This window comes from Gymnogyps californianus, chromosome 10 (assembly GCF_018139145.2).
Source record: "Gymnogyps californianus isolate 813 chromosome 10, ASM1813914v2, whole genome shotgun sequence".
In the NCBI taxonomy this organism is placed as follows: domain Eukaryota; kingdom Metazoa; phylum Chordata; class Aves; order Accipitriformes; family Cathartidae; genus Gymnogyps; species Gymnogyps californianus.
In genome coordinates this window covers 26,891,889-27,031,627 of record NC_059480.1, presented here as the reverse complement: position 1 = coordinate 27,031,627, position 139,739 = coordinate 26,891,889, and the positions used below count along the sequence as shown (strand labels likewise).

The 139,739-nt window shown below is 41.4% G+C and overlaps 3 protein-coding genes across 4 annotated transcripts in view; 1 reads left to right on the top strand and 2 right to left on the bottom strand.

The window, feature by feature from the left end:
• Positions 1-406, bottom strand: part of ARL14 (ADP ribosylation factor like GTPase 14) — a 628-nt gene extending 222 nt beyond the window's left edge. The window contains exon 1 of the mRNA XM_050902826.1: positions 1-406. This exon is cut by the window's left edge and continues 222 nt beyond it. Within this exon, the coding sequence (XP_050758783.1) occupies positions 1-363 (363 nt within the window). The 5' untranslated portion in view covers positions 364-406.
• Positions 407-3,355: 2,949 nt separating this feature from the next.
• B3GALNT1 (beta-1,3-N-acetylgalactosaminyltransferase 1 (globoside blood group)) lies at positions 3,356-8,619 on the top strand. Of its 2 annotated transcripts, none has more exons than XM_050902552.1 (2): positions 3,356-3,402; positions 7,568-8,619. In XM_050902552.1, the coding sequence occupies exon 2, from the start codon at positions 7,615-7,617 to the stop codon at positions 8,617-8,619; it is 1,005 nt and encodes a 334-aa protein (XP_050758509.1). In that variant the 5' UTR covers positions 3,356-3,402; positions 7,568-7,614. The 2 variants fall into 2 exon arrangements, with proteins under 2 accessions (XP_050758509.1, XP_050758510.1); XM_050902553.1 differs by lacking the exon at positions 3,356-3,402 and adding an exon at positions 3,582-3,627.
• A 9,744-nt stretch (positions 8,620-18,363) lies between these two features.
• On the bottom strand, positions 18,364-117,432 carry PPM1L (protein phosphatase, Mg2+/Mn2+ dependent 1L). The gene is made up of 4 exons (XM_050902516.1): positions 116,921-117,432; positions 42,112-42,286; positions 24,105-24,266; positions 18,364-19,424 (listed from the first exon to the last, which is right to left on the bottom strand). The coding sequence occupies exons 1-4, from the start codon at positions 117,317-117,319 to the stop codon at positions 19,078-19,080; spliced, it is 1,083 nt and encodes a 360-aa protein (XP_050758473.1). The 5' UTR covers positions 117,320-117,432; the 3' UTR covers positions 18,364-19,077.
• Positions 117,433-139,739: the final 22,307 nt, after the last annotated feature.

Sequence of the window (139,739 nt, the reverse complement as noted above, 5' to 3'; positions counted from 1 at the left end):
TAGCAGGACGACTGGTACGCTTTTTATAGATTCATTCTTCAAAATGAGTTCAAATTCTTTCTTTGATTCTTCCAGACGTCGCTTATCAGAGCTGTCCACAACATACAGCAGTCCGTCCGTGTTTTCCAGGAAATTGCACCAAACCTGTCTCATTTTCTGTTGTCCTCCAACATCCCAAAATGTCAATGTAAAATCTTTCCCAGTTTCAATCATATCAACATTAAAGCCAATTGTTGGAATTGTTAGAAAAACATCGTTATACTTGAACTTGTACAACAGGGTAGATTTTCCCGCAGAATCAAGTCCTAACATCAGTATATTAGCTTGCTTGACTTTGGAGTGTTTGGTGTTCTGGAGGCCCATTGTGCCACGGTGTTCTCAAGGAAGCCTTTAAAGCTGGAATTCACTGACTTCCGTGACGCCAGTTTTTGTCAGTACGATGTCTTTCTTCCTCCGTGAGGTGAAGCGCAAAGAGTAAGGAAGAAGGGGAAGAAGCAGCTTTGCGCTATGAAAAGTAAGTAAAAGCTCTGTACAAATACATGCTGGCTTTTATCAACTTGATAATGCGCAAACAGTACTTATGAGGGTGTACTGTTCAGTGCCAAGCCTGTGGGTGGAACAACTATGACTAAGATACCAATTGGTCACAAGCACAAAGGTTACAGTCTTCGAACATGTTTGAACAGTGAACCACACTTTCGTGACCATGTAAGAACTCTTTACGTTGTCAAATTGTGTTTACCGAACCAGCACCAGCCTGGTTATACTCCCTAATCCCATGGTCCAGGGAACCGCTAGCTGTCTGCCCTCTTCCAGTGTGTGCCCAGAGATAAATCCCTTTATTACTGCATCTGCATCTATTTTGGAAAAGAAATGAAATATAAACACAGCCAGTGAGGAGGGGAAATCTTAAGGTTTGTCCATACTTACCGATCCACAAAATGACAAGGTACCTGATTTATCGGTGCATCTCATCTCCCAGCGACAAATTAATCTCAAGTGGTTTCTAATGTGAGGCTGCACAGGCACATAGACTCAATCAAACCATAAGAGAATTCCACTTAAAAACGTGCTCTGCTCTAACTGGCTGCCTCGGACTCAGTCAGCTACTCCTCCTGCCCGCTTGTGCATGAAGTTGCCTGCGTTGAGTACAGTGTCGGAGTTGTAAACTGGGTGAGTTATGTTTGTATGAACAAGTTTTAACTGCACTCGGCATGGTGGAGACTAAATATAGATCTTATGATCTGCTCATTACTGAGATTCAGCTACCTGAAATTAAAAAATTCTATTAGCTTCATTGTGTTCTATTCTGTCGTTGCCCACCGATCTACGATGGAGATTTCCTCCAGGAAAGGAACAAGAAGCGGGGAAGTAACTGAGTCTTGGTCAATAGATCATTTTTTTGCCAGCACTCTCAATAGCAGAATAAAAAAAGAGGAGATAGAAAACTTAGTCTAATATTATTTAATTCATATTGAGTCTCCATTTTTTTGACAGTTAGTAGACCTACGTTGGGCTGGTCCAATGCACACCGAGTATTGCAATACTTACTTGCCCTTATACCCAGATGCACTAGGATTAGTTATTACCATTTGTCTTTGCTTCAGAAAGTACATAATCAGCAAAAAGATGTAAAGGTCTTCTGGCCAAACGAGCTGCTGAGTGATAGGGTAATCATTTTGATAATTACGACATTGGTCGCTCAGATATTACACGTGTTGCGTAAAATAAACCTCAGGCTTGACAGACAAGTTATAATCTGGTTTCTCTGGAAGCTAAAAGGGTTGTACCAGAACTAATTGGGGGCAACAAAAGATGACAGTGACATACTCACTGTTGTACATTTTTCATATTTAATAACATGTATAGATTACGTGTAGGATTTTTTTCAGGATGGATTTTTTAATACATCAGGTCATGATGTATTAAACCAGGGAAGAAAGTATTTGCATTTCTTTATAAATAATGTATGTGAATGAATCGAAAGATGGGGAGACAAGAAACTATGCAAAACACATTGTTAACACGGTCCAATGAATCATAATTCCCTGCAAAATAGCATGCCATTTCCTTGAAATATGGTTATCTTGATCAAGGGCAAACCCTCCCTTCTGTGCGAGCTCTGACAGAGTGGATGGATGGTCTGCGTCCCTGGGTGGTGCTGTGATTTAAAGATTTTTCACAGTTCTCTGCTCTATATGTTTGCTCCAACTGTATTCGATATTTATGGTCTCAACTGTTATTTTATTACATCAGACTATCACTTTAAAGGAGTCATTAAGCAATGTCTGACTTTTTACAAGCTAATTAAATTGATTTCCAGGACAGAACAGCTAGCTTCTGAAGACTCCGTGGTTTTACAGTTTTTAACTGTACCTGAGTCAAACGTGAGTTTGGTTCAGAGCAAGCTCTTGTGATGCAGAGCCGCTTCCAGTGATGATTTCCCGCCTTACTTTGGAGTTTATATACCAGCATGAGATCAAAACAGAGCCGTAGTCAGCTGCGCAAGATACAGCGCAATGCAGCCTTCTGCTTGCAGGTTCCAAACCTACATTTGCACCGAAAGGCGAGCATTTGAAAGAATTGAGAATTCTACCTTTGATTTGTCCAAAGGTGTATTTGCTTTGCCAGGGTGAGGCTATCCTGCTTGTCTAGGGTTTGCCTATATGTTCGGTTTAAAAAAACCAGAGTAATAAACCAAAACTGGGACAGCTGATTTACCATCCATTAATCTGAACTCAAACTTTGCACAATAAACCTTTCGTAAACTGTGTAGGTTTATGTAAACTATGTAGGTTCCCAAGTTGTCCAAGCAGGATATTCCACCATGGCTGCATGCTTTTGTAACGTTACAAAATGTAATTAATGTCATCACTTAGGGAGGCTTGGGGGTGAATCCTCAGCGCGATCAATTCCAGTAGCTGAAGCAGGAGAGCAAGTTCAATTTGAAAACGCCTGTCTCTTCTCCCATAAACTCTCATCTGACACCTAACTATGCTGCGATTTTTAAAAGAAGGAACCAGCGGGAGCCCGAAGAGGACTGCCAGGAACAAACCCGGCGCCAGACCGTGCTCCGGGGGAAGGCCGAGAGCCCAGCAGCGCCGCTTCCTACGCCCCGCTGGCGCTGCCAGGCCTGCCGCAGGCCCCGCGGCGACCTTCCGCCCCTACCTCCCCGGCTCTGCCCGCCCTGACGCCCGCCGCGGCCCCTGCGAGGAGGCGGAGGAGGAGGCGGGCATTTCCCGGTGCCCGCCGCGGCCCGCCGCACTCCGCTTCCCCACAGCGCGGGCAGCCCTTCCGAGTGAGACCCGCGGTCCTCGCTGTGAGGAGACGCGGCCGTTACGCGCGAGAGGCGCCACGCCCTTGCCCCGCCTGGCTGGCGGGCGGGGGGCGGCGGCGGCAACGGTAACGGCGGGCGGGGGGAGGGGGACATCGCGGCTCCTCGCGGCGGGGCGCGACGAGCCTGAGGGGACGCGCGGGCTGCGCGGCGGCACGGCCGCCATTTAACGCCGTGACGGCGGGTCGGGAGGCGACGGCCGCCCGCGGGCTCCCCGCCGGGATGGGCTGGGGCGGCGGTGCCGGGAGCAGCGGGGGAAGGGGTCCACCCGCCCCGGGCGAAGCGCTTTACAGGTGTGCTGGGGGGAAGGAGCGAGCTCTGGAAACTGCGGGCGGGGAAGGGCCCCTGTACGAATGCAAAGTACTTTTCTGTCACCGTGTTTTCCTTTTTTTGATAGAAAACGGTTAAATGGCTTTAAATTTGTATAGGGTTTCAGCAGGGGGCAGTAGATTTCCTCTTAATGAATTCTGCCGTTTGGGCTGTTGCCTTTAAATTAATCCCGGCGCTGTGAGAAGTTGCCTAGAACGGAGAATTAAGATTGCTTGGGCAATTTGAAGTGAGAGCAAGTCATTGTTAAAGGTTATTTAAAATAATTTTAAATGTATTGTTATATTAGATCATCATAGCCCAGGATCTTGCAAAAATACATCTAGTTCCTCTTGGTAGCGAGCCATATGAAGAAAACGAGAAGCCAGGAACAGTGATATGTTTCCAAATTATTTCTGCTGGTAGCTTTACAAAAAAAAAAAAGATTTATCTTTCTATACATCTAACATTATAAATATGGTATTTTTTAAATCTTTAAATTGGACTATCCATTGGTTATTGTAATTATTAGACTTTAATGAATAAGAGAATTTGCCACCTTTTTTTCTTGTCAAGAATGTCTGCACTCAGTAATTACCTAGCTATAGCAGAGTGTGAGAAATGTATCTAAAATTACTGTAGAGCTTGCTCAGTACTTGTTTTCTTACATTTGTTTTAAACTTGATCAGTTTTATCTGTCAGCATAATCTCGGACTCTATTGTGTCGTGCCAGCAAGCTGTGAGCTTGGAAGCAAATGAAAGTATTTCCCTGAAAGGAGCAGTTCTTGACCTGGTATTGCTCCTGCTGCATATCCTGTGCTGCCGCGGTACAGCTGGAAGGCAAAAACTGCTGGCAAATAAAGTCTGGAAATGGGGGAGAACCTGTCCTGGGCGTAGCGGGAAGGTCTGCAACTACACCACCTCCGAGGAAAAGTGCCAGCTCAACTTTCAGACCTCACTTCTTCAGCCTCGTTACTTTGGTTTAAGCATTTGAAATAGGAAGAGAAGGCGATTTTCCTGTCGAGGGGTGTGGTTAGGGTTTCCCCTTTGATTTGCCCTTTTTTTTCTTTTCTGTGCGTGTTTGAAGTCCGAGTTCTGCGCTTAATGATGCTGGAGGATGACTGCCTGTATTTTGAATTCTTAGTGCTGCAGAAATAGCTGTCTCATGCTTTGGGGAGTGTAGTTTCTGCCCCATGACCATTATAAAAGCTGTGTTCTGGTGAACCTGTGCTGGCTTGCAGACAGTTTAGCCTATCACTGCAGGAACGTGACCCTAGGGAAGAGAACAGCAGGGCTTGTGGGGACTGGACTTCCTAGCTCCTCAGGAATCACACAGCAGAACAGCATTTTATAGCACTTGTCCTGGATGCCCTGTGGTGCAGGCTTTTCATAAGGATACAGTAGCTTTAAGATTGTGTTTTGCATAGTGTGGGCAAAGGACCTGAATCGATGATTTATTTTCCCAGATTTTTCATTATGTAGCAGATCAGGTCTTGGTCTCCGATTCTGTTGTTCAAAATGTCATGTAATCAGGCTCTTCTGTCCATAAAGATTCAAAATCCTTATAATCAGATTTTTTTTCCATTAAGTAGTCAATGGAAACGGATCAAACTTTGATGTGCTTTTACTTCAAATTGATCATCAAACCCTGAGAAATGTTATTTATATAAAATCAAATACATAAACACCGATATATAACTTAGGTTATTTTCTTCCAGTATGTATTTTTTATATTGTTCACTGAAAGTCAGGTTGGTATATATAAAGAGAGAAGATTTGAGCATTTTTATTATTTTTTGTCTTTCGATAAAGCTAGGAAGTAAATCCCAGATGATTGGTAAATCTGAGTTTTTTTGTGGTTATAATCAAGTTCCCTACATGCAGTTTGAACCGTGCCGATGACAGTTTCCTCTGCGCTTCCTAAAGTTCTATTCTGTTTTACTTGCATATGGTTAATCCTTGTGGAGAAAAAGAAGTGAATCAACATAAAACTTCTGAGGTTCCATGTTTTTATAAGCTAGGCCATTGGTCACGTTAGGAAGTTCTTAGTAAAACTCACTCGTTCATCTGCAGTTATGTGAGGTACCTTTAATGGAGGATTGACTCCTCTTAGCCACTTAGTATTTTTGGAGTGATGCAGCTTTGAGAGGGATCAGTCTGAAATTCTTCTATTTAAATAGCTATTTGTGTAAAATTCCTTTAATACATTTTAAGTGATGCGCTATGCATCGTTGGTGAAATGTGCTCCAAATGCTTCCTTTAAAGGATCCTTAGTTTAAAGTCAGATCATACACAGAAATACAAGGCAGGTGGGCTCTGGCAAATCAAATTCACCTAAATTCTAGCCTGCTATGCTGGGGTTTGGATTTTTTTTTTTTTTTTAATATAAAACATTTACAAGCCCTGCGGTGATCTTTTTGAAGATAAGTTAAATAGTAATTAATTGTGCTGTGAAATTGAACCATCATCTTTACTGTGTCTTTGTGGATACTCTGCAGTGCAGGGTAAATATTATTACTGCAAACATTAGAAATAATTTGGAACTCCCACAGTAAGACATTGTAATTATATTGGTTTAAAGATATCTCGTATACGTTCAGAGCGTATGTAGTTTTAAAGAAATATAGTAAAGGTAAGCACTGCTAAATGGAGAGTACAGGACTGAGATTCTATTTTTAAACTTAGTTTTGGAAAGATGTATTGTTTTGAATATCTAGTCCTGACAGTGTAGGTAATACCTTCAGCACGGACTCCACAGGGGTTTGTAAGTACCTGCCTGTGTCGATTGGACTCCGGACCAAGATCTGTGTGTCTCATCGAAAAATGGCTTTGGTTCGTCTCCATCTCTTGTGCTGATATCGCTGTTTTCAGTTGGTGTGGCATGTGTGATGGAGCTGAGCGAATCTGTCGTGTTTTCATGCACTGGCAGATGGGGGTAGGGTTTTTCATGAAAATAATGCAGACGGGATCCCTTCTTTAAAACTTAAATAGATGGAAGTAGCAGGAGGATTTTGTAGTGTCTTGTTTGTTTAAATGGAAAATATTAGAAGAATTTACAAAACTTGTTTAAGATTTGAAGCTCGTCTGCTGCAGTGGATTCCCTGCTGCTCCCATTATGTCAACTGTAAAGCTGCTGTGACAAAGTTGGTTCCAGTGCCCCTTTATTGAATTGCTTGATTTAATAAGCACATATTAGAAAATAAATGATTGCTGTACTATGTTGCATGTTGTGGGAGTAGCCATTTCTTTGGGCAGTGTAAGAGCTCAGTCTGTCAGTGAGTTTGTGTTTGCATGTCTGCAGCTCTGACATCGGTCGTAAGGAAGTTGATTTTCTCCTTCTCCCCCATCACCTATTCAGTCAGTTCAGAACAGGTAGCTGCTCAGCTCTTAAATGAGGGATGAAATATTTGCTTGTACTTCTCTTTTTACCTGCTTTCTTGGCTGGTTTGCTCCAGCTTATAAAAACGAGTAGGACTTCCTTTCTTTAAAATAAATTACAAATTTTTGAAGCCTCTGAACATCAATTTGCTGAGCACTTTGTAGCCGTTAGATTTTGTGCACGGTATTCCTTCCTCGAGATTTAATTGAGTCGAAGACATTGTGCTGAGATCTCTGGGATCACAATGCTTGATGTGTGATCTTTTGCGGAGATCAGGTTTACGTAGGGGAAATTTCCAAGGTGAAAGCGATGAGGTTTCAGTCCATACCGTCCTCAGTCGCAGCTCAGTGTTCTGCTCGTACTCGTTTCTGGGATACAGCGGTGATTCACGGTGTGCAGGATGCTGTATCTAACAGCTGGACCAATGAGTCTTGGATTTGTCTTCGTTATATTACAGCACGCTTTCAACTGACACTTTAGACAAGATAAGAAAAAGATAATATTTGAATAATAGCGTTCTGAATACTACTTTTTCATTTCTTTTTCAGCAAGAAACATGCTTCAGGACTTGTGGTACGGATTTTGAAGGTCATTGATGCACTCCTGCGAATTAGTTGCTGCCCAGTTCCAGTTAGTCATGTATATGAGACCATTAAAATGGATTTTTTTGTTTCTCTTTGTGTTTTCAGTCATAACAATGTGGTACGTAACTTTTTTCCCCAACACTGCGATTGAGCATACAAACCTCATGTATTTCTATGAATATGAACCGATTTACAAGCAACACTACCTCTTCACACTGCGGGAGCGCTTGAAATGCAAAGACATAAATCCGTTTCTAGTCATCTTGGTGTCTTCAAGACCCAAGGACGTGAAGGCAAGGCAGGCCATCAGGGTAACGTGGGGATCTCAAAACTCCTGGTGGGAACATCGAATTCTAACCCTGTTCTTACTAGGTCAGGACACTCAAATGGAAGACAACGCTGCAGCACTGTCGGTAGAAGATGAAAGCATCCTCTATGGTGACATAATTCGCCAAGATTTTATGGACACTTATGACAATCTCACCTTGAAAACGATCATGGCGTTTAGGTGGGTCACTGAGTTCTGTTCGAATGCTAGATTCCTCATGAAGACTGACACTGATGTCTTCATCAACACCGCTAACTTGGTAAAATTTCTTCTGAAGCTAAATTCCTCAGAAAATATTTTTACTGGTTATCCCCTTATAGATAACTTTGCCTACAGAGGCTTTTACAAAAAAACGTACATCTCTTACGATGAATATCCATTCAAGTTGTATCCTCCGTATTGCAGTGGGATGGGCTATATATTGGATGGAAAACTGGCTCTGAGGATTTATGAACTGATGAGTCATATCAAGCCTATTAAATTTGAGGATGTTTATGTTGGAATTTGCTTAAATATACTTAAGGTGAACATCAGTATTCCAGAAGATAAACAACAATTCTTTCTTTATAAAATTAATTTTGATATCTGTAAGTATAGACATTTGATTGCAGTACATGGCATTACATCAAGTGAAATGATCAGGTTTTGGCAGGATTTGTCATCAAACACTTCAGTTACTTGCCTTTGATTCTGTATTAATATAGAAACTTAAAGGTATTTGGTGTAAAAACGTTTAAAGTCCAGGGCAACACAAAACAAAAACACAGCTGTAGAGATGACTTCGACCGAAGGAGGGCTGTGCTGCTGGGGCAAAACTGCAATGGCAGCATTTCTCTGGGACATTCTAATATTCTTAAATAAAAATATTAGGAATTCACAGTGCACTTTTCCATGTCTGTATCCTACGCACGCAGGATACTTTGGAATACACTGTCCTGTCTTGCTCCGACACTCCTCCACGTGGTCTGCTGTAACCACGGGATTTCTACCTGAATCTTCCGGAATGTATGAAATGTCACCGAGGAATGATGTTTGTGCAACTGCATCACCCTTTGCCACCCTCGAGTATTAGTCCTCTGCCCAGCATGAAACCTGCGACGACCTTCTTCTTTCAATACAGCATCTCTGTAATCCTTCTGAGAGTGTTACACCACCTCATTGAAAAGTACCGCCTCCCTAATCCTTCTGAGAGCGTTCCAAGCCTGTGGATCTTGTGGGGTCTGCAGAAGCTGATGGGAAATTCTGAAAATGTAAGGTACTCTGTGTGTGTATATCTAGGTATATCTGTATACGTATAAAATAGAATTGCTTTGGTGTCTTTGATAATGTTCACAGACTACTACAGGGCTAGATGCGGTAGAGTTTACGTGCAGTTCAGTTACTCGACATCGCCAGTACATCGGGATAACGAAAACCCATGTACATACGCACATACACGCGTGTACTGATGCGTCCCGAGAGTTTTGGAACCACGCAGGGAAGATTAAAACAGATGCATTTATATTGTGACTTGATATCTGTTTCTAAAACAGTTTTCTTTCTTCAAATTTTAAAATGAAGAAAATTTTACGATTCGTATTTCTTAAAGAAGACAAACTCTACGATATCTGTAAAGACGGGTATTTTAATCACTTTATTCATATCAGCAAGGCGAAGTTTTCAGTAGTTTACACTTCTAATAGACAACAATACAGAATTTGCCATTGCATTAACAGAATTATTCTTGACACATCCACTACACAGTGAAGATACTATAGTTACATCCTGTACATCTAGAATGACAGAGCACTGCCACCTTATTTGTACTACAGCTGAGATGTTACGATGTATTTACATTTGGCTGTCTTTCAGATAGTCTCTTAGAGACAAATTAGAAGAGGTGCAGAAACCTCTAGTACCGAGTCTGAGGTTTCACCAGGTTTTTTGTTACATTGTGATTACGGTCAGTATTGAATTTTGCTATCTTTTCAACACCTGCACATGGTTTTTTTGATGGAATTAGAGGACGTGTTATTTTTTTCGATAGAAAAATGAGGTCTTGGGGAGAATACTCTCTAGACAAGTATTTCAGATGTCAGTGTTCTAAGAATGTATGTTAAGAAGGTCAAAGTTTTTCAAAAATAGATTTTTTTTGTTAAACTAAATAGCTACAGTATTGCATAACTGAGGAAAGAATGCTATTGTATTTCTAGAAGCAGAGGTGAAACTACAGCTGTTCCTGTGGTCTTAGGATCTGTTATTTGATTGTTGTACTGTGGTCAGATCCTGAGAGCTCTGTGAGAAATGTTTAACTTGTCCTTTGATTGTTTATACATCTTAAAAAAAACCAAACACCCTCCATTTTTTTTAATAAGCCTGCCATGTTAAATGTTTAGAAATAAATTATTTGTCACAAGAACACTGACACTACGGCACAGTTTGTATTGCTTTTTCCGAAAAAATGTAATTATGAAAGACTATGCAATCTTCAGAGACTGGATAGATAAAGCAGACAGTGCTCCTGTTGAGAGAATAAGAAACGAGTATCACAGAGAAATGGCTGTGCAGGACTGCAATAAAAATGCAACTGTCACCAAGCAAGGTATTTTTTATATTTGTGCCCCAGAATGATAACACTGATCGTAGATTACAAGGCTTTTGCTTTCACAAATGTAGGTTTATACACAGTGATCTGTTTATGCCATCTGAAAGTGTAATCTAAAGTGACATCAATTCTGCAAGAAATTTACATTGTAAAATATTCCTGCTCCTGTTTTTTTAAAAAAACTCATTTCCAAATCTGCTTTGTATTTGAGTCTGACCTTATTATTGCTTAAAAAGACCATAAAAATTCATAACTGAGCTAATGGTTCTGCTTAAAGCAAATACCAGGAAAGTTTCTAGCGTGAGCAGCCATGCAAGAGGTAAAAAAAGGTTAAGACTGTGAACTAATACAAGCATTTAAGTCAGTGGTGGGCCCAAATTCTATTGCATCTGCCTACAATATTGTACTAAAACCAAAACCTAAACCACAGGCTAAGATTTTTCCAAATCCTCAGATTCTTTTTCTCGTGCAGGCAAGTGGTTCAGAAAGCTGTATTAAATCAGAATTCCAAGCACTTGTGATTTTGATATGAAAATTGTGGGGCTTTCTGACTTGAAAAGCCTCATCGTAATCCACTGGTCAGAGATGTTTGGAAACTACTGCTGGGTGGGTTTGCCAAAGGGGTTTACCATGTAAAATTGCAAGCCTGTGTTGCCTGTGTGTTATTTCAGAAGAGTCAGAAAGTCAAAAGGCTTCGATGTTTTGTGTGCACTCTAGAAAAAACAAGTTCAAAATAAATCACAAAATACTCTCTGCTGCAAACTTAGGGGCATTATTCTCTCTGATCAGTTCAGTATTAACAGGACATAGAAAATTTGGAATATTTTCCTAAGTTTTGTCTTACGTTTTCTAGTTCTACTAAAGCATTTCAATGCAAGTTCATTGCAAGTAACTCGCGAATGCCTGGATGCGCAATAAATAATGTAATTTTATCGTATTTCTTTCAAATTTAACCTAAAAACCGATTGAAGGTTAACCAAACAGTGTGACGCCGCATTCCTGATACGTGTCTGTGGGTTATGTTAGGTATGTTGAAGGAGTTTGGGAGGCAGAGTTTTGCTCCCCGTTTTTCAAATTTTCATTCATCTCCATTTTTGTCCGAGAAGCGTGTACCATTTTGGTCATTTATGAAGTACTTTACAGTTTGCCTAAGATAGAGGTGGTAGGGAAAGAGATGTAAAGCTTTCTGCAGTCTCTGTTAAATTAAGCTTGTCAGGTTTTAATGCTGTTACTGTGTATTGCGTATTAAGCTGTAAACCATATCCAAATGCAAGTACTCCATGTGGGAAGGAAAGAAAACAAAGTGAAAATGAAGCCAAGCAGACGGTTGGGTTTGGTGGTGGTTCTTTCCCATGTGTAGTTGAGTCCACATTTTAAAGTAACCTAAAATCGTAAAAGAAACCTAAAATGGTAAAACCTAAAATTGTAAAACAAACCAACCCCCCCCCCCCCCCATATATTGGGTTTCTAAAAATCCTGAAGCCACTTCCTTTCACAGGACTAAAGAAAGTATGGTCTCTGAAATGCTGCTGTTACCCCATTCTTCGCTAAAGGCAGTACCGACCTGCAACTCGTATGAGGAAATACTACCTGTGAGGCAGTATAGTTTGTCTCACCTGCCGTTACGGCACTTTGGGAGTTAGTTTTCCTCCTATAAAATAAGGACTTAAAAAGACGGAGTTTACCCCAAGTGACCTCTCTTGAGATGGTTTTTGTATCTGAGCTCTGTTTCCCTCTAGCCTCTGACAGTTGCTAGGCAGCACACAAATTTTCCAGGCCACGTTAATCCGAATGAGTTCTTTTTACGATGACGACTGTGTAGGCGTGACATCCATCCCGACTGGGATGGGGCTCAGCCCGGTGTCCTAGCTGCTCCTCTCAGTAATGCTTTGCCTGCAGTGGTCCTCCACCTAGGAGTAAAGTGCAGTCTCCCCTGAGCTTGCAATAAAGATAAAAATCTTAAAAACACTTCTGGCTCCGAGTGAAAAAACGTTACAAACAAGCCTGAAGAGGCTCTTATATACGACAATACAGCCGTGCTGTACTAAATGGAAGCTGTTGTTAACCAGGATGGATTGCTTAAACGTTGCGCTTTTGTTATCTTGTGTGTTGTGTAGGATTTTTGTTAATAAAGCCCTGACCTGCCCTTGCAGAGTTCTAAATGCGCGGTTCATTTTCATAACGAGTCTGTCACAACTGTTTCTTAGCGAGCATTTCCAAATACACTGGGTAGAAGTGGTTTTACAGCCGCTGAGTGTAAGGTTCACACAGTACAGCTGTTGAAGTTGTTTCTCCAGACCCTGCTCCTGTTAAATTTGTAGTTAAGTTACACAATTGTTACAGTTTGCCATGTTAAAGGTAGATGGGTTTATAAAAATTGACTTCATTTGGAAATCCAGCATTGCTAACCACTGCTTATGTTTTGTACCTAGCCTGTGCGTAGGAACGACGTACCAAAGAGCAGTGCGGAGCTCCAGTACAGAATGGAACTAGCTCCAAAGAACTTTTTCCAAAGGAATTGTGTTTTTCACATAACGAAGTTTTTCTTACCAGAAGGAGAAAATTTAAAAGTCACACGTGGACTTTGGCAGTTCTGGCGTGAGAGTCTCCCGTCATCAACAATAGCTGAAGCCAACGGAGTGCGTCTGCTGAGGCACAGGAGCAGCCTCGCTCTCCGCGGAGCCAGCTGCTTGCTGTCCCGGGCATTTACACAGGGGATGCCGAGCAGGTACATGACTGTCAGCCCACACAGCTTGACTTCAGGACTCTTGTTACTACCAAGATTAAAGCAAGTGCGGATAAAGTACAGTTTCATCTATATTGCTCTCACCCCCCTGAATACGGTGTAGGAATTCCCAGAGAGCGATGTTTGACAGTCCTGCATTTAGATTTCTAAAATATTATAACCAATTATTCATTTAATTAATTGGGTGCAATACAGGCTGAAGTAGATCTCTGAGCATCCGCGTCCCTAGAAGTACCGATGTGTCTCCACAGGCTTAAAGGAATACAGGGTTGGCCACTGAAATGCAGAAAAAATTGCTTTATTTCCCTATTGCTCAACTAATTGGGAGTCCTTCCCTAAGACTGAGCAGAGCAGACATGGGCGCTGACCTGCTCATAAAAGTGGGTTTCAAAACTTTGCTCAAGAATTGCTCTTGCTGTCAGCCTCTCTTTATGGTTTTAGATAGGCTTCAGCTGCTTTGTCCGCACACGTGTTGCTGAACAGAGCATCTAAACTATCATACGTGACTAGAGACAACTGGTACCTACAACTTTCAGTTACCTAAGGGAAAACTATATGTAAAACAGCTGCTTACCTAAGCCTTACATAGTCAGCACTATATAAATAAAAGTGATTTAAACTCCAACTCAGTGTTAACTTCATTGTATGTATCTTTTCAGGTACGAGTCCTCAGGTTTAGAAAGAGAATTTATAAATATGGTGACAACCCCGAGGGGCAGCAGCTCTGGTCTATACAGTTGCCAAACTTCAGCAGAACGTTCTCAGTTTTAACCTTGCGATTTTGTACAGCCAGATTTCAGGATGGAGGCCTAAAAACCTACTTTAGGAAATGAAAGGCTGGTGAGGTTTTTTTTTTTCTTTCGTATAATCACTTACTAAATGTTTCTCTGTGTAAAATCAGATACATTAGCAATATATTAATATTGTTTAAAGCAAGGATGTCATATATTCTGAGGCAGCTAACAACAAAACTCCCTTATTTCCAAGATGCAGCGTTAGTGTTTACGTAGCAAACACTGTTACTTCAAGCTGATGCACTGCTTTAGTCCTAACTTCTGTATTCTAAAAACCTCACAACTTTTTTTTTTTAATTCTACTTTACATAAATGGTATAATACTGTAATAACATTAGCCGTAGTTTTGGTACTGACCTTGTGTTCACAAGTCAGTAGACAATACTTCATGCTGTTAGATGGCATTTATTTATATTTATCCAAACATTCTATTCAGTAAAACAGGCTCATTCATTTCAAATTTCGTATTTTTAGAAATTTTAGGACTACAGCACTGACCCAGTCCTCACAATGTCATCTGTCTCCCCTGTGAGACAGGATCGCTATGCCCAGACCACTAGTGCTGGATGTCGTGACAAAAGAAGCGGCGCAGATTTTATACGAAGTAAACCAGCGTCTCCTGCCACCCCTGAGACTAGCGATGAATTCTGGACTCTCCTAAGCTGGATCGCCGCGGTCTGCATAAGCCACGGAACATTTGGATCTCACAGACAAGCGTTTAAAATGCATTCGCCAATGTTACGAAGACACCTGTGCTGGGGGTGAGCTGGCAGGGGATGCAGGGCAGGGCTGTGGCGTGCCAAACTCGCACGCGTGTTTTTAGCAGCTGAGTAGCTGCGTTCCTTAGCTGCGCCTGGGGATGCCGGCGTTCGGCCCGCACTGCTTCGATGCTGCCGTAAAGTTCAGCCTGAGAGAACGGGTCTGCACTCACCTCACAGCGAGCTTCTGCACAAGGGACAACGGGGACTTGAAATGGCATTTTTAACTCATTTTTCACACAGGCTAAGCGAGCAACTATTAACTTGAGTCAATACCGCTTGGTTACCGTGCTTAGGCCAGGCCAGCCACTAGACGGAGCTATGATCCCGCCTAACCAGGCTGGTACCCAGACCGGGGAGCCCCATCATTGTACCAGGAGCCACAAACGGTGAAGGCTACGGCCCTCTCGTTACACGAATGAACGGCCTTTCTAAAACCCCACTAGTATATCATCAGAATGGTAAACTAAACGGTAGTCTATAATCAGAATGAAAAGCTAAATGGTAGTATCTTTAAAATGTACTACGTGAGTTAAACTGTTAGCTTGTAATGCCACTGGGAAGAGCCTAAATTCTTTTAAGTAACTACTGGGTAAGATGACTAATTACAAGGTACATTTTTTATATTGGACCATAGGAAAGATGCTCTTTGGCAGCACCTTAACCTATCAGTTTTCTGCCATTAGAAACTATCATTACTTGATGAACAGATGTCACCGATGGAGCTACTCAGGCTTAAACGACAAAAAAACTTCCACAAACACATACAGCAAGAACTCGGGAGCTCTCAGATGTGTGCAAGCCACTTCAACCGAAATGCATCTCCCTTTTTTTGGAGAGGTGCCCAGGCAGGAAAGCAGGACTGAGGATGGTGGGCTGGAAGTACTGCCTCTCCGATGCTGTAGCAGCACATGCTGCTTGAGCGTACGTGGGGATATTTCTGGGCACAGTGTCGGGCAACCCTTTCCAGATGTAGGATATATTATTAAGGCAGTGGAGGATCAGACTCTAGATCGTTTAGGTTGCATAAGCAATATGTACGTTACTTAATCTTGTCATGCAACAGCTGTATGTATCACGACAGAATTTGGCACAAATCAGTATGACTGGGAAGTTATAGATGTCTAGAACTGGATTATAAACTTAGAAGACTTCTAACAGGGGGCATAGGTAGGCACTGCGCATGTATGTGGAAGACTGCACAAAGCCTGTCATCTCCATTAGTCCTTCATCTTTCAACCTAAAGTAGCTGTAACCAGTGTTTTAAAGTAATAAAAACACAAGGCCTTACCAGAGATCATTGGCATGAATGTCTTTGGCCAGGAAAGGGAGCTACTACAAAGGTGGGAGTGTTGCAGAGCAAATGGAAGGTGCTAAAGCAACTATTGTTGCAACTGCAGACACTGGAAGGTTGAAATAGGGCGGATTCGGTAACTGAGTGTGGATGGGCCTGTGAGTGACGGAGCAAATGAATCCTGGAATTAATATCCAGACAAGTCTGCAAAACAGTTCTGTATTGCATTGCACTATGTGTTTTCCTAAATCCTGTAAGCATGGCTTACTTCCAGAGTGAGCCACCCTCCCACTGCTTCCTCACGGCTGCTTCGGGAGTCTGGGAATGCGAATGATTCCTGCCACCTCATTTTCCTGTCTATCTCGAGTGCTGGAGCAACCAGCGAGCGAGCTGTGCTCAGGAGAAGGTCGGGCATCCCTCAGCAACGCTCGCTAACCTCGAGAACGTGAGCTGCAGGAGGCTTAGTGGCAGCCGTGAGCTTTTCACTCGAGTGGCCTTAGTCTATCATGGTTTTTTTGGAGCTGACCATTGTTCCAGTTCCAGTTTCTCCAATGCCTGTGAAGGATTAGTAGTGATGTCTCTGCTATACAAGCGTCCCTCTGCTTTAGAGTTCTGTAGGCTGCTGGGTCCAATTCTTCTTTTCCCTGGGCAGCTGTTTTGACAAACACCCCGGCTGTGTCCTACAAAGAAAAGCCAGTACAACGGAAACATCATCTGTGAAGGAGAAAGGAAAGGCAAACGCTACATGCGCCACGAGCTCTGCCTGGAGCAGTTTCGATACTGCTGCTGTAGCACTACCGAGTACATGATTAAGCACTCCCAGGAAAATATCACACAAGGTTTTCATTTCACAGCGTTCTGACCTCAAATACCTTTTCAAAATAAAATAACCGAAGCGCTCTGCAATTATTAACACTTCCTGTTAGCTGCTCAATTTAACTGCAAAGTTGCATTTAAAATTCACTGAATGTGCTGTTCAAGAGATTTTCAAAGTCCGAAACCTTCCATCCTCCCGGGAAGGACCAGCGCAGGCTGGGTGCCTGCTGGTCTCAGAGGATGCTGGACACTTTCATGCGTCTGCTTTTCACTTGTCTATTCCTCAGAGTCAAGGGGCTCGACCCGGAGTCAGGGATGAGAAGAGGCTGCTGAAGGCTGTGTACACAATTTGAATAGCACTGGTAATAGCAACAGATCCAATTAAGAGTTGTGATTATCTCCAAACAAACTGAAGGAGGTTGGTTTGCTGGGGCAGAGAGAACCTAGGAACAAAAATGAAAGGACTAAGATGGGAATTCCTTCTCGAGCAGAAAGAAGAATTGTTGCTCTTTCATTTTTGTCTTCAGAGACGCACACACGCCCAGCACAGCCACAACACATCCCAGTACTTTAGGGACCAGCAAGCCACTTGCCCAGAAAGCGCTATAGGTGGGTGATGAGAAACAGGTAGCTTTTGAACTCAGTAATATTGTATCTTTACCCAAGAAACAGACAAAGTTAGTTAACGCATTATATCCCTGATTCACCTCAGGACCCAAATACTGACAACCTCCTTCACCTTGAAGACGAGAGACTTCAGCGGATCGTCCAGGACCGCGTTTTGCGGGGAGGGAACCCCAAGGATCGTTACAAGACACGATACGGGTGAGCAAACCATCCAAAACAGTAACCTCCGACTCAGGCCCTGGCTCTGTTCCTCTGACACGCATTGCCCTGTCGCTCTGCCACTGCTGCCTCTCGCCCATGAAGCAGCCAGCTAAGTTAACAGATGTAGGGCAAACTCAGACTGTCATTGTTTAAACTTATAGTAGTCACAGGTTCCAAAATACAATTAAATACTGAAAGTTAGATCTAAACATATTTTTATCTAGATTTAACACAAGCTTTCATCTCTACAGTGCAATGACACTGCCTGGCATTTATACATTATACCAAAAAACGCTTCCAAAGTGGTCTTCCCCTGGATTAACACCACAAATTAATCTGCAGTGGTACAAGGAAGTCTTTAATAGGCTTGACTTCCACCTAGGTAGCTCTAAGGAATGCCCTGCTTTGATTAGTTTTCCAAACAGTCACTAACGAAATTAATTTTACCTTGCATTACTTTCTTTACATGCCTACGAAAAGTCCATGCCAAAAAAATGACGTACGGGTGAGTCTCGGTGAATGACAGACATTCTTCTATCACAACAGAGCTATTTTTTGATATAGAAGGTGTCAGACCTCAAAGTATTTTGCTGAAGTTGAACATTAGTTGGTTTGAATACAATATGGCATAGAAGAAATGTTATTAGAGTAATGCACAGACTGAATAAACATGTGGCTTCAGGTAATTCAGTACCTATACCTAATCACATGCTTGGCGGGGATTTATTTAAGGGGCGAGGGGGAGGTTAAAGCGAGAGAGCCAGTTCTGTGGTAGCAGGCTAATAAATAGTTGGCTCCTCTTCCTCCTTCCTATCAATAACAGGCCAACAATCGCAAACCTTTTCCTATACAACCTTATCACTGCAGATTAAAAAAGAAAAGAGATGAGAAACACGAGAGCATCGTTCTGAAGAGTCACACCTACGAGTGAAAAGCAGCATCATTCCTATCACTTGCCATTAAGCGGCAGCACTGCCCTGACCCTGCTGTGCGTCTGAACGAACCTTTGACTGTTAGAAATGAGAGGTAAGGAATCAAATGAGAAGTCTACAGAGGATTTGCAAAGACAATTCTGAAATGGAAGATTACAGTTAGTTTCTAAGGAGCAGCAAGGTCACAGGAGACAGGTCTATGTGAACAAACTTAATTCTTATAATCACGCAGAATGTAGTTGTTGTATTGCTCCTTTTGTTAAGCAAAGAACAAAGACCGGAGGGATCTGTTCCTTTTGTGTAGAATCTTAACGGTATTTACTAGAGCTTTCTACTACGTTTAAAATGTAAGAGTTTGTTCTCAGTTCAGAGTGAGGCAGAGAACCACTGGTAATTACTGTTCTTCTGTTTTGCCGCTATTCCTGAACTTCACCACCATCACTGTTATATTATCGGGACATCCTCTGTAAAAGGACTGTAGAACTATACTCTTTGCACCGAAGTGTGGTTCATCCAAGCGTTCCTTGATGAATCGGACAGCTTCCTCGTTGCTGAAAGCATCCCACAGACCATCCGACGCCAAGATCATGAACTCTGGCTGCAGTTTGTCCAGGTCAAAGGTAAGAATATCGGGGTCGGGAATGACAACATTCAGGTTCTTCAGAGGGTAATCTCCTAACGAGCGGGACATGGCCAGGATCCCCTGAACGCGCCAGGAGCCGTTAAAGCTGATAAAACCACCTGGAGAGAAACACCAACACTTAAAGCAGTTCTTTTTAAAGTTAAAGCCTGTCTCTGGATTCCTGCCAGACCCACCCAAAACTTCACCCTGCTGTACCCTGAGGCGTACAGAGGTTACGTATCTCAAAAAAGCAGGAGATGCCTTAAGTCAATCTCGGAGCGCTGCAGGGATGAGCTGGATTGTGGCCGCTCGTGCTGTTGAAACAGCTGAAGCAGAGGAGTCAGGAATGGGTCTGCTTTCAAAGGAAGCAGCTTCGTGCTCTCTACTCCCCCAGAGAGACCGACAAGTTATCGAACACAGGGATTCCTGTGCTACACAACTTACTGTTCAGAAAGCCTTAGGGCAACGTTAAGACAAAAATGCTGAAAGCAAATCTTTATATTCTTCTGTTAGTAAACACCTCCTTTTTCTATGTAGTTCACGTTTTCCCCATTTCAGAAGATCTATGAAGGAAAGAACACTGAAAACACCCTGCAGCAGGACTCACATCTCACTTTTAAGGCCTAAAGCAAAGAAGCAAGTGCAAAAACATTTATAGGTTCTTCTGTCAAATGGCCTTGAATGAGCTGTGTCAAAAAGGACCAAAAAACTGTTGGGAACAAACCGATCACGAAATTTTACTTCAAGTCAGAAAAATGCAGTGGGGGATCTCACCGACTGATTTTACCGTCACCAGGATTAAGGCTACTTCTAGTTGAAAATATATGATTTTATTTAGGGGTTGCTTATAGTGAGGTAACGTTTCGCACTGAAATCGATGACTCTGACACAGCCAGCACCCGGCTGCTGCACAGTCTGACTGTGCCAGGGAGGGAACTACACAGCGTGGGAGGTCAAAGCGTAAAACTGAGGCACCTTCAATTCCTGTGCATGCATCTGCGTGCCACTGTCTGCACTGTTTCATAGCAATATTCCTGTCATCTTAACATGAATGAAAAGTCACTTGAGGACAAATAATTTGCAAACACGGAACATTAAAATGTATGACAAAATTAGGTGAACCGTTGTCTTTTATATCTGCAGGCTGTCTGCTTTGGTGTTCTTACAAATGTCTTTGTTCTCGGTACTTATCAGAATGTTTTCAGCTCTGCACTTCAGCCTATGCGTTATTTGTCAGTCACCTCGTCACCTAAATCTTAACGATAGCGTTTCCATTCCTGGTTGGCTGATCTAATCTGTAAATTCCTTCTGCTTTCAGGTGAAACTACATTTCATTTAACGATTCATTGTTGTTTAAAGCTTGAAAATTTATTTGTGTTAAAACCACCAGAAACAAAACTTTTTAGCTGGGTGTTTTCATGAATACTTCTACGTTCACTTCTACTTCATACATTCACTTCTACTTCTCCGTTATGAAGATGTTTCCTTCCATAGCCAAAAAAAGGAAGGGCTCGTGAGCCTACTGCAACTCCTCTTGAGATATGCAGTCAAACCAACCTCGTCCGGCTGCTGCTGTGGGTTTTGAGGCCGCCTCGGTTGAATGTTACACAGCCACTTACTCATCAGCCCGGGGTTTTTTCATAAGCGATTAGGACTATAGTAACTGGAGTGTAATCACATGTACGTATTGGAATGACAGGGGAAGCAAAATGCAATTAAGAAGAGGCAGTTTTAAGTAGACATTTTACACACAATTAGAGGACAGCAATGCCTGCACCCGTTACTGTACTTACAGAGGAGCCAGCTGATGCTGCTGACTCGCTGCAGCACGCTTACTCCAGTCTTTGCAGGTCGTGCTTACGCGTACAAAGTGACTTTTCGGTGCCGTTCTCACGTGGCACCTGGAACTGCCTACAGCACAAGCTGAATTCCTGTGGTTTGCTGAAGTGTCTGTTGGCGCTTCTAATATTTGCTTTTTATAAAGCCATCCATACAGAATATGTAAAAATGCTCATGGAAAAGCAAACACTCTGCAGCGCTGGCTGCCACTGGAGAAGAAAAGGCATTAAAGAAATAGAAGCTTTTGGCAACCGCACAAATGTTGTGCATGTTAGTGAGAGCTGAGCTCAGAGGGTTGTGTTCAAGGTGAATGACTTAAATTTCTATCAGTGACAGTCACCTTGTGGCTCTACAACCAAGCGTTTCTTCACGAGCCAAACCCACGGTTGTTTCAAGGCCACTGTCTTACGCCGGTACTATATACAATGCTCAAGCTCCTCATCAGAAGGAGATGCCTTGTATTTTCTGGGGAAACCAGAATCCTTGTATCGCAAGATGTGCATTCCCCTGTCCCACAGGATCGGGACAGAGCGGTGGGACCCCCATCTCGTTCAGCTGCAAGACGAGCGGCACCGCGGCATTCGTGAGCGTACATCAGCCAGCCTCTTGTGAAAATAACAGTCTTGACCCAGACCCTGTGACCAGTGCCGTTAACTGCGGAGCCACGCCGCGCAGCAGGTAATTGCACAGGATGCGGCACCTCAGCTCGAAATGGAGGGCCCTGCCCTGCTCTCTTAGCTGCTGTCTTTCCTTTTGGCGTTCGGCTGCAGGCTTGGGTACCAGTGACCTCTCGCTGCACTGCAGGAACTCCCACGAGAAACCTGAGCGTCGGCTTCTGGGGCTTCAGCGCGAGAGCTGCTCCAGTCACGTCGGACTGATAAATGGAAAATTTTTTTCAGGTTGTGGGTTGACTAAGACTTTGTACAGAGTTGCTGGGAGCGGGGAAAAGAGAGGGACTGAATTAATTCCCCATCCACCGACTGCTGACAGCATCAAGCAGCGAGCCTCCTTAACATCCGCCGTGGCAGCAAAAAATGACGGATTAGTTTAGACTTGTCATCCCAATGTTAACGCCCCGCTGAAACGCAGAGGGCAAGCCACGCTTCTCTTTGAGCTGCTGTTTCAGGCTGCCTCAAATTGATTTATATCAGAATGAGGTTTGAAGGATATTTTCTCAACCGTGGCTATATGGATTTCACTTTTAAATGAAATCTCATCCTACTAACACGAATGTGCAGTCTTTTTATAACTACCTATAGGGCACTGGACAATGCAGCTTAATGGTGCAATGTAAAGTTGGACAACCGAAATGGAACATAATGATTGTCGCTTTCTTCAGTTCTACAAGACAAGAAAGCATCTAGATGGTGGAAAAAAGTCAGGTACTTTTGTCACAGTAGCGGTGTAGGCTTGATAATTCAGTTTGGGCACTTGGGTTCTATTTTACACTTACTGTATGTAAAGAAGGGATGTTCCAAAATGTAAAAATATAAATCCAGTATAAACTGGAACGTATGTTTTTAAAAGCACTATGAGGCCGTATCAATCGTGATAATACAATGGGGCAATAGGTAACGGAGAAGTGAATTCATTAAGTCACTAGGCTAGACAGAATATTTCTTGTTTAGCTGCAGATAGTTATAACATTTACCTGTCCATTGAAATAATTTCTTCCAAAGTTGGAAATTCCTGCAAAAATGCAGGTTCATTTTACATGGTGTTGTGTTATAAAGCCTCACTTCTAGACAAATGAAATAAATTATTTTTTTTTTCCTAAGTGAAGGCCTTCTCGAAGTGACCAATTGCATAGAGGCCCTGGACTTGGCTAAGAGGGAAGCAATTTTACAGACAAATCTCCAGATTTTATTAATACATCCCTCAAGTACAGAGTTGAAGCAAAGTGAGACCAAGATTTTCCTATTCCTTCTTCTTAGGATCTGTATAATTTTTCTTCCCCTGTGGGGAACATACGTGACTTCGGCTCTCTGTCTACCAGCAGGAAGGATCCCCGCTGCCCTTACGCCTCCTCGGCGATAAAAGCAAACTGAGAGGAAAGCGCACGTTGCACGTGTACGGGCGTTTATGCTGGTGTGAGCGTATTGATAAAGCGTAGGCTTTTAAAATGTTTTATACTCGGGGAAAAACTTGTTATTTCCACTTTACAGACGAAGACGTGGAGGCAGACAGGCAGCGCATCTCTGGAGGCAATGCTCATCGGTAGGTTTAACACAAACGAGAGGAACTTTTTTTCTTCATCAAATAATTTGCTGCTGCAGGCTGCTGTGGGAGCCAAACCAGAAACGGGTTCAAAAGAGACTTTGACAAATTCGTGGAGAATTGGCTATTAAACTTGATGATCCAAATGTAACTTCTAGCCCAGGAGGTCGCTAAACTGAGAAGTGATGAAAGGTAGGAAAGATTTATTGCAGAAAGGTTGCTGTTTCTTATATTCTTTCCCTATACTCCTGCTAGAATTTACATGTTTGTGCTCATTAGCAGTCACTATATGGGAACAAAAAAATAGCTTTGATGAATTAGATTCACGCTCTGCTCATTTTAGGAACTAAACCTCACTCAGCTTCGGACCCAGCCTCTCACATAAAGGCTGCTGATCGGTTTGGTGTGAAGAAGCCTGTAAGGCTGCTGCTCCTGTTTATTAATTTGCTCCCTGCAGAGATGACAAGGGAAGTGGCCGGGATGGTCAACTGGCTGTTGAAGATGAAGGCTGCTCTTCTTACTGCGACACCGGCTCATTAAGGGATAGGTCAATCTGCTTCCATTTCTCTGTCCGCACCACGACATCCCACTGAAAAGTGCTGTATTAATAATGGAAGATTTTATCTGCTGATGCCTCAGTCTAGTACTTTTCAGTCTCTCTCAGGGGGAAAGTCTATATTATTGACAGGGTAGAGAAGAAAAAAGATGAACCTTCAATCCAAAGCAAAAACGTTACGACTCACCAGCTCTTTTAATCCTCTTCCTCTCTTTCAGTTGGTAGGGCTTGTGATCGTGTGACAAGGGGATAGCATTCCCGTCCTTGTCACACAAGACTCCTCGCGAATCACCAACGTTGGCCACTGTGAGTTCTTTATCTGACAACAGCGCGATCAAACAAGTTGTACCTGGAAAAAATAGAAGGGAATGGGAAGCAAAACAAATATATGGGGGATATATATAGATATATAGATATATATCAATGAGTAGCAGGAAAATGTTCCTTCTACTAATAACGGCGGAGAGGGGCTGAAGTGCGAGGAGTGTATTCCAGTCTCCGTCTGAGAGCCAGCTTTTCCTAATGGCCATGGAAAGTAATAAGAGAAAAGTACAAATTAGGCCCAGAATTAAAAACTATGTTTTGCTGTTCCCATGTCAGTAGTTGAGTATCCCCTGACTGATATAAATAAAATAGCCAGTAATAAACAATTTGTGTTTAGATGCACTATGTTCTGAAGATTTATTTTTAACTTAATGGTCTGTCTTGCACAGCTCTAAACTTGAGCTACTTTTTTCACAAGACAGGCATATATATATATAATTTTTTGTAATTGACTGACACATGGCAGACCTAAATGGATATAGTTTCCCATTTGTTGCTAAAAACTCCTGCTAAACTGCACAACTTAATGGCTCACCTAACAACAGGACATGCAGAGGACCCCATGTACCAGGATCACCCGAGGAACCCAGCAAAATGAGCTGCCTGCTCAAGAAATACCTTCTCTGAAGGCTAAACCAGATTGCACCGAAGGGTGTGAAGAAGGCTGGGCTGAAAGGGGCACGTGCCGGCCGGGTGCCCACCCTGTTCGGCTGCAGGTGTCCGGCCTTAGCACCCTGGTGAACAGACCCGCTCTAACGCCAGAAGACTTGGTAGTTAAAATGCCGGTATCCAAAACACAAAGACAACAAAATAATAACGAGGGTACAAACTACTGCAGTGGGGTGCAGCTGGTCATTTAAGCAGAACAAAATGGGATTTAGCATTTGAGGTCAGCTCATTCTCTACCTGAACAAAAAGCTAGTAACTCTGCAAATGCATAAAGCTCTGCTACAATAAGAAAATTATAGCAATAAACGGCACCCTCCCTTGCTTTTATTTATGAAACTTTCCTTAACAAACGTTCAAGCAGCATCGTGCTGACAATCTGCAAGAGACTAGAGGGCTGGCGCCTGCTGAAGCTGGTCTGACATTTCGTCTAAACTTCAGAGAGAAAAAAGAACAGCCACCTTTGCAGTCTGGGTTGAAAACAAAACCTGTGAGATGTAAAACGGGGGCAAAAGTGACAGCCCTGTTGGATGGGAACGCAGAGCCAAAAACAACTCCAGAAGGATCCTGGAGTGCTGCAGGACAGAGCCCCACGTGCCGCACATGAGGCCGCGAGGCTCCGTGATCCGCTCCCCAGCTGATGCTTCTTTCCGAAGATCAGAGCCCCGGCTTTACCTGTAGCTGCCGTCTTGGCCTGACATTTGCATTTGTAAATTCATCGACTCTCCTGTGTGCAAGACCACCGCACTGCTCCGCAGATTGCCTTTCCCCCTTCCTGTGACACCAGCACAGCCTGTATTTTTCCTACAGGCAGTAGTAAAAATCATACATTTCCTAGTAAGGAAAATACTGCAAATAACATCCTAGAGCCCAAGCGTTTAGAAAGTAAAATGCTTCATAAATACAGTCATTATTACCACAATTTATATAAAAATGATAACATTGAACAGAGTCTTTTTGGTTATATGATCTGTGCGGATGAAAGAGAACGAGCGTCTGAAACAGAAGATAATTTCCAAAGTGATTTAGGAAGGATCAGTTGTTTCACGGTCCCTGACTGATGGCTGAGCTATCGTTAAGTCCCTGACCTCACGCTACTGCCTGCCATTACATGAGAAAGCAAACTTATTTTACTTTGTTTTCTTTTCCATCTATTTTTATTTCAGTCATTTAACCTTGTGCAGAGTTAGAAAACATCGTGCTCTTGTCAGCCGCCTCAGATTTAATGCAATTGCACAACGGAAAATTCCCAACATAAAGGGTCCAAAATTGAGAACACATGTTATATTAGTCCCTCGATGCAGCTGCCTGAATAATACCCTGCTGAGCAGTTTACAAAGAAAAGCACCAGAAAATTTAAAACCTGTACTATACTGGCTGCAGAGACAGAGGTTTTTTGTTTGGGGTTTGGTTTTTTTTTTAAAGTCAGGTGAGATTATTGGTGTTGTATTTTAGTATCAGACAAGGCACCTTGTAAAAGTCAAGGCTGCACCAGCTCTACCAGTTTATTGAAAGGAGGAAAAGTCACCAGAGTGCAAACAAGGCCTGATCAATACATTAAAAGGCATTAGAGAGCCCAGGCGTGATCCAGCTCACCCTGCAGCCGCTGGAGATCTCGTGCTTTGCGTGTGGCGTCAAAAAATCCTGCTGTTGCCTGGCTCCAGATCCCCGCTGGCGGGGCAGCTCGGGATGAGGACCAGAGCTCTTGGGCTCCGGATGGCCCAAGTTGGTTGAAATTCCCCCAGTGCCCTCGTTTCATCCTAATCCATTAGCAAAAGTGCAGTTAATCTCACCCGGTGCTTACCACGTCACTTCTTTTCTCCCTCTTTGCCGAGTTTTCCTTCTGTTTTCCAAGTCTCTCATGCCCCACAGCTTTCAGGCCGTCAGCACGTGTAACCTCTTCCCTTCCTCTTCCCCCTCATTGCTCTCTTCAACCCTGAATTTTTCCCCGTCCCTTGGTAAGAAATCACACCTCCACCCTGCCCTCACCTCAGACTCTCAAACGGCAGAAGTCCCTGGCCAAGGCTCTTCCTCCTAAACAACCGTCCTGCCCACACGTGCCTTCTCACTGCTTTTCCCAGTCCTCCCTCACCTTTTCCGTGGCTCTTCGCACAGAGTCGCTTTCTCAGACAAAACTGAGAAACAGGACTTCCCCTTCCTACATTTTAACCATTGCTTCCCCGTTTGTACAACACGTGCCGAGGTTGCTCACGTGCTGCCTCCCATTGACCCGTCTTCCTACTCTAATGACTTGATTTTAACATTTTTTATTTGTTATCGCCTCGTCCCTATGCTTCTCTGGCTCTTTTCTTTTGCAGCACATCTTCACAATGCCCCTCTAAAAAACCATCATTAGCCTTGATGATTTTTACAGCTACCACTGCTGTCCTATCTCACCTGTAAGCTCACTGAAGATGCTGTTTGCAGTCACTGCCTGAGGTTTTCCTTCCCTCCAGCTCCATGCTACACCTCCTCCAACGCAGCCTCTGCCCCAGGCTTGCCATCGAAACGGCTTCTGCCGAGACCGTAACAGCGTTTTGCAGCCGCAGCGCACACAGCGAGCTTCTCTCATCCCTCTTACTGCCTCCAGCACAGCCAGCTCAACGCTTCTTCTAGAGACACTTCTCTCCCAGTTTTCCCCTTCGCTTCTCGGATCGCAAGCATCTCTGAAGAGCCCTTCATCCCTCTCCTCTCTCGAGTCCAGCCTCTGACCGGCCCCCCCCGTCCCTCCATAGGCTGCCTTCTGCATAGCCCCGTCTGCCAAGGCACGCATCGCCAACGCTTCCGTACAGACCTCCGGACCTGCTTCTCCATCCCAGAGGGGTCTCTTCTCTCAACGAAACGGTCAGCCTGTTTTCTTTGCAGGTATTTATCCCAACACTTTTCACTGACCATCTCCTGCAGCCCGTTTTGGATGGGATGACATCAGAAACAGAGACCATCATCATCATCTTCAGAGAGACCAACACTGTCCTCTTAGTGTTTGGCCTAAAAGCATTAAACCCCAGAAGGCTAAAAGCTACATTAATTCCTGCACAGGTAGGGCTTGTGACAGCTCATCTGTATTAAACAGAAGTCTATGCAACAGGATATTAGTCTAATCTCATCTCTGGAAACAAAGCAAAGTGACAAGAGAAAGAAAAAACCCAAATGTAATCAATATTAATTTTTAAAGAGGGACTGAGAGACATGCAAAGAGACCAGAAAATGACAAGGTAGTGGCTGGAAGTGCACAAAGCTTCACAGGCGAAGGATGCGCAGCCTTTGAGACGGTCTGCAGAAGGAGGAGGTGGGCTGCACCGGCTGGGACCACTGTGAAGCTGCAAGGAAAAAGATCCCCAGTAACCTTAATTCGAAAGGGAATATCCCGGGTGCTCAGATGGACACGGCTTTCGCACTCTGCGTTTCATAGGCTCAAACACAGAGCTGGGGAAAATCTTCTGTTTACACAGCAGGAGCCCTGCACTACCCGGTCGGGCTTGCCGGGTACCAGCCCACACAGGAAAGCCAGACGCAGCTCACTGTCCCGGCGGCGGGCCAGGAGGATGCACGTGGCGTTGTCTGCACGGATAACTCCTACTTCATTGCCACCGCAAAAACGTCAGTGCTGGGTTATTGAACTGACGATGGAATAAACAGCTCAGACCAGTCCTGCCTGATCGGTGACTCCAAGTCAGATGGGAGGTATGTTAAATCAACCCACACAACCGCTTTTCGGGAACTCTGGATCCCCTTTCACAAACTGATGGTGTACATTAGCACTCCTGGATGCGTGACCACTGGAGAGTAGAGGTCTACCATACCCTTTGAGCAGAAATGCATTCAGAGCGACTGCAGGTCAAGAAATTCGGTACTTACTTGGCTGGACTGATTAAAAAACAAACAAAAAACAACTGAAAAAAACCCCTTCCCATCTTTTTTCAACAGTGCTCAAGCTTGAATTCACACAATAATTAAGCAAGAACTAGTATTTTCGAGCTTCAATAATCTCCAGAAGGAAAGATAATTACTCAGAACAGTGCAAAAAGCGGGATAAACAAAAAGAGAGATTTATATTTACTCTCCACTAGCAACTCACACTGCATGCAGCTTTCTCATTTATAAACCGTGCATTTCCACTTGCTTTACAAGGACTTTAAATCCTAAACAATAAGACTCCAGTAGTTTTCAGGGCAGATATGTGACGTTTTTATCATTAATATAGCTGTCCTCTGTGCCCATCTACCTCAGCTCCTCCCGTCGAGACCAGCCATGTGTCTCCTGAATTTCTATTTTACATGCTCTGCACATACACCTCAGGCAATGCAAATAAAACTTTGATTATAGCCTGTGGAATAGGCAAGGCTGAGAAAAACACCGTAAGTATATGAGGGAGGGTAAGGGAGTCTTTTGCTTCCCAGTCGCCAGGAATATGGATAAGAAGTGGTGTGAGACCATTAAGATCATGAAACGCCGCCTGCGCGTGCCCTCCAAGTGACCCACCAATTCTAATCCAAAGCCATAAAAATAAATCTAATTATCCACTGCTTATCTATAAGATAAGCAATGATAAAACCAAGCAGCGGACATTCACGTTTCATTCGTGCTACGGCAGTGAGAGGAACTGCAGGAATTGCAGGGGCTGAAGCCCCTTCCTTGCTCTGGCGCTCCCCAAGCCACCGTGTCTGCACAGACAAGGAGGGACAAATCAGGTACTGAAAACGAGAGTTCTTCAAACTGAAAAAAAAAGATCCCAACAACCTGTAGTGGGGGTGGGATCACTGTAAAACCTTTTGCTGGGACAGACCTTTTGCTGGATCGCAACGATCTGCGTGCCTCCTCCTTGGCTGGTTTCTAATGTGAGGCGCCATTTCTCACGTGTATTTTCGGCTTCTCTAATGACACTGAGCCTTCGTCAAAGGTTTTGTGAAAGGCCAAGCTAATCGTGCTCATTAGCACTTCTTCGTCCCTTACTCCTTTAAAGGTTATTGAAATGTTTAAATAGCTACACAATGTCTTCTAGCGGAAGCTATGCAAGTTAGAGAAAATGCTATTATAATCTCCAAAATATTACACAATTTCGGCAAATTACTGGGCTAACCACCTGCGAATGACATGAGCTGCTGCTCGCTCATGACACCTTTCAAAAATACATGTGCGTTTTTAAAGTACCCACCTCCTTTCCCTCAAACGTCTTGCAAGGTATATGGGACTGAACTGCCTACACATCGTACAGGCATTCATCCCTGAATCCCCTCGGTGCTGGTGCTGCCTACGAATGAGCTGCACTTGCCCCTTCTTTCAGTTAACAGAATTCTTCTGCAAAAGTCAATTCTGTAAAGCACGAACCTAAAAAAAAACCCATTCTGAAAATTCAAGGTCTCATAATTCCTCAATCATCTCAACATAATTTTTTTTCCCGACATTTAAAAGGACTCCCTCTTTTAAAATAGATTAAAAGAAACATCAGGTTCTTAGAAATATATAGAAATCACTTCAAATCTTTCTAAGATCGTAGCTTAATTTCCATCACGAAACTATTCCTACCTGGCTGTATGCAGTACTATTTCAAGATTTTATATTTGAAACAGAGAACCATATTGTATTTCTATTTAAATCGATCCTATTTCCCTGTCTAATCAATGACTATGTATATATAACTCAATCCTGTTCATCATTCATCATATTATATTCATCATATACAGTAATTTGGGATACACTTACAGACTAACAGATTGATGTAGATGAAGCGATGTAAAAAATACCTAAAAGTGTCTTCCAGGCAGGAAAACAAGAGCTGGAAGGAAGTTTTGTCCATCAGGTAACAAAAGTTAATTACTGAAAAACGGAAACCCTTTTGGGCAGCCTCTCCATCTTCCAGACTGCTCTGACATTGCCTCATCAATACCGCCACGGAAATGGGGAGCGCTCCCACCTCTGCGCTATCCTGGCACCGCGTGATTCATTTCTTGTCCGTATGAAAAATAATCTTAATACAAAGGGAATCTCCATTTCAGTTCCAAAGTCGATTTCTTGGCATCGCTCCCATATTTAGTTTCACCTGAACGTCCCACTCAACCCTTTAATAAGCTAGAAGTAGAAAGATGTTGAAAATGGTTTTTTTTTTTTCTGGTTAGAAGTTTCTGTATGTCACCAGGTTAACTAAAGTGCAGAAAACCACACGTGCAATCTCCTTTGTGGACGGGCTCGGGCGTTCTGCAGCAGTTAAACCTCCCGTGCAGCCTTGCAGTGATATGACAAGAAAAAATGCCTACGCTAAGGTCTGTACATGAGAGGAAAAGAAATCTCTTGCTGACACTTCCCTGTGAGCCTTCGATATCCTCGGGGTGAACCACGGTCTGTGTGGTCAGTGCAACACTTAGCGTTTGCACACAAGCTGCAAAGTCTGAATAATTCTGATTGTAAGAGCTCCTGAAGCACTGGAAACTAAAATGACTGTAGACGATCATGCAATGTAGTGTATATACAGCTAGAGATCCTCCTACCGCTATTTCAGACCATATTCCTACAATGGCTCTAATCAGCTGCTACATAAGCCAAGCAACAAGAGCGAAGGGTCTAGCTTAGCGTGAGGTTTAGAGATGTCAGGCAGAGCAGACAAAGTGCAGCCCGCAGCTCACTGACTGCGCTGAAACGACGGCGAGCATGCAGCATTCCCTTGCTGAAAAGCACAGGTTGTATAAACTGAGAGACAAAAGTTACTGCTTTCAAATAGCAATTACACCTAATTTTATTTTTTTTTCCGCCTGATCTGTTGTTGAACATGTTTTCTTCAATTTCTAGACCTCTACGGCAGAACTAAAATTTAGGGGCAATTTCGTGTAATTCATCTCCTTTGAACCGGAGGTATCCAATCTCAGAACAAAGCGGTGGGATTTCTGTCGGGTCAAATGGCCGGCAGAAGAGGAGCCGGAGGATATCACAACTCTTCCAAGCCCTGCAAGATACCCGCCTCTGTTAACAAAAGCTGCTCATGTGAACCTAGGGTGTTCAGGAAGAAGCTGTAAGTTTTCCATTGAGAAAGATAAGGGTATTCCCTCAAAATAACAATACCTTAACTTGCCCAAAACTGGATAAAAGTTTAAAACCAAATAAAAGCTGCTGTGCTGGTGGCGGCACAGGGACAGCCGATGCTCAGTGATTTTAAGTGTCACCAATAAGGTCAGCAATGCCGCTGTTCCACATGCTGCCCCACGACGATGCATAAGAGCACGACTGACCTTATGGAGTTAGAAAATGTTACACTAGATGCTCAACAGGCTTTTATTAGTGACATTCAACTGTAACAAGGCCTGTAATCACATGGAAAAAGTAGGAGGAAAACGCAAATCCCACTTGGGAAAAAAAAACCCACCAAAATAATTAAAAGCATCCAATTTGTGCCGAGTCCTGTGACATCTCTGGCTTTACCCCAGTCCTGCCTAAAGGATCAAGGCTGCAAAATTTCATTTGAACCCCAGGAATTGACCTGCACTTTCCTGAAGTGCCTGAGCCATAAATACCAGACTTAAAGCAGCAGCTATAAATAAGGTGTCAGCGGGTAAGCACTAAACTGAACTCAAGACATATAATCAGCAAATCCTTCACAAACAATGTAACTAACGGCTAGCTTATGGATGCCGCGCACATCTCCGCATCACTCAGCCTTAACGAGGCTGTTCAAAAATCCCCGTTGCGGCTGGCAATCGTATCCGACAAATGGTTTTTACTACAACTGCGTTATCCCTCGGCTCCTGGGGTCAGGTTTTACGAAGGACTAACACCCATCGGCGGCAGGACCGTCTATCAGGTTGCAGGTAATTTCATGGAGGACCACTGTAAATATCTGCCGCGCTCTCCAGCTGGCCCTGAGGCACTTGCATGACGGATCACTCGCCTTAACTCCTGAACAAATAAGGAATTTATTAGTATATAGGTAGAGCTGTACAGCAAGGCGGTATTTAAGAGTTATTTATTCAGCGCCCAAGGTGCATCGCCAAATTACAAACACAAACGTACCCCGTCCAAAGGGACTGCAATCTTACTTTGTATTTCCTGTGCTGGCAGAAGAGTGGGAGCGAGACGAGGAGGGAAAAAGGGGTGGGGAGTGATAATGTACCAGAATTATACACAATTAAGGAGGTTTGTGATTTAATTCAAGATCCTCACTCTGTCCCCATCCCCTCCACTATCCAACACACAAAATTCGCTGCTGCAGATTTTACTGAGCTGTAAATTGAGGCTGGCTGGCCTGAGCAAGGCTAGCAGCTTAAATCAAGCTGGTGACTCTTCCCCTTTTCAGGTTAATCAAACTCAGGGGCTAATCATCTTCCAACACCCGGCCAAAAGTCACCTCGGACCGTACTTTTTTCCTTCTAGATTTTCCATTTGTATCTTCCAGTTCTCTGTATCAAACCCTGCTTGGCCCAATTGCAAATGCAAAACCTCCCCATCTGCTGAATGTCCATTTTTTGGGGGGCAGAGCTGTCACCTTGGAAATCATCCTCCCGGCACGCCGCTGAGGGAAAACAGCACAGTCTGGGGGGAACTTTTGTATGAGATCAGCAAATCCAACTGGCAGCTGGAGCCCAGGCGAACACCTTTCCAACGATACGCTCAAGCTGTCGGCAGACAGCGGCTGCAGCCCGTAATCCCAGAACTGCCTGGAAAAGATGCACACGGAGGGAGCAAAAAGCACCGACATTGCCAAAACTTGGCCACTGCCACTGTTAGAAAGGTATGAAGGCACGAGGAAGAGCCAGTTTTTCCTTGTTTATGACCAACTTCTTTACCTTAATGGGTTGTTACAGATTATGGATAGGGTTTTAAATAAAGCTTCGCTTGAGAACAGAAAGCCTCCTTTTGTTCCTGCTCCTTTTTCCTCCTACATCTCCCCATGTATAATTCAAACACTGGGAAATAATGGAAAAGGCTAACAGTGATTGATTGTGGTGTGCAATGCAGTTGTGCATGCAAAGCAGGGCTTAGCATGAGCTGAACGCTGCTGCAAATGGGGAGGGCGCAAGGACAGATGACGCAAAGATGTGTGCAAGAGCGCAAGCCGTCTCCAGAAACACAGCAGCGCCCTTAGATCATAAATCCCTGTGCATGTGCATGTTCCGGACGTTATTACAACATATTTTCTTCTCAATGATTTTCCTATTAAAATGTTTTCAAAAGAACGCAAATGTTAGCTTTTTGTATGCGATACGGCAAAACGAGGAGCAGTGAGACTGAAGATATTCATTTCGATACTAAAATCTAGCAATTGTGGGTGTAATGAAGGGTTTTGCAAAGGTGTAGCCGGTGATGATTTTGTGCCGCTCCACCTTGCTACAGCAATGCTGTTTATGCTTGTCCGGGTAATGAAGCAGGAAAATTTAATAAGGATCTCCGAATGGTCTGTCAGGTTTGTAGGCAGAACAAACTTTGCTGCCTTCACTGCTACTCACAAGACCCTTCAGGCATTTATCTCTGCATCCATGAGCAGGTGACAAACCTCCGCCGAGATGGATGGCTTTCTTCCAGAGGCCTGGAACAGATATTCTCTCTGCCTACACTGAATTTGCAGCAAGCTGTGTCTCCAAATGCTATCTCTGTCTGATATCTTTTTAATCAGTAATAAATAAATGAGATAAATCCATGCTCACGTCTGTCTACTCATGCAACAACACGTGCGTCTGAAACTGAGGAAGAACACTACGGTACTGACAGCGACCATCTCAAGTGGTGGTGCACGTCAACTGAATCTATAGGTTTTCAAATGAAATCTAACAAAACTTTATGCAAAATGAACCTCAAATAGTGATTTTAATTCTCCAGAGCTTACATACTTATCAAGTCTTTCATTAGGCCAAAGATACAAACAGGGCAGACGGTAATCAGGCGGTGATAATGCAGCATCCCTGAAAAAACCCTTTAAAAGGTTGGAGGAGCAACCTTTCCCGAAGGCCGGAGACATCAAACCACTGGGCACAACCCAGAACCGACTCTACCACAAGTTATGACTGAATTAAGTAACCACCTAAAAATAAGTTTATGCATTTAAGATGCTTTCCAGACTTAATAGATAAGTACACAGAAAGGAAATGGTCCGTTAGTAATAATTAGTATTAAAACCATTAAATGGTTTAAAAACCATTTTCTATTACACTTTTGAATCTCAGCACTCTGCAGGGCTGTCTTGGTTTCTTCTCTTTCTGCAGGACTTTGGTAATAGCAGGATTTTTAATTACTTTTTTTAATTGCTACAAATGTATAAATACCAAGTGAAGAGTACATGGCATTTATACAGTAAGACTGAAAATAGTTACTTATGCTTGAGTGAGAACAGAACGCTTCACGTGATTAATAAAAAAAATCCCTAGCTTACTGACACAGCCCTGTAGAGTCACCATTGCACCTACACTGCAGAGAGGTTTCACCAAATATATAAAAATATATTTTTTTGGTTTTACCAAATATATAAATATATTTACCAAATACTCCGAACCAAGTATTGTTAGCGTTTATGTCGGTTCTGAAAAATCAACTGCTAGCTGACAAATTTAAATAGCTAAATACCTACTTCAAAAATTGATGAGGAAGTGAAAAATATTTCACAGGCAAGCAGGCACCTGTCAAAGTGCTATTTCTGCTCTGAGCTTCTGCTGAAAGGTTATAATTATATGAATAATAAAAATTTATTTTAATGAAGCAAAAGAATACAACACGCTTGGGCTGGCTTAAATACATGCCTGTTGTTTACAAACATTGCCAATATTCTAGGGAGCTGGAAGACCACAACGTAAGAAATAAAGAGTCGCGCAGTTTGCATTGAAGCTCCACCCTGAAATGTAATTTAAATGGTTTTATGTGTACACCTACAGAGACACTTAGGCTGGCGTTCAGCTCCGAACTAGAGCTGCCTACCTGTATTTTACCTGTGGGCAAAAGGTAATTCACAGCCAACGGAAACAAGCGGGCACGTTTAGGATATGACTCTTCACATACTAAAGCAGATGCTTAAAATAAAGCCATGAATCACACTAGAAATGTCGTTTTCTTTCCAATGACTATTGAAGAGCTCTGGAGAAGTTGCTCTGAATTTGATGTCTATATCGCAGGTAGCAAAAGGTAAAAGAGACCAACTCTACTCTCAGTGACTGCCCTATGATTTCTGCTGTAGGTACTGGTCCTCTGCAGAAAAACAGAGCACTGGTTCACGGCGACCAAGTTTAAGCTGTATCTTTAACGTGTAAAAGAAATTAAATAAGCCAAAGAAAGCGTGGAGCGTAAAGCAGAGATTAAATAAATTCAGCAGTAATCATCTGGCTATAAAGAGTAAAACTGCTACTGTATTATTTGGAAAAAGCACAACATCGAGTTCTCACTGCAGCGACTGAAGACCCAGAGAAGGGAGTTGCTTTAGATCATGTTCTTGAGATCAAATACTTAAAAATCATTTAAAAACCGAACCTGAGCTGGGGAGAAAGCAGCCACCCGCGGTGGCCCGCAGGCCACTCTGGTTTTCTCCTTGTCAGAAGGAAGCCTCTGGCACAGCAATAAACGTTGCCCAACACATTCCAGCGCTGTTAGTTACACATCTCCTCTGTCGATGTGTTTGCAACACATCAGAAAATAAATGTACTGGATTGCTACACCTCTGTCCAGGGGGGCTCACCACAGCACACAGAAATCCTACCCACTAACATCTCTTGAGATGACAGAAACACATCATCTACTATAACCATCCTTTGCCTGTCCATGCTTTTTCTTCAGAAAAAGACTTGGTTTCTGGCTCTTCTCTTCCTCGCAGCTTCTTTATGGCTCTCCTGTTTTTGTTCTTGCATATTCTGTGCAACCCATTGCCTTTGCAACTGTTGTTTTTATCATGTTTAGTGTATGACTTTCCTTCCTGCTCTTTAAATCCCTCCTAAAAACTTACATAAAGCTTTTCAACCATTTTTTAGGCTCAGGTCATTTCATTTTTGGAAGTATTACATGTTCTTGCAGGACCGTTATCACTGTGTAATTGTGAGATTACAGATGTCTGCTCTTCCCAGTGCTGTCAGCAGAGCAAGCCCATACTCTGCCTTACTGGTAATGGCTGTAGCCGAGACTGGAAGAGAAATATCCCCGAGACTCCTTGTCAGGACAAGGATTTAAACACCTGACGAGTCACCACTACTGAAAGTATGTTCCCATATTTCCCCAAAGACCAAGCCCTCTGTGAAAAGGACCACTCAACCACATACCAAAAGCACAGTCCAAGCATGAATGTGCATTATAAGACAATTTTTTTTTTTTTTAATCTTAAAGAATGACTTAACAAACCCAACAGATTTCTTTCTGCATTTTTAATAGGTTACTGCTGAGCAGAGCCACCTCGGGATAAACATCACAGCAAAGATAACTTACTTTATCTTTACTGCGATGTAGCATAATGATGACTTTACCTGGTAAAGCTCTTTGCAGTGGGAAAAAAATCCTTTCCCCAGCAGAGTATTTATTATCCCAAATTATAGGATATATTTCTGGTGCAATTTTACTGCTTTAATTTTCTCATTTTCTCCTTGTAGTCACTTTCTCTGGGGGAAAACACCTGCCTGCGCTGCCAGAAAGGGAGCACCGTAATTGAAAAAGGGGCATCATCGGCCCCTCGATGATTAAAGTTAACCTTTTCCCAGTGTGACCGCACTAGCATGGACTTTTGTGTGAAGCAGATGGATTTGCCAGCCTCTTGGGCTGAAGTTTAATCTTGGATATTTTTGCTTTTCTGTATTTTTGCCAGCAACGGCAAATGCTCACGGGACTGGATCTATGCCGGGTTGCAGTCCTGAAGTCGGAATGAAGGTCTGAGCCTTGGATTTATGCTCGGAGCCGGGTTTCACAGCTGCAGCTACTAGAGAAACCAGACCCAGTCTTCTGCGAGGCACAGAAATACAGGCTGAATACGAGGAGTTGATTTAATTCCTTATCTATTCATTATATACTAAATCGTGCCGGGAGTGAGGAGTGGAGGACGATGCATCATCCGCTTTGAAGGACCGTGTGATTCCCAGGGAGAGCACAGCACCTGGGCACGGCTGGGGAAGGCGGAGTACAAACCCTCATCTCATCCAGAGACAAAGTGCAATGTGTTGGAGTGCTAATGGCCACATTTTATCTCAGCAGAAAATAAATTTTGTTGCTAAAATTGGAGTATTCAGGCACTTTGGGACATGGACTGCTAGCATAAAAACTCGCTTTAAGAAACACTACGGTCCTGACAGCGACCATCTCAAGCAATGGTGCACATCAACTGAATCTAAAGGTTTTCAAATGCGATCTAACGCAAACTGCATCCGCAGGGAGAGGTGCGCAGGGTCCGGCCAGGCACGAGCTTTTGGTCCTCCCCGGGAGGACGGGTGGAGGAGCAGCCACCCAGTTTCCTTGCAGGGGGCTCCAGGAAACATGGGGCACCCTGGCAAATATTAGCTAAGCAAACATGTTTTGGGCTGACATCTGGCTCTGGATATAGTGCCTAAATATCAGTATCTTTCACGACTGCTTCACGGCAGGGAAAAAAGAAATTAATCTTTTTTGTCGCACAATAATGAAACTCAATTTCTACAGGACTCTGGGGGAGAGGAGCCATCCATTAACGAAAAACCTATTGACCACAGTACAAAACCACCACCAGAATCTCCTAGCAGGCTGTAGCTATCTGGCACACCAGAGTTAAATGCCAAAGTGCCTTTAAATATCCTAAACTTGTATTTGTACAGAGTAGTCACTGACCACCCCAGATGTTTAGAGATGCTATAAATCGAAGGAATAGGATTAACATCCAACAAAGCTTCAGCGGGAAAAAAGTATTCTTGCACAAAATTGACCCAGCCTTAGCTAGTCAAGAATGCCACTTTTTAAACTAAGGGATTTAAAGATTATGAGAGGATTTGTACCCATCTGCCACTTTTGGCCTGCTTTCATTTTATAAAGCTTCCTTAGTCAAACTTCACTAAAAATCTTGTCAACATTTGACTATTTTTAGATGAACTCATTTTATTTGGTAGCTCTGATATACTGATTTCCTAAAGGGAAAGATTTACAAAAAGAGGCATTAGGATGTCGAGTCCATTGAAGCTGCATGTTATTAATATTGCATGCTGCTACAAAGGCCACATTAACATGCAAAATTGTACCAGAAGCCCAAGCCATTTCAGTGCAGTTCTGTTTTATTCTGGCAAATGGATGCAGCTGAATTCTACCCGCTCGGGGAGACATCCCTGGGGCGAAGGGAGTTAGCTGGGGGTGAGCACTCTGCGAACCCTCGGAAAATGGCCCTTCCAGGAGGGACGGGCAAGGTTTCCTGGATGGAAAAGGTCTGCTCCCTTGCTGTGGAAGTGCTCCCCTACATGCAGCACCCTGCTACAGTCAGCTACTGACCCCTCGTATCACGTACCTTAAACATTTAACTTTCTAGTTTCCCTGGCTGACACGTAGCAGAACTCCAACTGCTCGTGATTACAGAAATTAAACCCTTGACAGTGCTCTCCGGGATGGGCTTTGTTGATGTCTCACGCAGTCCTCTGCCAGACAAAGTTGTATTTTCCCCTTACATCACAATCACTTTTATTTTCACAATTTTGATTTTTAAAGATTGCTTTCTTCATTTTGTATGTACCACCAGCAGCTTGATCTTCTCACTGAATTGACTTTGATATGGAAAAACACTAATAAAAGAAAAATGTCACCAACACAACTGCTCGAGCGCTGAATAGCTGGAGCACTCGGGATCACGAACAGCTGCTGCAATTATATTTAACTGCCCATTTTCTGTTCTTTGCTCACAATCAGATCTTACTTCAAGAGCAGGTAGCAGCATTTCTGCTTTTGTAGTAAACAAGCGACTTGATTAGAATGACGAGCGGGCTCCGTCTCCGTGATCTCTAGAGGTGTCTCTACCTGATTGGGAAGCTGAAATTCTGGCTTTTTATTTACAGCGAGCTGCGCTGTCTCTCTGTTCTGAATGTGTGTATATGCTGGGACTTTGATAAACCAGTTATTTATGTAGCTTCTCATTTCCACAAGATTGTTTTATTACATGATATAAATCCCCAAATGCGTGTTTCAAGCAGTTTTAATCTTTATTTTCTCTGTACAAACACGCAGTTTTCAATAAAGGAAAATGCTTGCTTTTTCTTCTGACAGGAGTCACTAATTTCCTCCACTGCATTTTTTCCTTCCTAACAAACTTCTATCAATCAAAATGACTGGAGAGATAAGTGACCAAACCAGGGAAAAAGATTTACATGATTCATTGGACTGGTAAATTCTGCGTTAAAAAAGATAAACAGAAGCAACAGAAAGCAACAACTTTCGAAGCTTATTTTTTATGCATCATTAAAAACAGGCCGTATGTGATTAAACAAATATCCTGCGCCCTCATTTTAACTCTGCTGTCCTTCAAGAACTCATATGACTCCAAGCTCCTTAAGTACATGATGTGTAGTCCGCAAATGGCACCGTACGAGGCTCGAGAGCATTCGAGATCGAAGCAGCTTAAGAGAATCAGGCTTATTTATTGGGTGAGCATGTGAATACAATTGATAAAGTAATAGAGCATTGTAATTACTTGAAGTTACTAAAGGTCACAGCCCTGTAAGTACCCAGAATGCACAGGCTGCAAATGGTATTTTAAGTTGCTCGAGCGCCTTCGAGATCAAAGTAGCTTAAGAGAATCGTATTGCTAGTGAGTGGGAGTCTGAGTAGGAGTCTGAACAAAGTTGATAAGTAGTTTGAGCATTTTAAGTACTTCAGGGCACTGCAGTGTGAGTACAAAGTAACAGGACAAAATAACACCAGCTTGTTAGTGCTTGGTTTTCCAGAGCTGGACTAATGACGAGAAACTCAGATGATGGTAATTTTAGCAGGGCGGCACCAACCAAACAGAAGAGTGATCCGCTCGGGCTGGTGTCTAGCAAACACGATCTAAACAGGATGAAAACCCCACTTATGAGTTCAAGGCTTCTGCCTAAAACAGCTGGAAGGAAAACTCAGAGCTGAGCTCAGCGCGATTCCCCAAGGGCACCACAGTGCCAGGTACGGTCAGGGGAACAACAGAACAAGAAAGTGACACCAGAGATTAAGAAAAACTCAAAATGGGGACGTACTAAGTATAAACTCTCTTTTTGTACTACAAGGCTGCCCGAGGCTGGTTGGTAGGGCTGCAGATGAAAGGAGATGGTGTGTTGCAGCTCTCAGCCACAAGCGGTTAAAGTGGAGAAACAGAGAGCAGCGTCTTTCAGCTAGAGCTAAGAACTGAAGGATGCCGAGAGATGCGCTGCTGGGGGGAGCGCAGTGAGGCAGGCATGCACACACCTGGAGTGGAAACACACGGCTCGTCCATACAGACCTCCGTACGCACTGCCAGTCCGCTCGCTGCCATGAATACTAATTCAGCAGTGAAATAATGAACTGTTCTTTTTGTTTGATTCTTTCTTTACAAGGTTGCATAGTTAATTTCAACTTATCTAAACGCTGAGAAACTTGGTAAGATTGAGGAGAGCAGACATGTAGCAGATATTGGTGGCTATTTTGGAAGATCAGTGAAAAACATCAACAGCTTCTCTTTTTTTCTCTGTAACTGTAAAGAAGACCATGCATCAGGACAACTCTGTGAAGGATCCAAAAGCTGGAAGACATTTCTAACTATTTTAAAACAAAATGCTAGTAAAAAGTGTTAGCTATAACTAAGAAAACCTCCAAATTATTAAGACGTATATATCAAAACTGAAAACCCCTGTAACTGCACCGTTAAAATGCCCCCAACACTCTACAAATTATCTGGTTTTGGCTATCCACATGCATCATGTCACATTTAAAAATCAGATTCTGTGACTACCCAGTACACGCTTAGCTAAGTAAGCCCAAAGTGAGGGAGAAACCAGCAGAAACCAGGTCGCACCACTTGCAGAGACAATAAAGAGGCACGGCAAGATCAATCAACATCAGTGCACTACAAAGCACAAAGCGCTGTTAGAAAAATAACTGTCCTTTCAGCTAGTTAGTATTCCATCACTGAAGTGGAAAATTTTCTATCTCAACTTGATTTTAGGAGAAAGAAATGTTTCACCGAGTCACCTCATACCTTTGAGGACAAAGTTCAATTTGCCAGCACGAGCACAAGTGTTCAGGAGAAAGACTGAAAATGAGCAATTTTTTTTCAGTAAAATGTAACTTTGAAAGAAACACAAATATACCTGCTTCATCGTAGGATACAGTCAATTTTTCCAGCATTTCTCGATCAATTGATAAAATCTGCTGTTCCAGGATGGTTTGGTAAGACAGCACACTGTTCTCCTTGTCCTTCTCATAGTCTTGAAGATGTTGTTTTAGGACTTCAGGCAGGCGAGACTTCACATATTCTGCTGCTGACTATGTAGAAAAGAGGCAAAGGTTTAATTAATACATTTTCTTTTGAAAAGCTTTATGCGTATCCATAGCAATTTTTCTTTTAATTTAAAGCATTCTCAAATGTAACTCCTCACAATAAAACACTCTTAATGCTACTAACTCCAGGGTGCAAAATCCACAGGTCATTTCTCTGCCAAAATGACCCCTGCCCACCCAAAACTTCCAGGGAGTCGGGGATATAATGGACCAAATTCCCCTGAGCTGAGGCATAACGCACTCTTCAGCAGGGAGTTTATGGCAGTCCAGAAAGACTTACCCATGCTGGACTAGACACCTACATACCACAATAGCTCAACTTCTCCATCGTTAACATATTTTGAAAATGAAATGAAATATGTCGTCTTTATTCTAAATTTTAAAGTACAAAGTGACAGAGTGGAATCACTTCACCTGCTATTGATACACAACCAGGCTTGGACAGCGAGATAGAAGTGAACATTTAACGGCATTAAAAAAAGACATATACATACTCACGCATCCACACACAGAAGATTCTTATAAATTTTTTTCTCTGACTGCTGAAGGCCATAAGGAAACAAATTAACACAAGGTGGCATGGTTGTACCGATGTTATGGAGCCTTGTGCAAAAACATAAATGGTAGTAACTAATAAGAGCATCTGCCTTTGGAGAGGTGTCGGTCCCCCCAGGATCCCTGCCACCACTGGAACAGCTCTCTCCCTCGGGGCTTGGGCTCAGACACTTTGGTGAGATCCAAACACAAACTAGCTTTCTGGTTTTTAAGCACTAGCATCCCTCTCCTGCAAGTATTATACTCCCACTATAAGAGGGAATAGAAAGTCCCTCTTTCTGGCATGGGTTTGGGTTTTTTTTTTTTTCTTTCCATCTCTGATACAAGCGCAACTGGAAAAGGAAGACGTAGCAAAGGCTGCTGCAGCTTTCCTACCTACCTCAAGAAAAAAAGAGAAAAATAAATGATAACGTGGTTGTATTATTTCAGGCCTGGAACTGACCAGAAGTTACCTCTACTCAGCAACAGGCTCTTCCTGGGTTTATATTTAGTTTTCCAAAGTCAATTGCCGATTCAATTGCAACCTTAAAATATCACTGAAGTTGTGTTCCATTTTTCTGCAAGCTAAGCCATGTGAGATGAATGAAATTATTCTAGGAAAACTGAATGAACTCTCCACATGAGTACAGCATATTTAATGTTACATTTTAATATGGTTTTCTTCCAAGGGAAGGCCAAAAGATACACTGTATACTAATTATTTTAGTCCAAGTTCAGGCATTTGTGTTTAATGTTTCCTTCGAGAAGAGGTTTTACTCTGCGGGGGAGTATTTTTGTGCTCTCCCTAAGGCAGCAATTCTAAAGTGCAGAAAACAAAAGAAGAATTTATACATATTCATTTTCTGAAATACATCTTGTGCCAGCCGAGTGAATATTTGTATACTACTGGCTGTGAACAAGGAAGGAAAAATATTCATCCTGTCCCAAAGATCTTGCAGCCCAAGTAAAAATCAAGAGACAGATGGGTACAAGCAGATGGGAAAACCATCGGGACCATCGGCCGTGGTCGGCGTGATGGACAGCCGTCACGAGCCACGTGCAGCCCCATCGTCAAGTTTTTCCACAGGCATCGCGGCCGAGGATTACACCGATTTCAAGTGTGATCTCACAGGTGGGGATTTCTCCCCCCCAGTGAGAAGCAAAACCCAACACTCTTGCTTAGCCCGCTGCCTTTCACATTACATCTAGATGTTATTAAAGATTTAAACTGTAAAGCAATGATGAAACCGATACAAACTCCTCTCCTTTTCTAGCAAGAAAGGTGATCAGCCACGTCTGAATAATTACATCCCTAGCTGCACTGCAGCGATGAGACAGATAGTACTATATTCTATTCAGTACAGAAGTAATTTTATCTCGGTTTTAAAAAGTCACTTCCAGTACCTGGAATACTAAAAAAGAAGAAGTGTGAGAGTGTGAGTGCATGTGTTTATCCACATGCTTGGTATTAAAGAAACCAACAGGCTAACTGTACTGGGTGACTAAAAACTAAACGATATTTTAAAAAGAAAGACTTCCACCATTTCCACGCTCTTTCATCATACCTCAATTCTCATTGCACAGCCTGCAGTATTCAGCTTCTGAGTAGATCAGAAACTGCCCCCCCGTGTGCATCCCTTAGAGCTTCTGGTGCAGACTGCAGCCCAGAGACCCGTTTGCGGGGATGCCACCCATGGGCAGCCTGCCGGCAGAGCACCCCACCACTCCGGCCAGCCCACCCGCAGCTCAGCCGCTCCTCCTCCGGCCGGCGCTGGGGTCCCCCCGCTCTCATGAAATCTATTATTTCCATTAATATATGTATTTGTGCCACAGGCAGAAGTCAGGGGAAAAAAACCATTTCACTACTTGGAGGCTTCAAAATAGCTGTATCCTCTTTTCCTTTGTATCATCCCTCTTACTCCTGCAGGAAGGAATTACAAACCTAGCTGCTCCTGGAAAACGCCTGACCTCAGCCATTAGTTACCCTTACAATTAATTGTACAACACTTGCTGGTCAGTCTTCCTCATCACCACTCCTACGAGAAAGCAACTTGGAGCCGTAGGCACTGCAGCAGTGAGAAATGCAAAGAAACGGTGGTCCTGCTCATGCAGGCACCTTCCCACAGGTCACCGCTTCGAAACAACAACGTAACAGAAATGCACATTGCTGAACTGTTACCTCTCTCGGTGACAATAACCTCCTATTTCCCGGCAGGAATTTATCCATTTCTTTTATAAAATTGAAACTGCAGCATCCCCCATGAATTTGTTTTCAGTCTGAAGCACCCTTCTCCAAATTAAATAAAGGATTGACTTCAATACCTTAATTGATTTTAGGGTATTTCATTCTACCATGGAAAACTAATATTTCATATATAGAGAATAAATTTTAAAATATCTACATACAATGAAATACACTTGCAGAGCTTATTCACAAAAAAATCACATTTTTCTCTATTCACTAAAAAAACCACCTACATAAAAATCACATCAGGAAATGCTGAAATCCCTCACTGTGTAGTAACCTGAACCTCAAATGCAGCCAGCATGCTTCTGTAACTACCAAATTTGCCCACATTTTTTAATTGATGAGAAATACATATCCAAAGTAAATTTTCTTTTTATAAATTATGCTAACTGCCTGCTAAAATTTGCCCTGCTTTTCTGAAGTGTATCCTTCTGGAAGCTCATTTGTATGTGGGGAAGTAAAGGTCTAAAATGGTTAATTAAAGGCTTCTTTATGAAGCTACTTCAAAAGTCAAGTGGCAGCTTGACAAAGCACTCTCCTTACACAGTTATATCGGGTAATTTCAGAAAGGCTTTCAACGAGTATTTGGCGTATGGAAGACCATCACACCCATAAGGGACAGTTGCATCCTTGCTCATCCTCATCACGTTCTGCAGGCTGCTACAGCTCTACACATCCCATAGCCTTGCTTCACCAACCCACTTGACCTTTAAAATTCAGGTTTTCACCAAAGCAAATGCAGGGACCTTGCACATTTCTGGCACTTGAAACACTCAAGCAGGTCTCATTAAATTGTGTTATTGGCTGATAAACACCGGTCAGTGGAAAACCCTCTCCAAGTGGCGATGCCCTGGGAATCTGCTTGCTGTTTGCTCTGTGGTGGGGCTGGGTAGGAGGAGCAGGACGGCAGAGCATCAGGGCTGGCTCCCGAATTACACGGCTCTCCACGCAAACGCTTGCACACAGAGAAGATACACCTCCATGGCCACATGTGTAAACATGCAAGAAGTGACCCGAGTACTCTATGACAAAATGCGTTAATTAAGACGGCAAGTGTTAAGCAGCTCCACGACCCCATGAAAAAGGAGGACTGCAAACAAGAGCTGTGGGAAGATCAGAACACTGGCACATAAAGCAACTGAAGGATCTAATTAGCTGGAATGGCCATTATTTATAAACACAGATTTCCAATTAAAAAAATGGAAGATGGAGACTTTATTGGCTCAGATCCACACTCCATACCGACTCCCATGATTTACAGGGAGAGGAGGGAAACCACAAATTTATGATCTGAATATCCTTGAGACAATTCATTCTGCCTGCCCGGCTACTGCAAACATTCAGAGACCACAAGAAAATACAGGATCCATTTTAGAGTGCGGTATTGCTGGTGTAGCATGTACACCAATGAAGGGTTTAAAAAACCATCAAGATTCCTCTATTGCATCTTGCTGCCTCTCCTTTTCACACGTTTCCCTGCCCTCCAGAGACACGTGGGTCACTACAACAAGTTTCCTTCTTCAGAGATGATACACCATGAACTGCTGGACAAGAACAGATTTCACCTTATGAAAAAGAGAAATTTCAACTTTGTTCACCTCCTGGTTTACCTCAGGGAAATAATTTTTTAAGTAAGGTCAAGTGAGTTTGACAAATAAAAGCCTGAGGTGGGTACAACAAATGAACATGGGTGTAAACCCTGTGGAAGATAGTGTTGGCCATGATAATCTCATGGGAAGGAAACATAATGAAGAGTGATGGGGGATTGATCTGTGGACCCTATTAGACATCTCTATAAGAATCGCAGAGAATACACAAAAGGAGCTGGTAGGAAATTAGTACAGTATCAAAACTATAATATAATTGGGCAATAAGAAAGGCTTGGCAAATAATCCACAAGACTAGATTGTTGATACAGATGATATACCTTACTGAGAAAGGAGGTTATGGAAATAAAGAAGTGTCCTGCACATCAAGAGAGTATTTGTTCTTCTACGTCCAGTCTGTAAAAGGGAGACAGACTTGCCGAAAGCCATCACGTAAAAAAAAGAGAAGCAGAGCACTATCATAGCGCAGGTCCTCCAGACACCGAATGAAAAATAGAGAGGTTGTGTTTTTTTAACCAGGAACTGGAATTATCAACCAAAGCACAAGATGTAACGAAGTACCGCAACTACTTAGATATGTTATAGAAAATATATTTCAGACCACAGGTTGTCCAGCAACCTTGGAGTGTGTTGGTGACAGCAGCAAAGACCACAGTTTGGGTGCGGGATGTTCCAACACTGAGAAGCCCCCTAAGATAAGGAAGGCAAAAGACAACTTGCATGAAGGCGACAATTAATTCTTCAGGGAGAAAACAACATAATAAAGACAAAGGACTTTAAAGGAAGAGCACTTGAAGATCTCTGAGGCTTGACAGTACAAAAGGATCAACAGCTGCAAGTAAAAGGAGAAAAGAAGGTATGGAGAGCAAACATTTCCTTAGAGAAATGATGTGTGTGAAAACTATCCCAGTGCAGAAAAAACCTAGGAATTAACCCGGCTAAGTCATAAGCTGCTCAGTGATCTCAAACTCAAGAAGGACACATACACACAGTCAGAATACCACGTGAGTATAAAAGAACAACAAACACTGAGAAACAAATGGAGACTAAAGAAAAAAATGACTTGGAGCTAGCAAAGGTAGCAAGAAACGGTTCTACAAGTCCATTTGTAATAAGAAAAAACCCAGGCAAAATGTTGCTCTACTGCTCAGCAGAGTAGAAAAGCTAGTGACAGATGATGCCATAAAAGCTGAAGTATTTAATGTCTTTTTTTGCTACAGTACTCACTATCTTTACCTCGCTGCATTCAACTGGCAGCTAATATCAGAGGCAAATAACCAAAATCTCAAGACAGAATAGGGAAAGAACATGTTGGAAAGTGCTTATAAAGATTAGATATTTTCCAGCTGGCTGGGCTAGATGAAATTCATTCAGGTATACATAGGTAATGGGCTGAAACAATCTCTTTAACGACCTCTGTCTTTGAAAATTCACAGAGGATGGCAAGACGCTATTTGGAAAGGGCAAATGTCGGGGCTACTTTTAAAATAGTATAAAGGGAGAGAAACAGACTTACAGACTAATCAGTTTAACTTTGATGCCTAAAAAATGGGATAAAAGGTCAAATGACTTCTACGCACACGAAAGCACCAAGACTTGTAAGGCGCAGAGAGCAAAGTGGTTCTCTCAGGGTGTAAGGAGACCTGCTAATTCAGTTCCTATCAACTGCAGTCTAGGGAGCAAATGCTCCCTGGCTCATTCCAGCAAACATGCCTGTGCTTAAAAGTCTTCGTACCACTGATCGCATCATCAGCACAGACAAATCTTTCATGCTATTCTCTTAAGCCTTATGGGATCCCAGAGAAATAGCCTTCCATGTAAATCAGGATGCTGAATCCCACGCAGGTTAAGCATTTCAGAGAATCTTCCAGGATTAAGAAGCATCTCCAGAGTCCCCTTGGTGCTCCCGTGTGTTTGGTGCTCCCGGGGAGCAGACGCGGGGTGTAGAAGCCTGTCACTGCCACCATCCGACCTTCATTCGCAGCTCAATCATTTCAACGTTCACAGAAAAGATTTCAACTGGAGGTGCTATTTGAAATATATAATGATCCTATTTGGAATTTCACATTGCACATTTCAGACCAGCACTCCTTAGCAAAAATACTTTTATTATACAGGTTTCTGGACTCACATCTTTAAAAATCAAAAAAACCCCACCCACACAATTCATTATTCTAGGAACAGTGCACTTAACTTATTAGATATCTCCCAATAGGATGGTAAAAACCATGGCATAGTAAGGTTGTGGACAAGAAATGTATTCCAGAGAGTCCGCCAGTGATTTTTTTGTACCAATGCTAGAAGGCTTTCCTGTTTATTTCAAAAAAGTACAGTACAAAAATATATATCTTTACACATATATAAAAAATCAGATTGCTAGGTTAAAGAAATCACACCTCAGATTAAATGAAAAACCTGATAGTCAATCTCCCCCGACCCACTTCATTCTGGTGGAAATGTCCCTGCTTCCAGGGGTGAACCAGGACAACTTTATGAGCACATTCCCCCTGCCCAGCCACGCTGTTTTCAAATGTGGTGCAGCATAGGGAGTGAGTATTTTTTCCCATTTTACTGTCATTTCAAGAGTCAGTTCTTGGCATCCTGATGCTCTGTCAGGTGCTTACTATAGGAAGGAAATGGTTAAAGAATATTCTTTGAGTTCCTGCCTCCCTGAAAGCTAAACTTACTGCAGACAAGCCACCTTCTCAACCTATTCACACTGCAATGCAGGAAAGGCTGGTGTTGATCGAAGTAGATACGAAAATGCTGCCTCCAGGCCCACATGTGCCACTTCAACTGATTTCAGAGAAATATACGTACATCAGCCCTGACTCTCACGTCTCACACCCGGCATTTGGGATCGGACACCTCTCCTTCATCAGCACGAACCACGAATAACTCCACTGAAGTCAGTGGGATTTTGCTGAGGCAAACCTCTTGGAATAAGGACATGAAGCTATGAATAGTTATTCAACAGGAAAACATACGATAGCAAAACATAATCTACTCTCAAGAGGGTAAGACAAGATCTACAAATGGCACCAAGACAAACATTTTGCCCTCCAAAGCAAGGAACTATTTAAAGAACAAACATGCCAAAAGAAACCCATTAGTAGAGTTTTCCTGTAATACAAACTTTTGGTACACTTAGCCTCTTATTTCTATTAAAAAGTGTCTTTTTTCTCCAAAATAAATATTCAAGTAAATAATTTACTGTTGATGAATATGTATCCTAGGAAAGCCAAACTCACAATCTAAAACAAAGTTATTAGCAAAAGCATGATATCTGAAAATGTTTGGGGAACTCAGAAATTCTCTCCTAGGACTTTCAACAAGACTGAACACCGAAAACACCACTAGTATTTTGCAATCCATGCACAATTTATTTCTGTAGCAGGAAAAATATTAGCCTCACAAACATCTTTAGTTAATCAGAAGCTATATAATCATGAGAAAATTAACCTGATTCCAAGGAGATGTACAAAGTTCAAATTAGTATTCACATTGGATTGTCAGAGATATATTAAATCCATAATTACAGCAATCCACAGCTGCTTCAACTGTAGAAAATAATGAATTGCCCAGTGAGAACTGGTGTCCATGAAATGGAAAGAAAAGGCCATCTGTTGTGGAGCTTTGCTCTGACGTTACGCTTTGAGCACGGAGAGCTTGATCTTCTTTGACACAGTCTATATGTGGACTTAGGGCTACAAGCAATCCAAATAACCATATCACCAAACAGAAAGGATAAAAATAAAAAATGATGATGATTTATGGCTTTACATTATGCATTTTAGTTTCTTCTCTAAGACAGTACTTGTCACTCACTTCTTAAATAGACTTATTTAAATGTCCTAGAATGAGAAGCGAGTCAACAAAATTTGTAATGTAAAAATTACACGTTCTGTTCTCCCTCCCACTCCCCCCAACATTAGTCATATAGAAATGTGTGACATTGCAGTGAGCATACACGCGAACGTTGGCATGGTACTCGTTAATCTGGGACATGGATCAGAAGAGGTGAGAATAAATGCAAAACAATTATGTTCCATCTTCCAATGAGGGAGTGGCTAGTGAAATACTTGTACAAGTCATTTTTTTAGTGATTCATTTTAATTAATTAATTAAAATTAACAAAAACATGCTCCATGTGATATAGCCAAGCAGTCACTCATTCTACAGATGGGGAAAGAAACAAAGCACAGAGACTGATTTGTCAGAGATTTCACTGCAATTGGCAGAGCTACAAGGAGTGCTCTGGAATCTGGACGTCTAATTAAAAGATTAATTTTATCAAGGCAAGGGGGAGCATTATGATTATCTTGTCTGGCATCTTGAATCAGGACCACAGGACTTCCCTGTCTCATTGTTTGAATGAGTAAGTCATTTTGAAAAATATGCGACTGTTTTGGAGACAGAGAGTCTTCCATAGCCCTTGGAAGTTAATTATCCTTACTGTTAGAGGATAAATTCACATACCACAGAAAATGTTCACATTATTTCCAATCTGAATCTGCTATTATCTATGACTTTCAGCCACTGAATCAAGTAAAATGTCTGCTCACCTACATTCCTCTTTCTCATGTAAATACATGCAAATTGATCAGATCACCCCATTATCTTCTCATTGATAAACTCAATAGATGGAGCTCATTGAATGGCACATTATTACATGTCACATTATTGTGCACCCTTTGTAATCTTTTCAAGCATTCATATGGCTCTCCTTTGAACACTGTATTTTCTGACTTTGGTCTTTAGGGGTAATCATCACAGCAAGGCAGCACACCGCGGAGGAAGACTTACTAATACCAAAACCACTTCCTTACTTTTCTTAACCATTTGCATTATGCTTATGGGCTCACCGTTGCCTTGAGATCTCACGTACAGTTCATGTATCCCCTAAATCTTCTTTTATGACCTACACTGTGCAATATTAGATATATAGACTTACAGTTGATTATACTGAAATACAGGCTACTTGCATGCGTTCTCCCAACAAATGAGTCAAATTTCTCTGGATCGTTAATTGAACGTGATTATTTATCACTTCCCCAATCTTTGATGAAATTATTAAGTCACATACCTGCAAGAGCCTGGACGGCTCTCCTTATGAATATACCCACTCAATAATTTCTATTTATAATTATCCTGAAGTCTATCACACAACCCAAGTTTAATCCCTTTAATACATACCTTATTGATTTGAAAGTATTCAAAATAGCATGTACATCAAGTCAAAACACATGTTCTTCTTGTACGTTTTGGCTAACCGCTATGAGAACTATTATTATTGATTAAAACAATCAAATGCTTCGATTCATACAGCCATGAAGTGGAATTGTACTCGCAAGGAAATCAAGTATATTCTCATTAATGAACCTGGATGATGGGACAGAGCGTACCCTCAGCAGCTTCGCAGATGATACAAAACTGGGAGGAGCACTTGATACACCAGATGGATGTGCTGCCACTTAGAGGGACCTGGACGTGCTGGAGAAATGGGCCAACAGGAACCTCATGAAGTTCAACAAAGGGAACTGCAAAGTCCTGCCCCTGGGGAGGAACAACCCCGTGCAGCAGTACACACTGGGGGCTAACCAGCTGGAAAGCTGGCTGAAGAAGGACCTGGGGGTCCTGGTGGACAACAGGCTGACCATGAGTCAGCAATGTGCTCTAGCAGCAAAGAGGACCAACAGCACAGTACAACACAGACAGGGACATACTGGAGTGAGTCCAGTGAAGGGACATGAAGCTGATTAAGGGACTGAAGCATCTGTCGTACAAGGAGAGGCTGAGAGAGCTGGGACTGCTCAGCCCAACAAAGAGAAGGCTCAGGGGGATCTTATCCATGTGCAGAAGCACAAATGATGGAGCCAGGTTCCTCTCAGCGGTGCCCAGTGAATGGCCAAGAGGCAATAGGCACAAACTGAAATACAGGAGATTCCATTTAAATCTAAGAAAAGCCTTTTTTTATGGTGCGGGTGGTCAAACACTGAGGCAGGTTGCCCAGAGAGGCTGTGGAGTCTCCATCCTTGGAGACAGTCAAAGCCCAACTGGACATGTTCCTGAGCAACCTGCTCCGGCTGCCCCATCTCCAGCAGAGGTTGGACTGGACAGTCTCCAGAGGCACCTCCAATCTCAGCCTTTCTGTGACTCTGTAAAAATATTTCCAGAGAGTTCAATGGAATGGCCATTCCACCCAAAATATATATTCTGCTTGTTTAGACAACTGCATATATGCACCCAAAAATGTTTAGTAAATATATTAAGAATAATGAGAATAAGAGGAGTTATTACCCTAGTAAAAGGAAATGCATTAGCACTTAAATTGCATATGCACAGACACAAACTCTGAATCTTAATTGTGCTAGGAAGCCAATTATTATTCATGCCCTTTTTAGGAGAAGAATTAAGATTAGTGGGTAAATTAAACCAAAAATTAGCCACAGACAAAGCACTTATTTTATAACACTCCTGTTCGTTTTAACAAATAGGAAGCTAAAGCTTATTGTAAAGGTGATATATTTCATAAATCCTGGAAGACGCACAAGCACAGACACAAAAGACAAGCAACAATTATGACTACTATATCCACATGGCCATATGTAAAGGACATTAATATTTGGCATATGAGACTAATATCTCTATTTGCCAAAAGGCATGATTTAGCTAATGGAACAAAGCAAAATAGGTTTGAATGAATTACTTTAAAAAAATATGTCAAGATTTAACCCAATTTTTATGCTAATTGGTTGTTAACTATCAACAGAGATGAGCTGAGTATTAAATTAGGAAATGTTAAAAAAAGGTTTAAAAATGCATGAAAATACTTGTCCATTACCAGTTAACAGTGCAGAAAAATCTAGGTCCCAAATTACAATTTATGGTTGCAAGTGATTACTAGATATAAATGCCTATACAGCTATACCAGCAGGGATTGCATCTGCTGAAGACCTGTCAGAAAAATTTCACCCAACCAGGATGAACTGAAACATTTTCATATATTACTGTAATCAAATCTAAGCAACGGGGGATCATTTTTTTTATATTGGCATAAAAAAGCAGAAGTGAGAGAAAGAGAAATAACACTGAAAATAATGGTTGAAATGTCATAAAAACAACTAACTTTACAAGAGTATTGAACTGCTCATTTTGCAAGCTAGGCATCAAGCATTTTTTGATATAGAAAAATACTGCATTTCGTATTTTACTGAGCTCATCAAGTTCAACGCAGAAGGTGAAAAAAAAATCAGTTTTGCAAAATGACTGCAACTTTGTGCAGCCCCCGAGAAAATGACGTTTAAAACTTTGCGACTGTAACCTTGCATCAATGCAGATCCTGAAATGAAAGCCTTCATCAGCAATTAAAGTGCCTTAAAACTACTCCAGGGGATTTCTACAGGTGGTTCTGTGCAGATGCTTTTCCAAATAGCAGTGGGATACAAGATGGTTTATGAAGAATCAGTTTTACCAGAAGCCTTTCATTCTGCTACTTTAGTTGAAGGAAAAATGCATTTATGGCCTACTAGACTCAATTAAATAGCAAGAAGCATTCTTCTTTGCCATTGTTCTCTCCCTCCAAGCAAAGAAAGAGTGAGTATAGTGGAATATTTTAGCCTAAATGGTCTCTCCTGATTTAGAGACATCACCTTCTGCCAAGCAGAAATCATCACAAGAACTAGAAAGATTCAGTCTGGGCTGAAACACTCTAAGAATTAGTTTGTTATGCAGGAGACCAAAAATATTCTATTTTCACCTGCTTAGAATTTTACCAAAATTCAACCATCTAGTCAGAAACCTGTATTCTATTTTAGAATATTTTTCGGGGGGGGGGGAACAAAACGTAGTCCAAATAATTTAATTCATCTAGAGAACAAAGTTAAGGAACAAGACATTGCTTTTCCCATTGTAAAAGTCACCATTTTGGCAAATGCTTCCTTGAACAGCTTCAGCTCGATACCACCTCGGTCATGCAGAGCAGGGGACTGCACACGCAGGGCGCTTGTACTTACTGGGATGTCTCCATGATGGAGCAAGGCATTGCTGTCAGGTGATGGATGAAGAGACCAGCACACAAGACACCTTATATACAGCTGGGAGTTTGCATTTCCTACGATGCCCAGCGCAGAAACGCACCAGTATTGCTTGTGTCCTTTGCTACCCACCATCTGTTTGACTGCACGGTGTGAAGGGTGCTCAGAGGAACACTGGTCAGGACTGGTAGACCGAGGCTCGCTGCAGTCCTGACCATTACTTTTAGCTGAAGTAATCTGTACAGATGGCTCATACAGAGCTGTTCTGTATTTACAGGCCCTCATGCAGAAAGGCAGGTGCACAGATGTCGATCTGTAAGTCACTCCTCAGGGTTTAGGTCGTGGCACAAGGTAAATAAAAGTCCTGCCCTTCTGCATTATGCTTTTATAACTGTGTGTGGAAGACAGGTTTGGTTCATTCTAAAAAGCAAATGTATAAGGGTTTTTTTAATGGACCTAAAAGAATAGGGGAAGCACAGTATCAGACACACACTGGTTCCCACCCTGCTGCTCTGGGCACATTTTCCCCCAAGAACTAGGGTATCTGCAAGGCTCCCATTGCTCCTTTTCCCAATACTGAGTCCAGCGCTCCTGAATGAAATAGTTCTGTAAATTATTCCAGTACAATTTCAAAACTCCAAAGCTTAGCAAGTAGAAAATGGACAGGAATTTTCAAATAACTGTGGAGTGTCAACCTATAAAGTACTACTATTTTGCCTTCCACAGTCATAAATCACCTGCACATCACCACCTTAGAGACCCAGCACACCCAAAACACTGCAGCAGCAGGCAGCACGTCACCTACTTCTGTTCTGGAGCAGGAGCTTTGACCAGATGTTGTCCCCTGGAGCCCAACAGCCAAGTCCTGTCCTGATAAGGCTTTTACTGAATGGGATAAGTCTAACGCTGGAAACAATTCTTAAGCTTTCATTTAGGTCCCTGTTTCTCTTATGAGTGACCTTATAAAAATTCTGTATTAAGAAATCACATTAATAATTAGCCCCATGTTACATCCAATGCTGTGATGAGGAGATAAGAACCAGGATAAACCACTTCAGTGTGAGAAAGAAAGTATGTGAAGCTGCAGAGTCTCGGGGTTAATGCAAGCAGTTCTGCTGTGCTGTTTGCTCCGAGGAGCTGGAGGGATTAATGAACAGATGACACAACTGCGATTTGTTCCAGCCGCATTTACCGGAGTCCCCCGCTGTCTCTTCAAAAGCTGGAACAAACCCTGAACACAAACAGTTAACGAGGAAAATGTGGCCGTGTAGTCCTTTAAACAATTTACCGCAGGGGCCTGATGACATTTTCCTTTAGCGATGTATATGGAAATTAAAATTTGTGAAGATAACGACTTTGAGATTCAATGAGCTCTGTTTAAATGCAATTATGGTTCTTTTGCTTAGGTCCTCTCCTTGCTTCGGATTTGAAAAGGCCACTGTATTGACCCACGTTGCAAATAATGAGCTGGGAGCTAGTGAGGAAAGTGCCGCATTCACAGTTTATGTAAAACTAATCCCACACCGTTCAAGAATAAAGCGAACTTTTGTCTCCCCTCTGTGTGTGCTACTGTAACACCAGTCTGCTAGGAAAACAAGATTTTTCTTGCCCGTCAGACTTTGTCATCATGTGGGTGATAAGCAGCTGAAACATAAGATTATGGTACGACATAGTGTTTAAAAAGGCTACTGGAATCCTAAGATGTATAAATAGAGGAATAATAACGATTGATTGTAGTAAAGTCATTATGGAATTGTTAATGGAAAACTGTGTCTAGTTCTTATATCTGGAATTTGAGAATCAAGAGAACATCTGAGGGCTTAAGAAAACAACAATAAAAAAGGAAAACAATTTAAAAAAACCCCAAAGCTTACAGCAGGAGAAGCAAGGATCTGTCTCAATTTACCAAAGCTAAGGTCAAGTGGAAAAACTGGAGATGTGTCTTCCACATAGGGGTGTCCGTTTAGTCAGAAGGAAGATGTCACCCCTAAACTCTCGTGGAGAACCAGGTTACTCTGAAATCTCTACTCTGTCACCAAAGTAACCGCTGCTGAGAAGGAAACTTTCCCTCTGATGAGCAACGCATGTTAACAGGTCAAATAGGTAAGGATGCAGAGAAGGCTCTGAAGCAAGAGATGCTTTAGTGCTCCACTGCTACGAATGACGTTACACAAAGCAGCCGTTGAGGGCATGAAGAGGTACTACCTGCACGTAAAGAACGCCAGACCTTTCATAAGCCCAAAATATCTCCAGGATTATAGGAAAGAAAGAGCCAGGCTAGGTATTCTGCAAGAGCGCACAGATGTTGTTCTGTATTGACACAGAGATAGGATCGCAGCTCCTCTTCCTAAAAAGAGGAGGAGTAAGAGAAAGTTTTGGTACCTCAGTAACTGAGGAGAAAAAGAATGGCCTTAGCAGCATCTCACCCCACTCAACTCAGTCCACCCTACTACAGAAAGTGTCTCTACCTTGGAATTCTGCATTTTTGTGTGCTCTTTTGTCTCCCAAGTTGAAGGACTTACAAAAGAGCATTAAACAAAACACCTCCTTCAGTAAGAAAACACAAACCTTCCAGAGTGGACAGAATTGATGACAGAGAGTAATTATATAAACCACTTAATTAAATGGCACAGACTCAAAGACAGGGACTTCATTAAATAGAAAAGCAGCCAATTCGAATCCATAAATAGTTTCCAAAGCATGTTCATTTTCTAGTGCCATTTCACTACATAAACACTGAGAGCAGTGCCCTTGAGAGCAGGAGAGGCATAAATCAGGCCTCCAGTTAGGATAAACACCAATGCCTGGATGTTATTATTTCTTCTCTCTAAAAATGCACATAGTTAAAGAATAAAAAAAGAATTTCTCTTGCCTGTGTGATCAACATATCTTTGCTTATTGAGCTCAAATGCCCATAAGCACATGGGGACCAGCTAACGCTCTCGGGAGATGCATGCACAGTGCCCACCTGCAAAGTGGGCAGCACCTGCACATGGAGAGAAGTTTGCATCGGGTTGGAAAGCAAAGTGCGCAGAGCGAGGTGTGATGGCTTGTCCAGGGCAGTGGGGTGGAAGGTGCACCATGCCACAGGGCTGCAACGGTGGCAGAGCAGAGCGACGAGGCTGTTTGGTGCCTCGCCCTTGGTGCCTTCTCACCCGGCGTTTGCAAAGGCAGTGGACCACCAGCGAAGAGATGCAGAGTTCAGGAGAAGTCTCTGGGGCTTTCCACCTCCTTTTTCAATCTTATCCCTAACCAGAGAGGCAACTTCTTCGCTTGTTTTCTTTAAGGAGTGTCTGCCCTTTCTGCACATCCCTCAGTTCCCATTATCCACCCCGGATCTCCACCGTGCTCTGATGCTTTGCCTGCACACGTTCATGGAGGTAGCAACGAAAGCAGAATGGCATCTGCCTTTGGAGGTTATTTCTGTATTGTTCACATCACTTAAGTGCCTGACCAGCCAAATTACACCAAATTAAAAAAGGGAAAATAAGGAGGAAAGACAGACATAGGAAAAAGGAACAAAGGGATACTAATTAAAGGGGGAAGAGTAAGTAAAGGGCAATGAAATCAGAAAAAGGAAAGAGGAAACCAATGCCAGAGAAATATAAGTTACCATTTAAAAGACAGTTTCCTGAAACATAGTTTAATTAAATATGATAGTACACAGGAATTTTGTTTCTCTAGCTGATTAGGACAAGGGCTCGTTAATCACACTTATTAACAAGGCAGAAGGTCAAGTAGATTTCAGGCTATTTTCATCATTGAATAGATGGAGAAAGCGGGGCTGAGCAAGGAAATTATTCAGCTAAATGACTTGTTGCTGAAACCCTGTGGCTGGGATTAGGATCCAGTGTTTCAGCAAACACCTCTTTCCCTGTGTTAGCTGCCAGAGTTTAATGCCATTGCGGAACAAAACCACCAAACACAAAACTAGAAAACCAAACACGCACAGGCAAAAAAAACCCCCTCGAACATGAACAAAATAATTTCAATGCAACTTTGAATGCATTTTCCTAAGGGGAGAAAAGTAACTTCACAATACGCTGATTTACAGAAGTGAATAAGCAGCACTCTGCTACAAGCCGAGACCTCTGCTGAGGACATGCTGCCTCTCCATCGACTCTAACCACAAATGCACGCTCTGAGTCTTAGGATAACATTAAAGAATACGTTGTAGTCATCACTTTAGTGGTTTTTATATCTCTATACATCGTCACACTGTACTACACCTAAACTGGGACACTTCAGCAGCATCAGACTTAAAGTTACAGCCGTGACCAGGTTTACTCCATACTGGGACAGAACCAGCAGACTCTATCAAGTGAGACTGATTAAATGTTCCAACCGCTTCTTTTCCTTACTGCTTCACTTTGCAATTTCTTACTGTTTTTAAGAGCAGCCGCAGCACGGATTAAATGTCCGTGATACCACACTAAAAAAACTTCAAAGACGCAACTGGAAGTTATTCAGCTTCTGCATTAGAACCTCCTTGAAAAAGCTCCTGGTCTGAAGAGATAACAGCACAGCTTTGATTTTAAGCCTTTTGTATTGCTTAGCGTGTTTGTATATTAAAGTGACACAGCCTGAAGTTTTCAGATTTCACGGCGAGCCTTGAGACGACAAAAAGCACATACCTTTTTATCAGGAGTATGTAGCGAAGCAACTTATGCAACAGAGCTTAGTATTTTGGAAAGTTCCCAAAAATACTCAACCTTTAACTTCCCGGAGTTTAAACAGAAATTTAAGCAAACCTGAGCCAACATTTCTAAAGAAAAACAGATTTGAAATTCAGAGAAACCCAATATATCATAAAGGCTGGTTGTGCTTTCATTTCGCAGGGAGATTGCTGTTCTGCAGAACGGCAAGCGCTGGCAGTGCCCCAAGACCTGGACCACTGCTTTAACCCATCGACCTCAGCCACATGAACCCAAACCCTTCCACTTGGGTACATCTGGAGGACTGCTTTCTACGTGCCTGGCATATTAAGTTTGTTGAAATCTGACATGCATATGCCTCGACTGAAGACAAATGAGCCATCACCACCCTTGTGTGTCCTACCCACAGAAAGGAAATCTCAGACACAGAGAAAGTAAGTGTTTTGACCAAGGCTGCAGAGCACACTGGTAGAGGGCTAAGAAGTCAGACACCCAACTCACAACCATCACCCCATGGCTCCTTGGTGAGTGCGGGGCCACGGCTGATGGAAAAGTTCCTTCCAGGCTTATTTGCAATGGAGTTATTCTTTTTGCAATGGAGTTATTCTTACAAAGCGTGTTATGTATACCCTGCAGTCATCAGCTCAGGAACAGTTGTGCATCCTTTACTCCAGGGGACATGCATCATCTTTTGGATCATCACTTTTCAGCACTCCAGCACACAATGCATCTTGTGAGAAGAATAATATTGCTCAGATTTTCATCAAAAGCAACAGCAAAGTATAATATGGCTGTTCCCTATGAACCAGATTAACATGGCTAACAAGCAGCTTATCTTACAGCCTTCGCTTTCAAAAACTCATTAAAATACCTGCCTCGTGAATAAATTACTCATGTTTTTCTGATTCAGTTAGCTGACAGCCTCTGAGGTATGTAGTTGGAAGTTAGTGAGATCAAGATTATTTTCTCAGCAAAAAGGGCTGGTAGCAAATCTTTCTTTTGCTGTCACTCAGTTTTTGATTTATTATTTTCTGTATTCATTAATATTTTCTCCCCCAAACTCTTAGGCACTTGGTCTCTCTGGTAAGATGTTATGCTGTGTCTGTCAGCCTGGTGCTGTGCCCTAGCTTCAGTATTTCCCCCCCCGAGGATGGATGAACTCTGGGTTTCCCTCTCCCCCCTCTTCATTACCTGTACTCCACCTGCATAAGCACTATTCTCTCCCCTGTTGTTTTTTCCATGCCACACAACTGATGGAAGATACAAAAGCTTAAAGCACACTGAGCTGGACCTATGTACCACAAATAGGCTCCACTAATAGAGTCTGGACTGCTACCAGAGGCACATACAGCACTGTGCACTGAACGTGCAATGAATACTGTCTGCTGTCCCAAGGATTTACAAATCCCACCTCTCCTGCAGTGCACTTCCTTGCTGCTATATGCTTCTCAGTCCTTGTAACATAAACAGCTTTTTTCCCCCTGCAGAACGCTTGTATTAAACCAACATGTTCCTCGTACTTAGGCTCTACATCCAAGCTTGTACCATGTCTGGTACAGCCTGAGACAGAAGAAACTGTGTACAGACTGCACAGCAGAAACAGATTTGCTGAGAGGCACAAACAAGCAGATGTATTTCAAGGTAAAATTTCAAAACATGCAGGTGCCATCAAAGAAAACAGAGCCCAGAACAAACGAGGCAGATCAGCAGCATAACTGGGGATGACTCTCAGGTCAGGTTGCATGGGCTGAGGTCTCTACTGACACATTTCTAGACACCTTCGTCCACATGACTGTCAGTAACTTTACCACCACTGACAGTATCGCTTTCTTGAAATTTTGCCTGCTTTAATGCCACTCTCTTCCCCCCCCCCCGCTAATTATTCCACCCGGATCTTTTTCACAGAATTATTCCCATCCCACCTGTTACGTTCCATGAGAGTTTTGTAATGGTTGTCCAAGGCAAGGATCACGGCGGAGTCTTACTCATAGAAACCAAATCAGCTGTAATCTTTATGCTGATGACTTACCAATCTACCTTGACTCTCCAGAGCTTTCTGAAGTAAACTCCAAGTCAGACGGCTTTAACGTTTACTTGGGGATATTCACACAGCGGTGCAAGATAAAGCAGTGGAAGCATAGCTCTTAATCTTCTCCCGCAAGTCCTCCTCTCATCTTCTTATCCCAGAGACCAGGAGAACCCCAGTATTATTCTTAGAAGGACGTATCCAAGGTGTTATCTCCGACTTGGCTCTGTTTACTATACTTGATAACTAAACCATGTCTAAATCTTCCCCATTCTTCCAGCACATCATCTAAAGATGCAGTTGCTTTTAAACCCACCTAGGTAACAGTTTCTTTCCAGGCATTGCACGATCTCAACTACTGGGTCACCCTTCACGCTGCCATCTAGCTTTATTTCTCGCCTTTCAAAATGCCTCTGCAATACCGCTTCTCTGCCAACGCCACTGTAAACTCTCTATTTTGAGCAGAAGTACATACTAAAGGGATGAACTGGGGTGAAACCAAAAGAGAAGAGCAGAGTGGAAAAATATGCTACTTGAAGTGTCTCAACAGATCAGGACAAAAATGTGAGAAAATAATTTAGAGCAGGAAACTGCTGGAGTCAAGGCTTTCTGCACTAAAAAGTGGGCTGCTTCTTGGCGACTGAAGTTGGGACACAGAGAATGAGAAAACAACATCTGAAAGAATCCCAGTGTCATGAGTATGGTTGAAAGAAATGGTGCCAACACTGAGCGAAAAAAGGATAAAACAGGATTTGGGAACGTTGTGGGTGTGACAGAAACTAATCTAAATAGAGAAAAATAAAATATCAACAGGAAATGTTGGGGGAAAAAAACCTGGCAGACACACAGTGTGTGGAAGACTGAGAAACCAATTTTGGAGCCAACATACTGGTATAGTGCTGCAGCCAAAGAATAATGAGATTACTTCAGGAGAAGGTATATTCAGGGAGGAAAAAGGTAGACAAAAGGGAAACCCACCCACCAAAAAGCTTGTTACAGAAAAGATAAATTTTAAGAGACACCTTTAAGGATAGCTTTGATGAAGAAGTTAAAAGAAGCCAGAGGTGCTCGAGGGACTTCGTGAATCAGAGGACATCATCAATTGACTAAACGTGGACACACCTGACTTCTCAACACTCCTTCATTACAATGCCTTTCAGTGAGATGGGTATCCAAAGATCAATGCACCAGGCTACAGTTACATACAAAGCGTCACCCCATTTCCCCAAAGAGAAAGAAAATCATAGATTAGAAGTTAATGCTGCTGCTAAGAGCATCACCAACTTCTGGGAGGCTTTCTGCAGGCAAATCCCCAGGTTCTGACATAATTCAGTGCCCTGACAGGTATTAAGTCACTACATAAACTTAGAGTCTATCGATTCCCTGTTTTCTGCGAAAAGCTTATTTGGTTGGGATGAGTACTGATAAGAGCACTAAGCTGGACTTCACTCAAAAAGAAACTTGCAGTTAAAGGTACCTTTGCCAGCTGCAAAGCAACATAAAAAGCCCAGTGCCAATCCTTCTCTCGGTGTACATGCCAGCTCAGTAGTTCAAAACCAGATTAGTTTGCCTTGCCTGGCCTTTTGATTGAATCTTGGCTATTTTTAATTCATCCCATTATAGAAAGGAGAAAACCCCCTGCAAAATAAATACTGAGAATGAGCCTTACCTTAAAGAGCTACGAATACTTATATATAAAAACAAAAATATCCTAGAATGAAAATGCATGAATCTGAGAGGAAATTAATCTGATGAGATAAAATGAACACACGTGTTGCTTTTGTACGCAAAAGTGCTGCTTTAAGGAAACACTTCGTTTCGTTTCCCACCTAAGAGGCTCCACAAAATGTCAGAACAAAACATATAAGCAAAAAGCCCAAGAAAATTTAATCATCAGGGCTACTTCTGAACTTCTTATCTCAATTTCTGAGTCTATAAACTCCCTTTCCCTTACATATAGATGCAATATTTTCAAAAAGAGCATTTTAGTGAACTGGTAAATCGAATTTGCAAGAGCAACGACTGTAGAAAATCATGATAAAACGCTTGACATTTCCTGACACTTAAAAAAATATTCTGTTTTAACAAAACCTGTTTTTCCAAAGTTTTGCAATAAACTCTACTGCTTGGAAATAAGGTAGAAATGAAAGGGGATGAATGAATTCAAATACAAAATTATGTAATCATTGTTTTCATTAGATAAAATTATGAGAGATTATATTTTTAAAGAACTGCAGATTAAACTACCTGAAAGTGAAATCTTTAATCCCAGCAATTAAAGTAATAAAGAAACAAAATTGAATTTGGCTTGATTTTATTCCACTGGGTAAAAAGCTATTTCACAAGGAGATACTTCATCACCTACATCCATACATAGGTGTTCTGGAGAGCTTGTAAGTAAATATCTTGAATTTCTCTTCCATGAAGGTTATTTTGGTCACTATTCAAGTTTCACATGCACATGAGGAACTACAGGCTATTTTTTGGTAGCAGTACGATCTTTATCCTGCTATTTTTACTTCTCGTTGCCATGCTTTTGCCCTTGGCCTCTTTGCATAGCTTTCCCACTTTTATTCCTCCCCCCAGTTATTTGGCATCCTTTCTTAAAGCATCTAGTTTTATTCTCCTTAAACTCCTTAAATTCTTTAACAACTTAGAATTTATGGGCTCAACTTTTCAACATAGCCTAGACACTGTGTTACTCAACCTCGTGTTCCCACTGTATATTTTTGGCATAACAAGACATTTTGAACATTAAAATCTATTTTATAGATTTTCTGTGTCAAGGGCTATATGACATGCTAGATATTATACTAAACACACAGAGAATAAATAGAACAGTAAAACACAGCTGTATCTGAAAACCAAACTATGTGCACTCTTCAAGTACCACATTTAGGTAATCTGACTGGGGTGGTATTAAAACTTTTTAAAATTATTTCAGATGGTACTTCATATGCATCAGCAAGATATGCTTAATAGAAAAGGCTGTTACTGGTAGATGCAAGACAAGAGATCGACTGGTGGGACTCAGAAACAGCCCCATGACTGAACTCCAGGTTCTGACTCAACTGACAAAACAGGTTTATAAGCAGGAACACTTCAGCCAGTCCCCTAAAGAACTTCAGCTCCTCAGGGGCAAGAGAGAAGACATCACGGCCCACAGGCTAAACCGACATTACTGTTAGATGGACCACGGTTAAGCTGAACACAGACTTCTCCAGCTTAGGGAGGCAGTAGGGGATGACTAGAAAGGAAAGGGTGGTACATGCTTGATAGAGGCCTTCAAAAAAAGGAGACTTTGCGTCCTCTTGCCTACAGTGCCAACAGATGCTCCGTTATCGTCAATAGGACGCCTCCGCCTGTGCTAACGAATGTATGTACGCTATGCTGGCCTGAGCTCTAACATGTGGACCCGAGATCACGTCTCCCCCCGAGGCCAGTGATCCCGATCTCCCAGGCTCTCCAAGTGGGTCTGCCACCCCAAGAGCAGAGCAGACGTAGAGGCCGGCTGGCGCGGTGAGGAGATGTAGAAAGGTTTCCCTCTGCAGTCGCTGATGGCACCTTCCTGCCAGAACTGTCCCGTGAACTGAGGACTGTCACCTACAAGCTGAGGAGAGCGTCTACACGCATAAGCTATCACCAGCTGAAATCAAGTCTCACACATCCTGAAACCAAGTCCAGCCACCCAGAAGAGCTCTATGTGTTAGAGGGCATGGGGGACAGCTCTGGACGTAGATGGAAACTTCAGTAACACTCTTACTAGAGTTGCTTGTCCAGCTCAGTCTCGTTAATGGCTGGTACAATACTACAGAGAGAGTGGAGCAGTATGGATATATTCCCTGCCTTCTCCTGGGTGCTGTGACCCACGCCAAAATTGTACACGTCAGCCTTCCCTTTCCTTTACTCTGCCAAAAAGAATCTAACACAAAGTATGACACTACTGGGACCTGAGAATCAATTCAGCCTCGGAAACTCCAGCGTGGCATGTCCACAAGGAGGGCCTGTGGATCTGCTAGGTATTTTCTGGCTTTTCATTGCTGATTCCTGTGGTTTTTTATTGGTGGCAGCTATTAGCCTTTCTCAGCACTATAGATCATAAACATTATGTAAAATAAAATATATAACTACAGGGTCAAGCAAAAAAGCTGTTAAAATATTTTCATAGTTAGGTGTCCAAGAAATAAGCTGACTTTCACTTAAAAACCAAGATAGAAACCCATTCATTCAAACAATGTCTTTTAGTTTAGCATCATGTACTTTTTGTAATGAAATCAATTACAAGAAAAATCTGTGCTCTGTTACTCTCTTACCAAATATTGCCAAAAATGCAGATTGTGCCCTTCTAAAAGGACTAACACTTACTTTAGCTTTGAAAGGGACCTAATAAAATAATTTCCATGCAACTTTATCTGAGTATTCATCTACAAAATGACTTGAGGTATAAATATGACAGGGAATTCAGGGTAAATCACATCTTTAACGTTTGGCTCTCCAGCAGTCCTGTGACTGTTTTCCTTTTCATTAAAGGTGCCTAGCATAAAAACATATGTCAGATCTGGCATTTTGGATTTTTAATAAAATACCAAATGTTATAACCATAAAGAAGGGAAGCAAAAGCTTTCCCTTAATTATTTCCATAACTTTGTTGAACCTTCTCATATTTTTTGGTACCTCTTGATCAACTCTAGCAATCAGAGGTGACACAGGGGAAACCCAGCGTAGGCAAACCCTGCTCTGGCTCTGCATCTAAAGTTTCTGCATCTTGGGAAACTGAGAGAGGGAACGAGAGAGGTTTCTCCTGGTGCAACAAGACCACCAGTGTCCCTGCAGAGCCCGCCAGTGGAAACGGAACAAATGAGATGACAGCTACAAATCTGTAAAATTGCATTCTCCGTTAATACACAGAAATAATTTCATATCCTTAGTCAGTGGCTGCTTTGCAGTACTGACCTGTCCCTTTGCAGCAAACAAACAAGCCAACGAAGAAACTAAAAAGTGATTTTTCCAAGGAATGGGTAAGTAACCGGAAAAAATAAAAGAATTCCCACTTTCAGGCCTAAATCTCTGCAAAAGTCACAGTAGCTGTGTATCTCCGAAAGAAAGGCTCAACTTTGTACCTCTGGCATAAATAAAACATATTTTGTGCTGATCCCACTGCCTTTTCTGACTGGAATAAATACTTCAAAGAATTATCTTGGATTTAAAAACAGAGTATTTTGGCCCGTCTGAAGGCTATGTGGCATCATTATATATTGTAGTGTAAAACCCTGCTTTGAGCTTTATTGCTGGTTTGCCTCTTCCTGAGGAATTAAAGAGCTCAATCAGGTCACAGAAAGACAAAACCAAGGATGTGTATTTAAATCATAGTCACTGTTTGCACAAAAGTTTCCTGGTAAAAAATGAGGTGGCCATAATTAAAAAACTCTTGTAATTGAAGGAATATTGATTACGGCCAGCTACAGAGCAATAGCCTGAACAGAACAAAATATCTGACATATTCCTAAACCTCAACAAATGGAGGAAACAATCTCATTGTCCTGCATAGAACACGATAAACAAATAAAAACACAATTTTGAGGGTAATTTACATATAGCTTCTAAATAAAGTGTTTGGAGCATCCCATTCCTGGAGGTATCACATTCCAGGGGATAGTGTAATAATTATCGGCAGCATAATTTAATTAATTCTTTCACAACTGCATGTATGCAGGCTGCAGCAGGTAGATGTAGAACCGAAGGAAGAAAAAGCAGCTAGTCAGTCTACGTTAACTATCATTCATAAATCAAAATAAAACCCACTGTATTTAAACTGCTGGAACAGAAAATGCTTTATAAATAGATAAAAACCCCCTAAGTTTACAGATCCTCTGTCAACAAGGAAGCAACGCATAACACTATTAATACCAACATCCTATCCAGGGCTTTGTTTGCAGGTTTATTTTAGATGGGGGGAAAACTTTTTACAAGGTTCCTCTTTGATGTATCCCTTTTAGTATTATCCTAAGAGATATTTTTTGGAAGTAGTGTTCATCACAGAAGTGGACAGGATGTTTGTACATTTTGTATTTGAAAATGGAATTATTGTATCCTGGAACAAATAGCAACGCCTGATGTTCAAAACACATGCTTTTCATGGTAGCTGCCAGAATAAAAGTTGGAATAGCATTCAACCCATGACCAGGGGAAAAAACATTCCTGGTCCAAAATCCACTCTCTGGTAGGTTTTAACAGTCCCACTGACATCAATGGTCTACAAGCATGCAGAGACACGGCTGGGACCTTGGGAACCATGCGCTGCATACACTAAAAAAAGCAACACTGATATAAGATTGGAAAAGAACGAGCTACAAATTATTGCAAACCCAAGCACCTCTTAAAATGCAGGTGGTTTGGGAGAAGAAGGGGTGCGGGAGGACAGGAGTGTGACCACCACTACATTTGCAACTGATAAAACACCAACTCCAAGAAAAGCCCCATGGCCATGGTTTTGCTGCGGCAGCAAAAATGCTTCTTCGCCATGCTTTTTTTCCACGCAGATGCAAGACAAGCTTGATTTAACAGCGAGTTATCATCAAAAGGGACAGTCCTGCTCTTTCCCACCACTAGGCACACGTTCCCATGTCACTTACATTACACCCAGCAAAAAAGTGGCCAAGGACCGTGTTTGGATCGGCTGACTTGATCTGAGTGAAAGCTAACCGTGGAAGAATGAAGGACTGGCATGAGATCTTCAGTCACAGGAGTGACCTGGTAACGGGCTAATCCTGAAGCAACACAAAACCAGAAGACCAGCGTACCCACTGCTGTCTCTTGGGCTGTCACTCCACCCCAGGCCATCGGTAGCGTCAATCACGCTGCCATCCAGGAGAGAAATAATGGGTTCATGACTCTCATCTTAAATATCTCAATATAGTATAAAATTGACTGCCAAAAAATGCAGAAAAAATTATATGTGCAAATAGTGAATTCTAAATCTGCATAACTAAAGGAAAATAACTTCACATGGTACACATTAATTAGTTTCACAAACTTCATCTCCTTCCCTCCCTCCCTCTTGCCCTTCTCCTACTCAGCTTGGCCTTTCCTGCCAATTTAAGGTACTTTCTGATGAAGAGCATCTCGGGCTGCCAATCAGAGTAATAAGCAAGTTTGTTTGGTTGTTTGTTTTAAATCTCCCATCTCATTTATCTCTCTGTGGAATAATATTGAAAGTGTTTCCCATTTTCTTTCTGTAAGACAGCAGTGGCAAATATCGATTCTGTGTTAATTTCATTCTGCATTAAGTTCTTCATTGCCTCGTCTTACAACGGAACCGCTGAAAGGTCTATGTTAATAAATCCCACATTATCTCTATTGCTCCTCATACTACAACATCTCTGTGAGCACTAAGAAATATTCTTTCCAGCTTTGTTTCCCTTGCCACTGAATCCAAATACTCCATAATGAACAGTTCTCTCTAATAATAATACTTACTAGGAAGGGACTTGCCAGCTTTTAGGAAGAGTCCTCATATTTCTGTATCTAGCCACCAGCAAATCTGTAACACTTAAGCCTTTTCATCGTCATTGCTAGTGTTAGTTTTGTCCAAGAAAGCCTCCTAATGAATATTAGCTGGACTGAAACACTGGATTGCTCTTTGGTACTTTTTCAAGATGCTAATTTGTTGAGTACACCCAGAATACAGAGCTTTGTTGTGTGTTTTAATAAAATGTATTATTTCTTAATTGCATTGTATGTTACACACTTACAATGTCCCATACATAGCACGAGATGAAAGCAATATAAAGGAAAATCAACTTAAGTGAACGGTATATACAAGTTATCTTTATTTTCCTTTCAGTGCAACCTCAAGGATTTGGAAGGAAATGTGAAGAAAGAAACACAGAAAAGGAAGTTTGCCCAAAGGGCCTGAAAGTGAGCAGGAGTGCAGCTTAGTCATGTGAGATTGGAAAAATATTCTTTACAAAGAGAGCAGCATAAGCCGAAATCACATATTTCTTTCATGAATCTCAGTGGGAAAGGACTAGGAGAGTGGAGAGAGTACACCAGCTATAGTCTGCACAGAGTATATATACCTGCACAGAATATACATATGGATACATGCTTTTCTACTAGTAGAGTGCATTCACAAAGCTGGCCTCTACTAACCACTGTCTCTCCTTCATGAAGGACAAGAACAGCAAAGTCCAAATATAAAACAAATGTTCAGTAGGCCAGTGCTAATACAAGAATTGTTGCATTTCTCCTAAATAAAGAACCAGAGACCGGAGATCTTAAATGGGGGAGATACATCTATATATAGAGATAGATATATATATGAAGAGATCAGCAGGTGTTAAGAAACAGTTATCTCACTAACTGGAAGGATTTCAGGGGTAGTGACATTGGTATACTTCAAATAACTGCTGACAGCTGTAAAATAAAGCACTGCGCTAGGGAAAAAAGCAGAAGAGGAAAAATCTGATAAAAGAATAGGAAATGATTTATGAGTAAGTGAAGAAAAAGTCATCTGGTGCAGTTATGAAGGTCACTATATAGAAGAACAGATAAAGGCACAGCCAGTTAACTTGCTGCACTTGAACAACCAACAAAGAAAAATGAAAGGAGGAGATGTAAGAACAACCTGGCACAGCAGCAGGGCTGGGAGATCTTAAGGAACAGCTAGGTTACATACAGGAACAAGAAGAGCACTGAGCTGGACTGCAGTCCTCCAGACAGAACTCTGCACGGCAGGGCGTTCAAAACTAGCGGAAGAAAAAGGAGGTTAAACTAGAGAGGAAAGATCTCGCTGGCTTGCACAAAACCTTGGGCTTCCACAGCTGCTGCTGGGGATCTGCAGGTTTGGAGATCTGGTGGAGGACAACGGGGCACCAGCTGCGATTCTGAAGGCAGATGTGGAGCTGTTAGCCTCCTCCAAACAAGGGGATGTGTCACCCCTCATAGATTTTCAGAAGGCTCATGCTGGAGCAAGATACTTGGTGTAAACACCGTATTTACTAACTTTATTGCTATGTAAAGGCCATCAAGTCTGCAACCAAAAGGACAGATCAAAGAAGATTAAAACGAGTTATGAGAAGGTCACATATACAGGCTGCTTCCCAAGTTTTACAGCAAAAAGCTTCAGGGAATTCGAAAGTATAAAACTCTAACCTGTGTAGTAATGGCGAGCTGAGTAGGAAATTATCAACTAACACACCAGAAAACTACCAGTATGGGTCAATACTTAAGACTAAAGCCCTACTGACATTTTATTACCGAGCAGGCTCTCAATTTACTTACAGTTCCCTGCACTGGAAAAAAGGCTTGTTCTTCATTTCGGGTATAATGCATGTGATGAGGGGCAATCCGGCTTTCAGCTCAGGTTAGCAGCTTAAATTACTTCCTTGTTATTTTAAACCATTTTAGCTAATTCAGGCTAATCGAAAGAAATTGCCTTCCAAGTAACGGCTGTTTGCAGAACTCGCATACACCATGGCAGCGTTTTGGGAAAAGCTACAACATTATTAATAATAAAGGATGAAAATAAGAAGGATAAAGAAACTTCTATTTAAAAATGAATGAATGCAAGTAAGTACCTCCACATGTCTAAATTGTTATTCCCCTCATGAACAGCTTTTCACAGCTTATTGAAATTCACATATTGTCTCTGCGGTAGATGTAGCGTTGGAAAAATAATTACAGAAGATGACAAATGAAGTAAATTATACCCAAACTGTGGCTATAAAACAAAAAACCCCTGTCTGCTTCATGTCTGATGTTTTGAGGTATTCTTAAGACTAGAAAGTTCAGAGGTTAATCCAATAAATATAATGGTATTTGCCAGTTTTAGAACCCATGTAACATCATTCTTAAATATACCACAACCCACAGCATCTACAGAGAACTGTGATTTATCCCGGCAGAGGGAAAACCCTGCTCAAAGCCCTTCTAGAAAAAGACTGAACAAGTTAAAATTTAATGAACTGACTGCAGAAAAAGGATTTTGAATTTATTAGGAGTCCAGACTTGCTTAAATGAAATAGCTGTTTAATTCTGAGTTCTTGGATACCGGGTTCCGAGTTAGAAGATTAAAATCTTGAGACAGAGGCGAAGTTGAGCTTGGACCTAAGGAGGCTCCTCAGAGCAGCAGAGATGCATGTTTGGTGATGATGATGCAGGTATTGATTCTGGTCACGTTATAAACATCTCAGACCAGCTCCTGGCTAATCACAGGAATGATGGCACTAATGTACTAAAAAGCAATTATACCTTCTTCTGCTTCCAGCAGGCAGATCTACAAACAGTTGGTATTTATTACTTATTCTCCACTTCATTAAATATGGGTTATTATAGAAGGGAAACAACAGCGGTGTAACTATTGTTTACATCTAACCCAGAACTAGTTTTATGTACCAGAGGGAACAGACGTTAAATCACTAGAATTATGGAAAATAAAACACAAACTGCTTGGCACAAGGTATTACATACTATAGGCAAAGGTTAGTGTTACTGTTTACTTTACTGGTGTACCTAAAGGCTGAACCCCAGGCAAAATAGGGAAATAAATTGTGACTTGCAAAGGGAGAGCATCTCTACTTAGAGATTTCCTCTCAGGGGGAGAAGGGCAAGGGCACAGCACTGTCCCATCACTGTCCTCGGACATCCTCCCTCCTGCCTTCAATGGATCGGCAACTTTAAAAGTCTCCTTCAGGAGTACGGAGCTGAAGATGAGATCACAACCATGCATTTTAATTTAATCAGATGAAATTATTTTTTTCTGCTGTTAATGCAAAATTAGCATCACATTGTACCTTAAATTGCCACCGGGAAAGGAAAAAAAAAAAAAAAAGATACAAATTAAGTCTAAAGCTACAGCTAATAGCGTGAATAGCATAGAAACCGAGCGTATGGAGGAAGCGTGGTACATACTACAGGGATCGGAAACTTAACTCCAGCATTTTTGAACTTAGGGGATTATAGCCTTAAGAATGTTCTTTTAACGCTGCTTGAGTGTGTGCTTTTATAAACACCCTTAAAACATTTAAAGCAAAATAGTAGATTAAATGGCATTTGCATATAGCACTTGCTATATTTGTGAGTGCATATACCTCTTTGCAGTTGCACAGTTTGTTGAGCATACAGTGTACAATGCATAAAAATTGTTAATCATGGGGGGGTTTATTCTTGACAAAAGCTAAAGTGGCAAAACTGCTGCTGACGTGTGGCTCACATGTCAGGTTTTTCTCCCTAAATTTACAATGGCATAAACATTTAATAAATACATTTCAGAAACATAATGAAAACCTTAGCACAGAACTGAAGGATGCTGTAATAGAGTTAAGATTTGAATTTCAGATGTAATTTTTGCTTCAGATGTGAATGCAAAACCGCATATGAATACAGAATTGAGTATTTTGAATACATAAGCAATATTTCTAAATGTGAATAAACTATAAACGGAGACCAAAGGCTATGCTGTGGATACTCCTGTAAAGTGCTGCCCATGCAGAGCAGAGAATCGACCACGTAACTATTATTTCAGCTGCTGCTAACATACAGAATTATTTTTAAAAATCTGCAAGATTTGTTTCCACTTCAGAAATCATTCATGCTAAAGAAACTCCAGTTGCCTCCTGGTCATGCTGTCACCCTTTGTTAGCTACGATGAAATCGATTTACACATGAGAGTAACGGGTAAAATTGTGTACTGGCCTTCTGAAGCCCATTTTGGATTTTTTTTTCCAAAACTGTGATAACAGCTCTGCTTTGAAAGTTAAAAAGAAATGTCTGGGAAGGAGAGGCTGGACTGCTCCCCAAAGACAACATCAAGGCAGCGGGGCAGGGTGGTAGTAGAGACCTTCTTCCACGTTCACTGCTGTCCAGTCGCCTGTCCATGAAGAAGAGGCAGTTGGTTGAGCGAGCAGGACAGCCGCCCTGCCAGCGAGCGGGTAGATAAAGTCTGTCCCAAGTCAGGAGAGCTATGCGAGTTCTGCCAAAGGACAACAAAACCAGTACATCGAGCAGAACGTACTGAAATCAGACAATAATTCTACACTGCTATTACCCGGGAAATTCCAAAATGAAACCTGAAAACAACATTGCAGCAGGATTGATGCAGACTGTGAAGTCAGTCTACAGAAACAGTCCTGCTGTACTATGGGTTTGCTGTGTCTGACTCAAGTCTAACCTCTAATGTTTTTGTAGATGCTAATTTAATATATGTTATCTCAATTTAATACAAAATAATTACAGGACAGTGAAAAGAAGATTTTTTGTGGGCTTTTTTGTTTTTATTTAGTGTTTCCTGCAGTAAGGCTGCTGCATTAACATCAGTCATGGATCTCCTCAATTAAGGAAGACCTAACATTAAGGCATTTCAGTAAGAACAACTTGCATCTTTTGCCACACTTACAACTACTATAGCAGCCTGCTACTTCTCTAGTGCTACTTTTGCAATGCAATGCTTAAAAACTAGAGATGACATTTTTCCCTCTATAAAAATCACTCCAAAGATGGAGCAAGCGAAAAGTGGAAGAAAAAGTCTGGCCTGTAGTTCCAAGCATGAACAACCCTGGATTCAGCAACCCCTCTCGTAGCCCACTCTAGCTCGTGGCCCTTCCTACTGCATCCAGAAAGCACTTGTCGCTGCTCCAGAAACACCAAAAAAGACTAAAATGATGCATGTGCAGCAGAGCTAAAGCACAGGTGAAGCCGTTGCTTCGTGAGTTTCCTGCCCCGAACGTGGGATTTCTCCATCTATCCATGCACGAGTACTGACGACAGCATTTGGTGACATGGGCTGCAGGCGGGGTACTGGGTAACAGGCTCAGAGTGACCTGTTAAAGATGCCTCTGATAGTAACGCGCCACCCTGTAGTGCCAGCGAAGTGAGGATGCTCTCAGGATCTCTGACATACACGAATTCTATCAAAAATTTCATAAAAGTTGCTTGTACTATTTACGCTTCATTCAGGACCGGCAATCTAAGGTAATACTTTGAATATCGTAGACAACGTTACATCAGTATAAACAACATATGCTATAATATATACATACACTTTCTATATCTATTATAACATAGATATAAATAATATATTCAGCATATATACTGCTAGGCAAGTACTACAGAAGTCCTTGCTTTACATACATTGCAACAAAATTTATCTTTCAAAAGCTGTCATCTCTTTAAACTAAAAAGTCAAATCAGAGGAAAGAAAAACTGTTTAAAGATAAATGATGCACAGCCATTTCCAGAAAAGCTAGAGAAGGAGATACAGGAAGATGCTCTTCTTTCTTTTTTATTATGAGAAACCCAAACAGCCTGCTTTGTTGTTTTTGACACAACAGTAGTAGTAAAAAGGAGATGATTTGTTTGGGTAAGCTGGGGGCGGGGGATGTTGTGTTTTTTGGAGACTTGATGTTCTGTCGTCGTTGCAGGCTGATGCAAATCTGAAGCCTGGAAATGGCACAGAGAAGACGTGATTTGTTATCCCAAGAACAACATTCATTCTTAACTGTTGCCAGAATCACTTGGAGAAGGACAATTGTCTTTGCTGCATTTGTCCATTTTTTTGCGATGATGTATGTACTATCAATATTTACGTCTGCACTGTACATGTCTTCGATGGGACCAAGAAAAACTTTATGCACTGATAGGCTTTAATCTACACAAGTACATTTACAGAGACCATGCAACATTATTACTGCAAAAACAAAATAATGGGCTTAAATACAGTTGCTGAAGTCGGTACACGGAATATAAAAATGACAAACCTTGTGCACACAAAATCACATCCACAATAAATCCACATTAAGGCGATATGTTTTAATACATTCTTTATCAGTGCAAGTCTGGCATTGGGCTTTATTATCTCACTATTCAAGATATGCATGCAAATTAAATCAGCTTCATAATCTTGGTCCTTAGCTTTACACTAATTATTGATATGGGTCCACCATCTCAAGCCTCAGGATGTAAAACATTACCAATTACTTAGGCAAAATGCAACACTACCCAAATGGATAAAGGTAAACTGTGCAGAGACATGCTTTCTATCTTCCCTGATCAGCTTTTACAATCAAAATCCCCCCCCGAATTGAAGGGTATTGCAAAACTCACCCCCCAAGGTGTGCTGCTTTCATCTACATCCTCTTATATGAGACAAAGCAACACTTTTGAAGTGTCTGTTTAACAAGGAAAGCCTACCAAAGTAAACATTTCGCTGCACAAACAAGTTACCACCTGGAAAAATGATACAAAGAAAAATGAATGATGTTATGTACCTTAACACAATCCAGCTATACTTCAACTAGAACAAGTAGTACAGGAACTTGTAAGGCATGAAATATATGTGCACACAGGCTGAACAACTTAAAGAACGCTCTTTGAATAGTCTGAATACCAACAATCAGTGCCAAGAAGACTACAAGTTTCAGAAAAATACTGCTGAAATGACACTTGCTCCAAAACAGGAGACGCAAGTTCCTGCAGAACCCCAGGCTTCAGCCAGGCTCCCCACTTCTTCCTTCATCTTACAATTTGTAGGCTTACAGCTGCTTTTGCCTCATGAAAAGCATTTCAGCAGCAGAGACCTGTTTCAAACTGGTATCGCTTAGTCACTACAGTGTAGACAAACAAGATGCATTTTTAGTGACAACTACCACCGTAATTGCTGACAGCAGAGAGCTGATGATTTGCCAAGAGCAAAAAAAAAAAAAAAGGTGCCACTTCTTTAAGCCACTTTTTATAAACTTTAAAACCTCAATAATTTACTCCTACCTTCCTATCGGAAGCGTGTTGATCAGCAGCTCCCATTCCAATGGGAAGCTGTCCTTCCAGGAGGAAGCTGTCAGACTGATTAATATGAACATAAAATTACACTATTAATACTACCCAAGGGCAGATTTTTGCTGAATATAAACTGTCATAGCTGCTCCACTGAATTTTAGACTGCAAACTGCCATAAACTGTATCAATAAAGGGATGCTCCCCTTCCATTTTCAGGAGCCAGGAGAAATGCTGAGGCGGGCAGGGGATGCAGGGAAGCGTTTGCACAAGAGAGAAGAGGAAAGGAGGGCACCAGGAGAGATAACAGCTTGGAGCAGATCTACCTCTTCCCTTTCTGGGAAAACAGGGGGAATAAGTGCTGCCCTCCCTCGCTGTGACACCACAGCTGAGAAGGGGTGTCAGAAGGAAAGAAGCCTGGGACAGGATGGTTCAAGGGAAAGGTGAACTTATGCTAACATAAAATTAACGCATTATGTCCAAGTTCCACATATCCAGGCAGTCCATGATACAAACCTTGGTACTTCTACCACAGAAGGTCAAACCCCAACTTTTATATATATACACGTATACCATAGCAGTCTCTCAGCAGCCATCCATAAAGAATGAACAGGGAAACGAAAATAATAATTAAAGGCCAAAGTAAGAGGATATAATAATCTTAGTGAAGTCTGGAGATTTTAAGACACTCTTGTGAATTTTAAGTTTTGGTAATACCCTGCTGCCTGTGGTTTTCCAGCTGCTCCCCCTTAGGAACACGACTGTACAGATTCTTATATATTAGTATATTCAGTATAGTACAATAAATCTCATCCATCACAGTCAACTTGACAAGACATATTTTCCTGCAAAACATGCATGAAAGATTAAGGGACAGCTATTCATAACTCTGTTTTATGGATACACCTCCTGAAAGCACCTTTAATAATGTACTATATTTTGGTCTTCACCAAAGAGTTACAACTCAGTTCTGAATGCAAGCCGTATTTTATATTTATGACCTGCAAGAAACTTTGTGACAGATCTCCACTGAAAATAGGAACTGGAAATAGTTCTCCCCAAAAAACCATAAAGCAGGGCACCCACTTCATTTCAAGATAATCACAGGACCCTACTTGATATTGTTGCCAGGATGTTGGAGCTAACAAAGAGAAGAGGAATTTCTGCTTTAATCTAGCTATCAGTTCTGGTCAGTGCATATGAGAAAAGTTTACTCTCTATATATCCACACAAATGGTCTTCAAAGAAACAGCTGTAGCTGCAAATTAACCATGACGTTCGTCAAGAACAGACAGTCTAGCAATCAACTATAAGCTATTTCAAGAGCCAAATTCTTCTACAAACTCAATGCCGGGCTGAATTTGTAACCCTACAGCAGGGTTAGATCTTGGACATAAATCTGGCCGTGCATTTGGAGCTGGAAAGAAGGTTGCCAGATACTTTCTTCCCCAGCCCCTGCCCTCCCAAGACCTGGATATGAATGGTCATTAGGTTGAGCAGAAGCCACGTCACAGCTTTTACTGCAGTGAAAGCCATTAACACAAATGCTTCCCTCAAGAGCACAAAAATAGAAATGTATTTCTATTATTGAAAGAGATACACCTTGCATGGTCAGCAAACGCTTTCACATATTCTTCTGTCTCACCTCCAGACTAATGAACCGATACCAAAGCACTTTCCCTTTCTGCCTTCTCAGCTCCTCCAAGATAAATATTAATGGCAAAGTATGGAGTAAACACTCAAGTAATTCCCCTGCAGCTACTTCAAACTAAATAAGTGCTTTAAAGTATTTTTTCCACCAAATCTTTTCCTCTGAATATTTTCTGGGCTTTGCTTGGGTTTCTCCTCAGTGACATTTAAAGGCTCATACAAAAACAAGTTCGATGTTTGTGCAAAGCTGCCAGGCGTGGGAACAGCAGCTCTGCGGCCTCCGTGGCAAGTGCATTGTGGGGAAATAAACTGCAATTTGTCTGAAACCTCTCTCTTGGAAAAAAAATGCCCTCTGAGGGGTGGTTTTGCAAGGTGGATTGCATCTCTGAGCGTTCAACCTCCGGGCACTGATGTCTGCCAACACAGCCTGTTCACCACCAGCAATCTTACGCTATGAGTAAAGGATACTCCTCATGCCCCTGAAATGCATTTACAGTGGTCATGTGTCCTGTGTGCTTGTATAGGGGAAATACAGGTAATATGTTCAAGGCACAGTTCTGTTAAGTATCTGTTTGTAAGCATTATGTTTATGCTTTTAATATGGGATGAAGGCAATATGGATGCCTATATATCTGACTTGAACATCTATTGGCAATCCCTCGAACTGCAGCGATATCGCGCACTCACCCCCACGCACCGCCGTGGAGCTTGTATTCTTTCATTGAGGCTTTTAAGGTTATGTCTTTCTCTCTTCCATACGTACAAAACTGTACATCTTCCATAACGTACAAAAGACCTGTATGGTTTGAAAACAGCAGCAAGGCACAGTATTTTCTACTTTCCTTCTCCTCTGAGCGGACAAGACATTTTAACAAAGAACTCACTCCATGCTACACAGTATAAAATAGAGTCTAAATCCCCAAGTAAATGTAAAATGAATAGTCTCTAGTCCGCACATTCTAAAAATAGTTCACATGTACATTATGCTATGAATAATTCCTCAGTTTAGGAATACTGAAGTGCCTTTTAAAATTTAGACCGCATAGTCTGCAATTTGGACAAACGATATTGCTAGGGGCACTTCTATTCAGAAAGGGTAAGCCTGTATAATTTTCTCTTAATAGCATGGTTGCCAGCACTCCATTTTTCAGGATAATTTGCTTTCGTTGATACACTACTTTACACATCCATATTCATGGAGAATACCAAGGGGGTGTTTTCCATTCATAACTCACAGATATCTTTACACCTGCCAATTACTATACCCTGAGTCAACAGAGAACAGGATAATCTCGTATCGTCAGTCTGTCCATAAGGGATGGGGGGACTGAGCTGCCAAGGCCAGCTGAGACCAGCATAATGGAGGAGGAGGAGGAGGAGCTGCGAGAGGAGAAAGCAGTAGCAGCTGCTTCCATCAGCCTGGGTCACCCTATGTTGTCCCTGCATCCCCTCCACCCTGCCAGCAAGCAGCCCACCTCCCCAGCAAATCCAGCCCCCAGCCCCCATTCCCCACTCGGGGGTCACGCAGACCCCTGCGGCGCTCAGAGCCGGGCCCCGTGGAGCTGCTTTCTGCCCTGCACAGCCCCAGGGCCCAACGTTGGCCACCAAAGCCCCTGCCATCCCCGGCCCCACGGCCATCGCAACCATCCTGCAGCTCCCCAGCTACCTCCACAGAGCTGGGACTCCCTCTGCCCCCCAACCTGCATCCCCCAGCCCCTCAAACCCAGCGGATACACTCAAACCAGTCTTTCCTAACGGCTGCAGCCGGGACGCACAACCCTCCTTTCACTTCCAGACTTCATCAATCCCCTGTGACGTGTCTGGTGCGTGACCTGAGCCTGAATTTTTGGAAGTGGACTTTGACGACTTCTCGATATCTGCATTTTGCAGATCATCAACTTGAGACAGTACAGCTTAATCTGTGAAGATACAAAGCATTCGCAACTTCATTTGCAATAAAAATAAAATAAAAAAAATCTTTGAAATCTGTAGCCACTATGTTCTTGGGATGTCTCAAACAGGACATCCAGAATGTTTCTGTATTTCAGTCTGCCCATAAAGCAGCATGGGCAAACAAATTTTTTTAAGAGACTTCAATAAAAATGAGCTAGGTAAATACATATTCCAGATGTAGACTATATAATTTTGTAGATGAATAAACACAAAATAAAATAATTGTTTTAGTACAAGACAGACAAAAATCCTTGAAAAACTGACTTAAACGGGATAGAAATAAACCTGGACACGTATTTGATTCACCAAGTTAATTAGGAACTTGTTTTACTTGCAATAATTGCATATTGATCATAGCAGTTACTGCTGATGAAGTTGGAGAGATGGTTTAAACACATGCCAGGCAGTGCTAATAACACTGATTTTGTCTTACAGAGGCTGACCACTATGGAAACAAAAGCCTTTTTAAGATGAAACTCTGCTGTTACTTGCTGAATTTCTCATCTTGATGAACTTAACTCACAGTTACTTAGAAGCAATTTAAGAAGAGTCATGCTCTAATTGACAGCTAATTGGCCAAAGGCTTAATTGTTTCCTTACATGTGAAGTCAGACAGGGAAAAAAAAATCATTAGACTATATCATTTAAAACAGAACTTTGTGGCTCAAAGAATATCGGTTTACATATAGTACGAACAAATGTCATGCAGTGCTACATCACGTAACAAAGCTCAAAGCAAACGCACCCGACTTCTTGCAAGCAATGGGACAGACACTTGATGCCACACTTAAGCAGCTGAAAAATATATCATAGGAGTTCCTGGGGAATGTATGTCTTCACATATGGCAAATAAAACCCCAAACTCAGTGAGCATTTTTATGTAAGAAAGCAATAGCCAAGTCGCAAGCGGTGACATCTCTTCAGGCTGATGCACTACCGAGCATTCAAGCTGTCAGTGAGCATTAACAAGTCAAATTATTCAACTCGCAACAAATTAAAGAATAGTGAGCATTTATATAATAGATGCACCAAAAAAGACTGTAACAGTAATGTTGCTTCCCACAGTCTTTCCATAGTCAGTCTTAAAAAGCCATTCTCTTTTCATTTAGTCTTTTCTTCTGAAAGCCACAATTATTCCAACAACTCAACATGCTATGCCCTAGAAATTTGTAAATGAAAAACTGAAATTCCGTTCATCAAGACAGGCAAATTACAACAGACTATATTTATCGCGCTGTTTTACAAAGTGAAGGAAAACTGCATGTTTACCTCCCTGAACATAACTAAAGCAGACCCAAAGCTGTAACTTCAGCCGCTTCTGGAAGCTATTCATAGCAGCTCCTGTCAAACAACTTTTTAAAGCTTTTCTCTCTTTGTAAAAATTTTAAACTCCTCAATAGAAAAAAAGCCCATAAACTTAAAATTGCCATTCTTCCTACAAGATGTTGCACTTAAATTGCTAAACTTTTCATTAAGATATTGTGAATCACATTAAGTGTGACCCAAAATAAATAAATAAAGCACTCTCCATTTCAGGCCACAGAATAATAAAATCAACCATGTACAACTAATTGGGATTATGGCACAGACAAATCAAAGAAGTGAGAGAAAGCACATGATGCCAAGGAGGAGGACACCAGGGATTTGGGGCTCTTCAGGGAAACAGCTCTAAAATGGCACCTGTATCTCCTCGAATACATAGCTCTGATAATTAATTCCTGGTGGTGATGGTAGAGAAGAAATAACTATTCCATTCTGCCGTTGATTTTCTTTTCTCTTGCCCTATAATCATACACTTCAATATCACTTTTGAGTACCTAATAAAAACACAAATAAAGTCAAAGAGACGGATTACAGACAGATCAAACAATATTAATCCATAATCTCTTTTCTCGCTGCATATCCAGGATCAGAAGAATTTATCTTGCACACGTCTGTGGTTTTGTTATAAGAGAAAAGTGTGTAAAGAGAAAAGTTTAAGTTTGTTCTGAAATAGTAGGAATTACAGGGTATTCAGTTATTCATGGCAGAGAATTCTGTAGTAAATAATTAGCTATTTACTGGCTAAAGTAAACAGATGAAAACCTAACACAATGTGAGTAATTACTGTAGCTGAACAATAGCACCAAGGAACCTGGGAGTGCCACGAGCAGTTGCGCTGTGGAGTAGTGACCGGGATGCCTGGGGAACAGAGAGCACCGGCAGTCGGCAAGTGAGACTCGTGGTATGGCACGGATCACAACGTGCAGCCCAGGACGCGTCTAAATGCGGCGTTTAAAATTGCTTAGCATGAGCTGAGCAGAAAGGTGCTGCTAAAAGGGTTTTGAGTGCATGCTTAATATATGCAAAAAAACATTTAATTGGAAAGTACATCAAGGTGCACAACCAAAGATGATATCCAAGTGCTAATGCATGGTATAATGTATAAAAAGCTTACTAAATTAGTACAAAGAAGAAATGTATATTCAAAGAGCTGAACAATGAAGAACTGCAGCAGGTTTTCATGCTGAGATTTGGACATGTGCTGTGGGATGTCTTATACCATTTCCAGCAGGTACAGTCAGCCTCGCTCCAGCATTTATTTTCTGCCTTGGCAGGTAACTCCCAGGATACGACCAGGACGGCCATCCTCCGGATGAAGGAACAGGGTCGCAGTTCTGAAAGAGACGGCTGCACGTGGGACACGTGGGAGTCTTGTAAACTGTCTAGTTAATGGCTTTCATATTTGCATATATATGTGTCCACAGATTACAGCATGCCACAGTTAGAGATGTTACCCAGCTACCATGACTAATTCATTCTCCTCAGTTGGCTGCCCCTGCTCCACAGAGGAGACAGTACTTTTTCTAATAAAATTAAAATCTTTCCCTCACCCATCCTGGATATTTTGTCTTAACGTTCAAAAAAATGGCTTTGTAATACCCAAAAAACCTGTTGGTTTAGTTGCGAACATTTCTGCTGACCTAGATCTATTCAGGACTCAAGTAAACTGTAATCAAAATTTAAAGCAACAACAGGGCTTGTCCCCTCCTATACAAATCTACATAAGAAGTTAAAATGGGCATATTTTAAATCCTTTAGGTGATACAGTAGGTTTAAAATTAAAGTACCTCTTTGAAATCTGAAACTGTATTATTTTTCAGTTTGGTCAAATTCTCTGGAAGAAAAGCAGCAATTATCACCTACCACTCCCTACAAACCTTGGAAAGGCCTATTCTGTTCTTCTGAATTTGAAAGATGAGAAGGCTAAAAACACCTCTTGCATGCAAATCTGCCCAATAAATCTCAAACAACTAGAAAAGAGGTAACATTTCTTAGACATGAGAATGTTTCTCCTGTTTTTCTTCGTACTATTGTACATGAAGGAGCATACGGTAAAACATCAATAAACATAGTATGTCCCAAAACACGTTGTCTGAGCAAATCCTGGCTGGCCGCCTGGCTCTGCTGCCTGTAACCCAAAACGGTGCGAGACAAGTTCCTGATCCTGCAGGATCCTGATTCTGAGCCCGCAGAAGCTTATGCTGACACCTTCCCAGTATCCACACCCCAGGGATTTGCAGCACAGCCTACTTTCCTCTTTTCAAATGACAGGAAACTTGGCTGGGCCACCCCCCAAGTGCACAGTGACATAGATGGCTCTTCCCAGAATAGATGCAAAAGGGGCTGCGGTGCCGGGTGCCAGCAGCCGGGAGAGATGCACGACTGACGCAGGCTTTGCAACATGAATGCAGGACACGCAGGGAAAAAGTTAGCAAGTGCCCAAAATTAGGCCTTCACTTGCAAATAAATTGCGCATACGGTCACTGTAAACCCAGCCACTTTACAACATGGATCAGCCTGTTCCCTGATGCAAGCCAAAAATCGCATGCAATCCAAATCGATGCAAATGTTTTATTCATGTGTATTCCCTCACAAGAAAAATTAAACCCACTCAAATTTTAAGTAATGAAAATTACTGGGTTGCATGGTAATTTTTTTTATAAATTCATTAGGATTATTCTTAAGCTATGTGGGAGAGTACAGCTGCAATGGTGACGGTAAGGGACAGTCACTCCTCCACCCCATGGTGGGGAACCCCATGCAAGCCTGCTGGCCCTCCCTGGGGAGAGGGTGAATCATCCCTGCTCCCCACCTCACCTCTACGCTACACTTCTCCAAGTTTCAAAAGTATTTTTAAAAGGTGATACTTCATTACAGTCAGATGGGGGAAGTCAGCATTTAGTTTGGGGTAAGAATTCACTCACATGACACTTCTGCGTCAATACCGCTTAATTTGTTGTTAGGACAATGACGAAGATGGAGTGCAATCCTACATGAAGACTTTCATGTGAACTTTAATTTTGTGACTCAAAACTTCTTTAGTCACGAGTTATTACATGTGATTAAAGATGGCTCTAGCGGCTCATAGTGATAGAAAGCTTGATTCTTGATTGACTGTTTAAGCCTTTGTACAACCTGCTGAAGAACAGTTATCGTGTAATACTTTTATGCACTTTTGGTTTACTAAAGGGATCCAAAAGATACCTCTCTGAGGTCCTCCAAGATCACCACGGCAGTAGGGTACGATCAGATTTCACTGCAGTGAACAGGAAGGTACGAAGGCCAGAGGATTTCACAAACACAATTAAGAAGGTCTCTTACAACTGCACTTTGCACTGAATATTGTCATCGATGGGCTGTATCTGTGATTAGCCCCAAAGCTTTGCTATTCATCCTTCCCCGCAACGTAGAAGAACAGACCATCTGGGCTGCTTTGTGCATATAAACTGTAGATTGAAAAAGACAATTTCCAGGCCATTGATTAAGTGGCATTTTATTCTCAAAATCTTCATTTCTACGTGGAAGAAAACGTTACTTAGTGTTACGAGGAAAGGAATTAGGAATTTTAGATCCTGTAATGCTCTGCATGAGGCACTAAATAAGGAAATCAGGCAGTGCCGGATATTTTTAACTTTTCAGGTTCTAAAAGATACAGATTGGTGACTGGCAGAAACTTGCAGTGCCCAAGTGCCTCAATCCTGTTTAACTTAAAGTAAACTAGGCATACAGTCACTTTGTGAAAATCTCAGAAAATAACTAGCAGCGGGCTGTATAAATGCCTAAAGTATTTTGTCATTAATGTATCTGTTCCACAGTCTAGCTTTATGTTCACCATACCTGCTGTGGAACATATTTGCTTTGCATTAATTAATAAACATAGCTTCCAATAAAAAAAAGGCAACAGAAAATTTATTGCACACTCATTTGTCACTTGATTTGGCTGTAGTTAACAACAATTCATCTTTTTAAACCGCTCCCCAGTTACTCATGGAAACACATGCAACCCACAGTACAAACCACCTGGCAACACAGGTATTAACATCTGAAAAGGTACTACGGCGAGAAGCCAGATTCAAAGTTACGGCTCCCTTCAGCCACTGAACACTTGACAAGCATGAAGAAGAATATCTCCAGCTGCTCTCAAGGAAAAATTAATACAGTTTCAGTTCAGCAGCCTAAAACCAAGTGTCCCCACAGGAAAACAAACTTCCAAGTTGATATCGAAATGAACTTCATTAGGTCTAATGAGACCAATTGTACAGTTAACTACATAAAAACAATCCTTATTTTGGATTATTCATTGGAAAAATTGTTTGTGTAAAAGGTACATATTTTTCTGATCAATAGTGCCCTTTTTTTAACCTAGACTGCAGTATCTACAGGCCTCACGATGTTTGGTTCTATTTGTATTCAGACATTTGTAATGCTAGGAAGAGTTTTGCCTCCCTGCTTCACAGATGGGGAAATGAATTACACAAAAGTTAAATTTACCCAAGGTCACACAGGAGCTCTCCAATGGAGAAAAGGCCGGCTGGTGATGTAATTACTGAGCCAGTCTGCCTCTCTGGTGTATCCAATAAAGGCACTAGTAATAGGCTTGTAAAGTTAACGTAAGAATGAATTTATTTTGGGGAAAATATCCCATGTAACATGATCTTAGAGTATTTTTTTAAAATAGTCCAATTCTTCATTCTGAAAAATTGTTTTGTGTACTTCTCTTGAACGTAACACGGTCCTGAACAAACACAAACTTTGCTGTTTAATTATCACAATAAATGTTTTAAGATCAAGGCAAACAAAAGTAGGAATGGTGATGTAACTGTAAAAGCCACCGACAGCAAAAGCCAAGAGATACTGCAGTCATGCACCCCAGGCTTTCAGACTCAGTTTGCTCACCTGCGTGAAGTCAGCCTTCCACTACACTCCACCACCACGTGCCAGCTCCGAAGGAATGCATTAAAAGCCTTCCTGCCTTCACACGGCAGGTTAGAAAACACTTGAGATGGTTTCAGATTCCTCCTAAGAGGAGCTGGCACTCACAGTAACATTTTGAAACTTTAAACATATTGAAGAGGTTGACATACTAAACCTTTTAAAATAATTAGGAAGAAATGTAATTACAAGAGGCATCTATTTAGGAAAGGCCGCATGCAGCCTTATATTAGATTTACTACACATATGCAAACTTTTATCCTAATACTGTGGTTTATATATTTATACGATGTGATTTATTTTTGAACTTGTTACCAACTGGAAGTTAATATTCCTGAGTCTGTGGAGCTGAGGGACTGCCTTTGAAGAGAAGGACTTTTCCAGATTGCCCTTTTTTTGCAAAGTATCGCCATATTCTCAACAGCCAGAGAGACAGTTTAACAGAAAAGCAAAGAAATGAAGGAGGCAGTAGTGTTTATGTTATTAATTTGTAAGATTACAAAAAGAAAAAACTTTTGATAATACATAATATTTAATTAATCAAATAATTATATTTCTTTAATATTAATGTTATCTGGGAGTATTTATTCCCAGACAGTTAATTCTTTCAGTTTGACGTCATGAAAGGAAACTAGTTGATATGTAAACATAAAAACAACATAACATTTCAGCAGGAACAAGCATGTCAGGAGGAAACGTAGATTTTCATTAATCAATAGGAAGCAGCAAAGACAGAGACTACCTCACTAATCCATGCTGATGCCCTTCAGAAGCTATCCAACTATGACTACATGGTTTTTAGCTTTGAGAGACAAGAGTTAAACGTGAAGTGTTTTGTGCTCACAGGATAGACCTTGGTAAGAAAGGAACGCTGAAATTGATACAGTTGTGGAGAACAACATGGTCCTGTGATCATTTATTTCAAACTTCTAGTGGTTCCTAGGGAACTGCCTACATCACAGGCAGAGGATTTTATATTCTCTAAATAAAAAGGACCCACATCCAAGTGGAAAGCCATGAAAGGATTCATTCCCAGATTGGGAATAAAGTCTTGTACTTACTATGGAGCTTTATTTCACCACATAAGCCCAAAAGAGTTTGCTCTTCACATCCTGAAGCCACTCACATTACAATTAAATGTCACTCGGTAGTTTTCTACTCCTCATATTTTACTGCCTATGGGAGAGCTAGTTTTTAATATTTAGTATCGTTAAACATTTAGCTAGATACTTACATGGTCCTCAACCCTGTGATATCTAATTTGTGCCCATCTGTCTTGAAATGATTAGGGCCTAATCTAGTGAATTCATTGGGCTTGTATTAGACGCTTTCTGAATTACAATGATCAAACATCAGCAAAAGTACTGGAAGATGCTAGATGTTATTGTGAGAGATGCTGATCCCACAACGGAGATTTGCAAGAGGGAGACATACAGACCTGGTGAAAGGAGTAGCAGCGTCGGCTCAGGTGTGGGAAATTCACTACAGTTATCTGGCACTGGCTGAATATTTAAATATTTATTTTTCTCCCAGTTCGGAAACACTGCAAATATGTCACTACATGCTCACCTCCCCTCAAAGCTTACCAGATGGTATTAGACTATATGGGGAGGTAACTAAAACATACCACTGGACCTAGTTACTCTGCAAACAAAAAGTGACGCTAAGATGAATTTACTTCTGTCTTTTCTAAATACCTAGGTAAAAACCAGTTTTTAAACAAGGTATCTAACAACCAAAGCCCATTTCTGAATACTAATAATTAAATAAAAAGCTCTTTTGTCAAAACAGCCAAGCCTGCCTCTCAGTGGGCTGACATTCCAGCAACAGAATAAGGAGGTGAAGAGAGCAAAAGCTTTGCAAGAACAATTGCCTTCTATGAAGAAACCATGCAAGGCAGGCGGATTTTGTCTTTTTGCTATTTTTTGTTTCACACACATAATGCATTGTTCTTTGCTTTCTTTCCTTTTACTCACTGCACCCGAGCACAACTGCTGTCTACTGGGGAAGTGCCTGTGGTTTCTGCAAAGAGATGTATTTGTTCAACTAACTGTGGGCCCAGAACTTCATCAAATTAGCAGAGCGCTACTTACAGCTGATGACTCTATCCGGGTGATCTAATTAGAAATCCACAAAGTGTCAAAGCACTGTAAGACAATTCCTCACTCTCTTCCCATGTGAGAACTGTTGAACATGAAACAGCTGGATGCACAGTACAAGTAGATCACCTATATGCAGAAAACTTTACAAATAGCTACAAAACAAGGAATTTATTCATTTGGCATTACATACAACAAATTTAAGTAAGCTTTTTACCCCCTGCCCCGATTGCGTTTCACATTTGTATTACTAAGTGATAAACTAGTATAGTAAATCTAGCCAGGCAATGAATAATGACTTTTCCAGCAAAGGAATAAACCAGGACTCATAAGCACAGTCAGATGTTGCTACAACAGTGAGCAGTTAATGTGCAAAGCTGACAAAAAAAAGCAAAATATTTGAATATGTTTTGCAGTGGCTTCTAAAAAATATTTTATTATATTACTGTTAGTACCTATTTCTATATCAGACCCCATTCTCTAAACTGCGTTGAGCTCCTCTGTAAGGCTGCACACTCATCCTATAAAATCACAGATCACAATTCACTTGAATAAAACCAGAAAATCTCCTCCCAAACCCACACAATTTGCAGTAGAAATACTACACAGAGATAAGAACAAGGGAATGGGAATCTAGGACTCTTTCCCAGCAGGAAAAGAAAAGCAGGACAGTACTGCCTGCAAGACATGAGCTGGATCTAAGCATAGATCCTTGACTGACAGTCTTAGGAGCTCAATCAGAGAGTAGGAGAACTCAGTATTTAACAACACATCTGGAAAACCAGTGGAGCCAAGGCTTTATTAATGACTGGGAATGAACCAGAGAAAGTGCCTATTCAGTTTGAAGCAGTTGTACTTATTAACTGGCTGGGAAACACCACACAAAAAAAGACAAAACACACCTAGTCCAAGGAAATTGATGAGCGTGTGTCAAGGTGTTGCAAAATTTAGCCCTCCAATATACAGACTGTCAGTCAAGGAAATTATAATAGTAACAGTGATAGATGATCAGGACTTGGCCATGAACAGTGACATCTTAGCTCAGAGAGAACAGAGGGTGAAATCTGCACATTTTACCTTTAGCTGAAGAAGAAGAAAAAGAAGGGCCGAGAGGACAGCTTCCAGGGACTCTCCCAGAACACAGGGAGAGAAGGATTAAGCAAAAAAAACCAGAAAGTGCTGAAAAAGAAGTATGAAAGAGAGGAGGGAGGTAACCTAGGGCCCAGGAAAAGACGAGACATAAAAGCACCGGGAGGACTAAACTCTAAGTCAATTCAGGTCACAAGATCAGAGATAGCTACAAAGATCAGAGAGCCTGAAGTTCTAGGAAGAAAGATGCTGGCAAGGATGTGATAATTTGCAAAGCTTGCATAAAAACATGAATGAGAATACTGAAATTAAATATAACTTTTTGCTATAAAAACTACTGTACCGAAACCAGGCTACAGAAAGGACCACAATGATGAAGAAAAGCTAAATGAAAATTGATTTGTTTTCTCGTGTTGAAGATAGTAACTATTTTCAGTATCCCTCTATTTAAGCTACAGAGAGTTTGTGGGGACAGCCCTAGGCACCAGAAGACAGGCAGCTCCATCATAAATACCGACTTTGGAAGGACTACTAGGCAGGAAATTAGATCCCTGGAAGCGTGCTTTGAAACCTTAAGAGTGGCACGTGAATGTCTGTTGAGACACAGAGGTTAAAGAATATGGAGTATCGTTGACTCAGGTGTGATAGAATAGTGTCAAAATAGAAGTAGTGAAAGGAGCTCAGTGTTTCCAAGGACTGCTCATGCCTTTGGACAACTCTTCAGGTGCTCCAGTAGTATTGGCATTTACCTACCTGGCACACATGGACCTGCTCTAATGAGGCAGACATGTCACAAAATTATTTTAGACAGTGCTGGGATGGGACAAGATAAGCTTGCAAGGGGCAACACTGAAGTTTGATTGTTTTAGCTCTGCCAGAAGAATGAACTCGTATCTATCAGGTCAGGGCTTTGTTTTAAGCTGTTCCCCAGCATGGCAATGCTATAGCTCCAAGGAGACCTGGAAAAGCCACCAGGCTGTCATATCAAATGAGTATTTAAATTCTAAGCATTAGAACTTTCATCTCTTCCAGAGGACAGCGTGCTCCACCCATACTACAGCAGCAAATGGATGACAAATACATATATCTAAATACAGCACTAGAAACAGCTTCTTCTCTACTGAAATTTTCATATACATTTATAGCACTCAGGATTTTTTTTTTTAAACTATTACAGCAGTTTTCATAAATGTAATTCAGTTCCTATGCCTACAGTCGCTATTTCATTACTGGTGCTCTAGCAACGTGGTTTAATCCCTCACTCTCCAAATTCTTTATAAAACGATATGCTTACAACACATTATAATCCTTATTGACAAGCAACGTATTAAAAGCAAGATTATACTCCCAGAAGGTTTATATGGGGGGTGGGGGGGAAATTAGTTTCTTTAGGCTCTGGAAAGAAAACTTATAAAACCACAATAATAAAACCATGCTGTTATTTCTAGAATGGTGTACTTTGAAGTGTAATTGATTTTGCAGGGAATCAATTGTAAAATTAGAGGTTCATTATTTGTTATCTTAACCTCTCCAAAACGTTGGTTTCATATCAGGCTGAATGAATTCTAAGAAAATAGCAACTCTAATTTAAAATCTCTCTTTGAGTCTTTATAACTGTAAAGTATTTATAATTTTCACCCCTCAAATTTGTCATCTGAAGTCGTTTTCAGCGTGTGCAGAGATTCTTATCAAGTTGTTTATCCATTTCTCCCTCACTAACAGCTTGACTGCCTTATGTCATACAACACGGATTTAACACAAAGACACCTCTTTTGTGGCTGGTACTCAACAGATGGAAGTATAAAGTAATTTTTATTGTGTTTACTGCTATTTCCACAAGCTCTTCTACAAATTAAATGGTGATAAAGCGATACTCCTATGTATGCTTTGTCACAGGCAGGTCTGTCTTCAAGTTTTTTTAAAACAAAGTGAGAAGAGACATTCACCTTTATTTTTATAAACATAATAAGCAACTTTTTTCCCTTGCAAAGTTACATTAACGCTTATTTGTGGACTGGCAGTGATCTGTGCTGGACCTAGAATGCTCCCTGAGCTAAATATTTACAATGTAGATAGACAGTGCAATCTATAATGGAGAAAAAACTTTAGTCTCCAAAACTGGATGCATCAATGTCATCGCTGGTTTAAAACTGAGTGTCACCACTGGCCTAAAGAGACTTTTTGGAGTGCAGATGAGGCAGATAAGCAAACCCAGCAAATACTGTGCTCTGAAGTGGGAATAAAGTAGCATGTTAAGAAATCCATCTGCTGAACTGTTCCTAAGCGTTTCACCATACACTTTTGCCACGTCTGGCAGGATTAGCAACCACAGTTCTCTTAAGATATGTGGAGGAAAAATTTAAAACAATATTATTTATGTAACTCATGATGATTTTCAAGTGAACTTGTTAGATGCGAAGCATTTATTTTCCTGGCTGAATTTTTGAACTGACGCTGCCAAACAAGCAAGCACTTTTACAGAGACACAAATCTTAATCTTGAACCAAACACCGTTGCTCTGGGATGCCGCAACTGTCGCTAACAACAGTCTGGGGCCGTCAACAAAAGAGGGAAATTTCTCCTATCGTAATGACCTCTGCGATTTGAGCCCTCATCGTCACTGGCAGACAGGAAGATGAACATTCATCTTACACTACAGCAAATAGTATTTTAAAAGTAATTTGCAAACATGGTTCCTCTTCAGCCAGTTTGTGAACTTAATCTTTTTGAACTTCCATTTAAACACATTATTAAAGCACAAATTCAGAACAGCCTGCATTTTCTCCATGGAATTACCATATAACTTACAAATAGAATAATCTTAACTGCATTGTCTGTCTTTATTATTATCACTTTAAAAAACTGAATTATCTCCCTTTTCTTTTGCTCTGCCTGATTTTAGTCATAGTTCTGAAGCAATCAGAAATCTTTAGTATCAGTTACTAAACTATTGTTGGTCATCCACGTAACTCAGACTGATTCCACTGAAGAGATAGACCGTATTCACCACACCTGAATAGAGAAAAATACACCTTACAAAGACCCAGCATAGACAATTACTCACTTTAAAAATTAACAAATCCCAAACTAATCATTGAATAGCTTTAGTCCCTTGGGTCTGAAACTCATCAGATCAGAGCTGATTGCCACCTACCACTCAGTTCCCTTTGCCATAGAGGAGTAAAACTAATTAACCCACCTTTATTACTACAAGAAAGTGCAGTGTTTAAGGTGATATTTATAAAACTTACAGCTATTATTAGATAATCTCTGACTTTTCTCTCTAATTTTCGCTATATTGAAGAGACAACACAAAGAAAACATCAAACGGAATGACTGCTTTTACATTAAAGGAATTAAAAATTAGTAAATATGGCTGAGATGATGCCAAACAGGTCAAGATGCATGAAAGCCCGTTTGGAATCACACACATTTTCACTTACAAAATGAAAATAAACCGTAATACTAAGAATCTGTGAAATGTAATCAATGAGGCCAAGAGAACAAAAGCTTACTAAACAAATGTAGTAATATGTCATTTCAGTAAGACTGACATTTACTGATATGTTAAGTATTGGCTCAAATGAAGGCAGCACCTGAGCGCTAGCTTCAACTCCTAACTTTATAGCAATATCACATTCAGGTCAACAAAAAAAGGAGTAACACCTATCTACAGTATGGGATACAACGTATTTTGCAACTAGATCATGTAAAAATGGTGGAATAATACAGCACAGATTTTATTTATTGATTATTTGGGAGTTTATCACCATCACCTTGCTTTAGAGCTGAACCAGATATGTAGTGGCCCGGCACAGAAGAAACACCATCTAAGCTCCCTCATCCTCTGCTGCGTGGAGCTCATTTATCCCCAGTAACTTCTATTCCAACCACTGGTGTGGAGACAGTCCCTTTTCTCTTCTAGTGACACAGTTTTTCTAGGAACATGCTGCTCCATTTTAGCCGCCTTCTGTCTGTAAAAGGCTACTGCTTACTTCACAAGACCATCGCTAAGAATAAAACATTTGTTAACATTAAGAATGCTGCACAAATTCAAAGATGCATAAACAGAGAACAGCCTTCTTTTAACCAGAGCAGTGGTTTCAGTATATGAGATTTAGTTTAATACGGGAGACACACACATTGAGGGAGGCATTTCATAGAGAAGATGTTCTGCAAGCCAGTTTTAAGAGACCCCAGAACTACCAGGTTATGGCACATCACTTGAGTTTCTATGGGCTTCATGACAGGTTGCCTAGAGTCAGTGCCAGGAGACCTGTGTATCTTTTCCAATTGAATGTATGGAGCTCAAAATATAAAGGCTTTGCAATGCTATATTTTACTTGCCTTTTAATAGCTGGAAGGAGAGAAGTGCTGTTACTCCTGCTGCCAACATTCTGCAGCTCCAAAAGTGCAGCAGCTACTTTTAGATCAGAGAGTCCTCAGATTCAGCCCCCACAAAGTTTCTTCTCTATATATTATGTCTGTTTTGGAGCGTTGTAATGCTGTTAACTCTGTAATGAATATTAATATAGCCTTTGGGGAGATTTGTTCTGTCTCTACTATGCTTCGTGTATTATGAAGCACTTTTAAATCTGCAATAACAGTTTATCATATCAGAGACAAGTAATTCATTGTACCCCAGCACAATGGATGCACACACAAACCCATGCACTCAAACACCACCTTAATTACCTCTCCTGCCTTCTTCCCAGTAAGTGTATTCTTTCGCAAGACATGAACTATGGCTGGCTTCTGCTGCTGTAGTTTAAAAAAAACCATGCAGAAAAGCAGCACTGCTAGTCTCCCACACCTCTATAACATTTCAAAAGAATCAATTACTTCACCCATCGCTTCACAAACTGACTCAAAACCACAAGCAGTTTCATGTCCAAAACTAGACATACAAAGAAAAAAAAAAATACAGCAAGGGGTCAGCAGTGAATACTTGTGACACCAAGGCTGGAGGAGCTAAGCTAATCTTTGGAGGCAGTGAAGGGTTTGAAAAGGAATAGGAAAAATATTTCTAACAAGACACAGGTGTAAAAACCACACGGAAAGATGCAGGAAACAGCAGAGTGAGTCACAGAGATACCTGAAGATTGCCCCAAGGAGCCTAACCTGAGGCACTGCCCTTGCAAGGAAAAACAGGTTCTTTATGTCATGTTTACACAGAAAAACAAGTGCCAGAAACGACAGTGTTTGTGCATTGAAACCCAGCTAAGCGGTGGTCCCCGCCCCACGAACCCTCTCCTCCCTTCCCGCTGGCTCCGGGGTTAGCTCACACCTATAGATACCAGCTGGAAAAAAAAAAACCTTCTGCCAATTTAGCTTCCTGAAGCAGCTCTTGACAGTCAGTGAAGTGTCAGGGCAGGAGGAAGGCCAGGTCAGGGCAGCAGCAAGGGAAACAGCCTCCTTCAGATCAGCTTGACACCCCAAACCCACATCCTGGTTACTTCTGCTAAGCAACTTACTGTTTAGCAGATAAGTTGCGATACGTGCACCTCGGCGAGAAGTCAAAACCACCTCTGTAGCCTCAGTCATCCCGCTGGAATAAATTAATGTATTTTTTACTTTAGAGCGAAGCAGCTGGGAGCAGAAGCACAGCTGGGTGCTGTGGCCAAGGAGAAAAGCTGCAGGCGGTGGAGTCCAAGTACCATGCTCCCTCGCACTGCCTGTGCTCACGGGGGGTCACATCTCAGTGAGCACCGGCTGGTAGCTTGGAACGAGTTGGTTGGCTTCAGCTAATTTCACAGAATAGAACAGATAGCTTGTTAGAAAAGGTACTCTCATCTCGGTGGAGAAGCTCCGCAGGGTTTTATTTTGCTTGCTTGTTTGTTTGCTATGATATAGCGGGCTATAAACAACAAAAGCAAACCCCACAAAAACACACATCTTTTGGCTTAGAGACGTATCGCCAACCTAGTTGCCTAAAACAACCTCATTTCAATTCAGTCGGCTGCCAAGGTGCTGGGTTTTTATTAGGACAGTACCCAGAGGGGACTGTGGAATTAGGAATGCCCCCCCCCCCCCCTTTTTTTAGCACAGTGAAGCTGTGGAGCAAGCAAAGTCCACGGAGAGTTAATCTAACAGCGAGACAGAAAACTTTTTACTGCAGTGTTTCGAGTGTCCAGAAAAAGAAGAAAGCAAGTAGGGTAGGCAGAAGGCAGCTATGCCAGTTAAAAGGGTAGACAGGGTGAAACAGGACACCCTACGCTAGAGGATTTTTAAGACCTGTATGTTGATGCAAAGTAATTTAGTGCAAACAAATTACATGTCAATCTACCAGAACCTCTGCATATAGATGAGCCTTAAGAAAGTACAGGCTACAGCCTGTGGAAGACTGGTTAGAGCTATTTTTGATGAGCTTGGAAAGAAACCTACTCTGTGACTCTAAATCCAAAACAGGACGCTATACATACGGCAAATTTCCTGATGATACCTGGTCTAACTTTAGACAGTATTATTCACTGCAGATTAGTGCTTTTTACACTGCGTCCAGTAACTGAAGTGTTCTACGGTAATTGTTTTTTCTTCTTCTTTTTAAAGAAGGTACAACATACTCCACTAAAAGAGCCACCAAAATACATGTATTTACCATATTAAAGGTTTTCTAAAGATCTCCGACAAATGTTTTAACACAAAAATTAAAAAATATTAAGACATTTTTCTTTCTACTAGTATAAAAGCATTCCTGCTGCAGGTGTTTCTCAAAGGCAGAGAACACCAGGACCACCTGAAAGGCAAAGGACTCTCAGATCTCTCTTCATGACGCTGCCACTGCGCTCTCATGCTGATTGCTACCACATCTGCATCTCTAAAAAGCTAAGTCTGGTGTGGATTTTTTGATCAGCTGGAAATACATAACTCTCGAACTCTTTCCTCAGGTTTTCTTAAACTATCCCCCAATCCATAGAACTAATCAGAACCTGTTAAACATTTTAAGAGCATCTGTTAAAATAACATTTTCATGAAGGTTTTATCCACAGAGTTTGATTCTGTTTACTAGTAATTTGTTGACGGGGCCAAGAACTGCTAAATCAAAGCAAATCTCCCATTGCGCCTCTTGAAAATTTTTGCTGCCCTCCAGGCTTCAGTGGAATAGCAGTTTGCATTTCAGGCTTCCCTGTATTTCATTCTTGCCACAATGGCATCTGAATTTAGCATGAAATCTAAACGAACTATTGCCAATTTTTGCTGTGTTAAGTCTTACGTGAACATTTTATGTCCAATAGCCCACTGAGGATTTTCATTTCTGCATTTAAAGACTAGGACTTCACTTGTGAGCAAGTGTGTGTGCATGCGTGTTTGTGTATAAATACATATATCTAACATATATTCCTCATCTTACTGACTAGCAGACTAAATCAAAAGACGTGACCTAAGAAAGCTGACTGATAAATAAATTTCTTCTAACGCTTAGATACTTAATCAGCATCTCTAGTTAGGATGTTCCCTCTCTCCAGACACTGCATCTCTAACTGAACAGCAGGACAAGGATTATTGTACACACACAGGCTTTGTCACGGAAAAAGAATTAGGTTGCATTTACTTGGGCCATTTGTGGTAAAATAATTGTGGCCTTCCTGATAAGACAAAGCAAGGACCATTTCTTGGAAAACATTTATTTATATACATAAAATCCTGCCTTGGAAGAAATATATATTTAATTTCATGTATATTTAAGAGTACCAACTGGATCTTAATGCCATTACAAAGAAAATTTTCTTCCTTGCAAGGTAGTCCAAGGGAGCAGTTACTTGTGACCGTTTGAACATGTTGTCACATATTCAAGATGCTGTATGGAATTAGGTGTTCCTAGAATATGGTAATACATTTTGTCCCAATTACAAACAGATGATAAGGGCTGTACACTTCCGTGCAAAGTTTTTTTATGTAGGAGAAAGCAAAAAGCAGATGGGGAATAACATCACATTAACTCAGACAGGCAAGAGTGGCTAGCAACAGACCACATCCGAAACACATCCTGCTACAGGCATCTTACATAGCTAGAGAAAATCTCGAAGTGGAAAATATTCAAATTAAAAAGTATACATGAAAAAATTAGCACATTTATAGGTGTTTCTAAGTCAGAGTTGTACTGGGAGGCCAGAGTAACTTCACAGCTGGGGAATTCACAGCAGTGACTACTCCCGCAAAGGTTTATCAACTCTGCCAGCTCTGCCCACTGACTGGAGATTTTCCATGTGCAAAAGTCTTTTTATAACATCTTGAACTTCAGCATTTGACCTCTGTTTTGAAATGTCTTCTTCCTACTCAGTCACCCAATAGATCTTGCAAACAAATAGGTTTGTGTCAAGGGACAAATTAGATAATTTTAAGTAATTATACAACACTTATCAGTTCCTTTTTCTCTGTTGTAACTACGGATAATATTTTGAGGTCTATCGGAACAGCAAGACTTATTTTTTCTCCTTTATTGAACTGCTGAGCACTGAAGAAAACTGCTTGTGTCCAGTCAAAATACTGTCAAATGACAGATGAGTTCTGTTTCAACTTCTGTTTTCATTTCTATGAAAAAAATAAGATTAATTCTAACTATTTAAATTTTGTTTCGCAGACAGACTTGCTCTGCTAGCAAGCATCCTTCAGTTTGCATCACAGCTGGAAATACACTTTTGGGGAATGACCATTACATGTCTCAATTTTAGAATAAGATGTTTTCTTGCAACAGAGCTGCTCAGTTGATAAAGAAATAGTCTCATCTTCAGCATAGAAGAGTCTTCCAACCAGAAGTACACTGCCGCACAATTTCTGCAAAGTGGTTCAGAAATTAAAAAAAAAAAATTTCACATTTTTGGCGCAGTAAATAAGAATCAAATTCAGACTGAAAAGCTGTAGTATTAACAGCCTTTATAATATGGCAAAATTTTCTCTTCTTTTCTACCTTCCCTCAATATGTAAAGAACTGAAAGTCAGTTTTTCAAACTTAACTTTTCAAAAAGAAAATGTGCACTGAACTCTGGAGGACACCATTGCAATCAATATCTACCACGGGATGGTCATTACCTCAAAACCAGACTAAAGCATGACAGGGAAAACAATTATTTATTGGGATTGAGATCAAATAATCACAGAGCATGAGTATGACTATATCCGGATTTTAAAACTGCATTATTTCTCTAAAGAGAAGTCATATTAAGATGGGATTAATTTAAGATGGGACTAATAAATCCAATAATAAATACAAAAAATATTTTAAAGGATCATGTTTACAATAGATACTCAAAATATTTTGAAAGCAAAATGTGGTTTCCACAATGAAAGAATTAGTGACGTGAGTTTTTGTATATCACCACTCCATTTCAATGGCAGATGCAATATACACAGCAAATGCTCAACCTCTGACATGCTAAGACAGCTTTACAGAGGTACTAAAAAAAACATTTCCTATTTTTTCCACTTGGAACAATTTAAAATATCAAATCTTCAAGACCCTCTTGACTAATAGAGATCTAAACACCAGTATCACTCTCAGATTCTTCATCTTCTAGATGGTCTATCTTGACTTCTCCGTTCCTGACATTTGGCTCTGATAAATTTTGTCAATGAGCAGCTGTAGCCTTCAAATAGCAAATTTTCAGTCAGACCTCTTGCTCTTTTTCAGTTGGTGAAATATCACGTTTCCTTCAAGTATTCTTACTTTTTGCTAAAGAAATCTCTACCTTTTCTTTAATATGGCATAAAACTTTGTTAATTGGGTTCTCTCTCATACTTTACATGTGTTTCACGGCCTCTGTTTTCCTATATTAGCGCACGTTAGTTCAACAGCCTTTGAACAAGTTGCCGCAGAGCCAGACCGCTGTCCACCCAAGGCGTTCCCGACATAATAAAAAGTTGCCATTCCAGTCATCTTCTGTCAGCCAAATAAGGGCTGAAAACGCCATCTGGGAGAATCACAAGAGGACGGACCACTAGTCCTGCACATCCTAACAAAAAGCAGAAATGAATTTGATACAACTGCACAACGCTGCAGTTCTTATCCTCTTTTTGTTCTTCCTCATCTCTTTCCTTACATACTTGCACATGTTAAATCTTCTCTTTTTTGGTCTCAAAGTTCTGTTTCCATTTCATCTAGATGAATGCCTTGAAACTAAAGAAGTCTAGAGAACTTTAATCTGCAGTGGGAAAGGCAGCAGTCGCATCAGGATTACAACCAGGGAGCGATGAATTATTCAGCCAACATAAATCTCCAATTTTTACTGCATGGGCAATTTAAAAAAATTATGAATTTCACTTTTAGGGCCGTTTTAAGCAACCTTTATGAAGTGGGAACAAAAAGTTACTCCAAGAAACTCTCCCATCTCATCCTTTGTTAAATCCAGTCTGCAATGCCACGGCAAGGATTATATAGGTTAACCATCTCCTACAGTCAAATCATGAGCAAGTTGTATACCTACAAGCAATGAAAGAAAAACATCACTGATCTTAAACATATGCACATGTAAGAACAGGTTTCATTTTAAAGAAGACCTCTCTTAGCTGTTAATAAACCTCTATTAAATACACTTTCAGGGTATGAAACCTTGATGGATATTATCTGCTTTCAACTTAAAAAGAACAGTAACATTTTGGAGTCTGACCTCCTACTGTTTACATACGCACTATGACCAAACACGCAGAATATTTTTCCCCACGCTTGAGTCATTTAATGAGTATGTATGCAAGTTTCTTGTCCAGAAAAAAAGAAGCATTACTAACTCTGATGAAATCCAGATATAGTGCTGGATAGTGCTTTGCAAGCTTCCCTATTCATGTTTCAAAACCATCTAAATCCAGATTGTCAAGTTCAGATTGGTATTCAGTTTTCAAGACAGGATATGAGGATTTAAAGCCTGTACTTAAAAAGCTGTATATAAAATAACAAAACCTAATATACATAGAATGAGTAATTAGTACTACATTATCTCATATAGCAGAATCTGAAACAGCACTTTTATCTTCTCTTACTAGCTAGAAATCCCAATTCCATCCTAACGAACAACGATCTGGTTTCATGCATAAATACAAAGTATTAACTCCCGCAAGAGCTAACAAATATTTCATTTAAGCAGTTAAACATTTCAACTTTGTTGCTGGGAAAAATGAAGAGGAATTAAGTAGGTCTGGTGGAGACAGCAGAAGATATATTTATACTGAAGATAATCTATACTAGTGTGCTGAAGTGCTAATTTTAAACAGCTTCTTTGCATATTGCTAGCATGTGGCTGTTGTAAGATGGAGACTCACACAGGCTAACTTTACACATCTTTATTCAGTCTTAAAGAGTGCTGCAACAGCTACACAAGTCACGGTACTCAAGCTAGTTCAAACAAGCTTGCACATGCCACAGTCACTGCGGTGACGGTGGTACAGGCATGCCTTAGTCTCCAAACTACCATAACCTGATACCATTGTGCATTCTATTGCTATATTTCTCCTCCTCTTAAGAAACATTTAAAACGAGTGTTAAATCCATTATAGCCTCAGGCTTCTGTACAGGCTGCTCTTTTTCCCAATTTAAGAACTCACAAGGCAAAGCAGGAGTTGGCTCTCTGCAAATCTTGAAGCACATTATCAAGGTGCACTGCAATTACAAGAGAGATACTGATATCCAAGACTTTGCAATTGCACTCTTTTATCGCCTCTCAGTCCGGCATGGGAATACCCGATATTATGAAATGCACAGAAATATATCAAGAGCCTGTGCATCTTGCTCACAGAGTAGCCATCTTTCCTTTTTCACTTTTGTCCCAAACAACAAATAGCTCTTCTATCAAGAGCTTTGGAAACAACGCAACTGGAAACAAAAGAGGCTGATGAATACCTAAGAAAACTCAGAAACTTCTCTTTACAGCTGCCCACGCACACAGATGTTTTCATGTTGTCACTGCTTCTGTCTGCGCTGGTGGTGGCTTTCAGTAGAAGGTCCTGAAGAAATCTATCCAGCTGCAGGAGCAGTGGTGCCCATGATTATTCCACACACACGCAAGTGCACAACAAAGCCAGCTTCCGTAAGTCAGTTCAGCATATGGGTCCCTCTTGATCCTTGTTTCAACCTTTGTTTTCAAGCTGAAACAGATACCCTTATCTTCACCGGAATGAATCAAGAAACAAATGAATTGATTTTGGTTTTCTATATAAAGGAAGGGAAAAAGACTTGGCTTGTTTCGCTTTTATGTTTTCAACTTTCCCTCAAATCTCACTTTGGACTGATGAATCTTCACTTTCTATTCTTTAATAAACTAAGAAGTCACACTCTTTTTATGCTGTAAATAGTGTCCCATAACGCTATAAATTCTACTAATGAAAGAGGAAAACAAGGATAAGAAAGCCTGCACTTATGCCTCCCCTTTCAGGTACATGCCCCACAATCACCAGGTACCTGACAGGTATGCGAGGTATGCACCAGGCAGTTAAGCCCATCCTTACTTTGGTCCCTTTGGAATTCAACTGTAATTTAAAATAGCTCTGCTCTTTTCAAGTTCATGCAAATAAAAGATCATTAACATGTTTACTAATTCCAAGTGGTTCAAATGAGCTCAAATATTGAAAATTATCACATTCGAAATAGTAAGGTCACACAACAGGGACAGGTCAAGGCAACATTGGCGTCGCATCTCCTACTGAAGTGCAGGGAACACTGATAACTCCTAAAGCAGCCCAGATCCTTCTCTAATTTATCAACCTATAGCACCATAGCTATAGAGTTAGCGGAAAAACTGCAGAGCACTTACAGAGAGCTGCCAGCACTACACCACTGCTAGAGTTCCCTCCTGGCATCTGTGCCCCTGTGTTTGCCCGTGTGAATCCAGGGCCAGAGCTTTCAAAATCCAGACGCAAAGAGGTGCTCGCACAAACTCCTAAAGTACATCGATGGGAACTGTGCTCCCCAGGACACAGGCATCTGCAGAGATACATTAGTAAAAAAAAGCTTGCCTGGAGTGTTTTGACTCATTTTCTTCCTATAAAACAGTTTCATGACAGGCTCTTGAACTCTGACATTTGAGTAAGTTCTTGGGTATTACGGCTTAATGATTGAAGTAGAAAAGGCAATGGTGATGCATTTTGAAACTGTTTATTGGGGAATCTAGATTCTCTGGCAGCTCAGGGCCTGGGCATTAGCTCATTCCTACCACTAATTACTTCTCCCTACAAAATATTTACGTTTTTGCTCCTTTTGAGCACTCATCTCTCTCCCTCCTTTTTTTTTTTTTAGTATCTCACTAATTCTTGTTGCACAAAAATAATGCCTGTAGGTTCTTTCCAGTGGTGTGGAGTTGTTTAAGCTATAAGCTTTAGGCAGTAGTAAGATCCCTGTTCAGATGGGGATGATGCACTCTCCTCATTTGGTTCATTTGATTTCCTCTCCTCATGTGGCTATACAGAGGCATGGTAAGAACACAGACACCCCACCCCCCTTTTAATTCATTTAATTTCCTTTTATTGTTCCCAACTCATCTCTCTTCACCTTGAAACGCCCCTCACTGCTAAGGGCAATTTTCTTGCGATACAGCATTTAATTCAAGAAAGATCAGGCGGTCTTAAATGTTTTATTAACGTAACTTTGAAAGTCAAAACCAAAAACACTTAACTAGATCATCTGGGGCATTTTCATGAAAGAATAAAAAACTCCTATGTTCCCTAATTTAACTTTTCTTTCCTTATTTGAATCAGAAAACAGTACCCATACTCATTTCCAGCCTCCACACTGCTCCTGTGTTCACATCCCCAGCCTCTTTGAAGTTGGTCTCCTGGACCAAAACCAGCAGCTTCCAGAAGATTTTAGTCTTCCAGGGCATTTATTTAACTCTCAACACCAGAAAATTAGAGAGAAGAAAGAGTACTGCCTCAGGAACCCATGCTGCAACACCTGCAGCAGTTAAATTGCAAGCAATAGGTTGCTTGCAGTGATTCTCCTTTATGTTGCTCAAGAGAGGACAAATTATGCCAAGCTTTCAAATCTTGCCATTAGCTCCCTACACGGAAAGACTCTTGTTGGCAAAGAAAGGGAACACCAAGTTCCCCTTCCAGAGAAGCAGGTGAGCGCAGAGATTATGCTCAGCTTCTCCCCCTACACAGTGCCACAGAGAAGGGCTGGAAGCTCTGGGGGTTAATTCAGTTAATTGGTTACGTGCTTGGGTCTCCTGAAACTACCAGGCAGACCCCCTCCAGCTCCAGAAATAACCGATGAAGTGCCAGACTCACAGGTCACGCGCGTGATGAGTTCATGACATCCGCAGCGAGTTTCAGCTATCGAATCAGCCACCGGGGCTGGGAGTTCACGTCATGAGAAACCAGCCCTGCTCCTCGCCCTTGTCATGCCCAACAGAGCTGGTCAGTGCCCAGCTATGTCTAACAGCTGGCCATCTTCTTGCACTCATGCCTTGCTATTTAGATCACTTTTTAAACCAAAAATTCAGTTTCCCAACAAAATGCCGAAAGAATTCATTTAAAATATGACAAACAGTAGCACAGTGCTTGCCCCAGGTTCAAATCGGGGTTTCTCACAGTGACAGGGACACGTCAGTAACATTATTTTGGCATGGAAGATGACCACTAAGATCCACAGTACCGATGTGAAATAAGCACTGATACTGCTGGGTCTTAGGTGCCATTACTTTCTTGATAACCACATTAAGAAAAGAAACTGAAGACTGCAAAACCCAGCAGGCAGGTGATGGTGTTACATTAAATAACGGAAGGCACAGAGTTAACGATGTCGGTGTCTGACGGAGAGAAAAAAAGGAGCCGTTGCACCTGGGAGAGGAGGAGAGGGGGAATATAAAGTTCTATTTTCAGTTGTGTTACTGACTTGTATCAGATCAGCCAAGGGACACAAGCAGAAATTTAAGCATGTAAAATGATCTGAAAACACCTGTTCACGGAGGTATAATATGTTTTCATGACACACTTTTGAAATACTTTGAATAAGAAGCACAGTGAGGTCAACTTAAAGCCACTGTGACAGACAAAATGCTAAGTTTTCAACTTCTATATAACCCCCCCCCCCTCAATTAAATGGTGGTTATCACTGAAATCGTATTTAGCTCTCCTATCAATTGGGAGTGCTGGGAAACTCAGTAACAAAACATTCCGGTAAAAATATCTCTCTTCACTATAATAGGCTTGAGGTTACAGCCTTTCATATTATTCATCAACATGATTCTCATCTTCCTTCACAGTCAGGTTTTTCCTTAATAAGAGACGCACAACCCGCACGCCAAAAAAGCTTTTAAAACCTGCATTTGAAACAACTAATTCCAATATACAGCTGGATACACTTTCTTTGGGCTCTTCTCCCATGGCATCATAATGTTGTTTATAGTTTATTAGAAGCAGCTATCTCAATTGCCAGTCTTGAAAGTTTACATGAACACTTTAGAATATACAAACTCCAACTCATGCAACTTAAAAGTGTGGAGTGCAAAACCCAACACATCCCAAGAGATGCTCTAATTTACTCAGAGTATTTTTCTAGTCATTACATGCAGACCTGCAACGTGAACGACTATGCAGCTACCGTCTTGAGCTGCTATACGACACTACCAGGCAGACTAGCACTGATCTCTACAAGGAGGCAGGTAAGTTAGATAAAAGTTGCTTTTTAAAAAAAACACATTATTTAAAAATAAAACTATTAACAAAATTTGTATCTCAAAGCCTGAGAATATAATCTATCACCTTAATAAGATAACTAATTAAAATAATAGATTAGAAACAGCACATTTTGCCTCTGAAGGTTGAAGAGAAATAGAGTTACTGAACTGGTAGTACCAAGGTACCACCTCCTACCAGAGCCACTAGGACAGAGCCTTTGAGCAGATTTAGATGAGGACACCAATACTCTAGCAAAGAATACCTTACAGGATAGCAGGTTCTCCTAAGCAGGAAAAAATGTGGGGTTTTTGAAATTATTGACTATCTTACCATCATTCTCTTTGAAGAGGCGGTAGGTTAGCTTGATCAGGTAGAATTACCTCCAATTCTTGTCTGTCCTGCTGTAATTCAAGTTATAACTGGAGTCTGAGGAGACAGTACCTGACCTTATCATGGACAATCCGGCCACCGAGTCCAGGTCGCAGAAAGAGATGCTCGATAAGAGGACCTCCATCACAAAACTGACCTGAAAAGTCCCAGAAGTGTGTCTCAAATCAATTCACCCTCCAGGGGCTTAAAATATTGCGTACAATTAGTTCTAGATGCAAATCATGCAATAACTTCTAACATGTAGATACATTATTTGGCCTCTTATTTAGTTTTTCATTCTGCTTTTATTTACAGTTATGATATCCACACAAAAACAGGGCAAAAAAAAAATCTCACCAAAGAAAAAAAATGATAGTAAATACCATTCTCCTTTTCAGGAACAATAAAAAATAAAAATAATGTGAATCAGTATATCACGATACATCATTGCTAAAATAAATACTAAAGCAAAAAAAGAATTCAGGTTGATGATTTAAATGTTTGTCAATTTAAACCATCACAGAAAGTGCTTATTTAAAGCACTGATTGAAATAATTCCAACCCGGAGGCAGGAGATTGCTCCTGCCCTCAAAGTTAAAAATAATATCACCATTAACCTCAGCAACAATTTTCTAATTGCCAAAGATTACAAATCTTTTATGCAACATTCGTCCACAGAGAATTCCATCACTCTGCCTTCCAAAACCACTACTGTAATAATAGTTGTGAGGCAAGTCCCTTTTAAAATAAGTCAAACTTATGTGATGTATTTTATATGAAAGCATAAAACATCTTGCAAAATGAAAAAGCCTGTCATACCCATCTCTTTGTAAATTAGTGTGGCACCTCACATTACTATTTATGCATGAAACATAAGCAAGAAGAGGGGCTGCTTGGAGCTCTTCTCTGACATGTCGATGCCAACTGGCACCATGAAACCAGCAGCTGGTCCTACATTTTGTTCTCTAAGTCCTGAGCAATAAGGACTGTCGATACGTGCCAGCAAACCAGTGACCATCAGTAGAAACAAAGAGGGCAAAGTTTAGTCTTCAGAGCATCCAGAGTTACAAAACTGTTAGTGCTCTTTCAAGAGCCATAAAGAAGCGCTGCCAAAACGCACACTCATGCTCTCTGTTTCTCTCAAACATGCACAGAGAGAGATAAAGCAGTATTCATCACAAACCACAGAAATAACCCTCACACATACATCTCTTGGGGTTTGGATCTCAGGCAGTATATAAACAATGGTACATTGAAACTGATAGTAGTTTTCCTATGGCTGCCTGGTGATCTTGCTACGATAGTTTGTTATTAAATACGTCCAGTCTTACAGCAATCTAAAATTAAGGCAAGCTGCGATGTAAAAAAAAACCCAACCACACACTATTCTCCCTTTTCTCCTCTACTCACATTCTTGTCTTCAAGTCCCAAGCTCCACTTCTCTTCTCCCTCACCCCCTTCCTGCGCTGGAGTCCCTGTGCCTTGTTATTCCAGTAAGAACACTGGATGCTTTCAATTGCATGGCCAGAAAAGGTAGCAACAGCTTTTTTGCAAGCAGTTAGTTAGTAAAAATTTACTTTCCTTGTCATGGTTCAGAGTTAACTGTATCTCCAAGCACGTAGTGCAAGGCCACTCACCTTCACCTCTCTCTAGTGGGAATCCCAGCAGCATCCTGCCCACTGACAAGTGGGCTTAGTCCTCACATGAGCAGCTGTGATCAGGTGTGCTGAGCATCATGCTGAGCCCAGTATCAGGTGATCATTATCATACGGCTTTCACAACAAAATTGCTTACTCTCAATTATAGGAGAACACGAGTTACAATACAACCATTGACATGTACTGTAATCCTACGTATGACTTTGGTCAGTTTGGCATCTCCCAGTTAATGCCACTTCGGGGAAATGAGACTGTCTCCTTCCCAGCGTTGCTGCTTCTCTCCTCCTTGTGAACTAGAGACTGTTTTTATCTACTCTGTAGTTATTTTCCTACTTCTCCCTGTGTGATTTCCCTTTTCTTCCATACCAATAAAGGGCCAAACTTAGGATGATGAGGAGTAAATGTCTAATGAATGTACTAGTTTTGTTCAGTGGGATCATCCAGACTCTCGTCCAACTTCCCTGCTTCTCAGAAGAAATAAACCCACTGTAACCACATTGCATGTATGTCAGATTAAAAAAAAAACATTAAAAGCACCTTCTACATCCTACACAGTGTCCTATACATCTGTAAAAAGACCTAATAAATAATTTTTAAAAAGGCTAGAAAAATTAGAAAAAAAACCATTCACACTCAAATGCAGGAAAGCAGATGAAAGCTCAGGGATGTAAACATTAAGAAAACTAAGGAGACAAGCATGTTTCATCCTCCCCTTCCTCCTACTCCCACACTAAGTTTCCATTCCTGAAGCACACAGCCTTGGATAGACATTTTATTTAATGCTGATCACCATCAGATATTTCAATACCTCAGCTTCAGTGTGTGTTTGGAGGAAACATACATTTCACGGTAAGTTTAGGCAATTCTGTGGTGCAGTCCATGCGTAGACTATCTGCAAATAAATCATGTTCCTGTTTAAAATGCAAGTTTAAAGAAGTGCAAGTGAGCCGTGGCACACCAGAGAACTATATTATGGGCCATGCACTTTCACTTATCAGAAGAAATGCTTCATGCCCTCCAGCAGTTTTCTATCTGGTAGAGAATGAAAAAGTAAAGAGATTTATTACATTAAAAAGCGTATTGATTGAAAGCAGTACTGTATGACAGTTTCAGCTATTATAACAGAACTTAATAAAATCAAATGTTTACCCCTGAAGGGGATTTAGGGGAGGAAAAAAAAAAAAAAAAGCCTTTTCAACTTTTATGACAATGAGAGAATTTGCAAGGGATAACATTTTAGCACTGAAAGTAAATGCAAATAAATGTTCATTTCTCCAGGGGAGCTTTGAGGTTTGCCGACATGACGTGCTATGGATAATTGCATTGTGGATTAGCAGTTAAAACACGTACTTTGATTGTCTGGCTGGAGATGTCAGCTGCTCACACAGCTGTGAATCAGACAAGGTCGGAGATGATGAGAGCCGGCAATGTTTCAGCATCATAATCAATTTGTATCAGCAGCAGCAGGATTGGTACTCCGTGCTGCCACGCAGCTCTCAGAACTTCGTTACGGCACCCAACCGAAAGAACGATGCTCCTTCCTCTCCCCTTGTCGTGTGATAAGCAAAGCGGACAACTCAGACGCTGCTCTCCCTGGAGCCTGAGGCCCTGTCCCAGCTCCATGCCATATGTAACCACCTGACAGCTACTTTTCTGGAATGACTTTTCTACAAGAGTAGAAAGGTAAATTTTTCCATTCAGATCATTTTATGGCCTGCACATTACTCTAGACCTGAAAGGCTAGTCTTAACGAGTACTTTCTGTTCTTTTTGTTTCTTGAACGTGATCAAGATAGTTCACTTATACTAAATCAGGAACAGCTTTGCCATCTAAATATCAGGCCTTATGGCATAAATGGGCAGTTATTTAAACTACAATTTACACACTCTCACCAGTCTCCCCTACTTACCCTGACTCGAGTATTTATTAGTATTCTGGCATCTGCAAACCTTTTTTCTTGTAAGCTGCAATGAAATTTACATTTTTTTAAAGCTATGCTGCTTTCAAATGAAATCTCTACATTTGGCAGTAAGTTTTAAACTGCTTTAATAAAAACACTAGCTGAAGTGTTTAACACTAGCTAAACAACAGGAGTAGAAGCGCACAAACAGCCCAAAAGAAAGAAATTCTCCAACTTGTTGCAACTACTGATTCTGCATACAACTTGTAACAGCCCGGAGATCACGAGCTGTCTGTATTTACAGCTTTGTCAGGATGGAAACTTCCTTTTGGACTTATCTGTCATCTTTGTTGTTTTATTACCTTCAGGGTTAACTGAAACTCTAAGGGGCTAATAAAGACAAAGGGTCATTAAATCTTCATGATCTTCCTTTATGTGGAAGATCTCTTGGGCTGGCCATGAGCCAGAGAAACTGGTCTGTCCAGCTAGACTGGTATCTAGTAACAGAGTCACTGACGGTGAACATTGATGATAACGGTGAACCTGACTAGGAAGTCAGCAGCCAAAAGGAACTTGTAGTTACAAAAGCTGTTTTAAAGAAAGAGAGCCTCACTCATTCCTACTCCCTGTTTCGGAAGGCGGTGGCACAGGGCATACATTCCCAAACTTGTTACAGAGGTTTTCAAACTGGGCACGCACGCACACTGCTAGGAACATACAGATCATTTTAATCAGCATGGATGTGCCACACAGTATGAGCAGCAACAGCTCATATTACTGCTTGTCTTTGGCATCCTGCTCCGAGATGCAGGCTGAGCACCCCAGCGCCGCTGTACAGCTCCTCCTGGGCCTGCTTGGGTCCCAGCAGACGCAAGGACCTACCCGGTGCAAAGACCCAAGGGCTGGCATTGGGCAAACAGAGCATGGCTTGTTGAGGTAGAACATCCCCTGAATGGATGAAGGTGTAAGGTTCATGGGATGCTCGGGTACAAAAGCATGGTCACAAAATTGCCTGGACAGCAGGGGACATGGGCATGTGGGTGAGGAGGCTTGCTTTGCAGGGGCACAGAGTCGGGAGGATGGCAGTAGGGTCCAAAGGGTGGGTAAGTTCGCTTAAACTGTAAGGTTTTAACGAATATTACAGTGAAGAAGTGGAGCTAGAGGCATGTGACTTTCTGTGCATAATTATAGCAGCTGCTGCCCTTAAATTAGTTTTGAGAATTCTCCTTTCAAGGGCATAGATTCAAACCAAAGTGCACTACAGAAGGAGTATATAAGCATTTTGTTCCTTTTTCCAGATCTGTCAGTATCTATGCTGTGCTTAAAGTGAAGAGCAAGCTCTGAACCTTGAGACCCCAGAAACATTAGTGCCAGATACCTTTGGACTGCCTTTCTGGGTCACAAAACTTGACCGATCTCACGCGCGACCATTTCCGAAGAGATCAGCACGTTCAAAGGCTCCTGGGGATGGGGGAAAGGTGCAGCACTGCCCATAGTTTCGCTTCTGTGAAGGCAATACCTGTGTGCTGAGGAAGCACGCTAGATGGGCCAGCTGAAGAGGGACAGGGCTGAAGAGTCCTGAGAGCAAGGGAAAACTTAGAGGTGCCAGATCCAGCGCCTGGGAACCCAGCAGCTAGTACGGGGCCTTCCTACAGGGCCAAGGCTGCTGTAGAAAATTGCAGCCACTGGCAAAAACTAGACAGCAGCAAAACAGAGCACCCATATGCCAGGAGATTGTTTAAAAAGTGAAACTGCCAGAAGCCAACACTCAGTTTTAAGGAACAATTTACACCATAAATATTTGGATCTCTAACAACAGGGAAGAAGGAGAAATACTGCTCTGGTCCAAAAAAGGTACTGAAAGCATGACACTCAAGACAGAGCTAAAGCAATCTGCTGTTTTAACTAACCCCACATGACAGAAGAATCCAAATTTTCTTTCTCTCACACTGTTAAATACAAAAATGTCCAAGTTCCTGATCTGCAGAATGGAATTGATCAAAATCCAACTGCCCCAAAACTGTATTTAAATTTATTATACATCCAGGCTGGACACCAGGTCAAGCAGGACTAGCTAGCAAGTCTTCACCATTGCCTATGTTGTGTTGTAAGCGGTATCGGTAGCATAAATCAGCACATTTTTAAGCAATTTAAGATGTTGCTCATTTCTGAGCCTTGATCCGTCTTTAGAGATTGCTTAAGTATCTAAGGACGTGGCCCCAGCAGTGCCACCGCAGGGTATCAAGTTAAAAAGCGTCAGGCACTCTAACAACTGTGGTCTGAACATTCCTGTTCGGTAGCTGTGAAATATCCTGCCCATCTATAGCGATGGATAAGCTGCCGAGCATCGACCACGCAGCAAGAGCATACACACAAACACTTCCTATGGAGTAGTCGGAGTTACTCAAGTTCATGGAGAAACTTAAATGACTTTCATAATCTGAAAGCATCTAAGAATCAAAATTGATTTAATTAAACCAGTGGCAATCAGTTGACTGCCTGTGTGCCCAAACATGGAAGCACCGATCCAAGCCAAGCTGGCAGACTACATTTAAAATTAATTGACTTTTTGATTTTTATAAAAATTGAAAAAGACTCAATGCTACACCCAATGATACAGCTGTGAATGGCAGCGATAAGAGTTCCTACTTCCAATTACATATTTTTACGCCATTTTAATCAATTTTAAGTCACCGTTTTGTACAGCAAATGAGCATACAGTGCAGACCTAAAAATCAAATAAGCGTGGTTTTGTAGGGTGAAAATCATAACCCTGTAACATGATATCCAAGAATCAAAACTTGGATAAACTAAACAAAATGACAGAAATGTTCCTATATATCATTTTGGCTTATATTTTAGGCCACTCGCATGGAATTTATAAGCAGATTTGAGACTTGCATATCAACATGACCTTACCTATGTAAATATTTATTCAAACATTTAGGCACTTTGCATAGGATTCTAGATTAGAAACCGAAGGGAATTACTATAAAAGGAAAACCATCCCAGCAGTTTCTTTTTAAAAACTGCAAAGCCTCAGAGACGTCACCTTACAACTAGGCTATAACATCCATAAAAACTCAAAGCTGTTGTTTGATTTATTCTTATATTTTATAAAATCTCAAGCCATTAATCCCTAATGGCCTTTACTCAAAAGTATGAGAGAGAAATTTTCATCACTGAGTTTGCTTAAGTAGTTCAGTATCAGAGGAACAGATTTTAAATTAGAATTAGCAGATCCAGATAAATTTAGAAAAAATCCAAAATTGTTAGCTTTCTCTTCTTTCAACACAGCATAAACACCTTCTGCTATTAGGATCAGAAACTAAGAAAAAAGAAAAAAATCCAGAGATCACCAAAATAAAAATATTAGCTCATTAGTTCATATTTGGTAGAAGGCAAACATTATTTTCCAACTGTCAACTATCATCTCCAATTAAATGGAATAAATTTCCCTCTATCAATGCCTGAAAAGATGTTCATCGTTGTAGCACAGCCTACACCCAGGTGAGTTCACGTCATCAGTTTGTGAAGGGGTTAAAAATCATGTTAACTGGTATGAACGCAAGTGTACAGACACTATGTCCTATTCTGACAGTATGATTTACAGCTGCTCTGCCGATATCCTCATGTTTGGTAAATTCACAGTAGTTTAGCCCTTCGCCTTCACTGAGGACTAAGTCATCTCATATTCATTAAAGGAGGAGAATATGCACACGAGCTATTACCATGGTACGCAGCATTTCAGAAGTTCCCTTCCCAGCCTAACCTCGCGGCAACTGGTTTGTTGTGATGGGCCTGAAGACAACAGCAAGTTCACCCCAATGAATCAGGGAGGAATTGATCATGCTTTCAAGGATGTGTATTTTAAATGCACAGCAGGCTTATTTAAACACAGCTGGCACAGTGCCCTCTTCTCCAGGCCCTACCTCAGCATTCACGTTTCCATAGTCTCAGAAAACACTAGTAAGGACTCTCACCATTATCTTCTGACCTTTCCCTTTTTTTTCGACTTTGTCAGTTAATCAGTAACCAGTAACTTCTGCCAACAGTTTGTGCTACTGATTTCAAGGTCCTGTGGCACACAAAGCATTACAAGATTCTGCATGTGGTTACAAACGCTAGCTATTTATACAGCAAATTCCCTCCTTTCACATTTAAGCTCCCCAATCTTTCCCTACACTATGAATAAAAATAAAAAGGTGTATTTCACATACTGCAACACTATATCAGCAACTCTAAAAACCAATTATATCATGCAAAATGCTCTTATCCACACCTACAGATCATAAGGAACAAGCCTTGCCAGGTTCCTATTTAAGGAGGCAAAGAGAAATAAAAAGAGCAAGACATTTTTTATGAGACAGTTACTGAGCTTTAATTTCCCACTGTCGTTATCCACATCAGTTTACGACTGCAAACAAGCACAGGCACCATATAAGGTACTATCTATTACTAGAATTATTTTTAAAGTCTTCACCTCATAAGGTTAGGAAAAAACAATGATATGCAACATAGCCATAACCATAAAACTGCAGATGGTAGCTGAGCTATTTTGTTCTTGTCTAATACTGAGATCTCATTAAACTGAGTGCTTAAACCTTAAATATTTGAGAAAAGAACCCTTTAGTAAATGCTAGTTCAAATAGTTAAATCATTCTGATTAAGCATCCATCCTTTTCTTTGCCTAGCTTTCAAGCTCATTGTTTGTTATTTTATCATTTATGTAGTTTGCCACTTCTCAATCTTCCAGTCTAGACAGCCCCAAAACTTCTAAATAAAGGAAAAAGGGAAGGGGGGGGGGGGGGGGGGGGGGGGGGCAGAGAAGAGCACTCAAGCAATCTTTAAGCCTTATAAAGAAGCTGATGAGAGAACAGACCAATACTTTCTTCTCTTCTTTTTTGATTCTAAGTTAGATCACCTTGAAGACTCCTTTGGCGAAAGTCATTCAGTGAGACAACAGACAGAAACTTTTCTTCATTCTTTCTAAGTCTGCTTCTCTGCCCTCTACCTGTTCTGCATCATTATTATTATTATTACTCAATCTTCAAGAAACAAACTACCTTTTTATAAAAGGAAGACTGCACTACACACCATGTATCGAGTTTTACCTCTGAAATATTATTGCCTTTAACAAGTAATTGCAGCCACACACCAGACTCTTAGCTGTAACACAGAGCATTAATAATTATTTTTGCTTATTGCTTTCTCATCAAGCCAGCCACAAAATTTAAGTAAATGGCTGCCAACCTATTCAGGCTAAAACTGTAAGATGGAAGAGGAAATGACATAACAGAAAAGTAGAATTTATGCAAAACGTTGGCAATATTCAAGCAAAACTCAGAAATCTTCATAAATTAGCACTACACAGTAATTCATATTACTTGAATCATGCTTCTCTATCCTTCCACTTCAACATGATACGGCAGGAAGTAATTAATGGAGACACACTCCCTTGTAAATAGCTGGAAAGAATTAGTCTAGCATCTCATTTGTGGTATTGTCTGTTTGGAAAAACAATTTTTCCCCATATAGAACAGTTTGTTTCACATGTAACTCTAAAGATTAGCAGTTCTTTGTTCTTTAAATACACATGAAGAAATTTAATGGGAGCCCCTAAGGAAAATTTAATCTTCACAAAGGCTTTGCTACATATGTAGGTAAAGTGTTCCACAGAGTCATTTATCTTTTTAAAAAAATAAAAATAAAATAAGACATCCAGAAAACCAATTTAAATAGAGACCTGAAACTTAGTATTATGTACTATGGATTAAATAAGAGCATTAATTTTTGCTATTTCTTCTACCTCCCCTCTTTTCTACTCAAAACTACAAACCCTGTTTAGATTAAAGCCTATTTTTCATAATTTATTTTTTGCTGTATGCACAGCACACAGTTCATGCTCTTCTGATCAGTTTTACATAAAATCTAAAGCTAGAAACTAGTTATGTCCTCAATGATTAGGCACTTATTTTTGTAGGAGTAGAGGCCACTAAGAACATCTGGGGATTTCATTAGAGAGATAAATAAGAGATACTAGATATATACATTTTAAAAATATTAACTTTAGTGAGGTTTGGAGAGAGATCTGCTAAACCTTTCAAAATGACAGGCCTCTTATATAAAAGCCTCATACTTTGCCAGTGAATCAATTAGAGAAAGTCCTGGGGAATCAGAATACAGAAGGCAAATGAGCTTTCCACAGATCCAGTGTTATCATTAATAGATCTTATGGATGTAATTCCAAGATCCACAACAAAACAAACAAACAAACAAACAAACTATATAGGGCACATTCTTGTCATTTAGCTACTCTCTGTGTCAGTTTTGGATTATTTAATATACTGTTTGCAATCAAGTGTAGGGCAAGATACATACGTGATACAAAATTAAAGAAAGAAATAAGATCTCTCTTTCACAATGCCAAAGTCTAAGCACGTATATCATACTTCTATCTGTAACAATCTCAGAATGCTGTTTAAAAACATGACACATGTATTCCTGCAAACTTGTTTTGGCTGATCAGTTCAGACAAGGAAAACTGTCAGTTTAAACAAAGGGGAAGAAGGCAGAAGACAGAGCATAAGCACCTTCCGTCTAAAGCCTCAGAAAACAAAAGAGCCAGATGTACCAAATATACACTGATCAGAGCTAATATTCCTTCAGCAGAAGATGTGTACCAGTTTGCGATACATATACATTTCTACCTGCATTCCTCGAAGGCCAAGGAATAGTGAACTGGCACAAGTATGCCAGTAAGAGTTGGCACAGCTGTGCCCCAATTGAAATCAGACATAAAAAGGAAAACAGGGTTCAATCACAACCAGAATTTTTTATGAAGCCAACAAGCTTCAATATCCAAAGTGTTTGCATTATTTTAAAGGGGGCAAAACGCTAGATACCGCGAGACAGCAGTAGGACAGATGACTGACTGCCTTTACAACCATGCAGGCAGCAGAAGAGCAGTTTTTTGATGATGTGCCTAAGGCCTGGATTTTTCGGGCAGCACTTACAGGTTTAGAGGGGTAGCAGCTGCCATCCCTGTGCTCCATTAGTGTCTGGTCACTGCCAGAGCTTTTCTAGGAAGGTCTCCGACTCACTGATGTGTGAAAGCAGCTGGAGGAACACCCAAGCTCTCTTGCTGCCTTACCCCTCCTCGGCAGGAGCACTTACGTGAAAAAGTTCAACGTTTCTCTCTGGCTTCCATCATCCCAGCCAAACCCATAAGGTAATCTCATACCCAGCATAATGTTTGCTAGAGCTAATCTGTCACCCAAGGACAAATTCTTTGTCGTTTTCCACAGTTATGAAACATGTGCTTTGTGCTATGCAAAAAGCTACGTGGCAGCACCACAATCCTAAATGAAAAGGAAGTTATAGTTTCAACATTTGTCATCTGAAACCAATTAAGTATCTCATCAAGCTGTAATACTAATTACATAGCACAACCTAAAGGAAATCACCCTGCCTTAAAAAGTTAAGAGGTTAAACACCAGAACGTTTCAAAATGACAGTTTTCCTGGCTTTCCACTAGGGAGGGGACAAGCATGACAGCACAGTTGTAACGACTTAAAAACTACCTGCAATTCGCAAACATGATACTCATTCTCAGCGAGTCGCTGGTTCTCACTTGAGAGTGAATTACTGCAAAGACACGTTTTACGCACACCAGCTTTAAGGCTGCACACACGCCTGCCTTTAAGTGGACTCCTCTCTAACCACTGCCGACGAGCCCAGCTCCTGACAGGAGGGGGGCACCAGCCCTGTGCCAAAAATCAGATCACACCACACTTCGCTGTAACAAAAGATGAATCCAGGGAGTTTGTGCTCATCATCGTTATTCCACGCACGTAAGAGCCACCTCCAGCGGCTTTTACTTCAGTTAAACCTTTACGACTGTAAAGGGCAGAGGGGGTATAAACACATTTATACTGCGCCGACAGTGGAAGGGGTAATGAGAGATAAAGGGAATCGAGTCTCTCTCAATCCCTATTCAAAGACTCCCTCCCTTCCCTCCAGGAAGCAAGGAACACCCCCCCCCCCCCCCCCCCCAACAATGTCTGAAGATAACAGCACAAACCTGGTGGGCAAGAACACGTCCATTCCTTGCCCTGTAACCATCCTCCCCCCCACCCACCCCTTTTTGTTTTTTTTTCCAGCTGAGCACTTGCCTCTCCTCCGTGCCCATCAAAAATCCCGAAGATGGAGGGGTGAGTCTTGTTCACCAGGTCAGTGATTACTTCGAACCTGTCCTCCATGTGATCCCTCCGGCCTTGGATGGAGTAGACAGCCACGTTGTGGCTCTTGAACTCCCAGGTCTTGGAGAACTCTGCGTCCAGCACGTCTAGCCCCCCGAGCCTGTCATTCTGCATGATCTCGGCCACCTTGCCCTTCACCATCTTCACCGCATCCCTGCTGGACTTAACAATGGTTTTCACCTCATCCGTGTGGAAGAAATAACTCCACAGGGCCAGGCTGATGCACAGCAAGAACAGGGTCTCCGGTCTAAGCAAGAAGTAACGCATGATCCGACCCAGCAGAGACAGCAAAGTCATTGTATCCTCTATCATTTATTATCGAGACCGTGTATCCCCACACCATGCAACGCGCACCCCGGCGGCTGGGATGGCTCTGAGCCGAGGCAGCGAGTCAGTGCATGCTCCGCTGGGGCGCAGCCGGCGGGCGGGCAGCGCCGAGTCCCGCGTCCCGCCGCTCCCTCCTCCCGGCGGCGGCCTCGGGGGGCCGCTCCGCGCACCGCCGCTGCCGGGCGGCGGCCACCGGCGCGTCCCGGCCCCGCGGCACCCCGTCCCTCCCGCCGGGGAGCCGCACCGCCAGGAGCGGCGAGGAGCGGAGCGGGCCCGGCGCGGAAGGCTCCGCCGGTGCCGCACCCCCCGCGGCCGCGGCCCCCCCTCAGAGCCCGAGCCCGCCGCGGGCGCCCCTAGGCCGCTGCTCCGCCTCCGGGCCCCGCGGGAGGCCGCCGCGCTTCGCCGCTCTCGCAGCTCGCCCCGCCGCGTCGCGGAGCCAGCGGCCGGCCGCAGCGAGGAGGTGCCTGGCAGGGCCGCCCGCGGGTACCTGTCTCCCGTGTCCCCCACGCCTTGCGCCGTCCCTCCCCCGGGGCGGAGCGCCGCCGCCGCCGCCTCCTCGTCCGGCCCTCGCCGCTCGACTACAAGCCCCGGCGGCCTTCGCGCGGGGGCGCGGGGACGGGGCGGCGGGGGCGGCGCGAAGGCTTCTGGGACTCGTAGTCCGGCGGGGGCCGCGGAGCTGGGCCCGGGGAGAGGCGGGCAGCGGTGCGGGCCGCGCCGGTCGGTGTAAACTGGTGCAGAAATAACCTGTCGGTTACAGGGAGTCCGGGCTATCGCCAGGGAGCAGCGGGGCAGCGAACGCTCGACTGCAGCTGACCGTATTTCAGAAGCAGGGGTGACCCTGTCAGCCACCCCTGCTTCTGCTAAAAGCCCTGGGCAACCAAGAAACAAACTAGTGCTGTGATTTTTCCAGAGGATGATCTTGCAAGACTATCAAGTAGTCTCCAGGTACATTCACGGGCTCGCAGGTGAAGGGGAACAAAGTAGGAACTTCTCAATTATTAAACTGATAGTAGAGTTTGCCTAGACAGCATTTTAATGGGAAAAAAAACCCAATACTCAAAATGTGTATTCTCTTTCTCTGACCCATTTCTGTAAGTCGTCGTTTTTCTGCTAACTGATGAGCAATGAAAATTACAAGCTGTGACTGTGTGAGCAGAAGTTTGCTGGAATATAAACAATTCAGCGTAGTGCCTGAGCTGCAAATGAGCTGGAGTGATTTTCAGCCAGCTGGCAGACTGGGGGTCTGAAAACTGACAAAATTCGTCAACCAACCTCAGAGAGTATGACAGCTGATACAATAGTCAAGCACATAAAAGTGGTGTTGAAAATGAATTAGCAAACCACAAAACCAGTCTGAAATTTTGAGTGAAAAATATAATAAACTGCCTTTCAGCCCAAGGCTGAGTGTTCAGGTACGTGCCTTCCAAGTCTTCCAGCAGCTCCCGCTTCCTTAGGACTTTTGGTAACATCGAAGTCACACATAAACTTACATAAACTATTGTTTTGCTAGTTTTTTCAAAGATCAGCTTAAGTAAATTACATAAACCCAAACCTCGTTAACCCAAAGTTAATGATTTAAGCCTTTTTGTGTCCGATTCTTACATCCAACTCTGAGAAGCAGGAAAGTTAATGACAGATGTATATAACGATGATACTGCTTTAAATCTTAGAGGTACGTAACACTTCAACATTTCAAAGGACTACCCAAAGTATGTACAATTCAGGCCTCAAGAAACTCTTACCTTTATCTTCCCATCTGTCACCATCCGCTTGAGTTGAGCCGCGGGCTCTTTACCTGAAAGGCCAAAACATGCGCCCATGAGTTCGGTAATATGGTAGCAACCCAGACTTTGCAGGATCTGTAGCTTATGATGGTGACTGAATAGCTAACTTAGCGAGTACTTCCAGGAAACATAAGACTAAACGTGACAAACAGAGGCTGAGATAAGTTGCAGCAATGAAACAATATTTTTGCTACTACAAACTTTGTAGCTACATCTAGCCTGAAGCTTTTCCATCAAACTAAGTCCCCATTTTGTGAACAGAGCTCTTCTAGCAAAACTTCTCAGTTTAAACAAAGCCTCAGTTTTGTTCGACCTAAACTGTGTCTTAGCGTGCCTGGGACACGTGCGTTACAACACAGATCCCTCAGCACAGTCAATTTGTCCTTGCATGTGTGCCCTTAGAGAGCTAATTTCTTCTCCCTGGCTTTTTGCTCTACCTGCTGCAGCAACTCCCCTTTGAGTTGTTCATTGTACTGGCTGGAAGCCGTATGTGGCCACTAAGCAAAATTGCCTCTGTAATGATTGTGTTTGTTCTTAATAATAACTGTATTATGGCTTCTTTTAATTCTATTTAATTTTACATTTAATGAAAGATAAAATAAATGTAAAAATGTGGAGAATACTGCTCACTACCGCCAACTAATTCATTATTTATTTAATCACCATTTTAATGAAATATAAATGTGTATGTACTGTCAGGGAACAGTGACTTGTATGAAAGTTGTGTTTCACTGATGGCAATTTGAATTTAGACTATGGGATTGCGAAGTGAAATGAAGTGGTTTCAAGCCAGAGAGTGCACAAATCACTCTTCCAGCCACCAGCGTGCATCTCCTCATTGTTATTTCAGTTGTGGAGGACTGGTATCCATACACCATCCAACAACTTTCTCCAAAGAAGTATAGGATCCTCTCTGTGCTACATGCCCCCAGGAGCAGAAGATGCTCCATACTACCTTGGAGCAGTCCATTAGCAAAATTGTTGCCTATCTTCCATTGCATTATACATATTTTATACTGCAAGAGAGTTTGAATTAGTTCCAAAAGCATCTCAGCTATGAAAATGTGATCTGAAATGCTCTGCAGCTGCAGAGTGTATAAAGCTTCCCTTTCTGAATGGGAGGCAGATGAAACAATAGGGTACAGGCAAAGTCTTGTTCTGCTAAACAGATGCAACGGGGCAGCAATTGTCATCGTGATAGGGACATCTCAAAGTAATCCTTCTAAATACTCAGCCCTTGAAATGGAACTGTCCACTAATTACATGCTAATAATCCAGGTATTAAGTGCAAGTTCTACACAAATGTACCATTATGTGCAAAATTCAAAGCAACATTGAGACAGCCCAGAGGTCTGACCCAGAGTGAGCCAAAAAACCCACTTAGGGGTTTCATTATGCACTCCATGGCTGAATCCTGCACTGCTTACTCTAGCAAACCTCACCAGTGGAGAAACAGAACTGCAAGATCCAAATATGTTCTTTTAAACACTGGAAATCAATAATAAAAATTTCATAAATATTTGGCACATCCGTTGTTATTAAAGGATTTCATTTTGGTTTTGTTTGGGGGGGAGGAACTCTGACTTTTGTTCATTTGTGAAAGGAATGAAAATCAATCACTGAGTCAGCTTCACAAATAAGCTTAATAATTATACACGATGTAATGAGCTGAACATGTGGAAAAAACATTTCTTGCTCAACAGCTCCTCCTACTGCTTACATGGAGCGTGAAGCTATCAAGACATAATTTGTTTTCATGTATTGGCTTCAGAAGCAAATAATCTGCTAATATAAACAAGTATTGATCGTCTATTTAGTGTTATAATATACAGGAATCGGGTATATGTTGCCTGATATGGAATAAAATGGGAAATTATTTTGGGTCCAAGAGAAAAAAAAGCAACATACAACTTTCATTCATAGGCAATTTTCATGGTACGCAGAATTAAAATACAGAATAAGATATTGGAGAAAACTCACTTTTTGCGAGTCTGCACAATACCAACACTGTTAGTGTTATCATTTCTTGCTTATAATAGAAAAACAACGGTTTTGATTTTAAGAAGCCTCATTTTGTAAAGATACTTGCAAGGATAACTTAAATAATAATAACAATAAAAAATTATTTCATTTTCTCTAGTTGCAAACTGAATTTACTATTATTTTACTCTGGGGATGAACAGTGAAGATACAATACTGAATGGGTCATCAGCTTTACTGGACAATTTCAGTAACATGAAGCATTTAGTTTGATGGAAAATTCCTTGTAAAAATACTACCAAAATCTGTAAAATTTCTGTTCTATAATATTCTCTGGGATGCTAAAATTTGGAGTATGCTTCTGGTATTATTTACTGTATTCTGCTGCCTATTTGAAAAGTCTTCTCAGGATTTTCAGATTCAAACAGTGTTATTAGCATAAATCAGAAGTGCACACTAAGGTAGCTTACTGCAGGTTAATCCTTTCACTGCAGGTCAGAACACTGAAACTTATATCAATATATTCCCAGAGGCCTACAGAGCCATCTCCCTTTTCTTCTGTTAATATATAAAATCATAATAGAAGAATTAGTACCAATGATAATTATAAAACTGGCTTTTTGCATGTCAGGAATAAAACTGCAATACAGTAAAACATCTTGTGCTTTTCTTTTCAGATGTTTTAAAGAAACAGATTTTAGAATATTCAGGATGACAGACACAGCCCTCCAGAGGAATAACAGTATAGCAGTATCATAAACTGTTTTCTACAATAGTTTTGATAACAGGTAAATAAAGTTTAGTTTTTCTGCCAATGCTTTTTATCCTTTCTTTCGATCTCATTTGATATAAACAACACTTTCTAATATTGTTTCCAGAATTTTATGTTGCAGCAAATGCCAAGCATTGCAGGTAAATTCTGCCTTCTCCCTGGTAAACTCAGGAGAAATCTTATTATGGGAATTTCGCTCATCTTGCATCTCCGTTGAAGAGGAACATTTGCAGATGTGGAATGAAAACAGCAATTTTCCACACAAGTTGTTCTTTTCTATTTTCCACGATTCTCAATTCCCATTCCTCATTATAGTACATCTTCGTGTGTAAAGTCTGATTTTTGCTTATTTCCTGGCAACATAAAGTGACTTTAGTGTCAGTGAGAATGAGAGTCACAGGATGCAGGGAGATTTCTGGAAAACGGAGAGTCATGTTTTAGCAACATCTTTTATTTAAACATAAGATTCTGCTATGGAATAGCGTGCACCAAACCACAACAGTCAAGCAGTGTATCGCTGTGCAGCTGAAGCACATCCTGGATATACTGGGAAGGTTAAATGTATGCAGGTACCTGCATACAGACAGATAACATGAGAATGGAAATCCCAGACCTGGCTTACTAACGTTAGGGTATATAATTTCTGATTATAAGTATATAATTTGGTGTAAGTTATACCTGAAGCTGACATTATTTCAGGAAAACAAAAATCAATGTAATTTCCCAAGTAAACTAAGGGGCGTTGTTTATTAGTGTTTACATGTTCTTACTTACTTTTAGTATCAGAGCCAAAGTATCCTGTGATACACACAATCAAGAAAAGATGCCAATATTTGTTTTATGGAAAAATTTAACCAGCGATGTATTTCAGAAGGAAATTCTGGAGTCTATCAACTTACAGAACTTTGAATTAATACAATTCTAGAATTGCAAGAAAAGTTTGGCTATTGTAGGTGAAAAGTAAAACATTTTTCTCACAGTGAGGTCTCATGCTGATGTGAAGACAATTTGCAACTGGCATAAGGAAGTGGGATGGAAAGAAGCTGATAGGAATACGATGTGATTCTGGTCTCAGTAGTTATACAGTTACCAGGTGATCCAAATATATAAATGGTTCACGAAGAAACTATAATACTGACAGTGACAATGAAACGCGAACGGAAAGCTGAAGCTCTCTTCCCACTGAAGTCAGTGGGAGTCTTTGCCTTGGACCTTGGTGGGAGCACGATCCCAAAATTTTGATTCTGAGTCCACCTCTCAAGGGCATGACATACTCTTGGAAATTCTCACTGATTTATTCTGAGGTTTTCCTGGTTAGGCTCTCTGTATCATAATTATTCAAAACACATTTTTCCCTGTCAGTTTCCAGAGATGAACTCACTGAGAATTGGAGCATGACTGAAATATCGCCAAAAAAGCCCGGCAGATAAAGCCAAAGATGATCCTGACTGCCAAAGCCGCTATCTAAAGTATTCTTTCATTTAAATAGCAGCATAACTTTGCATCAGTACTGAGTCAAGATATATTTGGAAATGTTTGTAAAGTATTTGCTGGTGAATTAATGCATCACAAACTTAGCACTTTTATGAAGAACTCCAAAATATGCAAGGAAAATATAAATAGAAGCTAAGCAATTTAGAATCACTTTGAATTAGCTACAAACTGGCAGCATTCTTATTAAATCTTTCTCAGATTTGAACACAAATTGATAAAAATCAACAACAAAGCAATCTTAATTTTCTTCTTCATTAATTTTTACTTGGCTTAGCAGATGTTTCGTGTCTTTGTTGTAGACTATTTAATTTGCATTAAGCAAGAGACTACAAATTTGATTTATACATTTTAATTCCTTGCATTTTTAGTTCTTTCAGATACATTTGTATGCAAAACATTATGGGCTGCATTATGGACTAGATCCTTAGGTCAGCCATGCTAGGCTTGTACCAAAACTGAGATGAGAGGGAAACTGAGGTTACAGGTGCCTTTTTTTGTGACTTACTCTAAAACTAAAATTAACTGTGGACTCAGCTGACTGCACAATTTAAAACAGATCCCAAGTTGCACTCAGTTCCACGACTCTTAAAGAGGTTAGTTACAGCCATGGTGAATTTCAAAGCGATCCAACCCTGACACCTTCCCTTGACCATACTCTTAATACACCCTAAAAAGTAAAGCCTTCTAAAAGGCATGATAGAGATAACTCAGCTCTGGGCTACTTAAGATTTCCTTGAGCAAGCCAGGTAAATTGGTTTTCTGACTGCTTTATGGTCCCTGAATGGCATGAAGCAGGCAGCCTATGTTTCTTTTGTCTCTGGGAATATGTGATTGATTCTCACACGCTGCTTCATTTTCATATGCAGCCTCAGGGACAGGCTCCTTTTGCTCAGTTCAAAAGGCTCACTTATTTTCCCAGATTTTGGTGATGGAGATGATAGAGAACTATTCAAACAAGGATGGCGGAAGAATTTTTTTATTGGGGTATGGAGAATTTATTAAGACTTTCCCCATTTTTTAAATTATAGTTTGTATTCATGCCCAGTGCTTGAAATTTGCTTGAAATGGGTCTGTCGATAAATAAAGATGAAGGGTTCATACCTCTAGGGCTGAAATGGGATATGTATTTTATAAGCGGCAGAAAAAGGAAGAGACTTAGACTTTCTCTAAAGATCTGGCACAGGAAACTGAAGGAGCATTTCTGATGTCCACTGGATACAGCCATAATCTTCCTCCAAGAGAAATACAGAAGCACAGAAAGAAATACAAAAGTAATTTAAAAAAATCAGAAGTTAACTGTTAGGAACGCTTACAGAAGACGACTTTAAAAACATTCTGTGTTATGTAATAGGGATAAGCCGCTTAGAGGTATTTGGATATCTACGCTCCACTGAATCATACAAGAAAGTTTGTGTTCAGAAGAACTGGATACAGTAAGGAAAGTGGTAATTCCCATACACAACTCCTCCTCAAGGATGTTTTAAGTGATATCTATTCTTCTTGTGTGTCTGCAGTGACAAACATTTTTTTGTTTGTTCTCTGTCGTCTCATGGGCAATATGTCTAGTGAGGTCCAAACGGCATGGTTTGTACTAAAATAGCTGCATGGGTTGGTACCTTCAGCTGTCAGAACTGTCTCTCCTTCCTTCCCACTTCTTTGTGAAATATACATACCACAGCACCATCTGCTTCACCGTGATCCAGATTTGCCGCATAGGAGCTGTATTTTAATGGGAAAAATCATCTGACTACAAGAGACTTTTATGACTTTGTTTTAATTTTCTTTTATATCTACTTTTTTTTTCCCCCTCCAATTCCCACATCAGTCCTAGGTCTCCTGAGGCACCAGACTGTGAAGCTGACACCAGATGGGGGAATGAGTTTCAAACAGCTGCGGGCTTCCCTACTGCTGCTTCCAGCTATCAAAGACTCATTTCTGGACGTGCATACGGAAAAAGCTGGTGATAGCAAGACAATACTAAATTCAGTTTTCTTCTCTGCAAGGTCCACTGCTTTCAGCATTCTCACAGCTCACAAAATTTGCCACAATCACGGTATCTGTTTAGAGAGGGCAGAATGACTGGCAGCTGCCTTCAGCTGATGAAAAAGAAGCGAACAAAGGATGAGAGAGCGCATAGAAGGAATGGAATGTATTTACACGGATCCCTCTGCAGGAGGCTGTTTATCAGATATTATGAACTGATTTATTTATAGCTAATGACTTCTCCAAAAACATTGTTCTCTGCTGACCTTTACGCTTAAATTGAAAGTCAGGAGACCGACTCCGCCAAGTAAATGAAATAATTTTAAACTAAAATACAGGGGAAAAAAGCTTCTTGCTGTATTGTGAATCCATTGTTAATGACTGTATCTCCTGCTTTTTTACCTTGTTATCATTGCTGGTCACTATGGATAGCTAGTATTCTCCAAAATTACCAGTAAACCTGGTACATGAAAAGAAAATAACCACAACTTGATTTAATATGGGAGTTGAGGACACTTAGCCAGTAATCTGATCAGTTGCTTATACTGTCAGCTCCTTATACAGGGGTTCTGTCTCTCTGTGGCCTGTGCAATGCCCAATCCATTAGTAATGCTGCACAAATAAGGAACAGGGATTTGCACTTTTCCAGGCTGACATAATTAGTCATTGCTTCCTACAAAAATACAGAAAGCAATAACCAGGCTGTGTCAATCCGCCAGATCCTGCCTTTTCTGACTGTCAAACCCACGCATGCTAACATGTTAGAGCTCGGCTTACAGAACTGAGATGTTTGCACCCAGAGAGGATTGTGCCCTTTCTTTGATCACCATTTCTGCTCTCCCAAGTAGCTTCCAACAGCAAAGCGTAACGAGGTTCAGCAGTACGGAAAATGCCGGCACGCTGGAGTCATCTGTGCCCCAAAGAGACAGCTAATTCACCTCACGCTGCCGTCAAGCCCCGTGCTGTGGGACCGAAGACGCATGTTTTACAATTGGCTCATCACCGTCAGCAACGCCTGTCATCGCTTTCAAACCGGGATGCTTCAGGAGTCAAAGTGTGTCCTGTCACCTTTTCCTCTCGCAATGCTAGTTAGACTCTGTGCTCTGCAAGTGCACAACAGAGACACAAAAGATGTTGACGAATCTTCTTTGTTGCTGCCCATAGGAGTTACAAAAGAGACCTCTGCAGTATAAGGAAAGTGATGCTGTTTGCTGGAGGGAGGATACAGTATTTTGCATGCTCGCTATGTCCTGAGCTCTTGCTGGAGGAGGGAGGGGAAGGGTTTGCTCCCTTCCTTGATGCACAGTCCGTATTCCTGCTGCAGTTCCTGCAGCTGTGCCTCTCTGGCTTCCCCTTGTGCCCCTGCGCTCCTGGTTCCACCTACCCCCTGGGTAGGTGCTGGGGTGGCTCAGGGAGGCCAGGCTTGACTTGACCTGCTACAGAAAAAGGGCATCAACCACACTCTGCTCTGTCACCAGAAGTGACAGCACAAAGAAAAAGCACCCCTTCCTCTACGGACTCTCATAACATTTCTACTTTAACTTTTAAGCGTAAGAAATGTACCTCAGGATAGGCAGATCAACTGAGCAGAAACATCTTAATGTTAGAATTAATCCTGTGCTTTAGAAGTAAAACCTGATAACTGCATGTAGATAAAACAGTTTCTCCTTTCTGCTCCTTGCTGTAATGGAAAAAGTAAAGCATTGAAGAAATAATTTCACAGTTTGGCTAAGCATTAACTAACAGCACTTTCTGTGTAACAAACACATGATGCTATGGATTTGGTAATGGAACAGGATATGGCTGATGCACTTATATGAGAGGAACTGGGCTACCAGCCAAAATGTGAGTTTTACTAGTTATGTTCCCAACCAGGAACTACAAGAATTAATTCTTGAATTGATGTATGTGAGGATAGAAAAGCAAAATATAGCATAATTTGCAGAATCTGTGGGCTGTGTGCATATTCATCTATCTGTCTTCTGTTGCTTTGCTTTATCTGGTCTTTCTGGATCTGAAATTCATAAAAGTCTTGAATCACAAAACTCTTTGGAAGTGAAGCAAGCTATATTTACAACCTAACTCCGGTGTAAAAGATGGAAGACCCTCACTCTTTCAGTGCCTTTGAGCCTGGCGCCTTTTAAAGAGTTCCCTTCAGCAAGGGTTGGTTCAATCAGTACACATGAAACAGTAGAACCACAGTGAAAAAACTAAATGCCCATATACTTTATTCCTGTAATGATTGACATGAAACATATTACTTGTAAGACTTTAAGATATTTTTCTTTATCTTCATAAGTTTTCTACCTGAAACCAGTAACAAGCACTCTCAAGAAAATCTGCGCTGGTGAGGTGTAAGGAGCAGTCTAAGAAACACAAGATATGAAGCTGAAGCAGTGGCAGTAAATGTTGGCTTGTGTAAAATACAGTTTTGAGACACCACACTAAGTTCCCTTACAGTGAGTTTTAATTCAAAAGTTGAGAAGATGTAAGGAAGTTCAAGTACTTGTCTGGTGGATTTGACGGCACGTAATAAAGGCCTCTAACCCCAATAAAATGGGTTCTTAAACATTTGACAAGTCTCGCGCTGAAAAACATTGAGACAAGAGTGGCAATACAAGAAAGCAAGGCAGACAGAACCTCTCTGAAGCAGTGAGAAACCCTCATTTAAAATGAAGATATATACTTTAAACTTTGGCTAAGTTATGTTGGTGTGAAGTAATATGTATTTGAAACTGCAGTTGCCATTTTCTAAACCTGCTCTCTTACTTCCTTAAGGTTAATAAGTTCACTTAGTCTTTATTCCTCTATGATACCAAGAGACATTTAATGAAGTCTTGTGTCTTAAAATCAGTTTCTCCAAATAGCTGAGTTCTGCTGAAAAATCTAAAATTAAAGGCTTTTTAACTGTGACCCTGCTCTGGAAAGGCAGTTCAGCACATAAATAGTCTCACTGACCTTCAGCCTATGCTCTGCTATATACAGCTTTCCTGAATTTACCTTAGGAACGTATGTACTACTGAAATCAATGAGACTAGTTATGGGGGTAATGATATAATTGTTTGTGGTACTTGTTTCAAAGCTAAGGACCTCCCAGTTATCTGCCATTATAGCACAGTGCATAAATAAGAAAATGGAAAAATCGCATAGGGAGAATACGTACAACGTGCTGTGCTGTTAAGGCAAACATCAATAAACTAGTGAAAGGCTCGAAGAAGGGGTTACAATAGTTCTTTCCACATCTCCTGTATTGCTGTTAAATACTAGTTCTTTTCACAGAATTTAGTTTCACAGTAATTTGCTTAACTATTTAATAATGTTAATAGCTGTGTGTTTAAAAGTATAAATAGCGTAATTTCACTGTTGTGCTGTTGAACTGTGTTTTGTTGCATTTAACTCCTTACACATATGAAAGGCTGTAGAAAGAACAGAGTGTAAAGGTATAGCTATATCGGACTTTTCCTCAGTGTCAAAAGCAGTTTAAGAGGCTGCCACTGTCACGCTGCAATTCTCTGCTTTCTCACCGTTCCTGCACAATTCCTTAACACCATTCTGTTTGCCGACAGCCTGAGGATCTAGTTTTAAAAACTGCCTGAGATTATTCTTCTTAATGTTAGATCTTTAGAAATATTTTAAAAGGGTATTGAAAATATCAAAGTTGCTATAAATATCTGTTTAAGGAATCACTGACATTTGTTTTATGGTTTTCAGAAAAAAAAAATTTTCATTGAAACATTTGAAAATTACAACACTTTTTTTGTGGAAAACTGTTTCCCTGGCCATCTTTTAAATAAAAAAATCATTTGAAAGAATACCAAATAGTCCCACATTAAATGTATTTAGGTGAAATGTCACATATGGATATGACAAGTGAATCCAATCTCTTCCATGAGATGCAAATTTCTTAATGACTCATAGAGAGACACTGGTATCATTTAACCACATCTAAATCTTTAACTAATACATTGCTTTCTGTTAGAATCAGTGGCAGAATTATGGCTAAAATGACTATTTTGTGTACTCAGAGCTGTCCCTTTCTCTAGCCATTTGAAGCTAAGAGTATATTGATAAATAGCCTTCATTGGAAGCATACTTAGTGATTGAACTCTGCATATGAAGAGAGGCAGGAGATCAACAACTATTACATTTATATTAGCAACACGGAGGAGGATTTCAACATATAAGTAGCAATGAGACAAACTATGGATAATTTTGCCCTTTGTTTTCAAAATGGGCTTTGTTTTCTCTCACCCTCAAATGATATTTTACAGAGGTTCTCTAGGGTTACATCTGGAATAAGGAAAATATGGCTGAAAGGATTTAATTTATCTTTAAAATAAAATCCAGTATGTCATTCAGACAGGAAAGCAAGCCAGGGATGAATGTTTGATATAAAAATTTATGAAACATGAAATGGGCTTTAATAGTAAGTCTGTGAAGTCTTGAAACAATAGGTCTCTCTGGAGTGGCAGAGTTCTGTTTTTATGGTGCTTTGATAGGTGGGAAGGTCATAAAAGTGTTGTGTATGAGGAAAGAATTAAAAATGTAATTGAACATGGTTCATAATTCTATGAAGATTCAAAAGCTACACTCTGGGTACTAATTCCTGCTGGGAAATGTTTCTATTCAGTTACACTGTAAAGGTTAATAGTAAACACAATCTTGCATCTGCAAATCTCTGGTTTATTTTTCTTCTAAGATATGACTTACCATTGACCTCATGTTATCCATCATTTGATGATTATGTCTGCATTTCCCATTTAAAACTGTTCTTCCCTTTTTTGATTAAATTAGACTGTGAGCTCAGATTTTGATTTATATAGAGTAGCAATGCCTCATTCTTCCAGGACTGAAAATGTCCTCGTTTAAGATCAGATCAGAAGATGGGATGAAAGCTTTTTATAATTTTGAAAAGAATCAGTCTTTTTAGGCCAGTCACTACATTTCTGTTATTAATCATAAAGATGGATATGTATAAAAGAAGGTATTTTTACATCTATACTAAAATTCTGAAAATTCTACCTTGACAAATGGCTATTAATAAGAGAAGGATATACACAGAAAAGCAAAGAGAAATGTTAAAAATGAGACCTTCTGGCTCAAAGACCCACTGCTTTCGCAGTTTGCAACTATGAAGGGGCACCGAGGCAGCTAAGGCAGATCAAAGATTAAAACTCAAGAATCCCAGTTCTTAGTAATTTATTGTTTAGCAAATAACTTTATCATATTTAACGAAGCACCCACTTTTTAAGTATGTATATACAAGACAGCATCCCTCTGGTAGTGCTTGCTTACACTGAAAATAAAGCTACAGAACAGAAACCTCTTTCCTGATCCATACATGAGTTCTTGCAACAGTATGAAATAGTTTTCAGAAGACAGCAATAAAACCTAAGAAATTTCACACAAAACAGTATTTTATAGGAATACTGTTAAAGCTGACAAGTAAAGATTTCGTAACAGAAGAAATACCCAGTTAACATTATTGTACCACTAGTACAATACATACTGTTCTGCCACTCGTATGCATGCATGTGAACACAGTGTGTAATAACAGCTACACAGACTGGTTTTGCATTGCTTTAAATTATAAGCTATGAACATATTTATTTTCCTCTTTTTCTTCATGTATTTCTAGAATAGTTCTAATTATTCTTCAGATTTTATTTTTGTCAGTGGTGATTTGGGAATTACACTGAAAATAAATTCCTGTTTCTTATGCCATAGTCCTAGAGAAACTAGGACACATATAAAAGAAATATCTAAAGAAAGAGAATTCATATAGAGGAAAAGGTCTGAACCTCTGTCAAAATAATATGAATAAAGAAGCAGCATCACTGATTATCTTGGCAGCGCAGAAATGCAGAAGGCTTGTTTTCTGATAGAAAATACATAAAGATTAAGAAAAATCTGCCTCAAATTCTCACTCACAATTAATCAATGTCATTACTCAGAAATTACAGGAATAAAATATAAGATGGATCCACTTTTCTGATAGGTGCTACCACAAAGTATAGATGGCCAGAGCTAACTTAAAAAAGCTATCTGAAGGTTTCAAATTCACGTGTCCTGGAGAACAATGAACTGTACCATAGTTAAGCAAAATCTGTACTTCCGTGTATTTTAGCCTTCTGATTTTATAAAGCTTCTTATATAGAAAGACTGGATGAAAAGTAAATGCAGTCAGAGAAATTAGTGCACACAGAGGAGACAGATTTTATGTATTTGGGTTCTTTGTAGACAATTTAAACATTGTTTATAGATGTTAAGGTTTTCTTTTAAAATAATAAACTTCTAGTCCTCTGGCTAGGGAAATTAATTTTGAACATAAATTGCTGCATTCTGTGCAATTCCCACTGTCTGATTCTCTTTCACATAGGGCATTATTCTTCAATCCAAGAATAAACAACTTCTCTCCATCCTAATTAGCCCTGAAAGCAAGACTTTTCCCCTTCAGTAGAAACTAAGTTTGAGAAGGAGTTCTGGGCGAAGGTGAAGGGTCTCTTTTTGGGGTCCATATATAGTTTTAATGAGCTAATATGAATGTCTTAAAGCAGAAACTGTTTTGTTTGCTGGTTTCACTTCTAAAACACAGGATTAATTCTAACATTTCTGCTCAATCCATCTGCCTGTCCTGAGCTGCATTTATTACAGTTAAAGGGCAGCAACAAAGAAGATTCATCAACATCTTTTGTGTCTCTGTTGTGCACTTGCAGAGCACAGAGTCTAACTAGCATTGCGAGAGGAAAAGGTGACAGGACACACTTTGACTCCTGAAGCATCCCGGTTTGAAAGCGATGACAGGCGTTGCTGACGGTGATGAGCCAATTGTAAAACATGCGTCTTCGGTCCCACAGCACGGGGCTTGACGGCAGCGTGAGGTGAATTAGCTGTCTCTTTGGGGCACAGATGACTCCAGCGTGCCGGCATTTTCCGTACTGCTGAACCTCGTTACGCTTTGCTGTTGGAAGCTACTTGGGAGAGCAGAAATGGTGATCAAAGAAAGGGGACAATCCTCTCTGGGTGCAAACATCTCAGTTCTGTAAGCCGAGCTCTAACATGTTAGCATGCGTGGGTTTGACAGTCAGAAAAGGCAGGATCTGGCGGATTGACACAGCCTGGTTATTGCTTTCTGTATTTTTGTAGGAAGCAATGACTAATTATGTCAGCCTGGAAAAGTGCAAATCCCTGTTCCTTATTTGCGGAGCATCGCTGATGGGCCATTTTTCTCCCTGTCGAGTAGATTATATTCCAGGATACTGAAGCTGCAGGGTTTGCTGTTTTCTTCCAGTCTTTCCCTGACTTATCCCTACTCCCACTTTCATAGTAGTGTGAGGATGTTCACTTCTCTAGTTCCTAGGAGTCAGCAATTAAGAAAACAAATGATTTCCTGAGTCTTCAATTGTCTTCTCTTCTCCTCTTATAGTAGATTAAATTTCATTGAAAGTCATCTTCCGCCCTTGTGAAAGGCACCCATGAGACAGTCTGGGCTAATATCTTAGTGGAAGATAAACTTCTAGTAATCTTTCCATTATTATACATAATCTATACCACCTTTTTCCTTTCAGAGGTACATGGAATATTCTTCTTCCTCATAATTATAAAGCACCAGAGATTGAAACGGAATTTTAAAAGTGTAAGGATAAAAGAAAATTTAGTTTAAATAAAATTAGAAATAGTTTCAATTTGATGACATTGATGAAGACTTTTTTGAAATAAGTTTTAGATAAAGCACATATAGGCAGACTGATGTGGCCTTTTGGAGAAAAAATATGTATTATTTGGATGGATTATTCAGTTTCCCAGTGCCTTCCCTTGTATTGTTTTCACTTTTTACACCATGTATTCAAATCCAAGCAGAATTTTACCAACGAGGATTTCACTGAAAGAGAGTAAGTACCCAAATGACCATGCCATTTCTACTCCAGTATCTACAGCTCAAAGCTATTTAGCTATCTAAAACCTCGTCAAGACAATTGGGAGTGACGCATTAAATAACTTGGTAAATCTAATTTTGGTTTCTGATCCTGCCAAATTGTTCATGTCCACAATTGTGGCCATGTGCTATGTTCCTCTGAAGGCCCATTCACTTGAGCACACTTACACACACCGAGGAACAAACACCTCCGCCTCGGGTTTGATGAGGCAAAGAAGAATCCATGCTACAATGGCAATAGTCTACAAAATTAAAGAAAAAAAAAATGCTGAAAAAATGAGAAAGACACTCGCAAATTTTATTCCAGTAAAAATACGTGTGCCTAGACAGAAAGAGAGCATTTCTTAACAGACACATTTGAATGCCATGTCCTTCTTAAAGGAAGGACAGAAAAGACTGCAATACTTCCTAGTACTGTGATTCCTCTGGAGACCCTTCCATCACAAAGGATACACTGAATGTTCTCAAATTTGCCTTTTCAAAGGATCACTTACACAAGGCAGGAACTATTTTTCCCTCAGAACACTCTTAATTAATTATCTGATGTCTGTAGAAAATGTATTATTAGATTTTAATGGGTATTTTCTCTTACCATAGCTAATTTGGATCTTACTCACCAAGTATATGGATATGCTGAAAAGAAATGCAGCGACATGGTGGGCACTGGTTACTTGAAGCACCCTGCTCTGAGGGCGGCTGCTGGCCCCGTGGTCCTGTGGCCTGGCTGGGACGCATGGCCGCCCGCTCCACCTGAGGTAAGAGACGAAGACAGTCCTTCAGGGAAAAGGCTCATCTAAGTAAAACCACTTCTAGTTTGGAAAATGTGGAATAAAATATAAGCATTAAAAACCCCCAAGCTGTTCACATAGCGTCATTGCTGCTAGAGAAGGGGAGAGTGTCTGGGCTGGAAAGAGTCGTGAGGAAGGTGGACGCAGCAACAACCGTCAACACAGTGTAAGAGGAATTTCTGAGATCTGTGTGATTGTTCTTACTCTGTCACTGTCGCAGACACAATTTTTCTTCTCACGCTATGCCCGCACTGGATTTTTCCTCTCACGATATGCCCACAACCTGTATTGTCCCTCGCTCCTTAAGCCTTCCCCCCCCGCGGCGTTTCCCCGGGACTACCGGCCCCAGCAGCCCTTGCGGTGCCCTACCGCCGCATCTGGCGGCTCCGCGGCGCGGGGGCTGCTGGGGCTTGTAGGCAGCTGCCGCCCCGCTGCGGCCTGGCGCGGTGCCCGCGTCGCCTCGACGCCTCTCGACCGGACGGCGGCCCGAGGGAGCCGGGGGGGGCCACCGGCTGAGTTACCTTGTAGGGCAGGTGCTGCTGGCTGCCCGGGGCGGAGGGAGCGACGCGAAGCAGCAGTACAGGGCGAGGCAAGGGCCGGTAGCCGCGGACAGCCCGGTGGGGACGCTGAGGGGGCTGTGAGGGGCCGGCGAGGAGGCTGAGGAGACGGTGAGGGGCCGGCGGGAAGGCTGAGGAGACGGGGAGGGCCGGCAGCCCGGGGGTACCCCTGTGGGCTCCGGGGGCTCGGCTGTGGCGAGCAGCGTGGTGGGCGCTGAGGAGATTTTGCACGGCTGTCCTTCTCCCCTCATTGGTAATGAACAGCCGAGATCTGAGGGAGTTGGGTTTTTTTTGTTTCGTTTTATTTTTTTTTTTACCTTGGGTTTGTTTTATGGCAACAAGCACTTAGTGACTCCCGCTTGCCCCTCACAAGGTAAGGACCAAGGGCTCATGCCTCGCAGAGATACTGTGCCCCTCACCAGCTGACTGGCAGGGCTTTTTTCTCAGAGCAAGGCCGGGTCTCCTGATGATGGCTGGGTGTGGAGCTATTCTCTGCTGAAAGACCAAATTAAGCTTTGAGAACTCTTTTTGGAGTGGTAAAATCTTCAGGTAGGCTTTAGATGTCACAACTGAAATTAAAGAGGATGTGAATGAGAATTGATTATTCTTACCCAGGAAAGGACATGCATTTTGGTAACTACCTGCCTTAGTTATAACAAGAGAAAATCACTGAGCTCAACCTTTCCTCTTGCATATTTTCTTAAAAAACCAAATTTTTAATTCCTTGTCTTTCCTCCTGAAAACCAGCTCCTTGGACCTCACCCTGTGCTAATTTATCTTACAGAGAAATCTTCTGTACAGTGCACCAGTTCTGGTGGATTCTCAGCCCTTGCTAAGTATGTGTTGACACCTGGGAGAGAGAACCAAGCACACAGCTATTATCCTTTTGATGCTCCATAAGTGGAATGTTCTTTTGCATATTCCAAACCCAGTGCACTGTTTCCTGTGGTTTCAGCATTAGATGGGTGTCCTGGTTTCAGCTGGGATAAAGTTAATTTTCTTCTTAGTAGCTGGTACAGTGCTGTGTTTTGGATTTAGTATGAGAATAATGTTGATAACATGCTGATGTTTTAGTTGTTGCTAAGTAGCGCTTATCTTAAGCCAAGAACTTTTCAGTTTCCCATGCTCTGCCAGCAAGCAGGCGTGCAAGGAGCTGGGAGGGAGCACAGCCAGGACAGCTGACCCGAACTAGCCAAAGGGATATTCCATACCATGGAACGTCATGCCCAGTATATAAACAGGGGGGAGTTGGCCAGGAGGTGCGGATCGCGGCTCTGGCATCGATCAGCGGGTGGTGAGCAATTGCATTGTGCATCATCACAGGACTTAGCAGGTGGACAGGCTGAGCTAGATGCATTTTGCAGCCGCGCAGGTCTTGTGGAGGTGGCCAGAGGTCTGGCTGGGATGCAGGAGTTCCTGTGTAAAAACCGAGGCCATGGCCTGGTGTTGCCTGGCAGCCACGCTCCCACCCCGCTTGGCTCTGCTCCGGCAGAGGGTTTCATGCTATAATGATTTAAAATTAATTGTTGCCAGCTGAAGAGCCCTTTTTGCCTTTTTTGCAACTGGGCTAAGTCATGGAGGCTTTGGGGTTCCCTCAATGCCTGTGACAGAATCAGGCAGCTGAGTGTCTTCCTGGAAAAGGGATGAAGCGTTAATGGAGCACATTGGGACGGCAGCTGTTGCCATCCTGAGCCTATATATAGAAACCCTCTACTCCACACACATGTGGGAGACAACTGTATTTGCTGGTAGCACAGCTGAAGTTTGCATTAGCTTTTTGTCATCTCTTGAGACTCAGTTGCTGCAGGAGTAGTCGGGAGTCAGCTTCAGAGTTCTTAATTAAAGGTGGAATTTCATTGAAGTATGTAGTTGAAATGTTTACTCAAACTGTTCACCAGAGGTGCATGTACTTCTGATCTGAATGAGGAGGGGAGAAGAAACAAGAGGAGATGGCAGTGCAGGAGGATGTCGTGTCCCTGACTGGTGCTAATGGAAAGTCCCCGATTCCCATCCTGTGCCACTCTACTGTGGTGTCACTTTTAGCAGGGCATTCTGATGTAATTTTCTCTATACCTGACAAATAGGCTAATGACAGGAAGTATGATTTTAGAATAGTTTACAGAATAAGTAATCTGGTTGAGAAAATGCACTTTTTTTTTTAAGTCCTATGTTAATAAATTCTTCCATAGTATTTGACGGAACTATGCTTGTTATGACTGTCATTGTGCATATGATTTACTGTATGCATGTAAAAATGTCTAAAATAAAGAAGAACCACAGCTACTTCTCTACTAAAAGCCAAATGAGACCTCTTCTCCTTACTGCTTCAGTCAGTTCTTTGTATAACATGTGCTGAAGGTCTTTGTATAATGTGTGCAAGATAGCTAGGGTTGTATCACTGCTGTTTTAAAGTAAAACTACAGAATGATCCTAGAAATTAGAGAACGGGAGAATCTTGGTTTTAGGAGAACTTCCAATTTAATCAGCTCCTAGTCCCAGGCTGGGTATTCAGCTCTGCAACTCACAGCAGTGGCTTTGTATCTGTGCAGTTCTAAATTTTAACCTCCTTTTAGGCAGCTTTTCCTTTTCAGTTATATTTGCTTTGCACCTGAAACAACATCAGTTACATGTTGAGTGATACCACAGCATGGGCAACACTGGGGAAAAGAACTGAAACTGATAAACATTGTTAACAGCTTAGAGAAACAAGAGGGAGAAAGGAGTGCTTAGCGGCTCAGTGCAGGAACACATAGCTTCCCTTATCTTTTCTAGTCCTAAATGACCCATCCTCAGTTCAGAAAGGGATGTGAAAATCTGCCAGATGAAGGAACAATGCACGGCGTGGAGCTGGAAAATGTGGTGAATTTGAACCACACTTAGAGAAGAGCCTCTGACCTCGGTGGGAGACCAGGCATGCAAGGACTGTCACAGCAGGCTGCCCCACAAGAGCATGCTTTATAGACTGCTGCGACACTGGTGGGCAGAAGAAACTTGCTTTGATGGAGTTTCCTGTGCATCAGTGGTAGCTAAATAAAAAATTCTGTGAGCGAGCTGTATAGTAAGATAAGAAGCAATTGCAACTGGGAAGGTCTAGGTTCAGTGCTCTTCACAACTGACATGCTTAACTCTCCAACTTTTATGAAACGCTTAGTTCGCAACATATTAAATGGTATGATATTACCTTACTTCAAGTTGAAATAGTCTGTGCCTAATCCTTCTGGGCAACTATGCATATTCCTTGTGCTTTTGGAGATCACTAGCCTCCATAGTTTTCACTTACTTAATTTTCTGTCTTGATGTAGAATTAAAAAAGTTCCTGAACTGGTCTAGCCAGGTGTGGGAAAGCATGCTGGGAAATCGTATGACTCTCGCAGACAACAATGTAATAATTAAAATATGTTATTTGCATTACAAACGGCAGTAAGTCAAGCCCTTATAAGCTGGAGCCAAGATACATTCCTCATCAAGATACATTCCTCATCTAGTTGTTACGTGGTGTCATACAGCCTGATTCCAGGCGTGACACCGCTCCAGATAAACCTGTCGTCTGGTGCCGGGATTTGTGGAGCCGCATGCCAGATATCTTACACCATGCAGAACACAGCCTTTCTAAGAATTGGCCTGTTCGACATTATAGGGCAATTCTTCTCCTTTCCAAGAACAGTAGTGTATATTCTGTAGGTTCTTTGGTGCAGCTTGATTGTATTGGCAAGTCAAGCTAACAACTCGCTATACGAGCCATTCCTTATTGCTGGGTTTCTTTCCCTATGCCGTGAAGCTGGTGCTCAGGTGTCTTGAGGACAGAGGATGACTATCAGAGGCTGCAGATGTTCGTAGGAGGAGGCTGGCGCCACTATTTGTGTAGCAGGTTAAGCTCATCTTTGCCTGGGCTGCCTTGGCGTGCCCAGCCTCCCACCATCTCCCTGCCCTTGTCTTGTGTTTCCATCCCGTCCCTTCCTCCGGCGCCTGCAGTTGTGTGGTCACGTTGTGCGCAGGCTGAGGATGCTGGCACATCTTTGTCCTGCCAGGCCTGACTAGTTCCCTGATGTGCTCTCCCTGCCAGTGCGAGGGAGAGGGCAGGAAGAGGTTGCTGGGCCAAGCAGAACCACGTTATGGACTTGAAGCTGCAGCCAGAAGAGCTTGTACTGATGCACATGCAGATGCTGGCTGTCGCAGAGAGCTGCAGAAGGCTGCCTCCCCATATGTTAATAATTCATCAGAGATGTTGCTTCTTTCCATTCTTTCCAAGCAGTGCTGGAGCCAAAAGGGATGAAGCAAACTGAAATACACTATTACGACAAAACAAACTTGTCTGTGCCTTGCTTTGTGTGGATAGATGAATGGGGTAGATGAGAAAGCTGTCCTGATCACCTTGGCTTTCTGCTTCGATTATTTTCCAGTGTCTAAATTTTAAGTAGACGGATAAATGACTTACCACAGTGTATAGATGTGAGGCAGAGATATTTCAGGCATTTTTAGCTCAGTTTTCTACAGAAATTAGGCTTATTTTCTTTCATTACCTCTATCTCTCTATACTCCCACATACCATACTTTTTAACCCATGGCCAATTTCTGTTAAATCAGGAAAAGAACTACTGAAGTTAAAGATATAAATTTTGTCAAAATTGGTGATCAAGAAGAGAAAAGCAGCATTATTACATAGTCCTTACTAGACAGCAGAGAAGCCACACAGAAGGCAGCCATTCTGAAGCCATGTGCAGAGCAAATGCCTCAGTATGGGTTTACATCTTATTAGACATCAGAGGATCCTGCTATAAGGCATGAAATAATAGGAAAAAAAACCTTATTTCTGCTTATGGAGCTAATCGCAAAATTCTGTATAAGCCAGAAGTTGCCGCTTTTCCATATGGGCAAGCTCACTGAACTTAAAAAAGGGAGGCTGGTGATTTCCTTTAGTGCAGTGGTAATTGGAATGTTTCTGGTTTGCTTTTTTAATTCATGTTTCCCTTGCTAGGAAGAATTATTGCTGTGTCACTGTATGACTTTTATATGGCTGTGTTTGAATTTGTTTGGCTGCAAACCACAGTAAGAAGCAGTAAAAAGAGGTTTTGAAATTTAATTCTGTGGGCAACACTATCAAGAGACCTGAA

Excerpts from the sequence above, each read along its gene's own strand:
- B3GALNT1 (XM_050902552.1), top strand. The coding sequence starts at position 7,615 with ATGCACTCCTGCGAATTAGTTGCTGCCCAGTTCCAGTTAGTCATGTAT.
- PPM1L (XM_050902516.1), bottom strand. The coding sequence starts at position 117,319 with ATGATAGAGGATACAATGACTTTGCTGTCTCTGCTGGGTCGGATCATG. Across the intron at positions 42,287-116,920 it reads TTGATGGGCACGGAGGAGAG|TCAGCAGCAGAATATGTGAA; the intron begins GCAAGTGCTCAG and ends TTTTCTACATAG. Across the intron at positions 19,425-24,104 it reads GAAGAGGATTAAAAGAGCTG|GTGGTTTTATCAGCTTTAAC; the intron begins GTGAGTCGTAAC and ends GTTTCTCTCCAG.